Source organism: Schistocerca piceifrons, chromosome 2 (assembly GCF_021461385.2).
Source record: "Schistocerca piceifrons isolate TAMUIC-IGC-003096 chromosome 2, iqSchPice1.1, whole genome shotgun sequence".
NCBI lineage: Eukaryota > Metazoa > Arthropoda > Insecta > Orthoptera > Acrididae > Schistocerca > Schistocerca piceifrons.
In genome coordinates, this window is record NC_060139.1 from 320,802,700 (window position 1) to 320,946,878 (window position 144,179).

General features: G+C 40.2%; 1 long non-coding RNA gene across 1 annotated transcript; it reads left to right on the plus strand.

The window, feature by feature from the left end:
- The first annotated feature begins 13,372 nt into the window (after nt 1-13,372).
- Nucleotides 13,373-118,432, plus strand: LOC124777920. The gene is made up of 3 exons (XR_007015803.1): nt 13,373-13,523; nt 86,270-86,413; nt 118,100-118,432. It is a non-coding gene; the product is annotated as an uncharacterized LOC124777920 (long non-coding RNA).
- The last annotated feature ends 25,747 nt before the right edge of the window (nt 118,433-144,179 follow it).

The following is a 144,179-nucleotide window of genomic DNA, read 5'->3' on the forward strand; positions in this document are numbered from 1 at the left end:
ACGTTTGCATTTTCGCTAATGTGTCGAGACAAGGAATAATCTTTCATTCTAACAGATAAATCTGTAACTCAGGTATGGATTAAAGAGGAAACAGAAATTACAGTCCGAATGCAAACATATTTTCTTGATGGCCACCTAAACAGGGAGAAACTACCATCGTAATAAAATAATGGAAATCAGAGCTTGCACGGTGAGATTTAATTATTCTATTTTTCCACGTGCTGTTCGAAAGTGGAACGGTTCAGAAATATTGTGAATGTGGTTATTTGAACCCACTGCCAGGCACTTAAATAGGAATTACAGTGTAGTCATGTACATATAGATGTCAACCTAAACACCCAGTTTCTCAAAAGTAATTTTTATAGTTAATGCTCGAAATTTTTGTATCAGCTTCGCTACAAAATTATCATCGAATTTCTTTGGCCCTGAAAATTCCTGGCGTGTTACGGATAATTACAGCGGCTTCAAAAATTCTCGAGATCAGCACTTTACATGTGTTACCGTCTGCACGCTCGTCGCTGAATAGCTACCGCTTAACGGTTACCAGTAAACTCCCAAATCTTTAAAAAATTGAACTCCCGTGTATAAAACAGCTCAGACATTTTAATAATTTACAAATGAGTTAAAATATTAAATATCTGACGTAAAGCATGTAAGGGTGAAAAATTTTAGAAAAGATTTTAAATTATGTATAAAGTTCAATAGAAGTCGCTAAGTGTCTCATTATGAAACATTGAACTGAGTATACACGGAAGTGACAAAAATCATGTGATAGTGATATGCACATATACAGATGGCTGTAGTATCGCGTACACAAGGTATGAAAGAGCAGTGCACTGGTGGAGCTGTCATTGTACTAGATGATTCATGTGATTATGGCTGTACGACAGGAATGCGGACTGGTAGTTGGAGCTAGGCGCATGGTACATTCCATTTTGGAAATCGTTAGGGAATTCAATATTCTGAGATCCACAGTGTCAAGAGTGTGTCGCGAATACCAAACTTCAGGCATTACCTCTTACAGCGGACAAATCGTTGGCCAACGGCCTTCACTTAACGACCGAGAGCAGCAGCGTTTGTGTAGAGTTGTCAGTGCTACCAGACAAGCAACACTGTGTGGAATAACCGCAGAAATGAATGTGGGACGTACTACGAACGTATCCTTTAGGACAAGGCGGCGAAATGTGCCGTCAAAGGACTAACAGGAGACAACCAACGCGAAAACCTTTGCTAACAGCATGGGGTCGCCTGCAGCGCCTCTCCGGGGCTCGTGCACATATCGATTTGATCGTAGACGACTCGAAAACAGTGGCCCCGTCGGATGAGTCCCAATTTCAGTTGATAACAGCTCATGGTAGGGTTCCAGTGTGGTGCAGACTCCACGAAGCCGTGGACCCATGTTGTCAACAAGGCATCTGCAAGCTCGTAGTGGCTCGGTAATGGTGTCGGCTGTGTTTACGTGGAATAAACTGGGTCCTCTGGTCCAACTGAACTGATCATTGACTGGAAATGACCATTTGCAGCCATTCATGTATTTCATGTTCCCAAACGACAGCATTTTTATGGATGACAATGCATCCTGTCACTGGGTCACAATTGTTCGCAGTTGGTTTGAAGAATATTCTGGACAGTTCGAATGAATGATCTGGCCACCCAGATGGCCCGACATGAATCACACCGAACATTATGGGTCATAATCTAGAGGTTAGTTCGTGCACAAAATCCTGAATCGGCAACACATTCGCAATTACGGAAGTCTGTAGAGGCAACATGGCTCAGTATTTTTGCAAGGGACTTCCAGCGACTTGTTGCGTCCATGCCACATGAAGCTGCTGCGCTACACCAGGCGAAATGAGGTATCTAGTGGCATTTGCTACCTCAGTGTAGTCTGGTTAACTTGCGCAACATGAGCTACGCTATCTCAAGATACATAGACAGTTTCTGGCTGTAATTCTTGTCTTAACATAAGATCGTACCTCTTAATGAGAGTATGTTATAAATTTAATTTTAAATTCGGTCAGTAATTACGATAGTGAATCAAATGAAAACCTTAAATTTGTAATAAGAAATCGAAATTTCGCGCCGTTATGCTGTAAGTTGGTAAGCGTGCTACAAACAGCGTGCAGAATGGCCTGTAGGTGGCAGCATAGTGCAGACGCACACATACCGTCGCAGTATCAGTGTAAAGATGGCTGCCCCACTTCGGTTTTTGCGTAGTGAAGGCGTGAAACCTATTGAAATACATCGACAAATGAAGGTTCAGTACGGTGATGCATGTTTGTCACAGCAGCAAGACTACGAATGGAGTAGGAAGTTCGGAAATGGTGACTTCAGTGGAAGATGCTCCTCGACCAGGTGAGGCACAACGAGTTGACTCCACAGAACATTGCAGCAGTTGAAGCCATAGTGAAGGAAAACCGCCGAGTGACACTGAATGACGCTGCAGCATGTTTACAGATTAGTCATGGGTCAGCACACCACATTGTGCATGATGTGCTCCAGTTTCACAAAGTGTCTGCAGGATGGGTGCCACGGCAGCTGACTCCTAAAATGAGAGAACGTGTTCATGCTTGTGAAGAATTTTTTCGGCCTTTTGAACGAGAAGGTGATGGCTTCCTTGCAAGAATCGTTACTGGGGACGAAACCTGGGTTCACTTCTACCAACCGGAAACGAAGAGAGAGAGCAAGGAATGGCGCCATTCCTCATCACCAAAACCAAACTGGTTTTGAACAGAACCATCAGCAGGGAAGGTTATGCTGACTATCTTTTGGGACGAAAAAGGCGTCATTTTAGAGCATTACATGCCTAGAGGGACCACTGTCACCACTGCATCATGCACAGATCTTCTAAAAAATCATGTGCGGCCTGCAATCGAATCAAAGCCACGTGGATTGCTGTCAGCAGGTGTCCTTTTGCGACATGACAATGAAAGGACTGTACAACAGTTGCAACAATCACAGACTTGCATTTTGAGTGTCTTCCTCATCCACCATACTCAACAGACCTTGCCCCACGTGATATCCATATTTTTGTACCATTCAAAGACGCAATGGAAGGAAATAAGTTCCGTTCTGATGAAGAGGTACGCTAATCGGTGCATGAGTGGTTGCGCGGACTACCTACAGAAAATTTTTTTCTAAAGGTTTTTATGCATTTTGTAAGCGCTGGAGGACTTGCATTGAGGGTGGGGGAGTTTATGTTGAAAAGTGATACAGCTTTGTATCACTTCTGCACAGTAAATAATATTTAAAAAAATATTTTAGGTTTTCATTTTACTCACCCTCGTACATGACATAATGAAAACTTAAGTTTTGTTGTTCCTGGGAACCGTTAGACAGGTAGCCTGCAGCTGGTTTGTGCCCTATGAACCATGAACCGGGTTAGCAGTTAAGTAATATAGATAGCTTTACAACGGTGTACTTCCGACGTCTGGTTATCAGGCAAGTTTTTTACGATTCGACATCCCCTACAATGATCTGTCTTTGCTGCAGCGTATGTAGTGACGGTAATTAATTTGTGGTTCTGTAATTGTCGCTACGGGAGTTTCCAATTAAGCGTTCGCTGTAATGATAAAATATGTCTGCTAAATGATGGTCACTAGCAGACTGCAGCTATAAGAGTTAAACGACACTAAATGGATGACATAATTCGATCTGTACAGTGAGCAATGAGCAGTGAGAAATTTGGAAAGCGAGATACCGTTCACGGGGAATAAATAAAAAAAATGGTTGAGTGCTGCCGATGACATTTTAATTTTGTCAGTGACAGCAAAAAAAACTTGGAAGAGCTTTTGTACGGATCTGATAGTCTCTTGACAAAAAAAAAAGCTTATAAGGTCAATACCAAGAGAGGTAAAACAAGGATAATGGGATATTATTGAATTAAATCGGGAGATGCTGAAGGAGTTACGTTAGGAAATGAAACACTGGCATAAGAGTTTTGTTATTTGGGCTGAGATGTAAATGGGGATGGATGGAGTGCAGAGGATATAAAATAGAGACTGGCAATCGCAAGAAAAGCATTTTTGGAAAAGAAGGGACGATATTTTAAGTGTTAAGAATTTTTTCTGAGTGTAGTCTCGTGCACGTGGACACAACACAGTTCATTCAAGGAGACACTAGAAACTTTAAAAATGTGTTGCTGGAAAAGAATTCTGAAAAGTAGACAGGTCGATCGGATAACTAATGAAGGGGAACAGAATCCAATTGGGGAGAAAAGAGCATTATGACACTACTGGATTAAAAGCAGGGATTGGTTGATACGAGGTGCATTCAGATTATAATACCTCTCATTATGTTTCACACAAACTAATCACACGAAAACTTGAAACCTGATTCACTTCTTGGCGTAATCTCATATTTTTCACAACGTCGACGCCGAACGCTCCTTTACGAGTGTGATTGGACAACTGGAAAATCGCTCAGGCAATACCATCACGAATAGTGAATGTGCGACCATGGATAGTGTCTTTCGTCGTTAAAAAAGCCATAAGTTGTTAGGAGGCAGGTCAGGTAAATGAGATACATGAGAAATCATTTCATAATCGTTGTCGTCCGTCAGCACTCGTGGCATCCACCTGAAGGACACCTTCCGCATTTTCATGTCTTCACGTAGGGCCGTGTGCACAGATCCCACGAAAATGCCAACTTTTGAGACGATATTGTATTTATTTATTTATTGTTCCGTGGGACCACATTAAGGAGAAGTCTCCATGGTCATGGAACGAGTCAATACATGAAATTATAACACGATTGTAGAAACAGATAAAATGAAATATAAGAAACATATTCAGGCGACAAGTCTTAAGTTTAAATAAAGAAAATCAACAATGTGACACTGGAATTTGCTTAATTTTTTGGCTCTTCCAGGAGCTCCTCGACAGAATAGAAGGAGTGAGCCATGAGGAAACTCTTCAGTTTAGACTTAAAAGAGTTTGGGCTACTGCTAAGAATTTTGAGTTCTTGTGGTAGCTTATTGAAAATGGATGCAGCAGAATAGTACACTTCTTTCTGCACAAGAGTCAAGGAAGTGCATTCCACATGCAAATTTGATTTCCGCCTAGTATTAACTGAGTGAAAGCTGCTAACTCTTGGGATAAGCTAATATTGCTAACAACAAACGACATTAAAGAAAATATATACTGTGAGGGCAATGTCAAAATTCCCAGACTATTGAATAGGGGTCGACAAGACGTTCTCGAACATACACCACATATAGCTCGAACAGCCCGTTTTTGAGCCAAAAATACCCTTTTTGAATCAGAAGAATTACCCCAAAAAATAATACCATATTACATAAGCGTATGAAAATATGCTAAGTAGACTACTTTTAGTGTTGAAATGTCACTTATTTCAGATACTGTTCTAATGGTAAATAAAGCAGCATTTAGTTTCTGAACAAGATCCTTTCCACAACAGCTTACTATCTATCCGAACATCTAGGAACTTGAACTGTTCCGTCTCGCTTATAAATGCCCATTCTGTCTGATCAAAATATCAGTTCTTGTTGAATTGTGAGTTAGAAACTGTAAAAACTGAGTCTTACTGTGATTTAGCATCAAATTATTTTCCACAAGCCAAGAACTTATTTCATGAACTACATTATTTGATAATGTTTCAATATTACACACAAGATCCTTCACTACCAAGCTGGTGTCATCAGCAAACAGAAATATTTTTGAATCACCTGCAATACTAGAAGGCATATCATTTATATAAATAAGAAACAGCAGTGGCCCCAGCACCGACCCTTGGGGAACGCCCCACTTAACAGTGCCCCATTGGGACTGAACATCACTACCACTCTCAATATTGCGGAGAATTGCCTTCTACTTTCTGTTCTTAAAGTAAGAGGCGAACCAATTGTAAGCTACTCCCCTTACTCCATAATGGTCCAACTTCTGCAGTAATATTTTGTGGTCAACACAGTCAAAAGCCTTCGTTAAATCAAAGAAAACACCTAACGTTCCTAACCTTTTATTTAATCCGTCCAAAACCTCACAGAGAAAAGAGAATATAGCATTTTCAGTTGTTAAACCATTTCTAAAACCAAACTGTACATTTGACAGGAAATTATGTGAATTTAAATGATCCAGTAACCCTGTATATACAACCCTCTCGATAACTTTATCAAACACTGATGGCATAGAAATAGGTCTATAATTGTCACCATTATCCCTGTCTCCCTTTTTATAAAGTGGCTTCACTAGCGAGTACTTTAATCGGTCAGGAAACCGACCACTCCTAAAGGAAAAGTTACAGATATGGCTAAGTACTGGGCTAACATACATAGAACAATACTTCAGTATTCTGCTAGATACCCCGTCATATCCATGAGAGTTCTTGGTCTTTAGTGATTTCATTATTAACTCAATCTCCCTCTTGTCAGTATCATAGAGGAGCATTTCAGGTAACAGTCTCGGAACACTTTTTTCTACGAGCGCTATATGATTCCATGTTGGGACTAGGTTTCTATTTAGTTCACCTGCTATATTCAGAAAGTAATTATTAAATACTGTACATATATGCGACTTATCAGTAACACGGACATTCCCACTACGCACTGATTCTATATCCTCGACCTGTCTCTGCAGACCAGCCACTTCCTTTACGACTGACCATATGGTTTTAATTTTATCATGAGACTTAGCTATTCTATCTGTATACCACATACTTTTTGCCTTCCTAATAACTTTTTTAAGCACCTTACAATACTGTTTATAATGGGCTGCTGCATTTAGATTGTGACTGTTTCTAACGTTTTGATATACAGGGTGTTTCAAAAATGACCGGTATATTTGCAACGGCAATAAAAACTTAACGAGCAGCGATAGAAATACACCGTTTGTTGCAATATGCTTGGGACAACAGTACATTTTCAGGCAGACAAACTTTCGAAATTACAGTAGTTACAATTTTCAACAACAGATGGCGCTGCAAGTGATGTGAAAGATATAGAAGACAATGCAGTCTGTGGGTGCGCCATTCTGTACGTCGTCTTTCTGCTGTAAGCGTGTGCTGTTCACAACGTGCAAGTGTGCTGTGGACAACATGGTTTATTCCTTAGAACAGAGGATTTTTCTGGTGTTGGAATTCTACTGCCTAGAACACAGTGTTGTAGCAACAAGACGAAGTTTTCAACGGAGGTTTAATGTAACCAAAGGACCGAAAAGCGATACAATAAAGGATCTGTTTGAAAAATTTCAACGGACTGGGAACGTGACGGATGAACGTGCTGGAAATGTAGGGCAACCGCGTACGGCAACCACAGAGGGCAACGCGCAGCTAGTGCAGCAGGTGATCCAACAGCGGCCTCGGGTTTCCGTTCTCCGTGTTGCAGCTGCAGTCCAAATGACGCCAACGTCCACGTATCGTCTCATGCGCCAGAGTTTACACCTCTATCCATACAAAATTCAAACGCGGCAACCCCTCAGCGCCGCTACCATTGCTGCGTGAGAGACATTCGCTAACGATATAGTGCACAGGATTGATGACGGCGATATGCATGTGGGCAGCATTTGGTTTACTGACGAAGCTTATTTTTACCTGGACGGCTTTGTCAATAAACAGAACTGGCGCATATGGGGAGCCGAAAAGCCCCATGTTGCAGTCCCATCGTCCCTGCATCCTCAAAAAGTACTGGTCTGGGCCGTCATTTCTTCCAAAGTAATCAATGGCCCATTTTTCAGATCCGAAACGATTACTGCATCACGCTATCTGGACATTCTTCGTGAATTTGTGGCGGTACAAACTGCCTTAGACGACACTGCGAACACCTCGTGGCTTATGCAAGATGGTGCCCGGCCACATCGCATGGCCGACCTCCTTAATTTCCTGAATGAATATTTCGATGATCGTGTGATTTCTTTGGGCTATCCGAAACATACAGGAGGCGGCGTGGATTGGCCTCCCTATTCGCCAGACATGAACCCCTGTGACTTCTTTCTGTGGGGACACTTGAAAGACCAGGTGTACCGCCAGAATCCAGAAACAACTGAACAGCTGAAGCAGTACATCTCATCTGCATGTGAAGCCATTCCACCAGACACGTTGTCAAAGGTTTCGGGTAATTTCATTCAGAGACTACGCCATATTATTGCTACGCATGGTGGATATGTGGAAAATATCGTACTATAGAGTTTCCCAGACCGCAGCGCCATCTGTTGTTGAAAATTGTAACTACTGTAATTTCGAAAGTTTGTCTGCCTGAAAATGTACTGTTGTCCCAAGCATATTGCAACAAACGGTGTATTTCTATCGCTGCTCGTTTAGTTTTTAATGCCGTTTCAAATATACCGGTCATTTTTGAAACACCCTGTAATTGCCACTTTGTTCTATAAGATATTCTTATCCCTTTAGTCAGCCACCCAGGCTGCCTGTTTGTGCTAGTACCCTGTTTTGAACGTTGTAACGGAAAGCAACTTTCAAAGAGCACGAGAAAAGTCTTGAGGAAAGCATTATATTTATCGTCTACTGTATCAGCACTATAAACATCTTGCCACTCTTGTTCTTTGATAAGGTTTACAAAGGTCTCTACAGCAACCGGATCAGCTTTCCTAAAAAGTTGATAACTATATTTAACATGTGTTGCAGCGCAAAAATCTTTTAGAGTTAAAATTTGTGCATCATGATCTGAAAGGCCATTCACCTTTTTGCTAACAGAATGCCCTTCTAGTAATGAGGAATGAACAAAAATATTGTCTATGGTTGTTCTACTGTTCCCTTGCACTCTCGTTCGAATGAATACGGTTTGCATAAGATTACATGAATTAAGGAGGTCTACCAGCATCCTCTTCCTTGCACAATCACTTATACAATTAATATTGTAGTCACCACATATAACTAACTTTTTGTATTTCCTGTAAAGTGAACCAAGAACCAGCTCTAGCTTTAGCAAAAATGTTGCGAAAACGGAGTCTGGGGATCTATAAATAACAACAGTAAGAAGTTTAGCTCCACTAAATTTAACCACACCTGCACAACATTCAAACACCTTTTCAGTGCAGTACTTTGAAACATCAATTGACTCAAATGGGATATCGTTTTTCACATACATGGCTACTCCCCCACACCGCAAAGAGCTCCTAGAAAAGCTGCCAGCCAACCTGTATCCTGTGTTCTATGCTCCGAAGCAACTGTCTCCACTCGCTCGACATGCTGTTAGACCGGTTACTGCGAGCCCAAGATTGTATTGGTTTGTTGTCGCGTGACACTCTGCCTTTTTTGCACTGTTGCAACCATTGTCTCACGCAACTGATAATAAATTTCAGCCGGTGTCACATCAGGCAAATGGAGAAAACGAATAATTACACGCTGTGAGTGTGATGTAAACGTCTCCACTTTAAGTATCATAAACAGTCCTCGCTGTCGCCGTTGCTGATAAGAGTTCTGTACACCATACAGTGCTGTAATCTCTGCCCCACATTCACAACAAATGAATGCATATTTTGAAACAAACCGCATGTTTAAGAAAAAAGAAGAGATGTTATGACTTGAATGCACCACGTAGGACACATACTGAGGCGTCAAGGAACTACACTGTTGAGCCACATTAATGTGACCATTTGTCAAAAGCCTGAATAGCCACCTTTTGCAGTGCAGGACGTTTAGGAGGAGAAACATTGACGTTTTGGAAAGTGCCAACAGGGATGTGGAGCCATGTCGACTCCATTGTCTTGGCCATAGCTGCACTAGGTTTCTCGGCTGAGATGGTCCCACAGATTCTCGATAGCGTTAAAATTCAGGGCGCTTGATGGCTAGGGCAGTATGGTAAACTCATCATGGTGCTCTCAGAACCATGCACGAACATCTCCAGCTGTGTGACACGTTGCATTGTTCTGCTGGTAGGTGCCATCGTACCGTGGAAAAAACGAACCGCATGTAGGGGTGGACATTGTCCCCAAGGATAGACGCATACTTATGTCGATCCGTTGTGCCTTCCAGAATGAGAAGATCACCCAGAGAATGGCACGAAAATATTACCCAAACCATAATGCTTTCTGCTGGTTGCAGGGCGTTTGCTTTCCGATGTTTCTACCTTACACGTCAACGGCCAGCTGTACGATGGAGCATAAACCGTGATTCAGCTGAGAAGGCCACCTGTCACCACGCAGTGGACGTGCAGTTGCGGCACTGTCAAAAAAATACCAGCCTTCGTCATCGATGAACAGCAGTGTGCATGGGTACATGAACCAGTGTCTGCTGCGGAGGCCCATACGTAGCAACGTTCGCTGAGCTATAGTTTAGGAGACACTGTTAGTAACCCGTTGGTTTATCCGGGCAGTCAGTTGGTAAACAGTTGCAAGTCTATTCGCCCACACACATTTCCACAACTGTCGTTTACCCCTGTCGTCTGTGGCCCGAGATGCACCACGGTTACCTCAGCGCCAGTTTTGGATAGTGCCATTTTACCATGCACAGTATACTTTAACCATGACAGTATGCGAACAGTTGACGAACTTCCCGGTTTCGAAACTGCTTCCACACTTTGCCCAAACGACAGTGATTATCCTTTTGGACATCAGATAAACCGGTCCGTTTCCGCTGTACGGCAATGATTGCAGTGTTGTCCACATCTCCCCAACACGATGAATACAGGGTGGTCCATTGATCGTGACCGGGCCAAATATCTCACGAAATAAGCGTCAAACGAAAAAACTACAGAGAACGAAACTCGTCTACCTTGAAGGGGGAAACCAGATGGCGGTATGGTTGGCCCGCTAGATGGCGCTGCCATAGGTCAAACGGATATCAACTGCGTTTTTTTAAATAGGAACCCCCATTTTTTATTATACAGGGTGATTCAAAAAGAATACCACAACTTTCAAAATGTGTATTTAATGAAAGAAACATAATATAACCTTCTGTTGTACATCATTACAAAGAGTATTTAAAAAGGTTTTTTTTCACTCAAAAACAAGTTCAGAGATGTTCAATATGGCCCCCTCCAGACACACGAGCAATATCAACCCGATACTCCAGCTCGTTCCACACTCTCTGTAGCATATCAGGCGTAACAGTTTGGATAGCTGCTGTTATTTCTCGTTTCAAATCATCAATGGTGGCTGGGAGAGGTGGCCGAAACACCATATCCTTAACATACTCCCATAAGAAAAAATCGCAGGGGGTAAGATCAGGGCTTCTTGGAGGCCAGTGATGAAGTGCTCTGTCACGGGCTGCCTGGCGGCCGATCCATCGCCTCGGGTAGTTGACGTTCAGGCAGTTACGGACAGATAAGTGCCAATGTGGTGGCACTCCATCCTGCTGAAATATGAATTGTTGTGCTTCTTGTTCGAGCTGAGGGAACAGCCAATTCTCTAACATCTCCAGATACTGTAGTCCAGTTACAGTAGCACCTTCGAAGAAAAAGGGACCAAAAACTTTATTGGCTGAAATGGCGAACAAATGTACAACTAAATGAAACTTTATAGCTCCCTTAATTCGCCGACAGATAGTGCTTAGCTCTGTTTTTTGTCGTTGCAGAGTTTTAAATTCCTAAATTTGTGGTATTCTTTTTGAATCACCCTGTATATTCGTGTAGTACGTAAAGAAATATGAATATTTTAGTTGAATCACTTTTTTCGCTTTGTGATAGATGGCGCTGTAATAGTCACAAACATATGGCTCACAATTTTAGACGAACAGTTGGTAACAGGTAGGTCTTTTTATTAAAATACAGAACGTAGGTACGTTTGAACATTTTATTTCGGTTGTTCCAATGCGATAAATGTACCTTTGTGAACTTATCATTTCTGAGAACGCATGATGTTACATCGTGATTACCTGTAAATACCACATTAATGCAATAAATGCTCAAAATGATGTCCGTCAACCTCAATGCATTTGGCAGTATGTGTAACGACATTCCTCTCAACAGTGAGTAGTTCGTCTTCCGTAATGTTCGCACATGCATTGACAATGCGCTGACGCATGTTGTCAGGCGTTGTCAGTGGATCACCATAGCAAATACCCTTCAATATTCCCCACAGAAAGAAATCCGAGGACGTCAGATCCGGTGAACGTGCTTCGACGACCAATCCAAGTGTCATGAAATATGCTATTCAATACTGCTTCAACCGCACGCGAGCTATGTGCCGGACATCCATGTTGGAAGTACATCGCCAATCTGTCATGCAGTGAAACATCTTGTAGTAACATCGGTAGAACATTACGTAGGAAATCAGCATACATTGCACCATTTAGATTGCCATCGATAAAATGGGGGCCAATTATCCTTCCTCCCATAATGCCGCACCATACATTAACCCGTCAAGGTCGCTGATGTTCCACTTGTCGCAGCCATTGTGGGCATTTTGATCACAATAGCCATACATCAACACGATATCTATCTTTTCCACAATTGGTAAACGGTCCATTTTAACACGGGTAATGTATCAAGAAGCAAATCCCGTCCGCACTGACGGAATGTTACGCGATACCACGTACGTATACATTTGTGACTATTACAGCGCCATCTATCACAAAGTGAAAAATGTGGTCCAACTAAAACACTCATATTTCTTTACGTACTACACGAATATGTAAAAAAAATGGGGCTTCCTATTTAAAAAAACGGAGTTGATATCCGTTTGACCTATGGCAGCGCCATATAGCGGGCCAACCATAGCGCCATCTGGTTTCTCCCTTCAAGGTAGACGAGTTTCGTTCTTTGTAGTTTTTTCGTTTGGTGCTTATTTCGTGAGATATTTGGCCCGGTCACTGTCAACGAGGCAGGATTCGAACCTGCGACCGTAGTGGTCGCGCGGTTCCAGACTGTAGCGCCTAGAACCGCTCGGCCACCTCGGCCGGCCTGTCAATGGACCACCCTGTATATTCTCCTTTGCTCGTGATGTCACCTGGCCTCTGTGAGTGATTGACTTCGAACACAGGCAGTGATCATATTAATGTGACTGGACCATATAGACGTTAACAACTATTACAATCTGAAAAGTACATTCCGGTGGTTTATAATGCCATTTTTCATGTTGAAATTTCAGAGCGCCGCCTACGTAAAAGCCTTCTGTTAACTTGAACTCGCTTGAAAGCTATAGAATTTTTGAAACCAAGTCACTGCTCATGAAGTGATTTTGACTGTAGTTGGCACTACGCTTACTTTGTTGACAAATTTCAGAGTTGCGTTGCGCGTGCGTAGGAAATGGGGTGCAGCAGTAATGCACGCTGGTGCTAGGGCAGTGAGCCGTCAGCGAGGTGCTGGCGCTGTGTCGCCAGGACCGACGTGGCGCGCGCGCCGCTCTGGTGGCAGCTGCCCGGGGACCCGTGGGAGCCGCCACCCCCGCCGCCCCCACAGCCTCCGCCCCCGCCGCCCGCGGCACCGCCTGCTGCCGCCGTTCTGCGCCCGCGGCCGCGCCCCGTGCTGGGCTGCCACCGGAACGAAGTGACGCCGTCGCCATTGCCGACGCCCACGAGGAGCCCGCTGTGCTGGCAGTGGGGATACCGCTGGCCACGCCACTGGGAACCACAGGCCGAACCGCGCACGCCCATTCCGCCCGCCGGCACCTACTCAGGTATCGAACCAATTTACTATGTAGCCCCGATAAATATTGTTATGAGGTGGATGTAGTGTGTAGATTCCATCTCGACATCCTGGAGGAACTGTTTCGCTACTCATCTCAGTTACAGATAAAAAATATTCGGACACCAGTTAGTGGACATTATTATGGGTGTGCCTACTCTTCACTTTTATGACGGTTTGAACTCGGCTGGGGACTAGAGATGGGTAGTTCACGAACGAAGGGGTGCAAAGGAACGGTTCACCAAGATGAACGAAAGGACCGAGGAACGAATTCCAAGGAACGATCGGTTCATACTTCACTTCGGTCGCGGCGGTCTACTTATAGTTCTCGGGAACGAGGAACGATCGGTTCATAGTTCAATTCGGTCGCGGCGTTCTACTTATAGTTCCCGGGAAAGAGGAACGATCGGTTCATAGCTCACTAGTTCACTTCGGTCGCGGCGGTCTCTTCGGCAGTTCTCGTTCCAGCCTCGGTCGCATGCTCGTCTCAGTCTCGGTTTCCCTTTTCCGCACTCGTCGTTCTTCGCATGACCACCTGTCTCAGTTCCACTGCCGACTGGTCCTAGTCAGTTCAGTATCCAGTTGCTCGTTTCGTTCACTGAGCTCGCCTATTTTACATGTGCTCCAAACTGTTTTTGCACTTGGTTCTGGCTATTCAGCGTCTACGACCGGTAATCAAAAAGTATTTTATAGTTACGTAAATTACACAATAATTACGTTGTCTGTAATAGGTACGTATCTTCAGGTAACAAAAGGGCATATCAGCTTACTTCATTATAACGATGAACAGCAGAAGACATTCTTATAACAAGGCAAGTTTTTTTTGTTATTCATGTATTTTTTGGTTTCATCGACTTGATTTAGCAGCTAACTTTCAATAATTTGCTTAATTTTTAGTGCAAGAAAATTCATAGAAAACAATTTTCGTGTATCTTTCATATACAAAACATTACATTTAGGAAGGCTCTAATTATTTTTCAGTTTGGTTGTTTCCATATTTGCATTACCTGCTAGTTTGGTTTCTTTGAAAAAAAAAAAGCGGTTTGTGGGTCATTTTGGCTCAGTAGGAAAAGCGGTGCCTCTCTATTTGAAAAGACTGATTGCCATAAAATCGTATTTACTTATTATCTCAAAAACATTTGTTCAGAAGGAGCTTTCAAACAAAAAAACTTTACTGCTGCGAACTTACTTATTATTATTATTGCTGCATTAACTTTAATAATGAAACATAAAAACCTAATTTTTACTAAGCGTCTGGCGCAAGTATGAGAAAACCACATTTTATTTTATGCTTCCATAAAGTCTCTACTTCGCCTACGAACTCAGAGACAACGTGAAGTATATATACGGTGGAAACGATTATTGTTTACAACGTAGCATAGCTATGTAGTAGAAATCGAAACGAAGAATTTTATACAAGACACTTGCGGTCTATTAAATTGGGAAACAGCCACCAACAGGTTTACAAGACTACATGCGCGTCGCGTGAGATTTTCATGTTCTCTTCTCCAGCTTTCTACACATCGTCATCGATTGTTTCGCAATTGTTGCTTGCATTAGCTTGTTATTTCTTCACTGCCTAATTATTACACGTTTGTCTGTTTGTTGTATCTGCTCGTAACTGGCAACACATCGTGCGTAATTGGCGAGCAGTCTGTACTCGGGGCCGGTTTTCCGTGCGCCACCCTATATTATTTCCCTGCGATCAGCCACACAAGGCTACGGTTGGCTAAACGAGAGGTTCTGCAGAATTACAGAAATTACTTCTAAACGTTTATAAGAATTCTGTAATGAATAAAAACTCTATACTCCAGGGGGGAGGCAAGTGTCCCCTCTTGGTGCCCTCCATCCTTCAGTCACCTACACTACTAGTTTTCAGTTTTTCATAAGAACCATATACCAAGCACAAATGAACGGTGAACGAGTAAAAATGAACGGTTCCCAAAAAAGAACGATCAGTAGTGAACTAGTTCCCAAGGATGAACGAGTTTGCCCATCTCTACTGGGGACACTTTAAATGAACCTCAAGGTTTGTGGGGGAATGGTAGCCCATTCTTCCTTGAGAACAGAAACCAGAGAAAATTTTGATAGTATCATATAGCCGTTATGGCGCCTTCCATGACCACCAGCGGCGTACGTCGGCCCCACGTAATGCCACCCCAAAACAGCAGGGAACCTCCGCCTTGGTGCACTCGATGGACAGTGTGTCTAAGGCCTTCAGCCTGACCGGGTTGCCTCCAGACACGCCTCCGACGATTGTCTGGTTGAAGGCACATGCGACACTCATCGGTGAAGAGAGCGTGATGCCATCCTGAGCGGTACATTCGGCATGTTGTTGGGCCCATCTGTACCGCGCTGCGTGGTGTCGTGGTTGCAAAGATGGCCCTCGCTATGGACGTCGGGAGTGAAGTTGCGCATCATGCAGCCTATTATGCACAGTTTGAGTCGTAACACGACGTTCTGTGGCTGCACGAAAAGTATTATTCAACACGGTGGCGTTGCTGTCAGGGTTCCTCCGAGCTATAATCCGTAGGTAGCAGTCATCCACTGCAGTAACACTGGACTCGCATTCGGGAGGACGACGGTTCAATCCCGCGTTCGGCATCCTGATTTGGGTTTTCCGAGATTTCCCTAAATCGCTCCAGGCAAATGCCGGGATGGTTCCTTTGAAAGGGCACGGCCGATTTCCTTCCCCTTCCTTTCCTAATCAGATGAGACCGATGACCTCGGGTGTTTGGTCACTTCCCCCAAACAATCCAATCCAATCGACTGCAGTAGCCCTTGGGCGGCCTGAGCGAGGCATGTCATCGACAGTTCTTGTCATTCTGTATCTCCTCCATGTCAGAACAACATCGCTTTGGTTCACTCAGAGACGCCTGGACGCTTTCCTTGTTAAGAAGCCTTCCTGGCACAAAGGAAACAGCCGGCCGAAGTGGCCGTGCGGTTTAAAGGCGCTGCAGTCTGGAACCGCAAGACCGCTACGGTCGCAGGTTCGAATCCTGCCTCGGGCATGGATGTTTTTGATGTCCTTAGGTTAGTTAGGTTTAACTAGTTCTAAGTTCTAGGGGACTAATGACCTCAGCAGTTGAGTCCCATAGTGCTCAGAGCCATTTGAACCATTTTTAAACAAAGGAAACAATGTGGAGGAGATCGAACCGCCGTATTGACCGTCTAGGCATGGTTGAACTACAGACAACAACAGCCGTGTACCTCCTTATTATCAACTTTCATTCCCTTACCAAAGAAGAGAAATGCGAGAAGATGTGAAGATCACAGACTCATTAGTCTTATGACCCATTCTCTGAAAATATTTCTGAGAGTCATCCATCAAGGGCTATACGAAAAATGAGAAAATCGTAAGTGAGACACAGTTTGGATTTAGGAAAGGTTTAGGTAGAACAGAAGCAATAGCCGCACTACACGTTCTAGTACAAAACTGCTATGATCAGGGTAAATGTAAGCCTCTGTTTTATTGACTATGAAAAAGCATTCGATAGAGTACAGCACCATAAACTCAGGAAATTCTCAAAAGAATTGATATAGATGAGAAAGATATCCGCTGTATAGAGAATTTATATTGGAATCAGACAGCGCAGGTTAAATTTGATAGTGAGGTCACAGATTTGGTTAATATATGTAGGGGAGTCCGACAAGGATGCATACTGTCACCCCTGTCATTTAACTTATACTCTGAGAGTATTTTTCAGGAGGCACTTGATGATGTAGCAAAAGGCATAAAGGTTAACGGAGTGTATGTCAACAACATTCGCTATCCTGATGACACGGTACTGATAATTTAGCTGACCTTCAACAACTCGTCAACATAGCAGGCGATTACAGCAATACTCAAGGTCTGAATATTAACATCAAAAAGACGAATTTTATGATTGTCACACGAGAGTCCTACTCATTCAAAGATGCAAATCTACAATTTCAAGGGCCTGTAATACAAAGAGTCAACAAGTTTTAACACCACGGAGCCTGGCTTTGTGAAAACTGGTGAACAGACTTGGAAATAAAATGTCGCATAGAGAAGGCCTGAAACGCCTTCATAAAATTTAAGAATATTCTTACAAGTACAGACCTAGACCTAAACCTTAGAGTCCGATTTGTAAAATGCTACATCTGGTCCGTGCTTCTATATGGCTCTGGAGGATGGACACTAAATATGACAACAACGAAGAAGTCAGAGACCTTTGAAATGTGGATTTATCGCAGAATTCCTAAAGTACCGTGGAGTGCAAGAATAACCAACACCGAAGTACTGGAGCGAATGGACAGGCAGCGAGAAATGTTGACAGTGCTTAAAAGAAGAAAAACTGAATACCTAGGACATATAGTACGGAACACCAAATATATGCTTCTGCAGTTAATAATAGAAGGGAAGATTGAACGAAAAAGAAGACAAGGGCGAAGAAGAACATCCTGGTTGGACAATATAAAGCAGTGGATAGGGCTACGAAATGTAGACCATCTATTACATACTGCAGTTCACAGAAGAAAGATGCAACATGTGGTCGCCAACATCCATTAATGGATAATCAGCAGAAGAAGGAGAAGATCGGCTGTCGGACTCCCTCCGTCTCATAGGCGCTGCTCGTGCATGGTTGTTTACGTCTTTGGGCGGGTTTAGTGACATCTCTGAACAGTCAAAGGGACTGTGTCGGTGATATAATATCCACAGTCAACGTCTATCTTCAGCAGTTATGGGAAACGGGGTGATGCTAAACTGTTTTCGAGATGATACATAGAACTTGTGAACGAAGAAAGACGAGATCTTTTTAAACATAATCTTATTCCAACTTTATAATCGATATCACGTTCCGTCTTATAAATGTATACTATTACTGCTACCATCTGCGTTTTTCAATGACTTACCATGACGCGGACTGGCCGCAATGGCTTGTTAAGTTGGATTCTAGTACTGCCCGACGGCTCACCCGAGCCTCTGTGGTATTTTTTAATAAAATTAGTAGATGCCACTTCGATTCGATAATAGGGAAATAATAACTTGCAAAATCAATATCTTATATGCCTGAATAAATCGAATAGAGTCGGACCGTAGTAGATTCCGTGACGAGTTCAAAATGGCTCTGAGCACTATGGGACTCAACTGCTGAGGTCATTAGTCTCCTAGAACTTAGAACTAGTTAAACCTAACTAACCTAAGAACATCACAAACATCCATGCCCGAGGCAGGATTCGAACCTGCGACCGTAGCGGTCTTGCGGTTCCAGACTGCAGCGCCTTTAACCTCACGGCCACGTCGGCCGGCTGTGACGAGTTCACATTGCTGAGGGTTTCATCTCGCAGCACGCTGCTTACCCAGCGGTTGTCGGATTTCCGTAAATTTCACCTGTATCAGGTGGTTAAGGCAAGATCTCAGTCCTCCTCATAGCGAGACATTCCACCATTGAAGCCAAATGCGGTCATTGAAGCTCAAGTGAGGTTTCGGTGAGAGAGAACCAGTGAAGGTGACAATTCCTATATCTAGGAAGAAAAACCCAGGTTTGTCAGACCAGGCCCATTTACTGCTGACTGAGCTGTCAAAAGCTCAAGCCACCCAGCAAGTGTACTTGCAGAATGTTGTGGAGACGGCGCGCATCGCCCTCCTTTGGTATTGTTCTATTGATCTAAATTGAACACAGTCGCTTATATTTCAGTAATTACTTCACTGATCTCCTTTTATCAGAAACGAATGCCGCGCCCACTAACAGCCGATTAATGTATACGAATAAACAGTTCTTAAGTGCCCTTTGAAAATAGGTTGACACGAAATAAGTCTTTGTTACTTTGTCTAGCAGTTACTGATAACAAACATTCTAAACTACCTACACGAAAGTGAAACGTCTATTGAAACAAGGGGAAATACTACTGTTCTCATATCGAACACACTTAAGCGCGGAGTGACGAGTGAAAATGATGACAGTGACAGCTAAAAATTCGGAGACTCTGATGCCAGGGCACGTTGGTTATGAGTCATCGGTTAACGTAACTTGCAGGCGGGAAGACCTTATACCATCTGTTTTTTTTTAAATCATCGTTTTTTTATCGTTCCCTCACTCAATATGTAAAAGCGAATCCCTTATAGAATCACTTTGTCGTCCTTCCGTCTGTCTATCTGTCAATTCGACTGTTCAGAACCCTTTTTCTCTGGAACGGGTAGACGCATCAAGTTTAAATTTCTGTCATGTACTAAGGTCTATAGTTCCTTGGCGATATAATAAACGTTAGCCTCTAAGTGGCTGCAATAAAAAAATACAGCCATTTATGTTACATATTATGATACTCACTACGTTATTCATCAAACCTACATGTCACTTCCCTTTAACCTAGAACCATGAAATTCGGTAAGAAGCAAGGTTGCACACTACACTCAAAGGAAAAAAATGTGAATTCGTAATTACATCACACGAAAAAATTTGGCATTTGTTATCTTACTGCCTGTCTGTCCATCCGTCCGTCTGTTAAGCCCTCTTTTTCTGAGGAACGGGTAGACTATCAAGTTGAAATTTATGTCACATACTAAGGTCTATAATCACTTATCGGTGTAAGAAATGTAAGCTTGTAAGCAAGTGCAACCAAAAGATACGACCATTTACATCACATATTTTGATACACGCCAACCCACTCGTCAAAATCTATAGGGCACTTCCTGTTGGTCTGGAATCATGAAATTTGGCAAGAAGAAAGGATCCACAATACAAATAAAGAGAAAAATCTGAATTTGATAATTTGTAGTTATATCACATGAAAAATATCTCTTTTGTTATTTGTTATCCTACTTCAAACATGAAATGAAAACATTCTCGAAAGTCTTGGGATCCATGGGGCCGATACCTTGCCAGTATCAATGTCGATAACAACCAAAAATCGTCAGGATCTTCGATTCTCGGTATGGATGAACTGCCTATATACAAAATTAATTTTGTTCGGAGCCCTCAGTGCGCAGGACCTACTTGCATCTGGCCAATTTTTTCTGTTTTTTCCCGTTTTCTAATTTTTCGTTCTTTCTTTTCCGTTTCCGTCTGACAAGAAACCATTTATCCGACATGATGCTTTGTTCGAATTTACAGATCACCGGTGAACACAGCACAAATCAGATTGCCACGCTTGAAATTTCACTAACATGGCTAAGAAAAAAAGATAAAGTCTGTGTCCCAACACCGTTACTGGGCTATAGGCCTAACTGCGTTAAGAGTGCAGCCTTTCTTTGTCACGGCACTAGGAGGAGAGGGGGAGGGACCCATCACCTCAGCTGCCTTTTACCCCCGGGAAAGAATCCCGGTACTCATGCTGAGTGGACACGGGGCCTTCCTGAAGGACTGGAACGGAGAAAAATCCCTACCCCTATCGGAGGTTGAAGCCGACACCTCCAGGGCCGGAGTCTAATGCTCTATCCGCTAGACTACCATGGCCGCAATGTTGAAATAGCCTACTTATTGATTTTGTTTAGGCACTAAGCAATAACTTAACATAAACTAGTGCAATGATAATAAAGTGACTATTTTCTTAAAGAAATCCATTATGCCAGTTGAAAATGTTGGACCTATGAGCCAGTCATATATGCTCTGTGTTTTATGGTTTTAATACGCTCACCTATTGCAGCAGTTTAACTCTGACTTATTTTACTCCTTACACAGACTTGGTCTCAAAATCATTAGAGATAAATACGTTAATCGACGTATTGCAGTGTATACAAGAGTGTTACCACTTTCCTTTTTCATATAAAAATAAGTGACAATTCCAATGGTCTACAACTTCATACCACCAGAATGTGCGCTACTGAAAGGCGCCTCGAGTTCTTAAATGTAAACATTCCGGCTAGTGGCAGATTTTATTAAAATATCCGTAACTTTGATACCTTTTTATTTTCGTGATTAAATACAAAGCGTTTCTGTATGAGAACCACTTGCGAAAGCAACTGACGTACATTCTAACAAAGTAATAATTAGTCCCCTTTTCATATCCGTTGAGGGTGTGCCAAGTAATAAGCCAAAAAATTTCATCAAAGGACGTTTTTTTCGTGTTCACATAACAGAAAAAGGCTTAGTCACTCAGTATATGAGGCATCTAACGTTGTTTACGTGTGTTATCGTGTTTACAGTAGATGTCCTTGGCGTCAAGTAGAAGTAAGGATATCCTTCCTTTCCTCATTTTCAAGTTTTTCACTGGCTGTTATTTCCACAAGATTCAAGCGGTTTTTTTCCGAAAAGTTTGTTAACTGTGAGTAATCCAGAATATAAATATTGCCAACCAAGTGAGTACTTGTACAAACCGGTTTCGTAAATGGATCTTTGCCATAAATTAAACGTAACGATGTGCATCAGAAGGTACTTGTTGTTGTACAAAACAACATGACTGCACATTTGACAAGACCACTTGTGTGTGTGTATTTTTTAAAAAATATAATCGCTGCTGGTGCTGAAATTTCTAAATGGCATTTCCATTGTCCTCCAGCCTCTATTATGAAAAGTAAAAGTCCATCTATTCGATCATCTTGAAACGTCAACATTATATTCCCGTCTTTTTTCTTTGGTACCAAGGAGTCCGAAAGTTGTTGTTATTGTGAACTGAACGCACATTATTGGAGACCGATCAACCATGTTTGTACTGACGCAGTTGGCACGTGTGGTGAAAGGAGTGGAAAGGTAAACATTTCCTTGTAATCCGACCTCGTACTGTCGCATTTAATCACCGACACAAGACTATGCTTTTAATAATGTAGACAAAAGCATCACATAAGAATGATTGTAACCAAACAAAAAGCAGGAAAGTAATAGAACTGGTATCATCGCGGTACGTAAAGCCGTTTGATAAAATAAAAAGTATCCACATTTGCTTTGGCGATCTATGTGAACTTCTGGAAAACGAGATACCATTGCTAAAGAAGCTACTGCTTTTTTTAATGGAAAATCGTGGAGGTGGGATTCGGTCATAGGTGCGTCGAATTTTTCCGATGTATTCAAGTCGGCATAGGTCGCCCTTTGCGAATCCGGTTCATATTCTTTTCATTACAAATATTCCGTCATCAGAGGGAGCTGTTCCTGATTTCCAATTACTTGATTTAAAACCCGGAACCCGCGCCCCAGTGTGTGGTAAAGTGAGAGGCTGTGACACTACTGATGATGACACTTCTATCGGGTATACAGGTTAATAACGCGGACGCCTTATTGGTCTTAGAGAGGAGCCGACTGAGTACTAGCAGTGTGTTTCACCTTCTCCCTCCCTCGATAACACAATGTTTTTATGCCTTTATTATGTTGTTTTCCCTGGCTAAATTAGGTCCTTCGGCCGCTCTTCGACATCCGAGAGCATTCATCACAGGACATGGATACACTCTTGACCCTTTATACAGGTTAAAGATTAGGATCTCTAATGTTGAGTTATATTTCTCAAATATCCAAGAAAATGATTCACGACATTTGAATTTGATAAATGACTACAGACGCTGTCCGTTCCTTCCTTTTGTTACCTCTGCGAATATTTACGCACCTGCTGGTCGTCCTTCTGATTCTCTATAAAGTACTTGTAACAAGTTTCTTTCCTTCGTCTGCCGCATGCCATAGGCATAGAGTATTGTTGTAGTAGATGCAACTCTACCACGAATACCTAAAACATACAATTTTTCAACAAATTACGTGTTCCCCACAGTAGACACTATTGGCTAACAGTCGTTTTACATTACTTATTGCCGGCCGTTGTGGCCAAGCGGTTCTAGGCGCTTCAGTTCGGAACCGAGCGACTGCTACGGTCGCAGGTTCGAATCCTGCCTCGGGCATGGATGTGTGTGATGTCCTTAGGTTAGTTAGGTTTAAGTAGTTCTAAGTTCTAGGGGACTGATGACCTCAGATGTTAAGTCCCATAGTGCTCAGAGCCATTAGAACCTTTAGAACATTACGTATTAAAAATACCTGAAGTTCCGTCGAAAGTGAAAGTTAAGTTAGCTGGTCTTTATCTTCAGTACATGCATTCTTCATTGCCAGTAAATTAATTCGTGAGCCATGTGGTTACATAACTTAACGATGTTGATAGTCATGAGTAGTTCTACACGATGTCCACAGTAAGTACCATCAGAGTCTATCCCATTCGTTTTACTGTGTTACACGAATCAAATTGCCTTTAAGATACCACTTGAGTTATATTCTTGGTGATGACTGTTTCATGCCTTATCGTTGCCGTCCTAGGCATAGTCTTTTTCTTTGTGCTTCGTCTTCCGCTTCTGCAGACAGCCTCAAAGGATACTGATATAGCTGGTTGATTTTCCGACGTTAAACATTATAAAACACTCTTCACTTAAAACTTCCGGGTTGATAGGCCGTGGTCGAAGTATAAAACTCTCCACTGACGTATCGTCTCCGACTGCGGGAGACATCCTCTGAGGTAAAGCGGCGAACTGCGAAGAGAACTCAAGGAAGCACTGATTATATAGGCAGTACAGAGGGCGCCACTGTCGATCACGTGGTGTCGGCTATGAGATTGTCTCTGGTGATGCCAACATTCTCGATTGAAAGTAATCGATCGTCACGCTTGCAGTGCAACGCTGACATCCATATTTTATCCAGTTTAACACCTTCGTCTTACCTGTTAAAGTTATTACGGTATTTATCAATCTCGATAGCCTCTTTATACATGCGTGCATAATAATGTGAGGTCTCGCTGAATTTTATTTCATGATCACATTCCTGGTAAACATGTGAGCACCCGTCTTGTTGAACATAAGAGGATTTGCCGCCTGGGTCACACGAATAAATCGTCCGTAGCGGAACATGTTTACCAGGAAGGTGATCATGAAATAAAATTTAGCGAGACGCGCGTCATATCAAAAACTCACATTATTATGCACGCATGTATAGAGAGGCTATCGAGATTGATAAACACCGTAATAACTTTAACAGGTAAGACGAAGGTGTTAAACTGGATAAAATTTGGATGTCAGCGTTGCACCGCAAGCGTGACGATCGATTACTTTCAATCGAGAATGTTGGCATCACCAGAGACAATCTCATAGCCGACGCCACGTGATCGACAGTGGCGCTTTTTGTACTGCCTATATAATCAGTGCTTCCTTGAGTTCTCTTCGCAGTTTGCCGCTTTACCTCAGAGGATGTCTCCCGCAGTCGGAGACGATACGTCAGGGGAGAGTTTTATACTTCGACCACGGCCAATCAGTCCATAGGTTTTAAGTGAAGACAATACCGACCGTGAAAGCCTACATTGTATGATTATAAAACACTGTACTTTTAGCTAGTGGGTCATTCCATCTCAAATCAACTAACAGTCTGAATCTTGATATGTCAGATATGGACGAATTTTTTTTTCAGGTAATGTACCCACTAACACTAGTTTAAGTTTGAAATTTCAGATTTTTCTGACCTTTGGTTTTTGAGTTTCAAGGGTTTAAAAATAAAAAAACCTCCGTTTTTGGTCAGCTCAAAAACTATACAACCTAGAGAGCTCAAACTTGCACCATTGCTTTCCTCTATAAATACCCTTCAATTTGATATGTAACATGACTATGCTACCTAAATCTGAAAATTTTAAACTATTCCAAAAAAACATTTTTTGAAATTTCCAAAATACGTACCCTCGGATTTTTTAATAAAAATTGTACGTGTTGTCCAGTCTAACTGACTACATGCATGCAAAATTTCAAGATGGGATCTCAATGGGTTCTTGTATGAAATAATATTTTACTACCGCTATACACACTAGTGAGGTGAAAAGCGGACTATTTCTAGGCTGTGAATACTAAGGTAGGCCTATGTAATTCTAACAAACTTAAATTATTATTTTAGCCTTTTTATGCAACATTACCCTCTTATTGTTTGTTAATTCATTAAATGATATTTTAATGCGAGAATAAAATATATAAAAAATAATAATTCAAGAATCTTACGATTTTGTATGACATTCACTCTTTATTATTAAAAAAACGAGAGATTTTCATATTGTGTCAAGGCTCTAGTTTTGGCCACTACCTCACTTACGGCCACCTTGATGTAATGGGGAAGCTACACTGTATCCTTTCATCATGTATTATAAATGGGAGGGAAAACTAAAACATCTGCAGTACGTCTTCATATCAGATTGCCTGAAACATAATCCAGTCGCTTTCTATGTATTCCAGAAAAAACTGCTAGAAATCATGAAGCAAAACTTGCCTTTTGCACTTAAAAAGATTACTTACTTTTCTGATGGCAGCACTGCACAATATAAAAATAAGAAAAACTTCCTTAATTTGTGTTTGCATAAAACTGATTTTGAAGTTGAGGCAGAGTGGGAGTTCTTTGCAACATCCCATTGCAAGAGTGCATGTGATGGCCTTGGCGGAACTGTTAAGCGGCTAGCTGCTAAAGCCAGCTTACAAAGGCCATATAACCAACAAATCTTAACACCCAAATCACTTTACGTATTTGCCATGGAAAACATAAAAATCATTTTAGTCTGGATGAGTCTCTTGAATATGTGACAACACTGAACCAAATAACACCGTCACATACGGAAAATATTACTGCTGGTTTTGTGACAGTAGCATATGACGACTCTTGGTGGCTTGGGTGTATTGAAGAAAAATACAATGACATGTACTGAATAAATGTTTTACACCCAAAGGGTCCAGCCAACTCTTTTTACTATCCACAGCAAAGAGATATATTAGATGCACCAGGAAATACTCTTTTACAAACAGCGAATCCAACAACAGCTACGGGAAGAACCTACACTTTAAGTGCTAAAGAAATGAACTTGTCTTCTCTTGCTTTGGAAAAATATCTTAAAAGATCATAAAAGAAACACGTTTAAATTATGTTACACCTACCCTCACTAAACTCTAAGTTGTATAAATACCATGTGTATTAACTTTGTAAATACCAATTGGTATTAGAAATACAGTTCTACCCATGCAGATATCAACAAGTTAATCTTTTTCCCAAGTGAAATTACTTATATGCCAATTTCTGATATAAGGAATTTGTTGTAAATGATTACAAATTACACTGGAAAACCAAGAAAAAGATAATCTCTGCCATTTACAACTAAGGATGAAGGTGAGTTGCTTTATTCAAAATTTTAACTTGTAGCATGTATATTACCAATTAATTCACTTCCTTATGATGCATTGTTAAAAGAATCATGAACATTAAATTAAAACAACACTATATCATTTAATGAATTAACAAACAATAACAGGTTAATGTTGCATAAAAAGGCTAAAATAATAATTTAAGTTTGTTAGAATTACATAGGCCTACCTTAGTATTCATAGCCTAGAAATAGTCTGCTTTTCACCTCACTAGTATGTATTGCGGTAGTAAAATATTATTTTATACAAGAACTCATTGAGATTCCATCTTGAAATTTTGCATGCATGTAGTCAGTCAGACTGGACAACACATATAATTTTTATTAAAAAATCCGAGGGTAAGTATTTTGGAAATTTCAAAAAATGTATTTTGGAATAGTTTAAAATTTTCAGATTTAGGTAGCATAATCATGTTACATATCAAATTGAAGGGAATTTTTAGAGGAAAACAATGGTGCGAGTTTGAGCTCTCTAGGTTGTATAGTTTTTGAGGTACAGCATTTTAAAACAATCATCGATTGATCAAAAACAGAGGTTTCTTTGATTTTTAAACCCTTGAAACTCAAAAACCAAAGACCAGAAAAATTTGAAATCTCAAATTTAAACTAGTGTTAGTGGGTACATTACATGAAAAAAAATTCATCCAAATCTGAGAGGTCATGGTTCAAATCATGTAGTACAATTGGTCGATTTGACATGGAATGACCCTAGAGGAAATAGCTGAATTTATTCTCAACGGCGCGACCGTTGAATTGTTACTCGCAACCATTCAATGATCGTCGTGATCTGATGTAATCCCAACAGTACCGAAGGCAGCAGACAAGCGCCGACCTATCTCTTTGAGCATGTTCTGCTGAAGAACTGGCAGTGTTAGTTTAATTTAGCCCAATGGCCCATAGTGTGTAAAAATGGTGTCTGTTGTCTGAACTCCAATGAGCTTACGGCAAATTCTGGCGTACTGCACTTAAACCGAACTTTCGTGTCGGAGAAAAGAACTTCGTGCCGGCTTGGTCCCAACACAGTGCTGCTGTCGATTTATCCGTGTTGCCCAGAGAGTGGCTCTTGCTTTCGTAGGTCCAGGCATCGATATTCATTTTGGTGATTACTAAGTACACCTGGCCCCAAGTACAGGGGAACTGGTTTACCATTGCCGTGGCAAGTATATAGCAGTATTCAGATATTTAGACGTATTTCTTGTCGATTGGTATACTGTGTCAGTATTGTGCTTTCTTAGCACTTTGCTCATTCATCAAATGATTGTTTTAATTAATGATAGAAAAACTTTGCTTTTAACTGATCGTTTATATTCCACATGTTTCAGCTCTTCTAGGAGGTGCCGGGTGCTGTTCTACTTATTTTGTTCTCAGAGTAGCCATTTATTCCGAAAGCGGTTATCATGTGATTCAGTCCTTCCTCCTGGTGTAGTGGCTCACGTATTCGTTTCGTCCTGCCCACCAATGCCGTAATTAATCTCCTCTTCTGTCTCGGTTGGTGATCAGATATTTTGTGAAGGTGTATGCCTGTGTCAGTTCTACTGATTATGTGCATATCTAAAAATGAAAGTAACCCACTTCAAAAATGGACCCAAACACTCTCTAGACCGCAAAAACATTTATTTTGATGGTAACTGGTCCGATCAGTTTTTAACCGTCCTCAGACCCTCATATCATGATGGTAGGAAGTGGCGGTGAATGGAGCGTGTGTTATAACTTCACGAACGTCAACTGCTCATAGAGTTACAACACCAGCTACATTCACCGCCACTGCCTACCATCATGGATGAGGTTCTGAGGATGGTCAAAGACTGACAGAAACCGGTTACCATCAGAATAAATGTTTTTGGGGTCGAGACTATTAGTGTCCATTTTTAAAGTACTTTTAACCAGACTGCTGCTCTACAGCTACATCTACATCTACATCGATACTCTGCGGATCACATTTAAGTGCCTGGCAGCCGGTTCATCGAACGACCTTCACAATTCTATATTATTCCAATCTCTTATAGTGCGCGGAAAGAACGAACACCTATATCTTTCCGAACGAGCTCTGATTTCCCTTATTTTATCATGATGATCGTTTCTCCGTGTATAGGTCGGTGTCAACAAAATATTTTCGCGATAATACAAAACGTGCTGCCGTTCTTTGAACTTTTTTGATGTACTCTGTCAATCCTATCTAGTAAGGATCTCACACAGCGCAGCAGTATTCTAAAAGAGGACGGACAAGCGTAGTGTAGGCAGACTCCTTAGTAGATCTGTTACATTTTCTAAGTGTCCTGCCAATAAAACGAAGTCTTTGGTTAGCCTTCCCCGCAACATTTTCTGTGTGTTCTTTCCAATTTAAGTTGTTCGTAATTGTAATTCCTACGTATTTAGTTCAATTTACGGTCTTTCGGTTTGACTGATTTATCGTATAACCGAATTTTAACGACTTCCTTTTAGCACTCATATGGATGACCTCACACTTTTCGTTTTTTAGGGTCAAAATGGTTCAAATGGCTCTGAGCACTATGGGACTCAACTGCTGAGGTCATTAGTCCCCTAGAACTTAGAACTAGTTAAACCTAACTAACCTAAGGACATCACACACATCCATGCCCGAGGCAGGATTCGAACCTGCGACCGTAGCGGTCTCGCGGTTCCAGACTGCAGCGCCAGAACCGCGCGGCCACTTCGGCCGGCCTTTTAGGGTCATCTGCCAATTTTCGCGCCATATAGATATCTTTTCTAAATCATTTTGCAATTTGTTTTGATCTTCTGATGACTTTATTTGTCGATAAACGACAGCGTCATCTGCAAACAACCAAAGACGGCTGCTCGGATTGTCCCCCAAATCGTTTATATAGATGAAGAACTACGAACTGTAACCCCTCTGACAGGAAATCACGAATCCAATCACATAACTGAGACGATATTCCACAGGCACACAATTTCATTACAAGCCGCTTGTATGGTACAGTGTCAAAAGCCTTCCGGAAATCCAGAAATACGGAATCAATGTGAAATCCCTTTTCAATATCACTCAATACTTTATGCGAGTAAAGAGCTAGTTGTGTTTCACAAGAGCGGTGTTTCCTAAATCCATGTTGACTGTATGTCAATAGATCGTTCTCTTCGAGGTAATTCAAAATGTTCGAATACAATATATGTTACAAAAAATTCTACTGCATATCTATGTTAATGATGCGCGCCTGTAATTTAGTCGATTACTCCTACTACCTTTCTTGAATAATGATGTGACCTGTGCAACTTTCCTGGCTTTGGGTACAGATCTTTCGTCGAGCGAACGGTTGTATGTGGTTGTTAAGTATGGAGCTATTGCATCATGATGGTGAAAGGAACCTAACTGGTATACAGTCTGGTCCAGAATATTTGCTTTTATTAAGTGATTTAAGTTGCTTCACTACTCCGGGGATATTTACTTCTACGTTAGTCACGTTGGCAGCTGTTCTTGATTCGAATTCTGGCACATTTAGTTCGTCTTCTTTTGTGAAGGCATTTCGGAAGGCTGTGTTTAGTAACTCTGCTTTGGCAGCACTGTCTTCGACGGTATCTCCATAGCTATCGCGCAGAGAAAGTATTGATTGTGTCTTGCCGCTAACATACTTTCACATACGACGAGAATCTCTTTGGATTTTCTGCCAGGTTTAGGCCGGCCGCTGTGGCCGAGCGGATCTAGGCGCTTCAGTCCGGAACTGCACTACTGTTACGTCCGCAGGTTCGAATCCTGCCTCGGGCATGGATGTTATGATGTCCTTAGGTTAGTTAGGTTTAAGTAGTTCTAAGCCTAGGGGACTGATGACCTCAGATATTAGGTTCCATAGGGCTTAGTGCCATTTGAACTATTTTTGCCAGGTTTGGAGACAAAGTTTCGCTGTGGAAACTGTTATAATCACCTCGCATTGAAGTCCGCGCTAAATTTCGAGCTTCTGTAAAAGTTCGCCAATCTTGGGGATTATGCGTCTGTTTAAATTTCGTATATTTGTTTCGTTGTTTCTGCAACAGCGTTCTGACACGTTTTGTGTACCAAGGAGGAGCAGCTCCGTCGTTTGTTAATTTATTTGGTATAAATCTCTCAACTGCTGTCGGTACTATTTCTTTGAATTCAAGCCACATCTGCTAGCATACTTCTCTCCACGAGAAAGGTTCTAAAAATCATTAACCGCCTTCATTTTTTCCCATTGTGAAATGTTTTTTAGCATGCATGTTGTACAAAGAAGTTTAGAAATTCAGAGAGATTATTTTCTTCATGAGGTCATACACTGATGAGACAAAAAATTATGACCGTTGTCGCCAGTGAGATTGAATGCTACATGGTAGCGTTGCGGGCACATGATACGCTAAGAAATTACGCAAGCAGAGCAGAGACGAAGAATCGTTTTTGCGACGGTTGGGGCTGCAAATAGCAAAATTCTCTGACATAAATAACTTCGACAAAGGGCTGATCGAGTGGCTCGGCTCCTGGGAGCGAGCACTCGGAAACGGTGAAACCACGAGTGGGCGACAAGGTGCTGGACTCCCACACCTCATCACAGAACGTGGAGGTCGACGCTTGCCCGCTATGTGGAGGACGATAGGCGGCGATCTGTGTCTAACATGGTGCAGAGACACAAGTGTTTCCGGGAACACTGTTCTGCGCATATTGTTGACCACGGGGTTCTCTAGCAGACGAACCCTACACGTTCCGATGTTGCCCCAATGACGTGTCACGATTTCAGTAGACACACATATCGAGATCGAACCGTGGATCAATAGAATTGTGTCTCTTGGTCAGAAGAATCACATTTTTTGTTACACTTCGATGGTCGTATCCGTATACACTGTCATCAGGCGACAGACTGCTCGAAACATGCACTGTGCCACTGACACAGGCCGGTGGAGCTGTATTGTGCTCTGTGGGGCTTCCATGTGACCTACGGCAGTAATGGAAGACACGATCTAATTGTTCGATGAAATGGGGACACATGCAACATAGTGAGCAAAAGAGCAATTTTAAAACGGTTCGGATTAAAATTTTAGTTCCTTACTAATCCAAGTTGTTTTAGAAATGTATTTACCTATCTCGTTACTATACCTTATTGCTTTATTTATCCTATTGACCTTCCTATTCCAATTTCGATAAGAAGAGAAATACATATGGAAAAAGTTGCAGAATATATTTGGAAATCGAACATAGGTCCCCTCTTCCCCAACCAGTTGCCTTGGTCATTTGGTTAGCGCCGCTTTCGCTTCACGCTGTTAGCCTTATCGGTGTATAAGTGGGCGTCGTAAAACTTTCTTTTCTTGATTTCTCGGAAAATATGCGCTTGCAGACCATACATATATTTGAAAAATGCTCAAATTTCAATTATCATCGATCCAGTCAATTTCGAGTAGATTGCAGGTGCCAGGAACTTCAGGAGTGTTTTTTTCAAAAAAGGGGAATAGTGGACTGAAATATCTTAATTGTTCTTCCTATTAGGTAGTACACAAGCGGTTTGTCGACGATGAGTCAAATCGGTTGACTATGTTGGAGGCCTTACCCTTGTAAATGGATTACAGCCACGCCATCAATTTACTCATATGTTACATTACGTTAATACGTGTTCCATAGATCATGAATACGACATTTCGTAAGGATGTGGAACATGTGAGCTTAGTTTTGTTCCTACTTCATATCTAAAACTTCATCGTTTTTTTCTCTTTTTTTTACAATTATCTATCTTTTTTACAATTATCTATAATTAATCTGTTGAGTAGGAGGAGTTGTCATTCATAAATCCTTTTAATTTGTTTCTAAACGCTGATTGGCTATCTGTCAAACTTTTAATGCTCTATTGTAGATGACCAAAGATTTTTATGGCAGCATAAATAACCCCTCTCAGCATAAAAGTTAGATTTGACCCAAAATAGTAAATATCATCCTTTCTTCTTCTGTTTTAACTATGCACGTTGTTATTATTTTTGAACTGGTATGGGTTATTAATAACAAATTTCGTAAGTGAATATACACTATGTGATGAAAAGTGTCCGGACACCCCAAAAAAACATACGTTTTTCATTTTAGGTGCATTGTGCTGCCACCTACTGCCAGATACTCCATATCAGCGACCTCAGTAGTCATTAGACATCGTGAGAGAGCAGATTGGGATGCTCCGTGGAACTCACGGATTTGGAGCGTGGTCAGGTGATTGGGTGTCACTTGTGTCATACATCTGTACGCGAGATTTCCACACTCCTGATCATCCCTAGGTCCACTGTTTCCGATGTGATAGTGAAGTGGAAACGTGAAGGGACACATACAGCACAAAAGCGCACAGGCCGATCTTGTTTGTTGAGTAACAGAGACCACTGACAGTTGAAGAGGGTTAATGTATAATAGGCAGACATCTATACAGACCATTACTCAGGAATTCCAAACTGCATCAGGATCCACTGCAAGTACTATGACAGTTAGGCAAGAGGTGAACAAACTTGGATTTCATGGTCGAGCGGGTGCTCATTAGCCACAAACCACGCCGGTAAATGCCAAACGACGCCTCGCTTGGTGTATGAATCGTAAACATTGGAAGACTGAACAGAGGAAAAACGTTGTTTGGAATGATGAATCACAGTACACAATGTGGCGATCCGATGGCAGAGTGTGGGTATGGCGAATGCCCGGTGAACGTCATCTGTAAGCGTGTGTAGTGCCAACAATAAAATTCGGAGGCGGTGGTGTTATTGCGTGGTCGTGTTTTTCATTGAGGCGGCTTGCACCCCTTGTTGTTTTGCTTGGCACTACCACAGCACACGCCTACACTAATGTTTTAAGCACCTTCTTGCTTCCCATTGTTGAAGAACAATTCGGAAATGGCGATTGCATCTTTCAACACGATCGAGCACCTGTATATAATGCACGGCCTGTGGCCTAGTGGTTACACGACAGTAACATCCCTTAATGAATTGGCCTGCACAGAGTTCTGACCTGAATCATATAGAACGCCTTTGGGATGTTTTGGAACGCCGACTTCGTACCAGGCCTCACCGACTGACATCGATACCTCTCCTCAGTGCAGCACTCCGTGAAGAAGGGCTACCATTCCCCAAAAAACCTCCCAGCACCTGATTGAACGTATGCCTGCGAGATTGGAAGCTGTCATCAAGGCTAAGGGTGGGGCAACACCATATTGAATTCCAAGTCATTTTGAGCCAGGTGTCTGGATACTTTTGATCACATAGTGTATGAATTGCGAAGGTACTGTGAATATCCCAGGTTCCTTAAATAAATGTCTGCAAGGTGATATTGCGTGGGCTGTAGCTGTTATTTTGATTAGACGCCTTTTCGCAATGAATACTTTTCTCTTAATGATGAATTACCTCCAAAATATAATGACATATGAAAGCAGCGAACGAAAATAGGTATATTAGGCTAATTTCCTGGTTTGTTTATGACCAAAATTTGCGAAACCCTAATACCATAAGCAGCTGAACCTAAATGTTTGAGCAGATCATCAATATGTTTCTTCCAGTTCAACTTCTCATCAACACATACACCCAGAAATTTTGAATATTCTGCCTTAGCAAAAGACTTCTGTTCAAAGCCTATATTTATCATTGACGTTATGCCAGTTACTGTGCGGAACTGTATATATTGTGTTTTCTCAAAATTGAATGGAATCCATTTGCAGAGAATTTTCTAAAGACATTATTTACAGCTTCCTCTGCTAATTCTTGTTTGTTGTGATTACTTTACTTGTAGCATCAGCGTAAGGAACTAGCTTTGCATCTTCATGAACACAGGGCGGCAAGTCATTAATATATATTAGGAACAATAAGGAATCTAAGATTGAACCCTGTGGGACACCATTCTTGATATCTGCACAGTTAGAGGGCTCTACTGATTTTTACAGACTATCTGTGCTGTTAATTTCAATCTTCTGCATTCTTCCAGTCAAATATGAACTAAACCATTTATGCACTGTCTCATTCACCCGCTAATGTGCTGCTTCTGAACTCGGGTAGGCGCACCAGCCTTGGATCGAATCCGCCCGGCGGATAAGCGACAAGGGCCAGTGTACTGGCGAGCCTGGATGTGGTTTTTAGGCGGTTTTCCACATCCCACTAGGTGACTACTGGGCTGGTCCCCACGTCCCACCTCAGTTACACACCTCTCAGACATTTGAAAACGTTCGCACTATTTCATGGCTTACACTAGATACGGACAGATGGGTACACTAATTCTATCCTGGGGGGTGTGGGGTGGCGACAGGAATGACATTGGGCCACCCTCAGATACTAACATCGCCAAATCCATAGTAAGAAGGCAGACCCCATGTTAAAGTGGGACAAAGGCCCCAGAAAATAATGATGATGCACTGTCCCACTCATACCACAATACTTAAGCCTCTATAGAAGAATTTCATGAGTCACACAATCAGAAGCCTTTGAGAGATCAGAAAAAATCGCAGTGGGTGATGTTCAGTTATTCAAGCATATAATATTTGATCAGCCTGTTCAAAGCCTTTCTGAAAACCAAATTAACATTGTGTTGTTGTTGTTGTTGTTGTTGTGGTCTTCAGTCCTGAGACTGGTTTGATGCAGCTCTCCATGCTACTCTATCCTGTGCAAGCTTCTCCATCTCCTAGTACCTACTGCAGCCTACATCCTTCTGAATCTGCTTAGTGTATTCATCTCTTGGTCTCCCTCTACGATTTTTACCCTCCACGCTTCTCTCCAATACTAAACTGGTGATTCCTCGATGTCTCAGAACATGTCCTACCAACCGATCCCTTCTTCTAGTCAAGTTGTGCCACAAGCTCCTCTTCTCCCCAATTCTGTTCAATACCTCCTCATTAGTTATGTGATCTACCCATTTAATCTTCAGCATTCCTCTGTAGCACCACATTTCGAAAGCTTCTATTCTCTTCCTGTCTAAACTATCTATCGTCCACGTTTCACTTCCATACATGGCTACACTCCATACAAATACTTTCAGAAACGACTTCCTGACACTTAAATCTATACTCGATGTTAACAAATTTTTCTTCTTCAGAAACGCTTTCCTTGCCATTGCCAGTCTACATTTTATATCCTATCTACTTCGACCATCGTCGGTTATTTTGCTCCCCAAATAGACAAAACTCCTTTACTACTTCAAGTGTCTCATTTCCTAATCTAATACCCTCAACATCACCCGACTTAATTAGACTACATTCCATTATCCTTGTTTTGCTTTTGTTGATGTTCATCTTATATCCTCCTTTCAAGACACTGTCCATTCCATTCAACTGCTCTTCCAAGTCCTTTGCTGTCTCTGACAGAATTACAATGTCATCGGCGAACCTCAAAGTTTTTATTTCTTCTCCATGAATTTTAATACCTACCCCGAATTCTTCTTTTGTTTCCTTTATTGCTTGCTCAGTATACAGATTGAATAACATCGGGGATAGACTACAACCATGTCTCACTCCCTTCCCAACCACTGCTTCCCTTTCATACCCCTCGACTCTTATAACTGCCATCTGCTTTCTGTACAAATTGTAAATAGCCTTTCGCTCCCTGTATTTTACCCCTGCCACCTTCAGAATTTGAAAGAGAGTATTCCAATCAACATTGTCAAAAGCTTTCTCTAAGTCTACAAATGCTAGAAACGTAGGTTTGCCTTTCCTTAATCTTTCTTCTAATATAAGTCGTAGGGTCAGTATTGCCTCACGTGTTCCAACATTTCTACGGAATCCAAACTGATCTTCCCCGAGGTCGGCTTCTATCAGTTTTTCCATTCGTCTGTAAAGAATTTTGCAGCTGTGACTTATTAAACTGATAGTTCCGTAATTTTCACATCTGTCAAAACGTGATTTCTTTGGGATTGGAATTATTATATTCTTCTTGAAGTCTCAGGGTATTTCGCCTGTCTCATACATCTTGCTCACCAGATGGTAGAGTTTTGTCAGGACTGGCTCTCCCAAGGCTGTCAGTAGTTCTAATGGAATGTTGTCTACTCCTGGGGCCTTGTTTCGACTCAGGTCTTTCAGTGCTCTGTCAAACTCATTACGCAGTATCATATCTCCCATTTCATCTTCATCTACATCCTCTTCCATTTCCATAATATTATCCTCAAGTACGTCGCCCTTGTATAGACCCTCTATATACTCCTTCCACCTTTCTGCTTTCCCTTCTTTGCTTAGAACTGGGTTTCCATCAAAGTTCTTGATATTCATGCAAGTGGTTCACCTTTCTCTAAAGGTCTCTTTAATTTTCCTGTAGGCTGTATCTATCTTACCCCCAGTGAGATAAGCCTCTACATCCTTACATTTGTCCTCTAGCCATCCCTGCTTAGCCATTTTGCACTTCCTGTCGATCTCACTTTTGAGACGTTTGTATTCCTTTTTGCCTGCTTCATTTACTGCATTTTTATATTTTCTCCTTTCATCAATTAAATTCAATATTTCTTCTGTTATCCAAGGGTTTCTACTAGCCCTCGTCTTTTTACCTATTTGATCCTCTGCTGCCTTCACTATTTCATCCCTCAAAGCTACCCATTCTTCGTCTACTGTATTTCTTTACCCCATTAATGTCAATTGTTCCCCTATGCTCGCCCTGAAACTCTGTACGACCTCTGGTTCTATCAGTTTATCCAGGTCCCATCTCCTTAAATTCCCACCTTTTTGAAGTTTCTTCAGTTTTAATCTACAGTTCATAACCAATAGATTGTGGTCAGAGTCCACATCTGCCCCTGGAAATGTCTTAAACCTGGTTCCTAAATCTCTGTCTTACCATTATAAAATCTATCTGATACCTTTTAGTATCTCCAGAGTTCTTACATGTATACAACCTTCTTTCATGATTCTTGAACCAAGTGTTAGCTATGATTAAGTTATGCTCTGCGCAAAATTCTACCAGGCGGCTTCCTCTTTCATTTCTTAGCCCCAATCCATATTCACCTACTATGTTTCCTTCTCTCCCTTTTCCTACTGACGAATTCCAGTCACCCATGACTATTAAATTTTCGTCTCCCTTCACTACCTGAATAATTTCTGTTATCCCATCATACATTTCATCAATTTCTTCGTCATCTGCAGAGCTAGTTGGCATATAAACTTGTACTACTGTAGTAGGCGTGGGCTTCGTATCTATCTTTGCCTCAATAATTCGTTCACTGTGCTGTTTGTAGTAGCTTACCCGTATTCCTATTTTTTTTAATTCATTATTAAAGCTACACCTGCATTACCCTTATTTGATTTTGTATTTATATCCTGTATTCACCTGACCAAAAGTCTTGTTCCTCCTTCCAACGAACTTCACTAATTCCCACTATATCTAACTTTAACCTAGCCATTTCCGTTTTTAAATTTTCTAACCTACCTGCCCGATTAAGGGATCTGACATTCCATGCTCCGATCCGTAGAACGCCAGTTTTCTTTCTCCTGATAACGACGTCCTCCTAAGTAGTCCCCGCCCGGAGATCCGAATGGGGGACTATTTTACTTCCGGAATATTTTACCCAAGAGGACGCCATCGTCATTTAATCATACAGTAGAGCTGCATGCCCTCGGGAAAAATTACGGCTGTAGTTTCCCCTTGCTTTCAGCCGTTCGCAGTACCAGAACAGCAAGGCCATTTTGGTTAGTGTTACAAGGCCAGATTAGTCAATCATCCAGACTGTTGCCCCTGCATCTACTGAAAAGGCTGCTGCCCTTCTTTAGGAACCACACGTTTTTCTGGCCTCTCAACAGATACCCCTCCGTTGTGGTTGCACCTACGGTACTGCTATCTGTATCGTTGAGGCACGCAAGCCTCCCCACCAACGGCAAGGTCCATGGTTCATTGGGGGGGAACATTGTGTTAGTACTTCTTTTTTATAAGTATGTGATGCTTCTCTTGAATACGTTACTTTTTCAAGAATTCTGGATAAAGCTATCAGTAGTGATACTGGGCGGTAGTTGTTAGCATTGGACCTATCCCCTTTTTATGCAGTGGTTTAACAATAGCATATTTCAGTCTATACAGAAAAATGCCCTGTTTCAGTGAGGTATTACATATGTGGCTGAGAATCCTACTTACACTCCTGGAAATGGAAAAAAGAACACATTGACACCGGTGTGTCAGACCCACCATACTTGCTCCGGACACTGCGAGAGGGCTGTACAAGCAATGATCACACGCACGGCACAGCGGACACACCAGGAACCGCGGTGTTGGCCGTCGAATGGCGCTAGCTGCGCAGCATTTGTGCACCGCCGCCGTCAGTGTCAGCCAGTTTGCCGTGGCATACGGAGCTCCATCGCAGTCTTTAACACTGGTAGCATGCCGCGACAGCGTGGACGTGAACCGTATGTGCAGTTGACGGACTTTGAGCGAGGGCGTATAGTGGGCATGCGGGAGGCCGGGTGGACGTACCGCCGAATTGCTCAACACTTGGGGCGTGAGGTCTCCACAGTACATCGATGTTGTCGCCAGTGGTCGGCGGAAGGTGCACGTGCCCGTCGACCTGGGACCGGACCGCCGCGACGCACGGATGCACGCCAAGACCGTAGGATCCTACGCAGTGCCGTAGGGGACCGAACCGCCACTTCCCAGCAAATTAGGGACACTGTTGCTCCTGCGGTATCGGCGAGGACCATTCGCAACCGTCTCCATGAAGCTGGGCTACGGTCCCGCACACCGTTAGGCCGTCTTCCGCTCACGCCCCAACATCGTGCAGCCCGCCTCCAGTGGTGTCGCGACAGGCGTGAATGGAGGGACGAATGGAGACGTGTTGTCTTCAGCAATGAGAGTCGCTTCTGCCTTGGTGCCAATGATGGTCGTATGCGTGTTTGGCGCCGTGCAGGTGAGCGCCACAATCAGGACTGCATACGACCGAGGCACACAGGGCCAACACCCGGCATCATGATGTGGGGAGCGATCTCCTACACTGGCCGTACACCACTGGTGATCGTCGAGGGGACACTGAATAGTGCACGGTACATCCAAACCGTCATCGAACCCATCGTTCTACCATTCCTAGACCGGCAAGGGAACTTGCTGTTCCAACAGGACAATGCACGTCCGCATGTATCCCGTGCCACCCAACGTGCTCTAGAAGGTGTAAGTCAACTACCCCGGCCAGCAAGATCTCCGGATCTGTCCCCCATTGAGCATGTTTGGGACTGGATGAAGCGTCGTCTCACGCGGTCTGCACGTCCAGCACGAACGCTGGTCCAACTGAGGCGCCAGGTGGAAATGGCATGGCAAGCCGTTCCACAGGACTACATCCAGCATCTCTACGATCGTCTCCGTGGGAGAATAGCAGGCTGCATTGCTGCGAAAGGTGGATATACACTGTACTAGTGCCGACATTGTGCATGCTCTGTTGCCTGTGTCTATGTGCCTGTGGTTCTGTCAGTGTGATCATGTGATGTATCTGACCCCAGGAATGTGTCAATAAAGTTTCCCCTTCCTGGGACAATGAATTCACGGTGTTCTTATTTCAATTTCCAGGAGTGTATCTGTTGGGAACAAGCTTTTAGTATTCTGTTGGGAATGTCATTATTTCCACATGAGCTTTTGCTTTTGAGTGAATTCATTACTTTTCTAATTTTAGTAGGGAGGCAGTTGAATTTCAGTTTTATCAAATTGCAGATACAGCCTTGCATTATCTAATGTACAGCTAGATCCTTTTTGTACAGCACTAAATAAGGATTATTAAAAATATTTTCCTCTTCTTACTTTCTGTTAACAATCTTTTCATTGAATCTGATAGAAATACAGTTTTCCCATGCTCTCAGTTGCCATGTTTCCCTTTTAACAATATTCCAAATTGTCTTAATTTTATTATCAGATGTATGTATCTCAGACATAATGCACATACTTCTGGACTTTTTAATAATTTTTCTTAATACAGTGTAGTAGTTTCTATAATGTTAGATTGCTGCTGGGTCATTACTCCTTCTAGCTATAACATAATTTCCGCTTCTTCGACGGTTTCTTGCAGTTAAGTTTCACTGTTTTCTTAGGGAAGCTGTTTTCAAGTAGATTCACAAAGATATCATGAAATAGCTTAAGTTTTAAATTAGCTTCAGGTTCCCTGTACGCCTCATCCCAGTCCAACTGTTGCAAACTATCCCTAAAATTTTCAATCTTAAATCGTCAATTGAAAGCATTGATTTGGAGGACTCTTTTGCATTACTGTGTGGAGCTATGTCATATATTGTAACTAGCTGTGAATCATGATCAGAAAGACCATTCTTAGGAGAAAAGTTTTTATTTGATTAAATTTATCTTGATCTATAAAAACATTATCTATCAGGACGCTGCTTTTCTGTACTACCTGAGTAGGAAAATCAATAACTGATGTCAAATTGAAATAATCAGGTAATACTTCAAGGTCGTGCTTTCTATCAGACTCTATCAGAAAATCTGAGTTGGAATCCCTACAAACAGTAATTTTCTTCCCTCTGTCTGGCAGATGCTACAGCAAAGGTTCCAAGTTTTCCAGAAATAGCTGAAAATTTCCCAGGTCATATGCACATGCTTCTATACACAAAATATTTCAGTTTCTAAATTTTTCACACTATGACAAGTTTTAACATATGCGGCAACTCTTCCTCTCTCCATAGTATCTCTACTTGCGTGTGCAGAAAGCTGTCTTAGTGAAAGTGTGTTGATAGGAGAGAGTGTTTAGAGAGAGATGTCAAATTCATTGAGGAGATACGTTCCACTTGTGGCATAACCTCATTCACAAGAATCTATTTGTTTTTAATGTTCTGCGTAATCAGCTCTCCATTTGAACACTTGTGTATTCCTTCATTTCAGCGCGGTTATTAAAAAGAAGAAAGCCTTTCATCGGTCAGACATCATGAGTGACTAGATAGACTCTTCAACATTCGGGATGAGAAGCTTGTGAACCATCGTACACTGCATATATGCCTGTCCTGTGTTGAAGACGTTGTAGCGTATCAGGTGCTGCTGTACGTGCCGCTGGTGGCGATAAATCATTATTTTATGGCACTTTCTCCGCACACTACGCCGTGCGCTTAGTCTGCTCTGACACGAACGAGATTCCTTCGCTTTGCCAAACAGCCGCCGGCGTTCTCCGAGCTACTTTAGCCGGCCTGGCGGACGTGGCCTGCCGCTGGTGGTCAACACATTCCTATTCGTTCTGACGTAACGCGGCGCTGCGCGCGCTTCGGCGAACCTGTGCGTGCAGGAGGTCACGTTTCACGTCCGCATCAACGCAGGCCCCAACAACACAGCGAGTTACCGCACAAAAGTCTCGTTAAGTATTCTGTGAGGATGAAGTAAGCCTACAGCGCGCTTAATGTAGTCTGACAGCGATGAGGGCAGCACAGTCTCAGGTTATGCTACTGAGGAAAGAGGACAGAGTTTTTTGCGCACTCAGGACAAATGAAAAATTAGAACCTTCTACAATTCTTATTATTCTAATTCCCCAGCAAATCACTACAAAAGTATATTGAGTTGTAAGTTGTCCCAAACTCCACTGTTCTTTTTCCAGGCACTAACTTCGCCTGGTACAGGGGTTTGGTTAAAGAGCAGAACCTCGCCTCCACGACTGCAAAATAAAACTATTTTAATTCTTTGTTGATCGGAACAGTTTTCCATCTTCATGATTCAGATTTGTTTTCGAACAGTTACCGACATTGAAACATGCCTCCCGTCAAGACATTTATGAACTTTGAAGACAGTATTTTCTTTTTGGCCTGGCCCATAGCGTAGGCTATGTCATAATATGACATTTTATAATGAACGAGTCAAGGCAAGCTGCAAGTAGTTTAATTAGTAGTGTCCCTTCCTTATTACATGCTTGTTTCAGTTGTATTCCCATTCTCAAGTAAAATTGTAGATGTTAACAATTGATGAGTCTACACTTACATTTATAAAAGTGCACTATATATGTAAACTGACATTTATGCACAACTTTTATAAACGTAAGTAGACTTACCAACTGTAACATCTACAGGGTTACTTGATAATGGCGTTATAGCCGAAAAAAGCTTGTAGCAAGGAAAAAGCACCACTAATTAAACTATTTGCAGCTTGCCTGGAATCATTTATTATAAAACATTTACGAAATTTAACTCTGCGCTATAAATTCAGCTGTTTTTATATTTTTTTTATTAAGCTTCCCTCCACATAACAAGTTGCTTGTGTTACGTAGTTATTAGTTCGTATCAACTTTAATCGTTTTCTCTGTAAGTCATTGTAAAGTCACAAAAATGTTGTGGATCAAATCTCCAGATAACTCCAGGGAAGTTCGTTATCTTAATAAAAGTCCCAGATTTTTGTACCGTGTAGTAGTAGAAGCAGGACATAACATTACAGTAAAAATAAATCTTGTCGTACTTAAGTAACCCAATTTTCTTTATGTGAAATAGTCTGTATTTACTATGTGACAGCTCTCTGTATTCTGGTGTCTCAGGATTAACTACGATATTAAACACCAAAGATAGACAGCAAATGGCTTTACTGCACTATTTGATATTCATCTGGCACAGCTCGTTTTTATTTCTGTTGCCTATCCATGAAAACAATATCGATACGTCGAATTCTGTCCAAAGGTTACCAATATCGCTAAAATGGTGCCGTCTTTGCATGTTTTTACGTACTTTATGATAACTTGCTAATGTGATGTTACTCCAGTGGTTCTATCGCCAGTTCAGAGATCTTACCTTCGCCATTATTGTGAGAGAAGTGTGAAATAGTATATTTTCATTTGTGATCTTTCAGTACAACATAACATGAAATGACATGAGCAAAGCCAAGCATAAGGAAATAGGCAGTTAGCTTTCAGCCGCGCGGGATTAGCCGAGCTGGCACGGTAACTCAGCGTGTTCGGTGAGAGGGCTAGCTGCCCTCTGTAATAAAAAAAAACTGAGTTAATGGATCAACAACGAACTGAAACGGGTGTCTTTCGACGTCCGCCCCGGGCAGATACAACGAACGAAAACGAACAAAATGAGATTAAAAAAAAAAGCAGTCTAAGGCGCTGCAGTCATGGACTGTGCGGCTGATCCCGGCGGAGGTTCGAGTCCTCCCTCGGGCATGGGTGTGTGTGTGTGTGTTTGCTCTTAGGATAATTTGGGTTAAGTAGTGTGTAAGCCTAGGGACTGATGACCTTAACAGTTAAGTCCCATAAGATTTCACACACATTTGAACATTTTTTTTTAAATTAGCTTTCGATACATATTTAAGACAGATATCAATGTGAATTCCCACGGCCAGAATCACGACCGTTGGTCTGGAGCATTAGCCAGGCTGGATGTAGTTTTAGACTGTTTAGCACATCCGTTTAGAAGAATGACGGGCTGGTGCTCTATGTCTCCCCTGAAACCCAACAAGGAAATACACAAAACATACTCTACTTGATTGCAGACAGAACCAAAGTGAGGATACTTCACCTATCTCACGTGTTTTGCCCACCAGATGGAACAGTTTTGCCACGTTTGATTCTCTCAAATATCTTAATAAGTCTTCGTGAGTATCGTCTTCTCCAGGTACCATGTTTCGATTTAGGTCTTTTAGTGATCTGTCAAATTCTTCTCGCAGTATCACATCGCCTAACTCGCCTTCACCTGCTTCCTCTTCCCCTCCCATAATATTGCCTTCATGTCTATTTCCCTTGTATAGCTCCTCTATACATTCATTGTACCTTTTAGCTTTCTCATCTTTGCTTAGTACTGGCTTGCCATCTGAGCGCTTGATATTCATACACTGCTTTTTTTATCTACAATTTTCATTAAATCTCTTATGCGAGGTGTCTGTTTTTCCCGTAGGTTCCTCCTATAACACTCCTGCTTTGCCATTTTGCATCACTTGTCCGTTTCATTTTTTAGACGTCCGCATTTTTTTCCGCTAATATGTCTACGTTTAGCGATTTGTACTTGTTGTCTTCTTTGTTTTTCGGGCTCTTTTTTCGGCAGTTGCATATATAAAAATGGTTCAAATGGCTCTGAGCACTATGGGACTTAGCATCTGAGGTCATCAGTCCCCTAGAACTTAGAACTACTTAAACTTAACTAACTTAAGGACATCACACACATCCATGCCCGAGGCAGGATTCGAACCTGCGACCGTAGCGGTCACGCGGTTCCAGATTGAAGCGCCTAGAACCGCACGGCCACTCCGGCCGGATTGTATATATACAAACTGTATACATTAATTGCTGTCTTTAGCAGCGGTAATAAAAGTTTTATTCAGACTAGATTTATTTCGCTTTATTTTAGAGGATCTTCAATGGTCCTTGTAACACTACGGTTTTTTTCTCTTACACTTCGCATGCTTTACTTTATTACTGTAAACAGTTTTTACTATTTTCGTTACTAACATTTTTTTGTGTATTGCATCGCTGTGATACTTCCCTACACAGAAATGTGAATGTGTTAAGTGAAAGAAAAGTTCTGTGTGCAAAAATTGAACACACATACATGAAAGACGAAGAAGAAAGCAACAAACTACAAAAAAACCATGTGTAACGATAAAAACTGTTTATGGTAATAAGTAAAGCAGGTGAACTGTTAATGATCGTAACAAACAAAACTGTAAGAGCAAAGAAACCGTATTGTTACAGAGACTAATGAAGATGCTTTAAAATAAAGCGAAACGTGTCTGCTCTAAATAAGACATTTATTACAGTTGCTAAAGACAGCAAATAGCCTATACAACTTCGCTATTTGTGTTTGTAAAAATGGCACGTTTATGATATGATATGTTCAACATTAGCTAAAGCGTCCATATACGTCCCCAAGCCCCATGTCGACAGGCAGATTGTTCAATATTCTTTGATACGGCGAGACGGTGATGAGAGAAAAGACAGTGTTTCCACCGTCGTCCAGTTCCTCGTGAGAACTCTGTTGTTTATTCAGGAGCACTATCTTACTCAGCCAATTATGCGAAACGACTTGAAGCCTGTTAAATTCTCCTCCACCTCAGAAGCAGCTAAATCGTTGTTACGTAGTACCTGTAACGTTAGATTCGCATGTACAGGTTGAAAAGTATTTAAACCGACAAACTCTGGGAGGTTGTAGAGGACATCAAAACAAATATTTTTCCCTGATGTCATTTTTTCCTACGAGGATTATTTAAACCGTTGGAGGCCGTATTACTCTCTTCAGTTGATAGAGACCGTATTAAGATCTTCAGTTGTTAGAAGGCGTATTACGCTCTTCAGTCCTAGGCAACGGCTGTCCACCAGTGTAGTAGTGCATTGTCTCTGTTTATTAATGGAGCGATACACCTGGAATGAGTACACAGGTATGGTTGGTGCGTACTACATAGCGCACCACAACGGACGAGCTGCACAGCGGGTTTATCAACAACAATATCGTAATCGCCGTATCCCGCATCATACGACCTTTGATGCTGTGTACCAACGTCTGCGTGAGACCGGGTCATTTAGCATATTACCTGGACAGTGACGCCGTCGCACGGTAAGAACGCTGCAATTTGAGGAAGCTGTCTTGCAGCATGTGGAGCGGGATCCTTCAATCAGCACTCGTGCAATTGCACGTCACATGGGGACGAATCGGACGAATGTAAGAACAGTCCTTCGAGAGCAATTGTTACGTCCATTTCACTTACAGCGTGTCCACAACCTGGAACCAGTTGATTATCCACCCAGAGCACAGTTTTCGCAGTGGTACCTGAAACAGTGTGAAATGCATCCTACATTTCCATCCTCTGTGTTGTTAACGGATGAAGCAACGTTCGGGGGTGTTGGAGTCTTCAACATGCACAATTCGCATGTTTGGAGTGAGGATAACCCACATGCCACAGTTACTAACGCTCATCAAGTGTTGTTCTTCGTTAATGTGTGGATCGGTGTTATTGGAGACTGTTTAATTGGGCCGTATCTGCTACTTAGTTGTTGTCTCTTGGTCATAAAAAAATGGAAAAGTGTTTGTTGGATTAATTTATTTGCCGCCAGAGAAATCTTCCTCTACCGGTTTAAATACTCCTCATAGGAAAAAATGACATTAGGGAAAAATATTTGTTTTGATGTATCCTACAACCTCCCAGAGTTTGTCGGTTTAAATACTTTTCACCCTGTAGATGCGATTCTAACGTGGTGGTGGAAGAAATCTTCAGCAGCAGTTTTTTAACGTTGGAAGTCGAAGTGACAGTGTACGATCCCGATAGTAATCTTCTGCTTCAACACTCTCGATTAAAAGTCACACAGATGATCATGACCCGTTCGTGGGATCACAAGTTTGAGCTCGATGGTGTCGTTGACGTTTTTGTAGAGAAGTGGAAAGCCACTGGTGTCCAGTTTCTCCCTCGCCCTTTACTTTCATTCTATTCCAGGCGTCATTTCCCTGCACTGTACAAGTATTTAACAGTCATTCACATATCTGATTCATCACTCGGAAACAAAAGACGTGATTTCATCTGTCCAAGTGGCCAAAACGTTCATTGGAGATAGAACCTTTCATAATTTTCAGTTTCGCTTCGCTACGTCTCGAAAATAATGCAGATTCTCATGGTAATCTCTGTGACTAGTTACAGTGTTTTACGCTTTGACACCTAATAAATCATCGAATTTTGTGGCACTGAAAGTGATAGGCATATCTTTCAGTCCATGAAAAAGAACAAGTCGCTGCAGGATTTTTACTCGGCGTTAATGCTTGGATCTCACTCCCTGTAGTCTATACTCCTTACTGGTGGTGGGCCGTTGAGCACTTAAGAGGAAACGAGATACTTAATATCGTTGTTTGCAAACCAGCTTTCAGGACGACGTTTACCTTGGGAGAAGGTGGACACGATATAAAAAACAAAGTTTTCGTAAAAAATTACGTCGATTATCCAACTGTCGTGTATATACGTATATGTGAGGAAGTAAATAAAGGTATTGTGTAACGGTCTTCACGTGACAATGCGCGTGCCATACGTCTCAGACGCCTGCTGGCAGTTGGCCGTAACTAATGTCGACCTTAGTGCTTCACGTGTCCGAAATGTGGGAGCGGCGGAGCAGGTTGGGAGCGCGGCGCGCGGCTTGCATTCCCGTCTGGCGCCCACACGCAGATCCAGCCAGACCGGCCCACGTGTGGGCATGGCAAGGCGGCGTAAACAACGGCGTGCGTGGGAGCAGTGCGACAATGGCGCTCTTTGACATCTCGCCAGGCTCTGCCCCCATTTCGCCTCTGCCCTCCGGCGAACCAGTTTCCGCATGTGCGTACTCTACAGTACTTTTCAAAAAGATTCACCCTATTTCACAAGACTATATCTTCTATATGAAAACTGGGTCAGATTTAATTTACGCGTCGAAACTGAAAGTTTACCCCGGCGCTAGTTCATACGCTTGCGAGCAGCAGTATCCTTGGCGCAACTACCTTCTTCGCTCGTTCATGCGTCTGGTGGAGAGGGGGATGACACAGCAACAAAAGCCGTTTCCCGTTCTCCATTTCCAGATAAAGCATTTGAAGCCGGTCTTTTCTGCAGAAAAGTCAGACACAGGTTTCACATATGCGAATGGACAAAAATATGGAAACACGAAAAACATAACACATTACCATGCCTAATACATTGTAGGAAAACCGTTGGCATTCAAAACAGCTTCCAGTCGTCATGGAATGGATAAATACGGGCCCATTACAGTTTCATAGCGAATTTTAAAAACCTCAAACCACTCTTCGTGCAAAATAGTGGCAAGTACAGGTAACAATAATGGAAGTGGATAACGATCATGCACCCTTCTCTCCGAAATAGACCACAAAGCTACAATGAAATTGAGGTCTGATGACTGTGGTGGTCAGGAGTGTTGACATTAGTAGTGGGATAAACTTCGTATGGCTCCACTCTCAATTTTTTGTAGATGTATCCAAGATGGCGGCGATGACGTCATCCAAGATAGCGGACGTGACGTCAGCTGATGATGCGAGTACTGTTATCCAAGACAGCAGCTTTTGACAGGAAAGTGCCACGCCCCCTGGCGGGAAGTTTGAATTTTGGCAGGGAAAATGAATTATGTGGGTCTGTGGGTCACCTGGCAGCCCCCTGCCCCCCTTTTCGACTTTTTGCATGATGGTGCGTCATCCTCTTAGAAAATGGGCGGGAATTTCTAATTTTGCAGTTAATTTTGCTCCAAGAGCTTACTCCTGCAGCTGAGGTTAGTTAGTATGGTGTTGCCCCCACTAGAGACTGCTCATGATGTCATTCAATTCCAATGTAATTTGTTGAAATTTATTATCTACCTACAGCATTAGTGGCTTAGTGTGGTGTTACCACCACAATAGGCTGAGATATCAGTGCTTGTTGAGCTGTCAGTGTGGAAGGAGCATGAGTTCAATTAGAGAGATGTTGGTGCCAGACGGGGGGAGTTTTAATAGCTGTATTAGATGCACTCATTCAGCCAAGGAGTGCATCCACAGTTCACTGCATGAAGAATGGGAGCGAGCATTAATGCTTGAACATATGAAGAGGAGGAATACGGTCCTGCAAATAAATGCTTTGCACCAAGATGCATTATACAATGCATGGAAACATATGTCTCTGCTGGAATTGTCTGTCATTTCTAAAACCTACGTATAAGCTCTCACCACACAAGAGACAACTGCCTTCAATCCAAGAGACCAAAGAACGGAGCTAGTTCGCAAGTTCACCGCTAGAGGGCGCCGTGATAGGTCACGTGATCGCGCAGTTCAGTTAATAGGAGCACAGCATCATGATGATGTCACGTGTGTTTCTCAGCTGCACATGTGCCCCAGCCTCCTCATCTCCCTGGCGGTCTGGAGAGGATAAATGGTGGGAAAACAACTCAGCCCACTCTGCGCTGCAGGAGAGAGGAACGAGTGTACTTTATTTATTTCTGGAACAATTTTTTTAGGGGAGCATTCCATGTAGGTTATTTATTACGCTGATACAAAACACTCACCCTGACATGCTTGGGGTCACAATATACAGTTTACAGATCTGGAAACTACTTGTAAATAATGCAGTGCACTGTTGTGCAGAGATGCAAACAACTCGTAAATTACAGAAATACTCCAGTGCACAGCATACAGACGTGCAGACTTCTGATAGATCATCAAAATAATGCATGTGTAACGCTATGCAAACACACTCACAATGCTTAAACATCCGAAAATAATGCAGTGCACAAACAGTCAGGGCACGTAGAAAACATATCAGCAACTCGAACCCTGGTCCTCCTGGGTGGAAAGCCCAAGTGCGACCCCCCTAACACAATTAAACCACCAGGGGCGCTTGGAACTGACGGGAAATAAAAATGGCGGTGCCCTTTCCGGGACTCGAACCCTCGTGCTCCTGGATGGAAGGCTCATGTTCATCCCCTAACATATGGAAACTGTCCAAATGCGCGAGAGGAAGGTTAGATTAGTGTACTTTATTTATTTTGGTTGGGAAATTGACGCTAATATTGATACTCATTACATAATTAATCACAAAGATCGGTCCTAATTACACAGCTATATGCATAGCGCTACACAAGGTCGGCTTAAAATCGCTGCTGCTTTTGCTAAATCGATATTAATACATTTTGATCCTCTGGCTCTCATAGAAAACTGAACGTCGAATCATATAAACTATACAGCTAGCACACCACAGGCTGGTAGAAATAAAACACAGACAAAATGTAGAAGACATCGCAGCAGTTCCAACAGCTATGGCCTATACAGTTAATCTCATTTTCCCATCGAAAGGGTAGCGGATGTCTCAGTGCTCCGTTGCAAAAAGCACCGGTCCTTCATTTTGCAATCATGTACATGATTACTGTTACGGTGTTGACCATCACCGGAAGGTGCTGTTCACAACACGCATGAGGTAGCACAAATAAAAAGTGGTATTGTTGTCTTATTGGTGAAAAAAATAAAAAATTAGAAGACTGACATGTGTAGGGTATCGCAGCATATGGAAATATGACAAGTCTTTAGCAATGAGAAACACTTCCAAACAACTGTATTAAGATGATGACATTTACACTTAATCCCTTGTATCACAACGACAAGTAGCAAATATCCAGTGTTCCGTCTAGGTTCCCTCCATCTCAACGGAATGGTGTCAGTCAATCATTATGCAGTAATGAACAGCGTTCCAAGAGGACAGCTGGGACTGGAAAGACACCATTGATATGGGGCAATGTTATGTAACACACACCACAGTTGATAGCTAGATCAATTTTAGCAATTTTACCCAGAAGTCGGAGAGAGCAATATCCACCACATTCTGCAATCTGTGTAGAAGCAGAGTGAGATGAGTTAATGCTATAGGAGCGTGTTTTGGCCACTAGGTGGAAGTAGGAACATGTTGTCGTCCATCAGGATCCATTCACGACTATCATCCAAGTATTCTATCATCGTTATTCTGTACCATCCAGCAGAGAAAAATTACGAACTACAAAAGCTCCCTTAATTTCATCTGATAGATCTTTACCGCATATCTCTCTTGCGATATATCGAAAACGAATACCATGCACATGCCAACATTGAGCGCATACGGCGATCCTATTATATATACAGGTTTTTATCCATTGGAGCAGGTCGCCAGTGATCGACGTCGCTTGCACAGAGAGGTGTAGAGTTTCATCGCCTGTACTGTATGAGAACCTTCTCCCACATGTTATCAGTCGCAGGAGAGGGACTCTGTTTAGTTGTTTGACACACCGCTTTTTCTGCTGTAGCACGCTTTGTACACTGCCATTTTTTTTTATTTTTTCCGCCACGACTTTGACGTCTGTGTCAGATTCTAAACTGACAATAACACGTTTGGTCCATTGACTCCAGACATTTCTTGGTGTAAATCACATTACATGGTAATCAACAGCGTACCTGGACTGTTGGGATGGAAAAGACAACATCAATGTACTGTAATAATAAGCACCATAGTTGATAGTGCGAACAATTTTAGCAATTTTATCACAATTTCAACACCGCCAATGACACGGCAGCATGCTTACCAATTTATGTATCATCGCTAAAAAGCCCCTCCACTACTTTGTGAGTACCATCGCGAATGTAAGTATTTGACTGTGCAGTATGTTCATTCGTTGTTAATTCTCGAACATATACTCCAAAGTACACCGGACAGCGACCTACATATCTCTAGCACTTCGAACATAGTGCGTAGCTTATGATCTTCCTCTATGTGGAAGGGAGTCACAGGGCATTCTCGCATTTTTAGGATTAAGTTAGAGAACGAAAGATCTCCTCGCATTGTCTTTGACCAATGCTTCCTTCAGCTGACCAGAAGTAGACCGCTACATTCCATGTTTCGTGTAGGAACAGTGCGAACCGAGCCTGTAACTACTGTCCCGCACCCATCCAAGAGCACAAGATTTCTCCAGATGCGCGAATGTCGAGGAGGTTAGCACCTCTTATCGGTGTGTTGTAGATATGAAACTGTTGTGATACAACAGTCGGTTAAGAATAAGAAACGGTTTTGTTTTGTGCATGATGGAGCTCCTGGCAGACGGAGTTTGTTGCGTTTTACGTAAATCAACTGTGCTAGCAATTCTAAAGTATTGTTCTGGTGTCTGGGGTCATTACCAAAAAGGTATTGGTAAGAGAACATAAACACTTGCACTCCTAAGGCTACAATGTTCTGCACTTAAAACATGCTATAATGTTAGATCGTTGCGGTTTCCGACCTATTAGTCATCTGGAATGCAACACTGTTACTATCCCAATGTGGTGATAGACTGTAAAATGAAAAACTACTTCCTTAAACATCGATTCCGTGTGATACACGCACAATATAGCTTTCCAGAGGTGTATAGCTCCCACTATTCACATCCAATCACAATTCAGAAACTATATTATGCTCGCATCAGTCCAATGTAAAATGATCTTTAGTAATGGGGAATGCCTCTTACAAAGAAAGGGACAAACGCATAGCAGCGGTGTTTGAAATTACACGTCATGCCGCCACTAACTCCATAAACAGGTCATCTGTCAAGGGATTGTAGTACCTCACAAACACCTATCGCTAACTTAGAATCACCACAGTTAAAAAACTGAAGACTCAATTTTATGTCCAACATGCGGCAGGGGGCTGGAGTGCCTCGCATAAATTTTCGTCCGTCTAGAGGAATGTGTCGAAACAGAATGGAAGTCCTCTGATGACCGAGAGTTTTGCTGTTAACAATCGCAATCACACAGTGCTCTAAGTCATACACAGAATACGCAATTGTATGCGAGTCGAACGCACGTTATGTCACATAACTGATGCATCTCAACAAAACCACGGAAAAAATGGTCAAATGACCTACAGCGACATGTCCCTCTCTCTCTAGAGTGCATCATCAGTCGACCACTACGTCCTACCTCGTTACAACTCCATCTCACCCTATCACTCCATCCACTGTCATCCTTTAACGCATATACAAGTAAGTTTAGAGGCATACGGTTCCCTTTTTTCCAGGAAAGCATCAAAGACAGCAGTCAACTCGCGCGTGTCACTCTTACCTCAATAGACATACAGTATAATGTTGCCATGACGAAAAATAAAAGATTGGATCCTTGGTTCCCGATGCTTCCATCTCGCCATTTTCCCGCATTCCTCTTGCTGTCGTATACTCGTTCCCATGTACAAGAATTGTTCTGCACCAATCAGAAGACATGCAAGTTATCGTTGTTGTGGTCGTCAGTCCAGAGACTGGTTTGATGCAGCTCTCCATGCTACTCTATCCTGAGCAAGCTTCTTCATCTCCCAGTACCTACTGCAACCTACATCCTTCTGAATCTGAGTAGTGTATTCATCTCTTGGTCTCCCTCTACGATTTTTACCCTCCACGCTGCCCTCCAGTACTAAATTGGAAGTCATTCATTCACAATATGTGCACGATGGAGCCACGAATTGTCTCCATGAAGACGAATACCTCGCCAATATGCTGCCGATGTGGTTGCACTATCGGTCAGAGGATGGGATTCACGTATCGTACAGCCATTACGGCGCTTTCGATGACCGCTAGTGGCCCCACATAGTGCCACCCCAAAAGAGCAGGGAGCCTCCACCTTGCTGCATCCTTTGGACGGTGTGTCTACAATTTATATTGAAATTGCCTTGGATCTGGTTTCGGCTGTCGTATGGTGCTCTTGTTATTATGGAATGGCTCTAAAACGAGGATAATACGTCGCCAAGAAGAATTTATAAAGAGCATTCAACAGCACGAGTGTGAGACTACACTCCTGGAAATGGAAAAAAGAACACATTGACACCGGTGTGTCAGACCCACCATACTTGCTCCGGACACTGCGAGAGGTCTGTACAAGCAATGATCACACGCACGGCACAGCGGACACACCAGGAACCGCGGTGTTGGCCGTCGAATGGCGCTAGCTGCGCAGCATTTGTGCACCGCCGCCGTCAGTGTCAGCCAGTTTGCCGTGGCATACGGAGCTCCATCGCAGTCTTTAACACTGGTAGCATGCCGCGACAGCGTGGACGTGAACCGTATGTGCAGTTGACGGACTTTGAGCGAGGGCGTATAGTGGGCATGCGGGAGGCCGGGTGGACGTACCGCCGAATTGCTCAACACGTGGGGCGTGAGGTCTCCACAGTACATCGATGTTGTCGCCAGTGGTCGGCGGAAGGTGCACGTGCCCGTCGACCTGGGACCGGACCGCAGCGACGCACGGATGCACGCCAAGACCGTAGGATCCTACGCAGTGCCGTAGGGGGCCGCACCGCCACTTCCCAGCAAATTAGGGACACTGTTGCTCCTGGGGTAACGGCGAGGACCATTCGCAACCGTCTCCATGAAGCTGGGCTACGGTCCCGCACACCGTTAGGCCGTCTTCCGCTCACGCCCCAACATCGTGCAGCCCGCCTCCAGTGGTGTCGCGACAGGCGTGAATGGAGGGACGAATGGAGACGTGTCGTCTTCAGCGATGAGAGTCGCTTCTGCCTTGGTGCCAATGATGGTCGTATGCGTGTTTGGCGCCGTGCAGGTGAGCGCCACAATCAGGACTGCATACGACCGAGGCACACAGGGCCAACACCCGGCATCATGGTGTGGGGAGCGATCTCCTACACTGGCCGTACACCACTGGTGATCGTCGAGGGGACACTGAATAGTGCACGGTACATCCAAACCGTCATCGAACCCATCGTTCTACCATTCCTAGACCGGCAAGGGAACTTGCTGTTCCAACAGGACAATGCACGTCCGCATGTATCCCGTGCCACCCAACGTGCTCTAGGAGGTGTAAGTCAACTACCCTGGCCAGCAAGTTCTCCGGATCTGTCCCCCATTGAGCATGTTTGGGACTGGATGAAGCGTCGTCTCACGCGGTCTGCACGTCCAGCACGAACGCTGGTCCAAGTGAGGCGCCAGGTGGAAATGGCATGGCAAGCCGTTCCACAGGACTACATCCAGCATCTCTACGATCGTCTCCATGGGAGAATAGCAGCCTGCATTGCTGCGAAAGGTGGATATACACTGTACTAGTGCCGACATTGTGCATGCTCTGTTGCCTGTGGCTCTGAGCACTATGGGACTTAACATCTATGGTCATCAGTCCCTGTTGCCTGTGTCTATGTGCCTGTGGTTCTGTCAGTGTGATCATGTGATGTATCTGACCCCAGGAATGTGTCAATGAAGTTTCCCCTTCCTGGGACAATGAATTCACGGTGTTCTTATTTCAATTTCCAGGAGTGTAGATAGCCGCCATGTGCTTGCCACCAGTATTGTGCCACTGCTCAGCCTGCTTCAGGAACTCAGATATGTATCATAGTATGGACCAGTATGTTTGTGTGAGTGGTTTTCAATAATAATTCCAGTGATATACATGTGTGTGAACCTTAAAATTGCCCTGATCATGAAACCAACGTAGGGTCCCGTCCTAAACGTGCGGAAGACCGAGTATCCTGTTTCTGAATAGCTATTGATTTGTGTCTGCATTAAATGTGCCAAAGTTCAGTGCCAAAGTGTGTAAATGTTGCTAGCTAAATTACCTGCTTCACAGGTAGTGAGAATGGCACGCAAATTGAACTTATATGAAAGTAATTTTGCTTTGATTATTACTATGAACTATTTTCTGAATTTACTTTTGAATTACTTGCTTTAAAGTATGAACGCATAAATTGTTTAAAGTGGAGTTAGAAATCAATATCGGCAAATTGCAATTTGTTTCTGAAATAGTCACAGAATTTACCAGTAAACAGTTTCAGTTTATGGGTCCCCACTATATTCTTTTCTATTATAAGAAAGATAAACGGAATATTGCACTTGCTAAAGAAATCTGACACATTTCCATAATAGTGAGAGTATTAAAAATGTTTATGTAGTGTTATTTAACTTCATTTATGGTGTTTGTATGTTCGTTATACCATGGCTCTTGTCATACCAAATTTTAGTCTCGTGTTGTCTGGAGTAAGATCTTAGTGCTGAATTGGTTAATGATTGAGATAGTAACTATTATTGCTGTGAGTGAAATATCATTTAACTTCCTATGACTGCAGATTTGTGGAAATAGTAACTACTGCTACGCACTACTCAGTTCGTCTGGTAGTTGTGTGTATTCATTAAACTATTTAAAAGGAGTATTAATGAAAGTCACTTTAGCAACTCAGTTTCATTTTTCTTTAAACTTAATGTTTCAAATTATTATACCTAATTACCGTGGCGATCGTTTGTTGTTTCATTCACGTGAACTTCACTACTTTCATTACTTCCAAAATAAAGCCTTTCAGTTTTCTATTAAGTGCCACTTATACGAAATTAATGTTTCGATACCCTCTGTCCATTAGGTATACACACGGTCAAATAAATACAAAAATCATCACAGAGGGTAACACTAAACTGCGAGCATAGCGTTATACTTGGCGCAAACGTGGCAGCACGAGTGTTATAAGCTCTTCCTGGCACAAAGTATCAATGCGGACGCGATCGAACCACGGTATTGACCATCTAGGCGTGGTTGAACTACAGACAACACGAGCCGTGTACCTCCTTCGTGGTGGGATGACTGGAACTGATCGGCCATCGGACCCCCTCTGTCAAATAGGCACTGCTCATGCATGGATTTTTACATCTGTGTGTGGGTTTAGTGACATCTCTGAACGGTCAAAGGAACTGTCTGTGATACAATATCCTCAGTTAACGTCTATCTTCAGGAGTTCTGGGAATCGAGGTGATGCAAAACATTTTTGATATGTGTATGTTTATGTTCAAACATGCATTTCTGTTGGTGTTTCTAGATTTTTGTCCAACCTCTGTAGCAGGATATGCTAGAGCTCATGATTTTTCCACAGTGCCAAGAACATGAAGAAAATTTTATTTTTTAAAAGTATTGAGAACACCACACTGGCAGTGTTTTAGAGCCTTTGGACCGTTTTAGAGTCGTAACGATAAATCGACCATTAGGGGTGTGCAGATTTCGCGTTGCCTCATTGACAACACAAGATGATCCGATGTCACGCTATGAATTTTTTTGGAGGGGTGGTGGGAGGCGTTATAAAGGCTCCGTCTACGTGCTTCCCTTTCGAACAACTTTGGTCAGTGTCAATGCCGTATAGTAACAGTAGTGAATGTAGTAATTCCCCCAGATGTGCTCGCAGAAGTATGACAGTGACTATTATCTGGATGTTTGTCATGCATCTGGTTGAGGGCACACTGAGCATTTGTGAAAGGTAAATGAAAATACAGCAGATATGCGCACGTATGTAAAATTTATACCTTTGGAAAAATCAGCTGGTGCTTTTGGAAATAAAATCTTTTTAATCCTATGCATAAGCTGAAATTTGCTCATATTTCTATCTTCTAACATATGGTGTAAAATCGGATGAATCTTTTTGAAACGCTAATTATATAGTCACCATTACTCCTACAGAAACGAGATTACTGGAAGTGTCTAGTGCCCACAGAAACGAGAGGACATGCTTATTAGTTGGCCTCAGTCAGTTAACAAGACTCCTCTATACTACTGGGTTGGCATTCACATGATGATAGGTAACGTTCAACAGACATTTGTCAAACCCATACCGCACCATAAGATTACCACAGCGTATAGCGTGATTTTAGCTCCGAATCACTCGTTTTCAGTCATCCACTGTCGAGCGGCATGCATATTTACACTACCTTAGGAGTCTCTTAGCTTCGAGGAGCTGCTCGATCACTGTACCACATTTCTTTTTCACTGCCTACACACAGTCATTGTGCTACCTGGTCTGCTGGTAGCATTTTTAGCTCACGAGCAATTATTTCCGCTGATTTAAAAAATGGTTCAAATGGCTCTGAGCACTATGGGACTTAACATCTGAGGTCATCAGTCCCCTAGAACTTAGAACTACTTAAACCTAAGTAACCTAGGGACATCACACATATCCATGCCCGAGGCAGGAGTCGAACCTGCGACCATAGCAGTCGCGCGGTTCCGGAGTGAAGCGCCGGCTCCGCTGATTTCATGAGATTTTTTTACAACCACCCTCCACAATGGCCGACGGTCCCTCTCTGTCATTATATGAGGTCTGGCTGGTCTCGGTTCAGATGCGATTGTTCCTTCATGTTTCCACTTCACAATCACATCACCAACAGTCGACTTTGTCAGTTTTAGAAGGATTGAAAATATCCCTGATGTATTTTTTACTCAAGTGATGTTCAATGCTAGTTCACGTTAAGAGTCAGTGAGCTCTCCTGAACAAATTCTTCTGTCACACTCAGTGTAGGTACAATACAGTTTATGATAATTCGCCCTGGTGCTAACATAGAGCCCGGTGAACGAAACAGGTGGTTCCGGAGATAAATGGTAGCGGAGATCACGGAGTGGACTAATACCCAAAACAAATCCAGAGCGCAGCAAAGTCGTTTGAAGCGTATACAACAACCCAATTCTCAGACTTAAATCAGTAAAGATCAAAACTCTGCTATTCAATGGCGCGTAACTAAAAGCTTCAGTGGCTAGCAAGAGACCGGCCAGCAATAGCCGCGGCTGCCGCCTGGAGCCCGGGAGCCTTTGGCGTGGTTTACGTGGGGAATCAAAACCACCGTCGAATACTAAACGACTCATTCTGCTGTTACTGTTTCTCTACTGACAACACAGTACTCTCCTCTCCTTTTATACTGGCGGGTCCGCCTCTCGTGAAATGTAGTGCAAAGTTCCGTATTATACAGGTGTTCCCGTATACTTTTAATCAAAGAGTGTACGGCGGAAGCAGCAGAAGAGCCTTCCGCTAATACCGGTTTCTTGAATCTACCCTATAGGTCCCTGCGAGAACGAAGTCGCTTTTCTTTCGAAGATTACAATTTGTGCTCCGTGGACATGTCTGTTTCAGTTTATCGTAGGCTATGCCGACCAGTAAAATTCTACTAGCTTACCTTTGAATTCATTTGATGTTTGCCGTCATGCGTACTTGCTAATGAATCCAAACGCGTGACCAGTACTCCAGACTGGCTCACAAATGCATCTTGTATGATATTTCCATTACAAACGCACAGCGCTGTCCCAGAACCCTTCCAAGAAATGTAATCCTTCTGTTCTTATTCACTTTCCCTACTGTTAATTTACGTGTTAATTCCATTTCATATCATTCATATCATTCGTTAATATTACCACTAAATATGTAACCAAAGTGACGGGGTCCATAATTTCAGTGCTCTTATAGCGATCGGGCATTGTAGGAACTATGTTGCTTTTATCCACAGTTAAAGACAGCTCTCATTCATTATACGAAGTCGATATTATATCAAAGTCTTTGTCAATTTCCTTCGGTTCATTCGACAACGATACTTTCCTGTTGTGAACGGCATCATCAGTGAACAAACTTAGTGCATTCTGATAAATTGTTTATGTACACTGAGAATATTGGCGGTCCTGTTACGCTTCTTTAGGGCACACCCGCTATTGCGTTTATTTCTGATGAATATACATCGTCCAGTTTAATACATTGGATTCTATTAGTCACAAATTCTTTGAACCACTCACATATCTGTGATGATGATGATGTTTGGTTTGTGGGGCGCTCAACTACGCGGTCATCAGCGCCCGTACAAAGTCTCAATCTTTACACAGTCCAATCTAGCCGCTTTCACAATTGATTATGAAATGATGAAGACAACACAAACACCCAGTCCCAGGGCAGAGAAAATTCTCAACCCGGCCTGGAATCGAACCCGGCACCCCATGTTCCAGAGGCCACGAGTTGTGGACATATCTGTGGCGATACTCCGTATTATCTTATCTTGGTTATCAGTTAGTAATACAGCATGAAACGCCTTTTGGAAATCTTAGAAAGCCAGCATGTACGCGAATCTACTGTCTGCACGATATCGTCGTTGTTGTTGTTGTTGTTGTTGTTGTTGTTGTGGTCTTCAGTTCAGAGACTCGTTTGATGCAGCTCTCCATGCTACTCTATCCTGTGCGAGCTTCTTCATCTCCCAGTACCTACTGCAACCTACATCCTTCTAATCTGCTTGGTGTATTCATCTCTTGGTCTCCCTCTACGATTTTTACCCTACACGCTGCCCTCCAATACTAAATAGGTGATCCCTTGATGCCTCAGAACATGTTCTACCAACCGATCCCTTCTGCTAGTCAAGTTGTGCCACAAACTTCTCTTATCCCCAATCCTATTCAACACATCCTCATTAGTTATGTGATCTACCCATCTAATCTTCAGCATTCTTCTGTAGCACCACATTTCGAAAGCTTCTATTCTCTTCTTATCTAAACTATTTATCGTCCATGTTTCACTTCCATACATGGCTACACTCCATACAAATACTTTCAGAAACGACTTCCTGACACTTAAATCTATACTCGATGTTAACAAATTTCTCTTCTTCAGAAACGCTTTCCTTCCCATTGCCAGTCTTTATTTTATATCCTGTCTACTTCGACCATCATCAGTTATTTTGCTCCCCAAATATCAAAACTCCTTTACTACTTTTAAGTGTCTCATTTCCTAATCCTATACCCTCAACATCACCCGACTTAATTCGATTACATTCCATTATCCTCGTTTTACTTTTGTTGATGTTAATCTTATATCCTCCCTTCAAGACATTGTCCATTCCGTTCAACGCCGGCCGGTGTGGCCAAGCGGTTAAAGGCGCTTCAGTCTGGAACTGCGGGACCGCTACGGTCGCAGGTTCGAATCCTCCCTCGGGCATGGATGTGTGTGATGTCCTTAGGTTAGTTAGGTTTAAGTAGTTCTAAGTTCTAGAGGACTGATGACCTCAGATGTTAAGTCCCATAGTGCTCAGAGCCATTTGAACCATCCGTTGAACTGCTCTTCCAAGTCCTTTGCTGTCTCTGACAGAATTACAATGTCATCGGCGAACCTCAAAGTTTTTATTTCTTCTCCATGGATTTTAATACCTACTCCGAATTTTTCTTTTGTTTCCTTCACTGCTTGCTCAATATACAGATTGAATAACATCGGGGAGAGGCTACAACCCTGTCTCATTCCCTTCCCAACCCCTGCTTCCCTTTCATGCCCCTCAACTCTTATAACTGCCATTTGGTTTCTATACAAATTGTAAACAGCCTTTCGTTCCCTATATTTTACCCTTGCCACCTTCAAAATTTGAAAGAGAGTATTCCAGTCAACATTGTCAAAAGCTTTCTCTAAGTCTACAAATGCTAGAAACGTAGGTTTGCCTTTCCTTAACCTAGCTTCTAAGATAAGCCATAGGGTCAGTATTCCCTCACGTGTTCCAATATTTCTACGGAATCCAAACTGATCTTCCCCAAGGTCGGCTTCTACTACTTTTTCCATTCGTCTGTAAAGAATTCGCGTTAGTATTTTGCAGCCGTGACTTATTAAACTGATAGTTCGGTAATTTTCACATCTATCAACACCTGCTTGCTTTGGGATTGGAATTATTATATTCTTGAAGTCTGAGGGTATTTCGCCTGTCTCATACATCTTGCTCACCAGATGGTAGAGTTTTGTCAGGACTGGCTCTCCCAAGGCTGTCACTAGTTCTAATGGAATGTTGTCTACTCCCGGGGCCTTGTTTCGACTCTGGTCTTTCAGTGCTGTCAAACTCTTCACGCAGTATCATATCTCCCATTTCATCTTCATCTACATCCTCTTCCATTTCCATAATATTGTCCTCAAGTACATCGCCCTTGTATAGACCCTCTATATACTCCTTCCACCTTTCTGCTTTTCCTTCTTTGCTTAGAGCTGGGTTTCCATCTGAGCTCTTGATATTCATACAAGTGGTTCTCTTTTCTCCAGAGGTCTCTTTAATTTTCCTGTAGGCAGTATCTATCTTACCCCTAGTGAGATAAGCCTCTACATCCTTACATTTATCCTCTAGCCATCCCTGCTTAGCCATTTTGCACTTCCTGTCGATCTCATTTTTGAGACGTTTGTATTCCTTTTTGGCTGCTTCATTTAATGCATTTTTATATTTTCTGCTTTCATCAATTAAATTCAATATTTCTTCTGTTACCCAAGGATTTCTACTAGCCCTCGTCTTGTGGATAAATTGAAATCTCTTTCACACGGTTGTTTTTTTCCGAGCACGTGATGAAATCTCTTTAAATCTATCTCTTCACACAATTTTTAGAGAGACACATTCTTCGTTAAGTATTTAATCACGAGTTTAGCGAGACAAAATTTCTCTGAAAACGCGCGGTAAAACTACATAAAGGTAAATTCCGATCTCCTACAATCCGCCAGTAACACCACACTGTTCCAAAAGTCTCCAAGTAAATTATTTTCCATTACATGTAACTGAGCGAAACGTGTGACTGATTTATTCTACTCTTTGGGTGTGGTTTGATTTTTTGTTTTTGTTTTAGTTTAACAGTAATATAGATATTGAAAGTGAAAGTGCTATAACATGAGCACGGTAGTTTTTTGCTTTGTCCACGTGGTAACGCTTGTCTCACAAGTAAACGTTTGACATCCTGGTTGTGGAACAAATTTTCCTTGCTAGAATTTGGCGGGTAGACACTGGCGGGATGGTGTACGTTTCCACATCAACAGACTGCGCACCTTTGACACCACATTGTGTGTTGAACATGCTCGAATCCCGAGTTTGGTTCAGGAGAGGGAGGGTTACAGTTTGTCATTGTCTTCGCTCTGCTTCTCTCAAATGTAACTTGTCATCACCACTACCTTAAATGCGCCACTCGTGCCTATGATTTTAATAATAATAACAAAAAATGTGTTAAATGTTTCAGTAATTGTTGTGGCGTAACAAGACAGCCACGCCACGGAAGTAGCCGGAAGGCACGCGTTTAGCTCACGCAGGCAAGAGATAGGTCTGTAACAGGATACGTAATGAATGCTATAAAGAAAAGCACATAGCTGCTGGAATACTTAACTTTAATCCATCCTTGTGGTACATCGTTCTTGATGATACAAGTGAGACTCTGTAGATACATGCAATGTTACTAATGGGGCCTTGCTAGGTCGTAGCCATTGACTTAGCTGAAGGCTATTTTAACTACCTGCTCTGCAAATGAGCGAGGCTTCGTCAGTGTGCATCGCTAGCTACGTCGTCCGTACAACTGGGGCGAGTGCTAGTACCTGCCGTGTGGTGGCGCTCGGTCTGCTATCACTGAAAGTGGCGACACGCGGGTCCGACATGTACTAATGGACCGCGGCCGATTTAAAGCTACCACCTAGCAAGTGTGGTGTCGGGCGGTGACACCACAGTAATGGTAACAATAATTTCTTTAGTATAACTTCCAAGAAACCCCAATACAGAGAAATACATTATTAGAAAAAATTCGTCTGAAAATTTGAGAAGATCATGTGACACAGTGTTGATTTAAGAACACACTACACTGAAGAGCCAAAGAAACTGGTACACTTGCCTAATATCGTGTAGGGCCCCCGCGAACATGCAGAAGAGCCGCAACACGACGTGGCATGGACTCGACTAATGTCTGAAATAGTGCTGGAGGGAATTGACACCATGAATCCTGCAGGGCTGTCCATGAATCCGTAAGAGTATGACGGGGTGGAGATCTCTTCTGAACAGCACGTTGCAAGGCATCCCAGATATGCTCAATAATGTTCATGTCTAGGGAGTTTGTCGGCCAGAGGAGTCTTTAAACTCAGAAGAGTGTTCCGGGAGCCACTCTGTATCAATTCTGTACATTTGGGGTGTCGCATTGTCCTGCTGGAACTGCAGAAGTCCGTCGGAATGCACAATGGACATGAATGGATGCAGGCGATCAGACCTGTCAGAGCTGCATCTAGACGTATCAGGGGACCCATATCACTCCAACTGCACACGTCCCACGCCTCTACCAGCTTGAACAGTCCCCTGCTGACATGCAGGGTCCATGGATTCATGAGGTTGTCTCCATACTTGTACACGCCAATCCGCTCGATACAATTTGAAACGAGACTCGTTTCCAGTCAGCAACAGTCCATTGTCGGTGTTGACGGGCCCTGGCGAGGCATAAAGCTTTGTGTTCTGCAGTCATCAAGGGTACACGAGTGGGCCTTCGGCTCTGACAGCCCATATCGATGATGTTTCGTTGAATGGTTCGCGTGCTGACACTTGTTGATGGCCCAGCATTTTTATCTGCAGCAAATTTCCCAAGGGTTGCACTTATGTCGCGTTGAATGATTCTCTTCAGTTGTCATTGGCCCCGTTCTTGCAGGATCTTTTTCCGGGCGCAGCGATGTGGGAGTTTTGATGTTTTACCGCATTCCCGATATTCACGATGCACTCGTGAATTGGTGGTACGGGAAAATCCCCACTTCATCGCTACGTCAGAGATGATGTATGCCATCGCTCGTGCGCCGACTATAACACGACGTTCAAACGGACTTAAATCTTGATAACCTGCCATTGTAGCAGCAGTAACCGATCTAACAACTGCGCCAGACACTTGTTGTCTTATTTAGGCGTTGCCGACCGCAGCGCCGTATTCTGCCTGTTTACACATGTCTGTAATTGAATGCGCATGCCTATACCAGTTTCTTGGGCGCATTTCAGGCTTGGCAATGTCATAATTTAGACGACATGAAATAGAACGCGATGTAGCCCCACCAGTATCAGTATTTCACTTTGCACTACAATTGCGATTATTGCTCAGAAGACTGTGGGCATGCGACCGTGTAAATGAGATAATTTAAGCTATTGTAGACGTAAATTTGTTCGGTACTTTGACGTATGTTCAACGCGTGCTTATTGACTGCATCTTGGTGAGCATCGTTGGCTGTGTCGTGTATAGATAATGGCTGTGGTCGCCGTAATGGTGTTGCGAATGATGGCCCCATTCTGATACTTTACAAGGGGACCACGCCTACTCGTCATCACAGATTTTACCCTTATTTACGGTTCAAATGGCTCTGAGCACTATGGGACTTAACTTCTTTGGTCATCAGTCCCCTAGAACTTAGAAATACTTAAACCTAACTAACCTAAGGACATCACAGACATCCATGCCCGAGGCAGGATTCGAACCTGTGATCGTAGTGGTCGCGCGGTTCCAGACTGTAGCGCCTAGAACCGCTCGGCCACTCTGGCCGGCGGTATATTCAGGGCTTGTGTAGAAATAAAGGTGCAGAAGTAGGAGCTCCAGGTGGCCAAGTGTTTATAAAAAAGAGCATTTTCGGCTTGGTTCTCGCGAGGCATGAGCCATTTATGCTATCGTAATTTCTAGGCAGTAGATTGTACAGCGGAAAGAATAGAGAACGACATTCCGATGGTCATTGAGTCGAGTCCTATGCTGGAACTTCTTTTCTCGTTACACTGCAAATAAACCGAAACAAATCTCAAAATATTGTATTTATTAAATTTTCATAAAAGGGATGAAAAAAGAGGCGCAAAGGAAAATCTGGAAATGTAAATAAATTTCAAGGGAGGGATTTGTACTTCGTATATAAAATAAGATACTTATATTATTTCACAGCTGATGATGTTTCGCGCGCTGTACGAGATTGGAATAATAGAGAATTATTGTGGAGGTGGTTCGATGAACCCTCTGTCAAGGCCGGCCGATGTGACCGAGCGGTTCTAGGCGCTTCAGTCCGGAACCGCGCTGCTGCAACGATCGCAGGTTCCAACCCTGCCTCAGGCATGGATGTGTGTGCTGTCCTTAGGTTAGTTAGGTTTAAGGAGTTCTAAGTCTAGGGGACTGATGACCTCAGATGTTAAGTCCCATAGCGCTTAGAGCCATTTGAACGATTTTGAACCTCTGCCAGGCCCTTAAATGCAATTTGCAGAGTATTAATGTGGATGTAAATGTAGATGATGATTTACAAGTTATGGGGTTACATCGTATAATCAAGGGAAGAAATAATTTTCTCGGCACCTTATACAAATGTGCGCCACATTTTTACACTTGCATGACTGTTTTAATGTTCCTATAGGAAAACGAACTTGCTTTACATTCATAAAGGGTTCTCTCTCAACGCACAGATTAGCTACAAAGCAGGCGTACTGCATCGTTTTGCCAAATATTCAAAAAATGGCTCTGAGCACTATGGGACTTAAATTCTGAGGTCATCAGTCCCCTAGAACTTAGAACTGCTTAAACCTAACTGACCTAAGGACATCACACAAATCCATGCCCGAGGCAGGATTCGAACCTGCGACCGTAGCGGTCGCGTGGCTCCAGACTGTAGCGCCTAGAACCGCTCGGCCACTCTGTCCGGCGTGCCAAATATTGGCGAGGATAGCTGGTGACGAATAGTGGAATGTATATTTTGTTGCAGTCTTCTCGGTATGTGGTTTATTGTTCTCTCTATGTGAGGTAAGAGCAAATTTGAAGCTTTTTGATCAAATTCTTTATCTGGTGATCAATTCACGTTGAAAAATCTTGTCGCACAACTGTAGATTTGTTTGTCCCTAAACAGTCAGTTAACAGAATCAGTTTGTTCTCCTGCAAGGAGGGCTGCATCATATCAGTCAAAATTTTTTTGTAGAATACTGTTGTAAGTTCCCCAGACTGTGGTGATCTGATGACCGACATTCCTATATTTTGCTGCATACTCATCGGTCGTTTTTTGAATCCTCGGTCTAAAATTTTCCTCCTTTCCATGCCTTTTACGAAAATATTAACAAACACAATTCAGTGGGTATTATTGCGGTTTATTTGTAGTGTAAGTAGTGTAAAAATTGAAAAAAAAGGTTTCCGCAGACGAACCCGACCCCACGACCTCTCATCACTGTTTTGTACGCATTTCGGTGTACCAACCGCTGCATGGTATTTACGCTAACATAAATGGCTCATACCTTGACCGACGCGCGCGAAAAATGCTATTTTTTTCTAAACGCCTGTCCATCCAGATTCCTGTTCTACCACCTTCATTTATGGCTAAGTTCTACATACACCATAAATATGGAGGAAACTGGCGATGATGAGAAGGCGCGGTCCCATTGTTAGTCGCTGTTACGTTGCAGCCTAGCCGCGGAAGATACGGAAGCACACCTCTCGACGTCGATCTAATGATGAATGCTGGGAATCCACATAACGGCAATGGAAAAAGCAAATGTGATGACAGAGTTTTTTCACAGTCAGTTAAATGTAGAAGAATAGCTTCTAGCAGTTCGTAAAGGTAAGGAACTCCAACACTTCCTTGCCACACTGCAGCATTTCTGAAGGCCGAGGCGACTTGTGAGTGGGCCTCGCCACGTGTCTGTTCCCCTCGTTGGCCGGCTTCCACAGACAGGTGCCTGTAATGGGGGCGACACGGGGAGCTGCCAAAAAGCTGCGTATACAGGACGGAACGCAGGCACCGGCGTAAACATCACCAGACGCTACAAATACACGTGGGCCGCGTGAATGAGGTAAAGCAAACATAGGCGCAGTCGTATCTCGGAGAACGGCAAGGACGCCGAAAGTACAGCGCGGAAGCTTGTGACTGAACTACATGTGACGCTGAGCATGACTCGTGACTATCTTTTGGATAATGCAATCAACTGCACATTCGATGACTCACAACTTCACTATCACAGATGAAGGGAATACCACACAAACGACCGCAACATGAAAAATTGTATACGGACTTTGGTGAAACCTAGCAAAAGTGTGTAATGAGTTCGACAAGATTCCACACCCCTGGATCGAAACCGTAACATATTGTACATAATAAATTGGAGTACTATGTATCCAGTGAATCTGTTCGTCCACCTTCATGCCTTATACAGAGATATATGCGTCTCCATGTCCTCCTTGACATCTAGCGGAGCAACTCAGGGGTTATCCTTTGAAACGCTAACTCAACATTTTTGCACCAATCTTCATTAGTCTCGTACCGGCTCTGAGCCACATTTGACTTGATCATTCCACATACTGAGTTGTTAAGCACAATAAAGTCCGGACTTCGTGGTGGCCATTTCAGTGGGGCTGGAGATGCTGAACTACGTCCAATGAACCGGTCTCGAAATTACTTATGCACCTAAATAGGAAAGTGTGATGTTTCCGATCTGCTGTAATCGCACATTATCCACGATTCCGTTGTCTTCGGGATGAAGTATTAACCATTTTTCCAACATTTCCAATTAATAATTTCCATTCTCGTACCCTTCAAAAAACGTAACGGATATGATGATATCACAGACCATATCATAACATGAGACCACTTCTTTCCTACTCTTGCAGATACTGGGATTTTTCTTATAGCAGAAAACCTCATTTCTATCGTTTGCATTGCGATATATCACACATTCTTCAGAAAGTAACTCTCTTGTGTGAGACACGGCGTTCGGAACGAGTGCTGACAAAGCACGGCACGTTGTAATTCGCTGCTCCATGTCGTTGTTTGACGATGCTTTCGCAAACATCGGTCTAAATCATTTTATTTTGAAATCTTGTTTAATGTGGTCACGCATTGTTAACCACTGTACTTTAAGTTTAGCTGTTCTTTTGCAAGAGGATTGCGATGGAGACCACTCAATTGTGTAACGTCAAGAGGGATTTGGGAATTCTCGGACACCCCTGAAGAATATTACTTGGAATGAATAAAATTTGTAAATCCAATTAGGGACAAAGAATTGATTTCAGAGTAACCTCACAACGAAATATAATAACACTGAGAAGCAACACAGTTCACACATGTTAGTAACGGTGTCCGTGAACTCAGAAGGAACCGAACGCCACTCTTGTTGTAATAGCTACACTCAGTGTGGCAAGCAGTAGGGGACAATAAGTACGATCTGCAATACGCCTCCGGCTAGTGACTCAAATACGATCTGTGGGATTCAGTTCGGCAAATAAGAGTGATAACTGCAGGTATTGAAATATTTGCTGTCTAAAAGGTCCATTCACGACATGAAATCTAGGTGGCAAAATCAGAATTTATTTGAACTAGCAGAAAGGTGTATACTGCTGGACACTAAATTGCTCCACAGTGAAAGCTGCACGCAACAAACGAAAAACTGGCGGGAATATTGAATATAGGGGAAAGCTGGATAAAGTGCCACCCTAATGGAAATTTTGTTTATCTCTAACAACATATCACTGATATGCATATGAAATATATCTGTAATTATAGAGCCGTTTTATACAAAAACCTTAATACAGTTCCTCACAAGCATAATCAAATTGCGTGCCTATGGGGTGTGGTCTCACTTGTGTGAATGGATTAGCGATTTGTGATTTCCTGTTAGAAAGCTTACAGTTCGTACTAATTGATTGGAAGTCATAGAGTAAAACAGTAAACATGGCGTTCCCCAAGGAAGTTTTGTACGCCCTCTGCAGTTTCTAATCTGTATAAGTAATTTGGAGACAATCTGAGCAGTTCTCTTAGATTCTTTGGAGAAAATGTTGTCGTTTACCGCATAGTGAAGTCACTAGAAGACTAAAACAAACTGAAAAATGATTTAGACATGATATCTATATGGTGCGAAAAGTGACGATTGACCGTAAACCACGAAAAGTGTGAGGCCATCCACATGAGTACTAAAGGAAATACGTTAAATTTCGATTACATGATAAATCACAAAAATTTGAAGATTGTCAGTTGAACTAAATACCTAGGAATAACAGTTACGAACAACAAAGTGGAACGATCACGCAGACAATGTTGTGGGGAAACCAAATCAAGGCCTGCGTGTTATTGGTAGGACACTCAGAAGAGACAATAGACCTACTAAAGAGACTGCCTACATAATCCTTGTCCATCCTCTGCTAGAGTGCTGCTGTACGGTATGGGATGAATACCAGATAGGACTGCTGGAGAACATCGAAGAAGCTAAAGGAGGACAGCTTGTTTTGTATTACCGCGAAATAGCGGCGAGAGTGTCATGGATATAATAAGCGAACTGGACTGATAAGTATTAGAAGTAGCGGTGTTTCGGCTGTGGCGAGATCTTTTCACAAAATTTCCTCACCAAGCTTTTCCGCGGGTTGTGAAAATATTTTGACTTCCACTTACATAGGGAGAAACAACAACTGTGATAAAATAAGAGAAATCACAGCTCGCTCGGGAAGATATAGGTGTTCATTTTTCCCACATACTATTGGAGAGTGGAACGGTTGAGAAATAATCTGAATGTGGTTCTATGAACCCTCTGTCATGCAATCAAGTGTTAATTGCAGAGTCGTAAAGTAAATGTAGATTTGGATGTGGATATATGAAACGGTTATTCTACTGTACCTACTGTATGTCTGTCTGCCCACCTTGATTTTGTTCTCCCATGGTCACCCGGACTGAAAACTTCCCTTAGAAATGACCAAGTGAAGGTTCTACTCCGTCTCTAATGGCTTCGATGTCGACAAGTTCTTAAACTGTAATGCTTATTCCGTTTCAGTTAACATCATCTTGTTATCGATCATCCTCAAATTATTCTGCATCTTACTGCCATCTGAGCTAACGAGTAAATGTGACAAAGTTCAGCTTTTTGGCGTAACCGTTTGTGATGTTTGCCTTCGTTGAACACTATTTATATAGGTCGAGTGGTTTCTGTCTTGCTCGTAAGTCTCGGAGCAGGATACACCAAGGAGAAAAACAAAATCAGTTGATCTTGAAAAAAAATTAATTACGTTCGTTAAAGGTCCTGCCATTGCTGCTTCGTCGACTAAGTTTGTGTTAGAAGCTTAATGGTGCACAATGCTCGTAGGAACTGGTTTCGTAAACAATGAAGAATGACAGAGAAGTATGATATGCCTATTTTAAAGATGCTTCGTTCGTTACTCACAAAATTTTTGTGTTAATAATTCTGCTGGTGACAGTTATTAAAGCATTTACTGTTCACGTTTAATAATACACTGAGGTGCCATAAATCACGGGATACCTCCTAATATCGTGTCGCACCTCCTTTTGTCCCATGTAGTACAGCAACTCGACGTCGCATGTACTCAACAAGTCTTTGGAAGTCCCCTGCAGAAATATTGAACCATTCTGCCTGTATAACCGTCTATAATTGCGAAAGTGTTGCCGGTGCAGGATTTTGTATACGAACTGACCCGTCGATTACGTCCCATGAATGTTCTATGGGATTCATGTCGGACGAGCTGGGTGGTCAAATCACTCGCTCAAATTGACCGGGATGTTCTTCAGAGCAATTGCGAACAGTTGTGGTCCGGTAACATGGCGCATTGTCATGCATAAAAATTCCGTCGTTGTTTGCTGCAAATGGTCTCCAAGTGGCCGAACATAACCATTTCTCGTCAGTGATCGGTACAGTTGGGCCATAGGACCCAGTCCATTCCATGTAAACACATACCAGACCACTGTGGAGCCTCCACCAGATTGCACAGTGCCTTGTTGACAATTTGGATCCATGGCTTCGTGGGGTCTGCGCCACACTCGAAGCCTACCATCAGCTCTTACAAACAGAAATCGGGACTCATCTGGCCAGGCCATGGTTTTCCAGTCGTGTAGGGTCCAACCGGTATGGTCAAGAGCCGAGGAGAGGCGCTGTAGGCGACGTCGTGCTGTTAACAAACGCACTCGCGTCTGTCATCTCCTGCCACAATCAATCAACGTCAAATTTAGCCGTACTGTCCTAACGGATACGTTCTTCGTACGTCCGACATCGATTTGTGCGGTTATGTCACGCAGTGTTGCTTGGTTGATTTGGGTTGAGGGGACCAAACAGCGAGGTCATCAGGCCCATCGGTTTAGGTTAGGATGGGGAAGGAAGTCGGCCGTGCCCTTTTACAGAAACCATCGTGGCATTTGCCTGAAGCGATTTAGGAAAATCACGGAAAACCTAAATCAGGATGGCATTGCTCGTGGTGCAATTTGATATTCTCGGCTAACTCTTGATACTTTGGATCTCGGAATAATGTATTCCCCAACGATTTCCGAAATAGAGTATCCCTTCGTCTATCAGCGACTACCATTCCTCATTCAGAGTCTGTTAATTCCCGTCGTGCGTCCGTAATCACGTTGGAAACCTTTTCACGTGAATCACCTTAGTACGAATGACATCTCCGTCAATGTACTGCCTTTTGTATATTGCGTAAGCGATACTACCACCATCTTTATACAATATGTGATATCGCTATCCCTTCACTTGTCATCTCAGTGCAGATCAGATACGCATAACAAGCGATAATTGATGCTGAATAATTTCGCTATTGATCTTGTTACGAGGCGTTATGTTATTTTAATAATTTAACAGTCTCACGTTCAGTGAAAGGGGCTTAGATGAATGTAAACTAATTATGAACTAGAGCAAATGACAATTCTACCAGGTGTACATCAACGTAAAGGTGAACTGCCGGTGTCTCGATCAGTATAAGGGCATACTATCTAATATGTGTGACGCTCGTTGAAAAACTTGAGGGAGAGAGAGAGAGAGAGAGAGAGAGAGAGAGAGAGAGAGAGATTGTCAATGCCAGCGAGTGCTGCACATTGCTTGGCCTGGTGTGAAGCGACTTCCTGATGTGTCAGGCCGCCTATTCTTAGGCAGAGGGCACGAACTGTGCCCCTGTTCTGCTACGCAAGGGAAAAGAGAACCCCGTCGCTATCGCGCCCAAGCTACCAGAGACAAGAATCAGGAAACACGTTACCAGAGACAAGAATCAGGAAACACGTGTATCTGTGCAAATTGTATTTAGTGGAGGATATAGACAAGTATATTAGAGGTTAAAGACCTGTCAACAAGGAGATCATTAGAGACAGACCAAAACTCAGTCTGGAGAATGATATGGAAATAAATCGGCCGTATACCTTTCAGAGCAAGTAACGCAGCTTTTGCATTACGTGATTAGGGAAATCGCGGAAAACCAAGAGCTGAAAAGCCAGACAAGGATTTTGAATCCCAGTCCTTCCCAACTCAGATTTGGAGTCTGAAGTAAATAGTCAATGCTTTTTGGCACAGTTCCATCTTATGAAATCAGTTTTCTATCATCATAGTGCAGCATTAAGTTCCTAATACAAACTTGTTATGTAGAAGAAGCAATGACAAGAGATAAAAAGTAAGTGGAACAAACACCAATACTAACAAGGAAGTATAGATCCACTGGGTCACACATTTTGCTCATGTTCCGCAACGTTGTACTGCATGCTTAGATGTAACAAATGCTGCTCTAGTACGATGCAGTTCTCAAGCGTTTCCAAGAAATTGGGGATGAAAGTTCTGCGAGCCTCAAGTATACCATATACGGTTGACAGCCACTGCGTTAAAGTCTGGTCATTTAGAAAAAAAATCCACCAAATATTTGTATCGCTACAAATAATGTTTATTCGGAAAGGAATAATAATAATAATAATAAAGCTAATAGTCGCAGTACTTCGTACATTCGAGGCGAAGTATACTCGAGATATTATAAGGAATCGTGATAAAAATGAAAGTTTATATATTGATACATTCACGCACGTACCGCAGCAAACTCGTATCGCGCTATACTTGCTTCGAATAATGTACTATGTATTTGTGTTGCTTCTGTATCATCAGTAGTTAGCATTGTATCCCCCATTCATGCAATGATACGGGATTGCTTACTTTCCTACCTGCTTTGTGCTTCTTCTTCCGCGTATCCATTAATGGATGTTGGCGACCACGAGATGGATCTTTATCTTATGAACCGCAGTATGTAGTGATTGATTCACACTTCGTATTCCTGCCAAATACTTTGTCATACAACCAAGACACTCTTCTTCCTCCTCCTCCTCTTCTTTTACCCTCAATCTTACTTCTTTAATCAACTGTAGAAATACTATATATATTTGGTGATCCGTAATACGTGTCTTAGATACTCAATTTTTCTACTTTTTACTTAACATTTTTCGCTGTTTTTTCATATGTCGCAATACTTCGGTGTTAGCTATTCTTACTGTCCACGGTATTTTAAGCATTCTGCGGTAAATCCACTTTCAAAGACGTCAGAACAGTTTTGCAGTTTGCGTATTTTGTGTCCATGCTTCAGAACCGTGTAGAAGTACAGACCAGATGTTGCCCCTTACAAGTCGATCTCTAAGGTTTATGTTTAGGCCTGTGCTTGTGAGCATTGCGAGCATTTTCTATGCGACATTTTCTCTCCGTGTGCGATCTCCAATCTTCACAGAACCACGTTCTTAGGTGCTTAAACTTGTCTACTCTTTGATTAAAGAGCCATCGAATCGTGTATTTGCATTTGTAAAGGAGTCAGTCTGTCGTTTGATAATCATAAAATACGTCTTTTTAGTGCTGATATACAGACCTAGTTTGCTATTGTAGTCTTATACTAAGTTGAGGAATTTTTGAAGTTCATCTAAATTATGAGAATAAGCAATGTCATAAAAGACATAGACAGTCTATGTATATTACGACACTGCTTATTACAGTTGATAGCCTGTCATTATGTACATTTTGAAAACATATGCACATTTATGTATTTAGGTCAATCTGAAGATGATCCAAACGATCGAAACCGGTAACTAAATAATAAAGCATTTGCGATCAGTGACTGTTGTAGCATTTAAAAAATTTCGTAACATCGCTTGGCTGTCACCTTCGCTGTGACTGTCACCACTCGTCAAGTCAGTACTGTATCATTAGCATAGCGAATGCCGTGGATGAAGACTCTATTAACCTTCATGCCTTTTTCTGTATCAGCAAGTGCTTCCTGCAAAGTACTCTCTGAGTAAAAATTGAGTTACAAGAGTGACAGAACACATCATTATGAGACTCCTCTGCTAATTTATTACTGAGTCAATGACCTCATTACCAAACTTAGCTTTTCTGTCTGATTCCCAATACAAATCCCCTATACGGATGATCTCTGTGAACTGTATCCACTCTTTTGAGAACCAGCCAACATAACCATGTATGCTGAAGGTCCGCAAACATTCAGGAAACTTTCGCCCCCTTTCACGTGAATAACACTACACGCAGACAGCCGGAATTCTCATGAATATATCTGGGTAACGCAGTAGCGACAAAAAGGGCATCCAGCCACCCCTTAAACTACTCACGCCACATCAGTTAATAACTCTGCAGACCCTGCGCCGATGCGAGGCAAAGGCACAAGAAAAAGGAGAATCCACTCTTTTGCAAATTTTCGCATGTTTATGATTTACTCTATCGACGAATTTTTCACATTCAATAATAGAAACATCTAAAATTTTATCCTGCTTTGTTGTCGACCGCTTAATTTCGGTACCAGAAGCGACAGACTGGTTAATGAACAGTTATTAACCGCTGATCAGGCTCGTTCGTTACTCGTCACCGCAAAGATACGAGGGTGAGTCAAATGAAAACCTTAATTTTGTAATAACAAATCGAAATTTCGCGACGTTATCCTGTAAGTTGGTAAGCGTGCTGCAAACAGCGTGTAGAATGGCCTGTAGGTGGCAGGATAGTGCAGCTGCACACATACCGTCGCAGTATCAGTATAAAGATGGCCACCCAACTTGCGACTTGCACCAGTGAAGAACAGCGTTCTGTTATTCGGTTTTTGCGTAGTGAAGGTGTGAAGCCTATTGAAATTCATCATCAAAAGGTTCAGTACGGTGATGCATGTTTGTCACAGCAGCAAGTCTACGAATGGAGTAGGAAGTTCACAAATGATATGATTTCAGTGGAAGATGCTCCTCGTCCAGGTCAGGCACAACGAGTTGTGACTCCACAGAACATTGCAGCAGTTGAAGCCATAGTGAAGGAAAACCGCCGAGTGACACTGAATGACGCTGCAGCATGTTTACAGATTATTCATGGGTCAGCACACCACATTGTGCATGATGTGCTCCAGTTTCACAAAGTGTCTGCAAGATGGGTGCCACGGCAGCTGACTCCTGAAATGAGAGATCGACGTGTAGATGTATGTGAAGAACTTCTTCCCCGCTTTGAACGAGAAGGTGATGGCTTCCTTGCAAGAATCGTTGCTGGGGACGAAACCTGGGTTCACTTCCACCAACCGGAGCAAGGAATGGCGCCATTCCTCATCACCAAAACCAAAGAAGTTTCTAACAGAACCATCAGCAGGGAAGGTTATGCTGACTCTCTTTTGGGACGAAAAATGCGTCACTTTTCAACATTACATACCTAGAGGGACCACTGTCACCAGTGCATCATACACAGATCTCCTAAAAAATCATCTGCGGCCTGCAATCAAATCAAAACGATGTGAATTGCTGTCAGTAGGTGTCCTTTCGCAACATGACAATGCAAGGCCCTACACTGCCTGTACAACAGTTGCAACAATCACAGACCTGCACTTTGAGTGTCTTCCTCATCCACCATACTCACCAGACCTTGTCCCAAGTGATTTCCATATGTTTGGACCACTTAAAGACGCAATGAGAGGAAAGAAGTTCCGTTCTGATGAAGAGGTACGCCATGCAGTGCATGAGTGGTTGTGTGGACTACCAAAAGAATTTTTTTCTAAAGGGATTTATGCACTTAGTAAGCGTTGGAGGACTTGCATTGAGGGTGGGGGAGATTATGTTGAAAAGCGATACAGCTTTTACCACTTCTGCACAATAAATAATATTTTAAATAAATATTTAAGGTTTTCATTTGACTCACCTTCGTGCATTTAATTTGTATGTGTTTAAAATAGGATCGTTACCAGGACATTCAACGGCGATGGAAGAATTGACATATGAGTGTTTGGTGGGAGATTAGGAAAAAAACAGAACTGCCGCTACATTAATCCAATATGGGCAGACTTCTCCACCAGACTGGCACTTCCGTATGGTGATCGTCAGGCACCTAAAACTTTGAATCTTGATTCCTCGGAAGCGCTTGAGAAGGGCATCGTGCTAAAGCAGTAATTGTTACGTCAAAATATGTACTAGAAACGTGCAAAATATAAGCAAATTCGGTGACCCGTTGGGTGTATGCTTACCTTGTAAGTGCAGTGCTCACAGTTCCTCTGGCCGAAAGAAAAGATTTAGAAAAATTATCAAATGAAAAGAAGTTCTTACTTAGCACAAAAATAAAAAAGGTAAGATGAAAATATAAGAAGTAATAGAAACAAGACTCGGCAGGAGAAGTGAAAGTAGGAAACAAGTTATATAGTATGGCTCAGGGGGACGGTACTGTCTGATTTGCATGAATAAATTCATCTTTCTTCAACAAACGAAATTCACTGTCAACAAACATTGACATACAGATGAGAAGTAGTTCCTATAGGTCTAGATCACATCCTTGTATGGAAGTGAGACCCACACAATAGGAAAATGGAAGCATTAAAGAAATAAAAATTGACCAGGTGCGAGTAGGAATCGCGCAGTGATACTGCCAATATCTCGATCCCATGGATTCCAAGACTTTTGAGTCGCATAACACATATTATTCCGTTTGATATGATTACAAATTATAATGACAATTTTCTGATTTCTTCTAATGTGAAGTCTTACTTTTGCAAATTTCATGATTATACGTCAAGGGTAAGTTCGCTACACGTTTTAATGAGTGCGTCTGAGACTATCAAAATATGTGACATAAATGGCCGTATCCGTTGACTGTATTGACTTAGAGGCTTAACATTTTTACATCACCAAAGGGCCATAGACCTTAATATGTGACGTAAATTTCAACTTGATACGTGTACCTGTCGCTGAGAAAAAGGGGCCTTAACAATTCACGGATAGAGAGACAGCAAGATAAACAATAACAAAAATTTTTTCGTGTGATACAACTATAAAGTCACAATTTCCAGATTTTTTCCTTTGGTTGTAGCAGGGGACTTGCTTGATGCCGAATTTCATGAGTCTACGTCAACGGGAACTATCCTGTAGGTTTTGATGAATGAGTTTAGGAGTGTCAAAATATGAGGCATAAATGGGAATATCTTTTGATTTCGTTGACGTAGAAGCTAATGTTTATCATGCCGCCAATGGACCTGCGATACGACTACCGATTCCTGAGGAAAAAGGGTTCGTAACAGACGGATAGAGAGACAGAAAGACTGATAACAAATGACAAAATATTTTTTTCGTTTCACATAATTACAAATTATCAATTTTCGGAGTTTTTCATTTTTTTGTAATGTGAATCCTTACTTCTTGCCAAACTTTATGATTCTAACTAGTTTAACCGGAAGTTCTGTATAGGTTTTGATGAGTGAGTTTGTGAGTACCAAAACATTGTGGCATATATTGCTGTATCTTTTGAATGCGTCGACTTAGAACCTCACTTTTTTAACATCTCCAATGGACCGAAGACCTTAATATGCGACACAAATTTCAACTTCATATGACCACCTGTTCCAGAGGAAAAGGAGCTACGGAACGCTAAAAGGAAGATATAAAGTGCAGAAGTTCAGAAGAAGGCCAAAAATTAAATGGAATCGATATTAGGAGGTAGTAGAAAGCATAGGAAGGTAAATAGTCTACTGAAAACTGTTTCTAGAGTAATGAACCGGTTAGCGGCACATGTGATCTAGTATCCGTATTAACTTGGTACTGGAATTATTAGTGGAGAAGAGAGAGTACGGGAGTAGACAAACATTAGAATGGGTAAAATAAATTATCGATGTTGTTGATTGTAGTAGGTACACGGATGTGAAAAGATTATCAGTCGGTAGGAACAGATGGGATCAGCATCAAACCAGTCAAAAGAATGGTTAAAAAGAAGCGTCGAAAAATTCGAAAATTTCATCCATTTTGTTTGATACGATCTGCTTATAACTTTTGGTGGCACTACAGACAATCTGTCCGAGAGTCGCGTAAATTAGGACAGAGCCAGGGTTGGGGTGTGCGAACACGAGGCATACTGATTCGCCGCAGAAGTCGTAGGTGTGCATTACGGTTCAGCTTGAGAGTCTGTCAGATAAGCAAGATGACTGGCGCCATAAACTGTCTGCCAGCAGTGCAAGGCGATACGGAGGCTCGCCCAGCTTTGTTTTGAGGCAGGTGAGGCGTCCCAGCGCTCATGTTCCGTGACTTTCGACAGCTCACAGTACTTGGCGTATGACGCACGAAACGATAGCAGGCAAGGCGCTCTGTCAAGGACACAGCCGCGCACGAGCGCACGTCCTTATCCGTTACCAGTCCGTGGCAGTGAAAACCACTCTCTGTGCACCATACGTGTATCCGTGACGCTTTCTGGAAATTTACATTGCTTTATGCTCGATGTCTCGTGTTGAACATCATACGTACGTTGACCACGACTTGTAGCCAGTCATTTGCACTGAAACTGGATGTCGCACTGCAGCTGCCTAACGTCTCGTCCAAAGATCCTCGTATTTCGTTTCTTGCTTGGCTACAACATGGCAGGCACGAAGTTTCACTAGAACCCAAAAGAAAATACTATTCGATTTCGCGCCCAAGTGAGCCCATTTCGTAGAATGTTCTGCATACCTGGAGAAGTAAAAAATGGACTGTCTCAAAACTAACGCAATACTCGAATACATTTCTGCAATATCGTTTCAAACCCCGCCCCCCTCCCCCTCGATGAACCATAGACCATGCCGTTGGTGGTGAGGCTTGCGTGCCTAAGCGATACAGATAGCCGTACCGTAGGTGTAACCACACCAGAGGGGCATCTGTTAAGAGGCCAGCCAAACGTGTGGGTCCTGAAGAGGGGCCTTTTCAGCAGTTGCAGGGGCCGCAGTCTGGATGATTGACTGCTCTGGCCTTGTAACACTAACCAAGACGGCCTTGCTGTGCTGGTACTGCGAACGGCTGAAAGCAAGGGGAAACTACAGCCGTAATTTTTCCCGGGGGTGTGCAGCTTCACTGTATGGTTAAATGATGATGGCGTCCTCTTGGGTAATATATTCCGGAGGTAAAATAGTCCCCCATTCGGATCTCCGGCCGGACACTACTCAAGGGGACGTCGTTATCAGGAGAAAGAAAACCGGCGTTCTATGGATCGGAGCATGGAATGTCAGATCCCCTAATCGGGCAGATAGGTTAGAAAATTTAAAAAGGGAAATGGATAGGTTAAAGTTAGATATAATGGGAATTAGCGAAGTTCGGTGGCAGGAGGAAGGCTGCCGCCTCTCTTCAGGAACCACACGTTTGTCTGACCTCTCAACAGATACTCCTCCGTTGTGGTTGCACCTACGGTACGGCTATCTGTATCGCTGAGGCACGCAAGCCTCCCCACCAACGCCAAGGTCTATGGTTCTTGGGGGGGGGGGGGGGGGGGAGGTGGAAGAGAATAGAAGCTTTCGAAATGTGGTGCTACAGAAGAATGCTGAAGAGTAGATGGGTAGATCACATAACTAATGAGGAGGTATTGAATAGAATTGGGGAGACAAGAAATTTGTGGCACAACTTGACTAGAAGAAGGAATCGGTTGGTAGGATATGTTCTGAGGCATCAAGGGATCACCAATTTAGTGTTGGAAGGCATTGTAGAGGGTAAAAATCGTAGAGGGAGACCAAGAGATGAATACACTACGCAGATTCAGAAGTATGTAGGGTGGAGAATGTAGTGGGAGATGAAGCAGCTTGCACAGGATAGAGTAGCATGGAGAGCTGCATCAAACCAGTCTCAGGACTGAAGACCACAACAACAACAAACAACATTTCAAAAGTCTAATGTGATCTGAAAATTAACAGGTTATTCATAAAATTGATTCAGGTTTATTTCACTTACGCTTTCTCATACGTTCAGTTGCCTCCAAAAACAACATACACTACGTGATGAGAAGTATTAGGACCGCCAGTATAAAAGGTGGCTGGGAGCATTGTGTTGTCGGCAGAGGAGCAGTAACAGCGGAATGGGTTGGTCGGCAGAATTCTGTGACTTCGAACGTGGTCTAGTCATTGGATGCCATCTGAGTATCAAGTCCATCAGGGACATTTCAGCAATTCTAGAGCTATCCAAGTCGGTTATTAATGATGTGGCTGAGAGGTGGAAACTCGTAAGAATGACCACAGCTAAACCAGGACCAGGTAGACCTCATGTACTGACGGACAGGGACTGTTGAGCATTGCGGAGGGTAGTTGTAAAATATCACATGAAATAATCGGAAACAATCACTAGCGAGTCCAAAGTGACATTAGCAATCCAATTAGCACAATGACTACGTTATTATTATTGTTGAGTCTAAGGTGCTACAGCCATGGACTGTGCAGCTGGTCCCGGCAGAGGTTCGAGTCCTCCCTTGGGCATAGGTGTGTGTGTTTGTCCTTAGGATAATATGGGTTAAGTAGTGTGTAAGCTTAGGGACTGATGACCTTACCAGTAAGTCCCATAAGATTTCACACACATTTGAACATTTATGTTGTTGTTGTTGTTGTTGTTGTTGTTGTGGTCTTCAGTCCGAAGACTGGTTTGATACAACACTCCATGCCACTCTGTCCCATGCAAGCCTCTTTATCTCCGAATAACTACTGCAACTTACATCCTTCTAATTCTGCTTAGCGTATTCATCTCTTGGTCTCCCTGTACGATTTTGACTCCCTGCACTTCCTTTAAATGCTAAGTTGGTTAAGTTGGTGATCCCTTGATGTCTCAGAGTATGTCATATCAACCGATCCCTCCTACTAGTGAGGTTGTGCTACGAATTTATTTTCTCCTCAGTTTTATTCAGTACCTCTTCATTTAGTTACAGGATCTACCCACCTAAAATGGTTCAAATGGGTCTAAGCACTATGGGACTTAACATTTGAGGTCATCATTCCCCTAGACTTAGATCTACTTAAACCTAATTAACCTAAGGACATCACACACATCCACTCCCGAGGCAGGATTCGAACCTGCGAACGTAGCAGCTGCGTGGTTCCGGACTGAAGCGCCTAGAACCGACCGGCCACAGAGGCCGGCCTCTACGTACCTAACCTTCAGCATTCTACTGTAGCACCACATTTCAAAAGCTTCTATTCTTTTCTTGTCTAAACTGCTTATAGCCCATGTCTCACTTCCATACACGGCTACACTTCATACAAATACTTCCAAAAAGACTTCCTAAAACGAAAATCTAGTCAATAGCCTTTCGATCCCTGTATTTTACCCCTTCCACCATCAAAATTTGAAAGTGTGTATACCAGTCGACATTGTCAAAAGCTTTTCTCTAATTCTACAAATGCTAATAACCGAAGGTTTGCCTTTCCGTAACCTATCTTCTAAAGTACGTCACAGAGTCAGTATTGCCTCAAGCGTTCCTGTGATTCTCCGGAATCCAAACTGATCTTCTCCGCGGTCGGCTCCTGCCACTTTTCCGATTTTTCTGAAAAGAATTCGTGTTAGGATTTTGCAACCATGACTTATTAAACTGATAGTTTGGTAATATTCACACTTGTCGACACCAGCTTTCTTTGGAGCTGGAATGATTATATTTTTCTTGAAGCCTGAGGATATTTCACCTGTCTCATACATCTTGCGCACCAGATGGAAGAGTTTTGTCATGGCTTGCTCTCCCAAGGTTATCAATAGATGTGACTGAATGTCGTCTACTACTAGGGCATTGTTTCGACTTACGTCTTTCACTACTATGTCAAATTCTTTTGGCAGTGTCATGTCTCCCATCCCGTCTTCATGTAATTCCTCTTCCATTTCTATTATATTGCCTGCAAGTACACCTCCGTTGTATAGATCCTCCATATACTCGATCCACCTTTCAGTTCTCCCTTCTTTGCTCCTTTTCCATCTGAGCTCTTGATATTCATACCACTGTTTCTCTTTTCTCCAAGGACCTCTTTAATTTTTCTGTAGGCAGTATCTATCTTTCGCCAAGTGATACTTACTTCTAAATCCTTACCTTTGGGCTCTAGCGATTTCTACTTAACCATTTTGCACTTCCTGTTAGTCTCATTGTTTAGATGTTTGTATTTCCTTTCGCGTGCTTCATTTGGTGCATTTTTATATTTTGACCTTTCATTAATTAATTTTAATATCTCCTGTGTCATCTAAAGATTTCTACTAGGCCCTTCGTTTCACCTATTTCATACTCCGCTGCCTTCATTGTTTCGTCTGTTAAAGCTACCCATTCATCTTCCATTTGACACTTTTCCCCTATTTTAGGCAATCGTTTCCTAATGCTCCCCCTGAATCTTTCAACAATCTCTGCTTTTTTCAACCTATCCAGGTCTGATATCCTTAATGTCGTAATTTTTGCCGTTTATGTAGTTTTATTCTGCAGTTCGTAACCAATAAATTGCGTTCAGAGTATACATCTGCCCCTGGAAATGTCTTTCAATTTAAAATCTGATTTCGAAATTTCTGCCTGACCACAATTCCTGTTCCTGCTGCCACTGAACTTTAATAACTCCCACTATATCTAACTTCAACCTTCCATTTTTAAATTTTTTTACTTATTAAGGGATCTAACTTTCCACACTCCGATCCGTAGAATGACAGTTTTGTTTCTCCTGATGACAACATCCTCTCAAGTAGTCCCCACCTGGCGACCCGATTGGGAGACTATTTTACCTCTGGAATATTGTACCCAAGAGGATGCCATCGTTGTTTAACTATATTGCAGAATTGAATGCCCTTGTGAAAAACTGTGGCTGTAGTTTCCCTTGCTTTCAGTTGTTCGCAGTACCAGCACAGCAAGGCCGTTTTGGTTGATGTTACATGTCCAAATCAGTCAATCGAGCATCTCTTGAAAAGGCTGCTGCCCTTCTTCAGGAACCACACATTTATCTGGCCTCTCAAGAGATATCCTCCGATGTGGTTGCACCTACGGAAAGCCTATCTGTATCGCTGAGGAACCCAGATCACCCCACCAACGGCAAGGTCCATGGTTCTGGGGGGGGGGGGGGATGACTGTGTAGGGAGTTACAAGAATGGGGTGCAATGGTCGAACAGCTCGTCATAAGTGATGCTTGAGGTGATGTGAAAAGCGGCGTCACTGGACACTGGGTTATTGGAAACGAGTGATACGGAGTGATGAACGGCTCTGTAACCTGTGGCAATCAGATGGAAGTGTTTGGGTTTGGCAGATGCACAGAGAATGTTATGTCATCATATGTAGTGCCATCTGTGAAGTAAAAGTGAGGTGTTGTTATTGTTGAGCGTGCTTTTCATGATTAGGATGTGGTCCTGTTGTTGCGCTTTAGAGAACGCTAAATTCGCAAGGATATAAACACATTTTATACCATTGTGTACTGTGTACAGCAGAGGAACAGTTCGGAGACGATGGCTCATTGCCACAGCATTACAGTGCACCCTGTTACAAATCAGCATCTGAGAGGCAATGGTTTTTGGGCAATGACATTAGTGAAATAGATTGACCTGTGATGAGTTCAGACCTGAACCCAATGTGACACGTTTAGGATGATTTAGGACGTAGCCTTCGCTTCTGACCCCAGCGTCAAACGTCACTACCTTCTCTGGTTTTGCTTGCTGAGGAAGAAATGCCTACCATTCATCCACTTTCAAGCTGGACCCACCTCTGTTACTGTCGTAATAGATGTCCAGGTATTTTAATGAGATAGTGTATCAAATGCAGCAGAAATCTACAGGTATAAATTAGGTACTATATTAACCAAATTTCTGACTTCATGTAATACACAGAATAAAATGTCGTAAACAATCAGACGCCTCTTGAACAAAGCAGAAATCGTTTGCTTATTAATTTCACTGCTGATAAATATTACGAATTTAAAAAACAAATACTCATTATCCATAAACCGCTATTAAAATATCCAAGGGCGCCTCCATCCAGTCTAAACCGAAATGCACAGCACACTGTAGACTTAAAGACTGAATTTGGATTGTGTATCAGCCATCATTGCTATAGACCCAATAACACATTGAACTAGTTACACATCAAACAAGCTTCAGCATGTGGAAAATATAGTATCTTTGCTCTCAGTGAGATTGTAAGATTCTGACCATGTAATATACACACATCACAAACACAAAGCAAATAATCTGAACCAGCTCACCAAAACTGCTAGCCTGTGATGCCATATTCCTTATGCCACTGAGAATGAAACATCACAACCGTGCCATGAGGACTATGAACTGGAACAGAGTTTTTTTAATGCTGCTTAACTGTATGCTACCATAGTGGCTAAATGCTTATTGGTTGATGCACCTAGATGATGTATGACCATATTTTCGACCAAACCTCACACAGATAACACCGAAAGAATTGCGACTATCTGTAGTCGGTGTTGGTATGGGACCGCCATTTCATAGTTTCTGTAAAGACTAGTTCACAAAATAAAGTGAGAAGTTAACTGAAAATCTAAAGGCAGCTTTGTAGGTCAACAGTATCAAATTATGGGGGTTATGTCCTGATAAATTCAGCTGGGAGGACCATATTATAGACCTGCTGAAATGAACAAATAAATTTGTGCTTGAGATCTGTATATTGTCATGCAAGAGGGATGGTAAAGCTGACATGCTTCGCTTACTTTCATTTCAAAAGATAAAATGGTATCATATTATTAGGGTAGCTCATCAAGCAAAGATAATTTATTTCAACACTAATAGTGTGTGAAGTACAGTGAGTATAGTGTCCTAGAGAGGCCTGTAGTTCCAAATACTTCTACTTGGTATAAATTAAACTTAGTGATATATTTTATGAATAATGTATCCATCATTAAAAAACTACACAGTTTATGCAATACATATTTAAATGAGAAAAATCCACACAAAGGCCTAATGTAAATTATTTATGTCTAGAATTGTCTCTAGCGTAGACTCAGTTGATTTATACATTATTAACAATTTTACACAACATGAATGCTAGGTATTAACTTACTTGTGCACATCTAGAACACAATAATGGAATTCTTGTAACTAAGCATTTGAAACTGTCTTTACTTGAATATGTTTGGCTAGAAAAGACTTGGAATCATGTTATGTATGTTAGACTGTATACTTACATTTTAAAGCAAATTTTTCATTCATTTAAAAATGAAAATGTTTGACTTTTCGCATTCTTAAATATCATTGGGCATAAGGTCTCTGGAAAGTACATTAGCGTTCAACCTTTGTGTGTATTATGTTTTTCCAACATTCACCACATCCTTGAGAATCTTCTTACTAAGGGCCTATGAAATGAACAGTGTAAAAACAAAGAAAAAAGAGGAATGTGCTGTTCTTGCGCTGTCTAATGTTGCTACATCTAAATTACCACTGAAAAGGCATGTACATGAAAGATTGGCGTTCCTGCACCAAAATATTTCAGCAAGCTGTTTTGACAGCATCACTAGTATGCTTTCCACATCCTAGTTCCATCTACAAAGCACAAACACATCATTTCCTTGCTATAATTACGAAATCTGTCACGGATTGATAAATAACGATTTGCTTGTAAAATGCATGTAGTCTTATGTTACAACATTTTGAAAATAAACAGGGTAACATTCTCTGTTAAAAAAATTGTGTTACTGATATATCCTGTCTAATTGATTCGAAATGGTTTTTTGCAGAGTAACACAATTTTATATGTTTCTATTTATGTCCCATTTAATTAAGAAAAAGGGGAATTGCCTTGATATCGTCTGCAAACTCTTGGATTCAGTTTTTTTCTTCTAGGAGTCAAATTGTATGATAATTTATTGCTACAGAAATGCATCTGTTAATTTATTTCAGGTCCAAGGATTGTGTATGATAGCGCATTTCTTCTGCAGCTGAGAAACTCTCCATTATCACAGAAACCACCAAAAGACCTCGCAAGTTTTCCAAATGACATTGTTAAGGGGACTAATGCCTCGTCCTCAGAGGAGACCCCCACAGGTTAGTTAAGTACATACAGTTATAATTCAAGATCTTATTAATTATAATAGCATGTGTATACAAGGTTTGAAAGAAAATACAGTTTGCACTTGTAAGACACCGTTTGAATTCATATTCTCGCTCTCTGCTAGAAAATATTGTGTTCAGTGTAGATTTTCTTTTTGAAGTAGGAGGTTATTACAAAAACAGTCCAGTAATAGGAGCTGCTAATGAGGCATCAGGCAGTGTGGAGGGACTTATTTTCAAAATATCAAGAACTCAGTCTTTCAAAGGTACACAACAAGGTAGTGCTAGAATTGGGGTAACATGAGTCTGATACATCATGTGATTACCGACACACACTGAGCAGTACTTACAGATCAAATATGTAAATGTAGATGTCAGGAGAATGGACAGATCTGCGATATTATTGAGTGTGTTGTGAGCAGAGGATAGATTAGATTAGATTAGTACTCATTCCATAGATCATGAATACTACACTTTGTAATGATGTGGAACGTGTCAGGTTAATAAAAGGTGTCTATACAAGATATTACATTAGACTAAATATTACATGACACTCAATAATTTTTTGTGGAGGTTGGGAAATTACCCACTTACTATATCCAAAAATTCATCTAATGAGTAGAAGGAGTTGCCATTAAGAAATTCTTTTAATTTCCTTGTAAATGCTATATGGCTATCTGTCAGACTTTTGATGCTATTAGGTAAGTGACCAAAAACTTTTGTGGCAGCATAATTTACCCCCTTCTGAGCCAAAGTTAGATTTACAGGGTGGTGAGAAACAATCTGAAAAGCTTGTAAGGGTGTTGCTAGGTAGCTTGTTCTGAAAAATAATTGTTAAGAAAAAATTCGGTATGTTGCGCCATTTCCAAGTTAATTAACACTGATGTTAGTCAACCAGGCCATTGCATGCACAAATTCAAGCTGCCTGCCAGAGACAGTGCCACCAAACATGTTCTTCATTTGGTTTCACAAAACCAAACAGAATTTCGGTACAAAAACTGGACATGGGATTTTAGTTGAAATCGAAACCCAGCCATACATCGAGCAACCTCATATGCTATCATCTATGCTATGAGAACAACTGCCGCTAATTGTATCCAGTGGGTCACAGCCACCTAACATAAATGCTAACGAAAAATACCTGTTAAGAAAAAAATTCTTTGTGTTGCACTATTTCTGAGGTAATTAGCACTGATGTTAGTCAGGCCATCATGCACACAGATTCAAGCTACCCGCCAGAGATGGTATTGACCAGCATGTTCTTTGTTTCCTTTTCTAAAACAGAACAAGACCACGATACAGAAACTGGTCATGGGATGTTAATAAGGAATGAAGCTGAAACAAAGGCTGAGCAGCCTAATATACTATCATTTATGCTATGAGTACAACTTACACCAACTGCGTCTAGCAGGCCACTTGAATTTGCTCATGCAACGGTCTGATTGGCTAAGATCAGTGCTAATTAACTCTTCGCAATGTACCTAATTTTTTCTTAACGATTATTTTACAGTGCAATCTGCCCTGTAACACCCTTACAAGTTTTTCAGACTGCTTCTGACCACACTTTATAGAATACATGTGCAACAAAACTGTGTGTGGGAATACACAGCCAGAAATATGCTGAAGAAAAGGTTCAATACCTGGTCATACACACAACTCAGATAAACCATAATAATCTTTCATACCTAATTAAGTTGACTAGGTCTATGCTGACATTGTTTCTCCTTCTCTTTTTGATGAGTTCTTTAGTATATAATTTCAGTTTTCCAGGTAGAAACCTGTATGATATAACTGATATGTTGAGAGTATACTTAACCTGATATTTGTGACTGAATGGTTACCAACATTATACAGTTAACAGCTAATGGAATCTTCAAACCATGAGGGTGCTGATATGTTTACAGTGTGAGTACATCTCTTGACCTGTTCTGTATGGATCTGGTATATTTTCAACTATGTGTAGTTGTGTGTAAAAGTTAGTGTGATCTGTGACATAATTTCATAATATTTTCGCATTCCTCCTTTTTTCTTTCCAAACAGATTATATGATGATGATAGTAAGTCGATACAGGCAATGATGCTACTTGAGTGACGTGAGGTTGAAATATAAAAAGGCTCATCAAGGTCTTGCTGTGATAGCAGTTGTGAAGTTATCTTAAACGTTAACCATTGTTGTGTCCTCCACTCTTTAATACTTTTAATGTTTACTAGTATGCCTCTGACGTCAATCGCAAATGTAGCATGGCAGAACGACTATCTATGCAATATTATCACCTGTTGAGTTACAAATCCCAGAAACCCATCTCCAACCTGAACTTCCATGTGAGCTTAATCTCTCACCAATATGCTCCGATTCATTAGCAGACAACAAAAGAAGTCGATAACAATGTATGATGTAAGTTTAACTCGTTAAAATCATCTAAGAAAGCCCAAACTATCTTCCCATGGTAACTTAGATTAAATAAATATAAATCATTTGGGTAATTACGGACTTCAGTTGAAGTGGACCGAAACGAGAATAAAAAAAATCGTCATAAATTAATCTTATCAGTGCTGCATGTTAAACTTATTTCTGGAGAAACGATTAACATGGAGGAATTAACTAGCAGTAGCCTCCCAAAAAATCTCAAGCACAGATTGTCCAATTATACAATAAGCTAAACGCAAGTCTTTCTGTGAGCTAAAGTCCCAAAATATAGCACAGTACTGATCAACTTAGTTGTCTCCCTGTAATGTTTTATAAATCCTGACAGTGGCTTTCTCACATGATTAGATTCTTCATGGTCAAAACAGCTCAGAAATGTAATCAAGTTCAGAAATGAACTATCTTCATAGAATACCAGTTTGCAACTGACACTAGCTTGCTTGAAATATTTCTAAGCATGGAGTGTCATACACTCACAGAAATTTTTTCCACAAATACAAGTCACTCCTGTAGTTTCTCTAAGTCATTTGATTAGTCCTTGTGAATTATTTAGAGTGTTTAACATGAACACCTTCAATGTCCCTAAACTATATTACTGAAGTGCTGTTGTCATAAACAGAGCTGCTAATTCCTAATTCCAAATTCTGCCTGACATGTCTTAACCTTAATATAACTGACATCTTTTCGTAGTTGACTGCCTCAAATTTTAACTCATAAAAGTACACATATGATAAAATTAAAACGTTAGCTACTGTCCTGTACGTTTTGTTATATTATAACGAATAAGGCTGCACTGAGAACTGGTTCACTGTTACAACGAACATCATACAGCTATTTATACTTATGTTTTCCTCCTCAAGAGTAACCAGTTTTAAACACTCGTTTTTTGTATGCAACACAAACCATACACACATAAATTTTGAATAAATAGGTAGAAACAGCATTACATGCCATTTAAATTAATAACCTCATGGTAAATCATCCCACCAGTAGTTTATTAGACATATATTAATTAGTGTTCATAATTTTTCACAGGAATTACTACATGAAGAGAAATAAATATTAAACTTTAAACCCTGAAACTAACTCAGATTTCCCTACAGAAAAATCAAAAGGGATTCAATCAGTTCCAGCTTAAGGTAAAGCAAAACAAGCTAAAGACATAGGAAAATAAATAACATCAAATCAACAATAAAGCTGATAATTTATAAAATCAAATATATTAAAACTACCAATTAAAATAATAAAACACAGTAAAATTAAAGCTAATATAACTTTGTAAAAAATTTGATATGATATTGCACTGAATGTGTTGCTAGAAAGAACGATCAATTGTTCCTTTGGACATGCTTGCACATCTGAAGAACAGGTACTCTTGAAACCGCAGCTATTATGAAATACATTAAGTGTATTTGTAGTTGCAAATACAAACAACCATGTCTCCGTAATGGAAAGACGACAATGTAAATTTGTGCCAGATCATGACACAGACCTGTGTTTACCATTTTACATGAGTGGTCGCCTGAAAGTCGCTGCCTGGTTTCTGCAGATAAATACAGTATTGCAGTGCTTGTGTTGTTTAGAAGAACGATGCAATGTCCCTCTGGACATGCATGTATGGTGGTGTCTGGCCATGAATTGTGCACAGATAGACAAAGCAGTTAAGGCAACCACTTACGTAAAGCAGGGACTCTGGTTTCCAGTCTGAGTCCAGCACAAATTTTCACTGTCATCATTCATTATACAGCTGAAAATTTTTCATATTCACAACTGTGAACAGATTTCATGTATATATCATATCAAGTAGTTCGAGCAGCAGGTCATAATGAACCTAATAAACAATAATTTTAATTTTACAATCAACCAGCACTTATTACAGTGTAAACACATATTCTAGCTGAATATAAACAAACTGTAAGAAAAAGAATATATTTAAGTTAAAAAAGGAAAAAATTTTGAAACAGCTGAAAAAGAATAAAATTAAAATGGGAGAAAATAATAAATCAAATAATTTGATAAAATATGAAAATGTTGCTCCTTAAAAACTAATTTAATAGCATAACTAAAGGGCTGAGGAACACCAAGCATACTTACAAAGACACTTTCAAATCTGAATGCAACCCCAAAACCTTTTGTATTAATGAACATAGGAAAGCTAACCTAAAGCAAAGGAAAAAGTTTTGAAATAAATATAAATAAACCATAAAGTACTATATGTACAAAAATCTACATAAATTAATTATCAAATACATTAATCTCCAAAATCGCAACTAACTAATTTCAATTAGAAATATAAAAAAATATTTTAGCCTCATGGTCTCTTCTACTAGTATGGGTACAGACAAGTAAGGATGGAAATTGACCTGGCTCACCTCAGTCTGAACTCAGAATTTAAAGGTTGAAAAGACCTAATTCTTAGGTTCCTGCACCCTGAATGTTTCTTGATCGAACTCTGAGGTCATAATCTGCTTTTCAGTATGAGTTCTCGAAAAAGGTTACGCTGTTATTCATAAAGTAACTTTACCTTATGATCAGAAATTATTGATCACATAAACAAACAAACACCATCCAAACAGTCCCTGAAGGTCCACCTGTACTGACCGTCTGCAGTGTCATCCTCAGCCCTTAGACTTCACTGAACATGGGTACAGGGGGCTCAGTGCACTGCTCTCTCAGCTCGCTGTTGGTTTTCAATCAAGTAGCTCCTCAATTTGCCTCACAAGGACTGAGTGAATCCCGCTTCCCAACAGCACTCGGCAGACCTGGACAGTGACCTATTCAAATACTAACTGTGCTCGACAGTGCTTAACTTTTTTGATCTGACAGGAACTTGTGTTACCATTGTGGCAAGCCTGTTGGCAAATTTTGGATCATGGTGAACATAAAATGTGATTTAGCAATGAAGAGTTCTATTATTCCTCAAGTCACCCCAACAAAATGCTACCATTAAGTATAGAAAGAGTTTAAAAAACTATATAAAAAGGACAAGTTCTATAGGGTCATCTTATCCTCTAGAAAAGTTAAGGGCCTTTGGACTAAAAAGTTGAATTGTAAAATTTGTTAAGGAACAATTGATGTCTCATCAAGCCATTCGTACTAACCCCTCATTAAGAGAGTAAATTTTATGCTATGTTTGTATGGTCAAAATACCATGGTTCTTTAAAACTTTGTCAGTGAGCAGACCAGACCCTACATATTGACATGAGAACATGTTTCTGACAAACAGGAATGTATCATATCTGGTTAGTTTATTATAATAAATTAATAACAGCAGTTATAAAACTAAAAATTACTAATTTCATCATTATTACAAAAATCTGAAAATTAAGTTTTGAATCTCAATAAGAACCTAATATAATAATAAGATCCAAATCAAAAATAGTGAATGTAAGCATAATGTCAAATATAGCTAGTTTACAACCTATTATTATATTTAAAATTAACTAAACTCTAGCTGTAAAGCTTTTCCCCTATTTTTCTTAAGAAACTAGATACCATAGAAATGATTAATATTTGAAAAATTAACTAAAAAAAATTATGATGCATTAACTCCAAAATTCTGAATCAGATTAAATAAGTATTTACATTTAGCCACCCCCCTAATACAAAATCCGTGTTAAGGAAAATTTTTCTTTATGAAACCTAAATAATTCACATTCCAGAAAGAGTGGAGGGTGGGGAGGGGTTTGACGGATGGTATATAAGAACATGTGGCATTTAATATTTCATAATCCACTTACATTACTAATAGACTATAGCATAAAAAAAGTCTTACAAAATGTATTTAGACAACAAACACAATAAAATAACTCTTTATTAAATAGTACAATAAACAAAAAATTAATATAAACATTAATCAAGATATTCTGATGTATGCAGCATAATTTTGAGTCTAAGAGTAATACTTTAGTAATGAGTTGCATCCTGCACCTCTTCCTAAATACGCTTTCCAGCACATCTACGAACTGAAGAGTTATCTAATTTGAAGCTATAATTTTAAAAATGTTATAGAATAATTAGTAGAGATGTATACACATCTCAGACCAATATTAGTCAGATTCACTAAATTAAAATACCATCAAATCCACCATCATTAACAGTTTTTCTATCACCAATTTGCAGTAAACAAAAATGTATTATAAACTATCTGGTCTTAAATATAAGTTTCTCTTCAATGTGTAATATTTTATAATTATGAATAAAGAATACTAACACTAAAAGATTTTCTGATGATAGTTATGTACAAATAAGTAGACTCAATTATGTTATCAATAATGCTGTAGTTTCCTTTGGATGGAAAGATGCTACAAAATTCTTTCAGTTTAAGGGCTTTATGTATTGGTACCCTGTTAAGTGTAATTAACAGTGAATTTAAATGGCATCTTATCATACATTATTTTTTGACAAATTCATGAAAACAGCGATAACTCTTTTTATATTTATCATTATAAAGTCACAATTCAACTCTGTATTCATAAAAAGATACTGTTAATCAACAGTATTCAGTTTTATCGATTGTATAACCGCTAGCACTAACACAAATTCCAATTACAAATCGACTGAAAATTCCAAGATCTCTTGGGAATTAAATAAATTACTCCATAAATGTATGTTTAGTCTAACGAGACTGTGATAATGCCAAATAATTAAATAAGGAAGAATGAAACTTTTGGAATACTGAATAATCAGTTATAATTTCACTTAGCTACTGAATTCACTTTACCACAAAAAAGTCAAAAAAAGAAAAATGGTATTAAAATATGTAAAAACATCTGTATGACCAAAACAATTTGTCTATCATCTTTAAATAAACATAGATATCAACCAGTATCGCAAAAAATTTATTACATATAGGTTTTATAATTTAGTCATCTTTTATCATATAATAAAGGAATAGAAAGTAATATAAATTACTTAAATTAATTCAGTCTTTACCTTAATATGATATACATTAATATAATATGAAAGCGTTGATATTAAACAATACGTCTATTTATATCAATGAGATTAATTATTTTTTAAATCAAATCGAAATCATATTATTCATATTAAGCTAAGAGTTTCTTTGGCAATAATAATTTTATTAATCAACGAAATGTATTTATTAGATCTAATTATATATATATATATATATATATATATATATATATATATAGTCGGAAGAAGGCAATGGCAAACCACCTCTGCTACGACCTTGCCTAGTACAGTGGTGCAGGTCTCCCTCATCATCCCTTATGGTCAGTTTCTTTTTTCATTGACAAAGTAGATAGCTACGACTTTTTATAACTTTTTAAATGAGAATCATATGTTAGTATGAACTAAATAAATCTTGTAATCAATTGTTTAATTATATGCCCTATATTGAAATGCGTACATCGAAAAATAAATCAGAGAAATTCCACTTGTAAAATACAAAAAATTAAATTATCTCAAAGAAGTGTATATGAAAACAAAAGGAATAGATCTTCAATTTTTTATGTAACATAACAAAAAATAATGGAGAGCATAATTAAAGGGTTACCTTGATAGAATGAATAAAGTGATCAAAGTTTCCCCGTTAAATGTTAAATAAGACAGAATTAACCATCTCCTTTAGTATCATAACCAATGTGCATCATAATTCTTGATTAAGATTATAAAAATGTAAGATAAATACCCTAATAGTTTCATATCCCATTGTTAGAGGTATTAGTGCTCCCATTTTTAGTGGTCAACAAATCTACAAAACATCTAATGATATCAGTATTAATGATATGAACAAACATAGTCATTCTTCAAATTCATATAACTCATCAGTTACATTAATTATTGTTCATGTAGTAGTATCAACAATAGCTATATTTTCAATTTTAACGATTCAGATGAAATATCCAGTAGGATGAAAAATAAAACTTATGCCAATTGTAAGAATTAAATTTAGGTTATTGGTAAAAATTGGAGTTACTCAGTTTCATATTCAGTATCCATAAGTTAGAGATGTTTCAAGATGAATTATTTGTGTAGCATTAATAATATGACAAAAATAGCTCCAGAAATAGGTACATCATACTCCACACGGTTAAGATAATTCACATTTACTAAATCTGTTTTAGAAACTATTATTTGTAGTTTAGCAGGCTTACATCAATAATCATTATGACAACTGCATGCAAAATCACCAGTCTTAGATTTTGGTTCAGATAACTAATTTTTTAAAAAGTTTGAGAACTGTTCTTTTTATCATATACTAAGACTTCTTTTAGCTTTATTTATTCAACAAAAAAACAAATCTATTCAGCAAGAAACAGGAAAAACAGGACATCAGTTTATAATATTTTATCATCATTATAGTGAGGTAGTTCACCACCTTTTGTTTCATTTCAGCAAAATGTGATGTTATTCAGTCACTTAAAGACAATCACATATGAATTGTAACAACAATTATAGTAGCACTAACAACTATTACATTATACTATAATTTAATTATTATGTTTTCAGGTCTTATTGTATCTTGCACAATAAATTTCTGATCTGAAAGAATTAAATCCAAGAAATCAAAATTTATTTTATCTATAACTATAGGGTCTGCCAGAAAATGTATACACATTTTCTGGAACGAAAAACTGATCACACAGGTTGCCCAACCTTCAGTTTAGGGTATGGTTACTTTAAATGTTCAAAACGTTCACTGTTGGTGCCTATAAAAATAACAGAACGACGTGTGGTCGCTGCAACTAAGTCTGTCAATGTTACAGTGGAGATCACTGCACGTGTTGCTGTAATCTCCTGGCGAAATTCCTCCAGCGTGCGTGGCTTATGTCGATACATGTTATATTTCACAGTTCCCCACTAGGGAAAGTTCATTGGTGTTACATCTGGCGACTGTGGAGGGAAATCAATGGGCCCTCTTCGTCCAACGTAATGTCCCAAAAAAATTATTATCCAGAAAAGCTAGGTGATAGTGTGGTGGCAACCCATCCTGTTGGTAGAAGACCTCTTCATCAGCTCCATAAAGCACATATATATGTGGCAAAATTGTTACGTGAATCATTTCCAGGAGCACTTGTCCAGTGGTAGTAACTTCAAAGAAAAAGTGTCCAACTAAGCTCCTAGTGATGATCCACATCAGACACGAGCCTATGGTAGATTGACCGATTTATCCACATAAACATGCGGATTTTCCAGTCCCCAGTACACACTGTTATACCGATTCATTGTTCCATTAAATTTAAATCGTGCCTCGTCACTCTACACTACCTACATCACAAATTGTTCATCATCAGTTACCCATTTGTTGATACCATTCGCAAAATTGCATTTAGTGATCATGATTATCATCATTAATCGTGTGCAGTAATCGTAGAATGTAAACTTTCCACTTTGCAGCTTTCAGAATTCTTTGTACACTTGTATTGCTAACCCACAATTCACATGCGCGTTGCACAGCAGACTTCTATGGATAATTAACAAATGCTTCCAACATGAGAGCCGATGGAGGAGGATCTGTAGCTGTATGCTGCCTTCCTGATCTTCCTTTGTGAATATCACAAATCGTTCCATGGAATTCAATCTTGTTAATGAAGTGTTTAATTTTTAGTCAGGTTGGGGGTTCTGTTTGAAACTCCCACCTCCACTGACATTGCTCTTCAACATCATTATCAAACTTCAAAAACCACTTCAGAATACATTTTCTTTGCTCGAATGTCAAGTGTGCTCCAGCCATCTTGTTTTCTCAATCCCGAGATGAAAGTACAAATATCTGTTGAGCCAAAGACCATACAACAACACACATGTCATTCAAATCGAACAGTAATATCGATATCTCGATTCAGCCTGACAAAGAGTTCATCCATTTTTCTGGTGGACCCTGTATTATAATTTCAACAACAGCATTAGCTTCTACATTTCGTTATATTAATGATTTAAATTAAATAACTAATAACTTTGAAACCTCTGCTTATAAGAACTATATTTTAAGCCTTGGTAAAGTTTTAGACCCCTTGAAATCCAGTCTAGAATCGTAATTGAACATAAGACTTATTTTTTGGTAAGAGAGAAAAAATTCCATAAATAGACTTTCAGCCTACCACCTTTAACTTCAGCCAGCTTACCATAAAAAGGATTATTCTCAACAAACCATAAAGACATTGTTACTTTGGACTTTCTATTTGGGGCATCAACTGGAATTGTAGGAGTATCAGTATTAATATTTATTAAATTTGAGGTAGGACAACCTGGATCTGTATCTGAAGAGGATCTCTTTTATAATGTAATTATTATTGTCTATGCATTTGTAATGATTTTCTTTGTTGTCATACCTAATACAATTGGTGCATGTGGCAACTGACTTTTGAATAAACAGTATAAATTTTAGATGTTTACCTCCATTATTGAGTCTTTTCTTGCATCTTCTATAGTATGTAATGGTGCTGCTACAGGATGAGCAGTTTATCCTTTGACTAGAAGGAACTATTGCCCCACAGAGAAGCTTCAGTAGGTTTAGCTATTTTCCTGTTCCACCTAGCAGGCATGTCAACTATTCTAGGAGTAGGAAATTTTATTACATGTCAGCTATTCTCGGAGTAGGAAATTTTATTGCAGTAGTAATTAACATGGAACCAGAAAGAACAACTTTAGGTCAAACACCATAATTTATATGTTCATTTGTTATTACATCTCTTCTTAAATCTTTATTTCCACTTTTGGCAGGTCCTATTACTGTACTATAACAAGCAGCAACTTAAATACTTCCTTCTTTGATCCTGTACCTGGGAAGTATCCCATTCTTTACAAACATTTATTTTGATTATTTGGTCATCAAGAACTTTATATTTCAATTTAACCAGGATTTAGAATTGTCTCACATATTGTATGGCAAGAATTTGGAAAAATTGAATCATTGGGACATTAGGTATAATCTATGGAATATTACCAATGACCTATGTTATTCATTAAATGAGCACACCATATATCTATTGCATATTAGACATAGACACATGAGTATATTTAACATCTGCAACAACATTTGCCATTGTACAAACATGTATTAAGGTTTTTAGATGATAAGCAAGATTATAGAGAAAAAGTTCAATTTTAAACTCCCAATCTGATGAGCTCTTGGATTAATTTTCTTATTCACAGATACAGGGGTAAAAGGGTTAGTGTTCAGTTCAACACTTGATGTTGCTCTTCATGATGCCTCCCTTGTTGTTGCTAATTTCCATTATGATTGATCTATAGGAGCAGTATTTACATTTACGGGAGCTGTTATTCAAAATACCTTGATTTACAGAATTATCTACGAATGATGTCTGATTAAATGTACAATTCACAATTATATTTATTAGAGTAAATTTAATTTCCTTGTGTCAACAGTTCTCAGGATTATTAGGTGTACTACGACATTATGATGTCTATCAAGCAATGGAATTATTATTCAGAACAACCATTAATTTCTGGATTCTAGTATGACAGGCTTTAGTAGATTTATGCTCTACAAAAAAGTTCTGATCTTTATTAAGGAGGGAGGTAATGGCATCATGTTCAAATTCGCCATTACTAGGTGGACCTTCACCATTAATGAAGCAATTGTAATTCTCTCATAACTGTGTTATAGTTGTACTATTACTGACTATATCTCAGAAAATAGTTTAAGGAAAGGCAAACCTACGTTTCTAGCATTTGTAGACTTAGAGAAAACTTTTGACAATGTTGACTGCAATACTCTCTTTCAAATTCTAAAGATGGCAGGGGTAAAAGGCAGGGAGCGAAAGGCTATTTACAATTTGTACAGAAACCAGATGGCAGTTATAAGAGTCGAGGGGCATGAAAGGGAAGCAGCAGTTGGGAAGGGAGTGAGACAGGGTTGTAGCCTGTCCCCGATGTTATTCAATCTGTATATTGAGCAAGCAGTAAAGGAAACAAAAGAAAAATTCGGAGTAGGTATTAAAATTCATGGAGAAGAAGTAAAAACTTTGAGGTTCGCTGATGACATTGTAATTTTGTCAGAGACAGCAAAGGACCTGAAAGAGCAGCTGAATGGAATGGACAGTGTCTTGAAAGCAGGATATAAGATTAACATCAACAAAAGCAAAATGAGGATAATGGGATGTAGTCGAATTAAATCAGGTGATGCTGAGGGAATTAGATTAGGAAATGAGACACTTAAAGTAGAAAAGGAGTTTTGCTATTTAAGGAGCAAAATAACTGATAATGGTCGAAGTAGAGGGGATATAAAATGTAGATTGGCAATGGCAAGGAAAGCGTTTCTGAAGAAGAGAAATTTGTTAACATCGATTATAGATTTAAGTGTCAGGAACTAGTTTCTGTAAGTATTTGTATGGAGTGTAGCCATGTATGGAAGTGAAACATGGGCGATAAATAGTTTGGACAAGAAGAGAATAGAAGCTTTCAAAATGTGGTGCTACAGAAGAATGCTGAAGATTAGATGGGTAGATCACATAACTAATGAGGAAGTATTGAATAGAATTGGGGAGAAGAGGAGTTTGTGGCACACCTTGACTAGAAGAAGGGACCAGTTGGTAGGACATGTTCTGAGGCATCAAGGGATCACAAATTTAGTATTGGAGGGCAGCATGGTGGGTAAAAATCATAGAGGGAGACCAAGAGATGAATACACTAAGCAGATTCAGAAGGATGTAGATTGCAGTAAGTACTGGTAGATGAAGCTTGCACAGGGATAGAGTAGCATGGAGAACTGCATCAAACCAGTCTCAGGACTGAAGACAACTACAGCAACAACAACAATTACTAACTATGCTAACTGCAGATATTACCACAGTTATGTATTAGTTATTACTTATTCAAACCTAAATTTGCCTGTCAGATACATAATAAAAGCGATTTTACTGGCCTGCTTACAGTCACCCTAATTTTTATTGCAATACCATTATCATGACTTTTTTACTTACTGGATAATTTAGTAGATGCAATAACAACAATTAAAACAATTTGATGGATGATACTGAAGTTATGAACATTCAGAATTTTTAGATGTTGAATTTGATACTTACGTAACATCAGAAAGAGATTTAGAACTTGACAGCTTCTGATCACTTGGATATTCGAATCATTTTAGCCATAAATAAAGTTTGAGTTCCAAATAGAGCATTTGATGTCCTACATTCATGAGCAGTACCTGAACTACGAGTTACAACTGATGGTACACCTGGACAGTTAGCTCAAACAGCATCTGTAACAAATCAAACTGGATTATTATTTGATCAATGTTCAGAAATTTGTGGAGCAAATCATAGATTTATATCAATTATAACTGAAAGAACGTCAGTAATTTTTTTCAGTAAGCAATTATTTTAAGTAATTGAAGGAGTTAATTAAAATGTAACATCAGAGGCTAAATCTAAAACAACTAAAAATTTGATGCACCTTGAACATCATACGACTGAAAGTAGGTACTGGTGTCATAAACCAAAAATTAGTAAATTAATGCCTAGTTGTGATGGGGAATCATGTACAGAATCCCTCAAATATCTCCACTCACTGGGTTCCCCTATTATATCTTATATTCTATTAATTTTATTCAACCTAATAAATATTTTTTTGTTTTAACCTAATTTCCTTAAAAGACCAAAGAAAGAAATGAATGAAAAAATTTAACCTAAAAAAATTAACTTTATTCCTTTTATTCATCAACAAAATCTTTAATTTACCACTAAACTTAACTAAATCATTCCAAAGATTATTATTGATCTCTTCATTATTTGGAATAACGCCATCACAGTTTAATATTATCTAAAATAAATTAAAATTAATTTTCCATAATGACTTTGGAACCCTCATTAAGTCCAAATTCATTTAATGCTACAACATTTATCTATTTCATTTTTCATTATAATATTACTAACTATTAAACCTGTATTGGCTGGGTATTTATTCTGCTAGTTTTCTAGCACTGTAATATAGAAAAAATTTCATTTCTGTGTATTTGTGAAAGCAACTTTGAATTTAAAAGAGTATCACAAAGAAGTATGCATAATGAACAAATGTATAAATGCAGTAATCAAATTAAGAATCATAATGTGCAAAATACGAATTCTCTGTAATGTTCATTTCAATCAAAACCTGATAATAAACAATATTTTTAGTTACAAGATCGGTGGCATTTTTCATGCATGTCAGTGTTTATGTCATTATTTCTCTTGATGTATGTGACCTACCATGATATATTTGCTTAGGAACAGTCACCAGCATATGTGGATACTGTATACGGAACACATTGTAAATAGAATTAATAGAAAACAAGTAATAAATTTAAACAACATGCATGGGAATTTCCCGCACATCTCAGTGTGTGTGACATCACATCTCCTGATTTGCGAATAGAGTTGATAGGAAACAAGAAATAAATTTAAATGTTGTGCATGGAGGTTTACCGCACATCTCAGTGTTATATAAATTTGCAGGTAGATTCAGCAATGTATGTACATCTACATCTACATCCATACTCCACAGTGCACCTGACGGTGTGTGGTGTAAGGTACTTCTAGTACCTCAATCGGTTTCATGCTTTTATTCCAGTCTCGTATTGTTCGTGGAAAGAAATATTGTTGGTATGCCTCTGTGTGAGCTCTAATCTCTCTGATTTTTTCCTCATGGTCTCTTTGCGAGATGTACGTAGCAGGGAGCAATATACTGCTTGACTCCTCGGTGAAGGTATTTTCTCGAAACTTGAACAGAAGACTGAACTGAGCTATTGAGCGTCTCTCCTGCACAGTCCTCCACTGGAGTTTAACTATCATCTCCGTAATGCTTTCGCGATTACTAAATGATCCTGTAGTCCTGTAGCGTCTCTCCTGCACAGTCCTCCACTGGAGTTTATCTATCATCTCCGTAATGCTTTCGCGATTACTAAATGATCCTGTAGGGAAGTGCACTGCACTCCGTTGGATCTTCTCTCTCTCTTCCATCAACCCTATCTGGCACGGATACCACACTGGTGAGCAATGTACCTACTGTCTCCAAAATATGTTCTGAATAAAGTTGGTAAAAAAGAAGTAATAAATTTAAACATCATGCATGATGCGGCAGTTTTTCACACAGGTCATTGTTTATGATACCATATCTCTTGAACTGTACAAGGTAGCATGATATGCCTTTGTAGCTGCATTTAATGGCACATGTGGATACTGCTGGAAAATGTATTGTGAATAAAGTTAATATCAATCAAGGAATAAATTAAACATGGCCATGATGAATCAGTTTTTCCTGCATTTCATCATTACGACTTCATACCTGCTGGACTATGATAGGCAGGTGGTTCTTATCCCCCATGCCGATTGTTGTCTTCTGACACCATGAGATATATGTACCAAGAGTGGTTGAAATTGGTCAAAATGGTTCAAATGGCTCTGAGCACTATGGGACTCAACTGCTGAGGTCATTAGTCCCCTAGAACTTAGAACTAGTTAAACCTAACTAACCTAAGGACATCACACACATCCATGCCCAAGGCAGGATTCGAACCTGCGACTGGAGCGGTCTCGCGGTTCCAGACTGCAGCGCCAGAACCGCGCGGCCACTTTTGCAGGCTGAAATTGGTCAAAGTATTTAGGAAGAGATGTGGAATATATACATATACACATATACATGCATCCATTTTTATAATACACAATTTCATATAATTATTCCCCCATTTTTATACAAGAACTAGTCATCTAGCATTAACAATCACAGTTGCTTTATCTATATAGGTAATAGTTAGGTTACTTGAGTGAATTACAAAAATTAATGATGAATCACACAAATCATATATTTGTGCATTTAACGACTGAGGGCACTCCTGCATTAATATAAATTATGGTTCTGGTTGTAACAATTGAAATTATTAGTTGTCCAGGAAAATTAGCACTCTGATTGGCTGCAAATATAATTGCAGAATACTTATTTTAAACTCAGTTAGTGGACCATAAATAGTTACAAATCTAATCTCATTATTAAATACTGTGTAAGTCTGGCAAAACAGTATTCAGCTTAAAGAATATCTAGAAAAATTGAAACAAGCACAAATTAAAGGTATCTAACTTACAATAGAACCCATAAACAATGTCTTCAGATTATGATTATTGAACCCAAAAATGTAATGATAATACCTAACATAGTGCCTGACTAAGTAGATGAAAAAGGCAGGTTTTGAATAATCAGTTGCCAAAATTCTCATTTTTAATGCAAGCTGAATCAGGGTAGAAAGGCAATATTTGCATGAAGTCAGATCCAAAATTATCACAAAGACCAACTATGAATATAGTTAGTTAGTTACAGGTTCTGTAAATCATATGAAGTTTTCTTTTTCAAAATGATGTGGAATGAGCCAGTTTAAAGGATATGTACACATGGTTAGTGTTAACATTAATGAACACACAATTTTTTACCAATGCAAGTAAACTTAAAAACAAGGTGGTTTTAATCTTTTTAGAGGCTGCCACTTATTAAATAGGAACTACAAACTAATTCATAGAATAGAATAAAGTTGTTGTGGAGAAATGATTTTAGGTTAGAGTTTAAATGTGCTTTGCTGTCGGTCAGATATTCTACAAATTAGTCCATAACATGTTAATGAGTGGAAATATTCAAAATATGACATTTGTTTCCAAGTAGCAATTATACAAAGAGAAAAAGTATTTGAACTTAGTTCTGTAAGAGGATAAGTAATATACTTCTTCCAGTTTAAGTTTTCGTCAGGATGTACACCCATCAGTATGTACCCCATTTATAGACTCCTGATCATGTGCTACATCAGTTTTTGATAAGACTCCACTTGTTGTACAGTAATGAATATAGAGAGTATTTTTTTTAATTTATGGAGCGTCCACATCCTCAGAACCGCTTAATAATTCTTTTAAAAATGTCATTCACAATCTCTTCTGTTTCTGTCCCTCTTTTAGAATTTATTAAAATCCTAATGTCACCTGAAAAAGTATGAATTCTGCCCATTGAATGGTAATGGGACGCTCATTCAGATATATAAGAAATGGGGGTACACCCAAAATTGCACCCTGTGGGGCTCCTTTTGTGATTTCTGCACAGTCATTAAAATTTTCTACCCTTGAAACATTGTTTGAATTATTCAATACAACTTTTTGCATTCTTTTTGTTAAGTATGTTTGAAACCAGCTGTGTTTATAGCCATAAATTCCAGCAACCTGTCTTTTTTGAAGAGACTAGTATGATCTACACAATAAAATACCTTGGGAAGATCACAAAAAATACCAACTGGAAATATTTCATTAGGCTTTTACTGTTTGATGTTAAATGGTTAAATAGCATTCTCAGTCAGGCAACCCTTCTGGAATCCAAACTGTGATATGCTGTGTAAACTGTTTTTACTTAAGTGTGAGACTTCTCTTGAGTACATTACTTTTTTGTGTATTTTGGAAAAAGAGGTCAGCAAGGAAATAAAATGATAACTGTTTAAGTCTATTTTGCCCCATTTCTTATGGAGAGATGTAACAGTTGCATAATATTAAGCTGCCTGGAATAATTCTTTGTCCTAGTGATACATTACATGTGTCTCCAAGAACTCTGCTTATTGAATTGGAACAATTTTTCAAAATTGTATTTTGAACTCAATCAACACCACATGAACTTTTGTTTTTTGGGAATATTTTATAGTTCCATCAATTTCAGTAACGGATGCTGGTGCTACATGTAGTTATTTTAAGTTTTTTGGAATAACATTTTTAATACATTACTGTGCTTTTTCAAGTGCACCGTTTCATCCTATTTTTTTTCTGCTACATTTAGAAAGTAATTGTTGAAAGTATTTGCAAATTGTGAATTATCAGTCCAACACTGTCATTTACGTTAATTGTTATTGTATCTTGTACACTGACATTCTGTCCTGTCTTCTATTTGACAAGATCATATATAGTTTTAAACGTATTAATTTATTAATAATGGACAGGGTGTACATACCTCTTGATATTTAATGACTTTCCTTAAAATATTGCAGTATATTTTGTGGTATACAAGTAATGTCAGATCTTGACTTATTGTGGCCTTTATATAAATTTCTCTGTTTCTGTTACAAGAGATGTTTGATTTGCTTATTTATCCATGGCTTACTTCAATGGATCTTCTGGATAACATTATAGGAAAGCAACTTTCAAGTATTGGCATCAAGTTACTATAGAATAAATTGAATTTGCATTAGTGTATCTTTCTATATGTACCTCATGCCATCTCTTTTAACTTACTATTAAAACATTGTATCCTCACTTGTTTGTAGGAAGCTGCCTCAGGGCTGTAAGAAGCCATAATGACTTTTTCCATTAATTGTGCATCATGATCAGATAGTCAGTTAACAATTGGGTACACATTAATTGTTTCAGCCTGGGCAATGTCTATAAAAATGTTACCTGTCAATGTCGTACTATCTTGTTACACACAAGCTGGAAAACTGACTACTGAGATTAGATGTGAAACTCTCAAATAATAATTCTAGTTCATTTTTCCTGTCTGTATCTTTTTCGAAATCTGCACTGAAATCTCTAGAAAATATTGGCAGTTTCTTCTCATCTGACAGGTAGCTCAATAATGCGTCTAGATTTCTCTTAAAGAGATGATAGTTTCCTAGAGGGGATCTACAAATTGTTACAGTTATCAGAGAAGTATCTTGCAGCAGCAGCTCACAAGTACATTCTTCTAGATTCTGATCAACACAAAAACTATTTGTTTCCATATTTATAATTTGGTGTCCAACTTCTATATTAACTCTACAGGAAAACGATGCTAGTCTATAATCCCTGATGTTTAACATAACCCATGTGGTTACATGGTGTCCTGGAAGCCACACAATATCTATCACATTGGAATTTCCTACATTTACTAGGCAAGCAATAAACACATCTATCTTGTTTTTCAACCACTTAGTTCTCATATGAAACAAACTAATTTTATTTTTCTGGAAGCTGATATGTGTATTATGGTCTTCTTCTGCTCTAATATCTTTCAACACTGTCTATCTGTAACTTGATTTCAATGTAAAAAATGTGTCCCTTTGACTCCAGCAATAACCGAGATCTTGTCTTGTGTGCTTGTGGACCCTTCACACTGTAAACAAGCCGCTTACCTCTTTGTTAACTTGGCAAACAGCTCTGTTAACCCAGTGCTGGTCACGGCACTATAAAACCTCCACAAACCCCACACAAGTGTGTGCTGTTGCTGCTCCCATTTCCTCCAGGTCGCCTTTAGTACTATGTTCTACGTTGCCAGCCATGCTGTTTCGTGCTCTTCCTATGAGAATCTCAACATAAGACCCCAACCATCTCTACAGCCCGACTAAGCTTGGCCCTAGGTTGTTTCACGATACTTCAGACCTGTTACTCTCCACCTAGTTTTTCCAGCAAGATTGGGCCTACACATCTCCCATGACTGCTACCTAGCAGCAGGACTCTTTCCTAGCTACATGACTTTTCTGCCAACCTATCATAAAGTCTGTTGCATTCTATTTTTTCCAAAAACATACCAAGGCTCTTCTTCTATGTCAGGTAACAAGTGAAACTGATTGCTAACCAGAATTTTAAATGTAATTTCTGAGGCTTTCTCTTTTTACCAGTTACTTACCACCTTTCTCCAGCTCTCTTTCTCTTGAGAATGAACTCGCAAATTGAAGTTATGATTCTGCAACATCATCTGAATGCAGCCGTTGATCGTCAACACAATGTCTCAAGAGAGTGCATTGCAGTTCTTCGTGCCAAATCAAGAGGATAATGAGAGAAAACAGCGTCTTACCCCTTGCAGGAAGAACAAGGGAGCATAGACACCAGGACAAATGGAGAAGTGTTCAGACAGGCAAAGTGGTTAAGGCGACTGCTCACAACAAGTGCGAAATCTCATTTTGAGTACCAGTCTGGCATAAATTCCCGTTTGTTCTGGAATTTCTACAGCTGATGTGGAACCAGACTCGCGGTCTGCGAGTTCATTCTTAACTGAATGTGGGTGTTTGTCATCAGTGCAGCGACTGAGACACTACACTGCAGTATTTCATGTCATAGCAAGGCAATGATTGGAGGAAACAAGTGACTGCCTTGGTCCAGTAATTACGGCAATATAGTGCGAGCAAATGGAGATTTGGGCTGCTGCTGGAAGCATGCCCTCATATACAAAGTGGTTAAGACAACTGCTCACAACAAGCAGGAAATCTGGGTTCATATGCCGGTCTAGCACATCTATAGTAACAGATATGACTACATCATTGTCATTTCATTTAAAAGTCGTGCGCTACGATATTTGTGCACTGCACAGTGGTCAGTTGTCATCTTCTTGTAATGTTTACTGCAAATCGCACTAGACCCACTTGGCCATAATACGCATATGTTGACGATTGTTGACGACTACCTGTGCACAAGTTTGCACAGCACGCTATTATTTAATGAACTGACAATGATGCAGCCACAACTGTTGTTAAAGATGCACTAGAGAAAGGACGGTGTCCGAAACTACTAACGAAAATAATATACTGTATTTTAAAACAGCCTGGTGGAATGATGAAGTTGAAGCTATAGGCCCACCCACAAGAAAAATGATATTTCTTTGCTGTTCCATGATTTTCTTCTCTCGACTACATAATCTACTACTCCATGGAAGAGAGCACTTTAGTGGCTTTTCCCACCGCAGTCACCCTAGTGAAACACCAGCTGTTAGTCTTGACATGTATTTCCCAAACTACGAGGTGCTACTCAAAAGTACCTAGAATACACCAATGAATAAAATTACTCTTTAGTCGGATTGGGTCTTTATCACCATCACCTTCGAAGTGGTCCCCTTTGGGGGTGTATACATCGCTCGGAACAATTTTTCCAATAATTGATAGTTCCTTGCCATGCATTTTTCGTGAGCTTGTTTAGTAGCACTTGCGATTCTGTTTGAATCTAGTAAACTGTGTCAAATATTCGGGTTTGTAACTTGAGTTTCATTCTGGGGAATGAGAAAAGGCAGTCGGTGCCAGTTCGGGTGAATATCGTGGATGTGGAACAACTGTCATTTTATTTTTTATTAGAAACCCCTGGGTGGTTAACACAGTGTGTGACCTCGTATTGTCATGACAAAGGAACCAATCACTTTCCATCCCATAAGACAGTCACACGACGTTATGTACGTCCTGGATTCTCTGCCTATGATATTCCAGCTCTGTATACCGAACAGCAGCGTCATTTTCAGGAGTAATGCAGCTTGATAGCCGTCCTGAATGGGGATCATCGTCAGACGATGTTTTGCCACCTTGAAACCGTTTAAAACAGTCGTAAGTTTGACTGTGATCTCTCCTGACGCTTGCTTTGACAAGTTGTATGTTGAAGTAGTAGTTTCCCGAGTCTGAAAGAAACGTTTGTGTACGCACATTGTTCCCTGACAGGTGCCATCATCGGTTTCGCAACACACGAGAATGGGGAAATGCGCATAAAATCTAAATGCGACTGCCTAGCACAAAACCGCTTAAACTGCTAACTCTCAAAGGAACTATTGTTGGCTTTTCGTCGTAGCAGCTAGATTTCATTGGCCACACATACATTCAGGAAACTTTTGGGTATCATCTTGTAACTAAGCTGTGACTACATCCGTATTGTCACACATGACGCTACTCTTACAGTAAACTAAAACGCACAAAACACGCTTTAGCAGTAAAAAGTAACAATTAACAAAAATCTACCTTTCGGTGAGTTGTGAAGCTGACAGGCAGACGTAAAACACATGAAAATGTAAGTAACATGTATGCATCCACTGAAAATACGTTTTTGGTAGCAGAAGACCTGAAGTGAATGAAAACTAAAGAGCATGACTGACTACAATCTTAAACTGAAGCTATTAGAAAATAATGCAAAGCACTGTAATTAATCCAAAACAAAACGTAACGATTAGACAGGAGGCACACATTTAAACTAGGTTGTAATCACACCATCAATATTTACCAAATGTAAGTTTTAAATCACAAAAGAATGAAAACTTGAAAAAGCACAATACTTACAACATCAATATTTAACAAACACTAACCAGAAATTATGGAAAGCATTGGAGTATACTCAAAATAATGTGTAGTGTTCCACAAGAGCTGGTATTTATGTAAGAGCACTTGGCATATGATCTTTTTTTATTAAACTCCCTAAGCAAAATTAAATAAAGAAAAGTTTATCCTTTAAACAAGGAACATTTAAAAGCAATCAATGTACAAATAAATGGCGACATTCATGAAAATAACCAGAAGGACAAGAATACAGGGTGATTCAGCTGCCTCTACTGATAGGTTTAATGCAATCCACGATGCGAGATTTTCGTAGTTTCTCACTCACTACACCCAAACTGTTAGTGCTACAGAAAAAATGAATAGTACCATTTTGTAAGAAATTTGGACTGGGATATTATTTCACTGGAGGTCATGTTTTCAAGTTATTTAAGAAAAACGTGTTTAAGGTCACTTTTTACATTTTTCTTGCATAATTCGAAAACTGCATCCTCTAGCAAAAACGTATCCCAGTACAAAGTTTAACTACATTAAATTTCCTGCAAAAACGTCCTGTTCATATTTTCTGTATTGAAGTTTGTTTACAGCAAGCGAGTGAATATGAAAATTTTGCCCATGGTATTTGAAGGCATTGTAGCTTTACATAAAACATATGGGTAGAGACAGGTGAATCCTTCAGTATACACTAGCATAATAATGACCATCTTGAGAGTAAGCATACATATATCATGCATAAACAGCTCTAAAACAGACAAAAAATTTATGCTAAAAATCTGAACGAATAGCAGACAACAATTCTATTAACTTAATGTAATTCACCCACTATTTTCAAAGAAGGATGGGCTGCTATGTTATATGCTCTTAAACGAAATCTCCAAATTGCCATACTAGCTGTAAGTTTAATTATACTCTTGTTAATTAATGATGCTCATCTATCTAAATATTTATAAATAACATTTTATAAATAAAATGAAGATGAGAGTATAAATGATGACAAATCACTAAGGAAAATGAACATATACAACCCAGTTAATTTATAATCATTAAACCACAAATAACCATTATTATATAAGTAACAGATTTAAGCAATTAAAGTTTTTCAGTAAACTTAATGAAAACAAATAAATCTCCTGTCAACCTATCCTGATAAAACCAAGGATAATACAATAATTAAACTTTGAACCTAAACTTGAATTACCTTTAAAAAATAAAATATGCAAATCCACCCAACACCAATAAAACGCCAGCCTAAATTTTTCTTCAAGAAACTGTTGCATCCCCATGTGCCTGAGACAGTCAAAAATATTGGTTTGTTAACTAAAAATACTAAAGTTATATATAATAATAAGAGCCAAAAACAAATAATAAATGAAAATAAAAGAGTGTCAATCCAATCATAAAACCTTACATAAAACTAATGATAAAGGAAAACTTACAATCAACGTATAAAAAATTAAATTAACACCAATTTGTAAACTTTCAGATTGATAAGCTCAACCTAATAATCAAAATAAAGTAAGAATGAATCTCACATATGAAATTTAAAAGATAATTAACATAATCTAGTGAATGAAGAAAATAATATATAAAAAGATTAATGAGATAAGAAGATAAATAAACTGAATCTCTAACACTAATCATTGAAGAACATGTTGTTCAAATCATGTAGGCTTATTTGATTATCAAAGAGGCAATAAGAAAATGATCAGAACTGAATACTTTATCATTAAGATAGTCGAAAAGAACGAAAGAAGTCAATACCAAGAGAACAAATAATGCAAAGACCAAAATCACTTTCACAAACCGAAAAAAATAAAAGGGAGAAAAAGTATAGTCAGATTCAATGAAAAACTATTTCTATAAATAACGTAGGAACAGTGTGTTCTAATTTTAACAAAACTATTAATAAATGTTTGTTATGAAAAAATTTAATTATAACTATGATAAATTTCAGTAGTTTGAAAAACCGCTGTAAAATAGTGTACCCTCATTTTTCAAAACTCCAGAGATAGATAAAGTTTATATCCTCAGTCTCCTAAGCTAGGATTTTAATCTAATAACTCATAAAGTGAGTAGAACTCCAATTATACCACCATGATATGTAATCAATATTCATTACTAAGACATTCAATATTAATAATACTTCTGATTATTTTAAAAACATTCTTTTCCAGTTGAATAATAGGAACAATAACAGAAAGATTTTTGATTATCATATATTTTATTTTTAATATTTTTATAGTATATTATTTGTATTTGTTCGTGTTACAAGGATTGCATGAAATGAAATATTTCAACGAAAATCAGTTACTATTATTGTCACTTAAACAATATGAATTATTTATATATTTACATTAAATCTTATATATATATATATATATATATATATATATATATATATATATATATATATATATATATATATATATATATATATATATATATAACAGTATTTATATATTTATTTAAAGTTACAGATAGTATAAATATTAATAATCAATTAATAATCAAGAAATAAAAATATGTTTGGAAAAATTATATCGCATTCAGCATTCAGCACTACTAAAACAACAATAATAATCATTTTTTTGTATGTAAGTTTGTTTGCTGCAGTTACAAATTAGTCAAGGGAACTATTAATAAAATAAGATATATTTAGTTATGAACAAACCCTTCAAATTAAGATACCCTTTAATTAAAATTCTTAATGATTCTGTAGCTAAGTTCCCAGCATATACAGGATGAGGCATAAAGGATGAACGGTTTTCAGATGAACAATACATCGTTAGGAGTGCTTCAAAAAAATTTTAATTGCAGAATAACACTCAAATAATTTTGCCATTTAACAAAATTAATGCCTGAAAACAACATCTCTCAGGTGATGGCCATTTTCAGAGATGCACTTCTCAAGGCGCTCGTGGAAGTTGGCTTAAACTCTCTGCAACATGCCTCTGTCTATTTGGACGATTTCCACATGAACAGTTTCCTTCAGTTCTTCAAGTTTACATGGTTTATGCATGTACACACGTGATTTGAGGTAACCCCACAAAAAGTAGTCACACATGGACAGGTATTTCCTGAACTGGGAAAGAACTCTACCATGTCTTAATTGCTTCCATAGTCAATCTTGCCCTGTGAGCTATAGCTCCATCCTGCTAAAACCACACTCGCCGGACTAATATATTTTCTTCTTAATTCAGTGATGATCTCTCTATATCGTTCAAACATTATGGTTACATTGTTTTCGTTCTCGCCTTTGGAAAAAGTATGGACCAATAACATCTGTACATGGCACAGCACACAAACAGTCACTTTGGTACTATGTAATGGTTTCTCATGTGGTAGTTTTGGGTTTTCACTGGCCCAATAACGACAGTTCTGCTGATTTGCCATTCCATTCAAATGGAAATGGGCTTCATCACACATAAGCAAAATAATGTCATCATTTTGCTCAAATATGGCATCCATTTCTTGGGCAAAATTTAGCCAATGCTCATAATTTCTTGGATTTAATTTTTACACAATGGCTGTTTTGTAGGGATGAAATTTTAAGTTAGTATGGAAAATACTCCTTACTGAGCAATTACTGAGGTGCAGCTCAAATGGAACACGCCCTATAGGGGCTGCAATTCGAGTTCTAGACTGTCTTCATGCGAGATTTTGGGTAGTCTGTGCGCTAGTGTGTTAGGATACCTTATTGTGAAGGGGGATGACAGCTGGAGGTGTGCAAGTACAGAAATGTATGCATTGTTTTCTGGTATATACTGTGCACTGGTGTGCCATCTGGCCTTCGCTTGATGAGCGCGTCCTGAATTGGAAGTTGATTATTTTCTTCTGTCTCCATCGTGAAGAGTAGAAGGGTGCCTCTAAGAAACTTCCTAGACTCCAAAAGAGAAAACTTTGGGTCCGCACTAAGATAACTGAATTTGTACTTGCGTCAAACTACTTTCTATTTGACAGAAGCTACCACGAACAAACGAATGGAGTGGTGATACACTGCGTACTATCATCAATAGTGACCAATGCGTTTATGCTGAAGATGCTCTGGAGTCAGTAGTCTACAAGCACTTGTGCTTTTTTCAATCTATAATATGATAAATTCATAATCTGGTGGCACTGACGACATCATTTACAAGACTTCTTGTAACACGTGAATTCGCTGCACCAAAACATGAAATTCACGATTAAGTCCCATATTGCTCAGAGCCATTTTGAAATTCACGATCGAGAGGAAGGAAAATAATGAACTTCAATTTGTGTATGTGCATGTCAAGCGATTATCAGATGGCACACTAAGATACAGCCTTGAATTTATGCACAGAGATTTGTACTTGCAGGCCTCCAGCTATCATACGCCTTCACAACGAGATGTCCCAAGAAGGCCAATACATAGAGCACGCAAAATCTCAGATCAAGACAGTCTAGCTGCAGAACTGCAGCACATACACGACCACGAGATGCAATGTACCATAAGACCGAAGCAGCCGAGTTCATTTCCAGTGGAGGATGAAGGTAAAACTGTTGTGACGGCTTTTATCCCATAATTCTGGAACACATTAGCGAAAATACATAGAATACAACGGAAACACAACGTCAAGTGTGTGTTCCGCCCACCAGCCAAAACGAAAGCCTGGTTGGAGTCAGTCAAGGATGACATAGGACTCTGGAAAGCTGGAATGTACAGCAAGCCCCACCAGTGTGGGAAAATATATGTAGGCGAGACTAACTGGATGGTACAGGAAGAATGCATGGAGTACAAAAGTCACTCAGACAACGAGGAGCTGATTAGTCCACTGTAGAAGAGCACTGCATCTCTGATGGACATGGTAAGAAGCCATCTTGCTGAAATATCTCGCCTTTTGGATGATGCCCCCAGGTGAACACCCGAGAAACATTCAAAATCTTCCTATTTCGGGAAAATCTGAAGTCGCCCATTAAGTATCTCTAAGGGGAGGAGATGCGAAGCAAATTAAGAAGCTCGAGAAGCTTCAGAACAGGAAGGAACGCCTTCTGGCTTCCATCGTATTTCTTATGAGATGCAAAGAGGACCAAATCATCGCATTTTTTTGCAAATGTCGTTTATCATATTAGTCGGGAACGTACAAATCAGAAGAATACTTTGGACATATAATATCAAGTGCATGCTCCACACCAGCGATGACGAAAGCCGTGTTGGGACTAGGTCAATGAAGACTTAGGACTTCAGAAATCAAGAGTGTACTGCATCCCCTGCCAATGCAGTATAATGTACGTAGTCGAGCCTGATTGTACAGTACAGAGGAGATGCATGGAGCGAAAATGCTAAACAGGCAACAAACAGTCAACAAAGACTGCTGTAGCACAGCGCTGCATCTTCCATGGACTTGTCTTGAATTACGAAGACACGAAGCTATTGCAACAGTCCCAACCTTCTTAGACTGTATTCTAAAAGAGGCTGTAGACATCCGTTCGCACTACCAACTAATAAATAAAGACAGCTGTTTTCAATTAAACAAGGCTTGGGACCCAGCCTTGAGCATGGTCGAACAGTAGCCCGGCAGTCTGCGTGGAAATCGCTCCCATCACATCATCTGAAAATGAGAACGAGGTGTCGCCTTGCCGGAGGAGACCTGTATCCAATGCTGGCAGTACTGGCACAGAGGATAATGGAACATGTCGCGTCAGCGCGCTTCTGTCACCCTGCGCCAGGTCGTTTCCCGACTACGGCCAACTACAGACCACCAGCGTGGAGGAGGGAATATAAAGGAGACAATCAGTCATCAGGAACGCCTGAAGATGGCAAGAAGTTGGCTTGCAGAAATATCACCTGCGTACTGGACGACGCCACGCGTCTGAATACCTAAGAAACATCCAAAATCTTCTTACTCCAGAAAAACTAAAAATCACAAACTATCAAGATAACTGCACATTTGTATGCACCATATGATCTCTCCCTTCACTGAATGTACTATTTAGCGTCGTTTGTTCGAATATGTTTCAGTCCATAAGAATTATGAAAGCGCTTAATTTACTAACTAATTTGCATTAGTCTGCAATAACTTGTACATCACTCATTGCTTGACATGAACTACAACGGTAATTTATGTGTACTAAGGGGGTCTTTTAAATGGCGGTGTTCGGTTTTTCATAGCACTATTACAGGATTGCAGTATTCCATTTTCTGCATTGTACTTTGCTGGTAGCCAATGTACGATTTACCGCTGTCTCTAGTCGTCTTACTTGGGTCCAGTATTAGGTCCCATGCACACCGGATATTCCTTGCCACACTTGGAAATAGTTCAGGTGTAATGTCGTGATGACTGGCCACGTTATAAGCTCATACAGGTCTGTGCTGACAGCTTTGGTTGACCGCCACACCCCCTTTGTCGAGCTGTCACACTCTGTAATCTCAAAGTCTGTGAACACAAAGAAAAAAAGAGAAAGGAAAAAGTAACTTTGTCGTGACTGATAACCAGGTGGCCTTCTGCTGATTAGTGCTCACACGAACATTTACATAACGAAACGAAAAAAATATAGCTCTTTGAATTGCGAAGTTACAGGTTAGCAACAATTAGCAAAGCTGGAGCAGTGTGCCTTCCCCGAACTCCGTCAGCATTTACAGGGTTATTTCAAACTTCGGGGTAAAATTTATATACGATGAGCGTTCAATTAGTAATGCAGCAGATTTTCTTCTGAAAGCAGGATGGTTTTATTCAGGTTCCAATACACCATATTATTCCCCATTCTTCTGGCTATGGAACCCTATTTTCCAACATAATCTCCATTCAATACGACGGTCTTACACTACCTTAATGGGAGGGCCTGTATGCCGGCATGTTACCACTCAGCTAGTCGTCGTCTGAGTCAACGTGTTGCTGCATTAATAACCTTCCCCTCCTCCACGCACTGTTTCCCGCAGAGTGCGTCCGTCATTAGGCGAAACAGATGTAAGTTGGAAGGTGTGAGACCTGGGATGTAGGGTGCACGAGGAAAAGCTATCCAGTGAACTCTACTCTTACTTGTGTAAGACCTTGCATTGTGATGGCTAAAGAAATGTTCGATTCCATTTTTGAGATGACAAACACGCTGAAGTCGCTTCTTCAGTTTCCTGAAGGTAGCACAATACATTTCAGAGTTGATCATTGCACCATGTTGAGGACAGCAAACAGAATAACACCTTCAGAGTCTCAAAACCGTCGCCAGGACTTTACTTGCTGAGGGTACGGTATGAATGTTTTCTTCAGAGGAGAGTATGTGGCACCACTCTGTGGATTGCCATTTTGTTCCTGGTTCGAAGTGATGAAGCCATGTTTCATCACCAGTGACGATGTTTGACAAAAAATTGCCACTATCAGCTTCATAAGGTGGAAGCATTTCCGCACAGATGGTTCTTCATTGTTCTTTATAGTCTTTTGTTAAACGGAAAGGGATTCAGTGGGCACACATCTTTGAATACCCCCAATTGAAGACCGCGTGTGTCAGCACTACCAACGGAGATGTCCAGCTTAGCAGCGTGTGGTTTTATTGTGATCCGTCAATCAACTCGAATGAGAGTGTCCACACATTCCAACACTGCAAGTCTAACAGCTGTGTGCAGCCGGTCTGCTCGCGGGAGAAAGGACTTGTTTGCGCGACCTTGTTGCGATGACGACAGTCACTTCGCCCAATGACTCACCATGCCCTTGTTCACTGCCAGATCTCTGTATAAATTATGCAAGAGCCTATGAATATTTTCGATACTCCAGTTTTTCTCCAAAAGAATCTCAATGACAGCTCTCTGGTTGAAACACACCACCATTAAAGACGCCGTTTTGAAGGGTATGTGTAGTGCCGTCACCCGTCGGAACTTTATTAAAACTATACTGGACGAAGCGGGAATACACATGATGTCCCACAAAAAGTTCCATATTTTTTTCAACCGAAATAGGCCAAGAGAAAATGTAATGCGTTATTTATTGTACGCCCCATGTAGATTGTGAAGTACCCTAATGTAGTACTTTGACATGAGGCTAATGACTGCAAATTACTATTTCATTTTTCATTAACATAAACGACTTATACACTATAGTGAGTGTTCAAATCATGACCACCAGTCTCAATATGTACAGCGTTGCATAATCTACTGACAGAAATGAAAATAGTTCTAAGTCATTTGGCGCTATTACTGGTAAAGGTTGTTTATGGTAGCATGTATTTGCTGCCTCAGCTGCTTTCTTCAGTCTGTATCCTTCATAATGTGCATTTCGAGACTTAGCTGATAGCCTTCATAATGTGCATTTCGAGACTTAGCTGATAGATGCTTGTTAATAATTCTTCTTACAAACAATTCAACAACATCTTAGCAAGTTCTACAAGCAAATAGTTGTTTGTGGAAGACTTTGTCTCTTGTGGCTTCAGTGACCCAGTTTCTAGTTAGGTTTCGATTCACAGAAATAAACTTCTCACAATTAGAACCTTGCCTGTTGTGGTACTACTTCCAGAACATTTGTTCAGCTCTCTGAGAGATGCATAATTCTGCAGCACACCTTAAATACATTTCTGCAAGTTTCTTTTTCAAGTAATGCTTTCTCTTTGGCAACCATTCATGAATTGGTAAACTTTAGTGGGGATCCAGCACAGACGATTGTGTATTGTTTTTAAGGTAACACACCCAACGTCCATGCAATTGGCAGTTATTTGTTACAAAATATAAACAACTCGTAAATATGTCTTACACATAATATTCAGTTAATATCTCATGCTACTGAAATATTAATTTTGGCCAGCTGTTTCTTGTCTCGAAATACTCCATTTAGTCTTCTCTACTCTTTTCATAATTTTGTCCCTAAGAATCTGGGACTCAGTGTGTAAGAGCACTGTCTTATACACCCATGTAATTCAAACTCGGCACACTTTGCAGGTCCTAAAACGACTGGGACAAAGGTTAAGACAGATTTCAAGTGGTGTTGCTAAGTAGATGTCCAAGTTTATGCTTCCTAGATTTTCATTAACTGACTGGAGATAGTATAGATACTGAGTTATTAATTTGTATGAGCTTCGTGAAAATAAATCTACATTACTGAGATGAGTTTTATATATTTTGTCGCCAATACCCTTTGAATGAGTGTTTACTTCCATAAATTTGTTTTTCGTTTATGTAACATGACACCACAGAGCGAGTAGTGCAGCTGACATAGTGGGCATATTTCTCATATTTCATGACTTCGTCTTTACTTTACACTTCGTTTAGAGTAACAACTGAAGTACAAAAGGCATTAAGAAATTGAATTTCAATTTTTTTTAACCAATATATTTTCTGTTTCAGGGTCGCAACTTTCTCCTTCACCTCCTAGTCAGCAGTGACCCTGCTGCATGGCGAAATAAAAACCAAACTCTACATTTAAAGCATCTATCAGTTTTGCTCTTAGTGTTATTGACTTTGGTGTTAAGGAAAAGTTTTAGGGTTGAAAGGGGTGAAATCTCTCCCAGAAGAGCAATATTGGATTGTGTGTTCGAGGAAAAGTCCAACCACTTGTCTTATATTGCTTTACCTTTCTTTTCCTGATAGCACTCGTACAGATTGTAAATATTTACTCCTGTCAATAAAAGACTATTCTTTTGTTGTTTTACTTTTCTGTCAAGGTAACACACTTTTCAAACTGTTCTGCACCATTTCCATTGTTAGGTGTTATGCTGTTACTAAGATAATTTAATAAGATCAAACTTCCAATTTCATTTTGTTGTTTATGTTCTGTCGGTCATAGCTACATATCTATAATGCATAAATATATTGTAAGCAAATTGACAAGGAAGACAATAATTCGAAACTTTTGTAAAATATAACCCAAGCTTCTATGTAACATATAAAACATGAGCAACATTTAAACATTTCTTAGAACTACAAATATTTCACTCTTAAGAGTGATACAAAATTTCTTTTTCCCTTCTTTTGCCTTTTTTTGGAATTGGTTTTCGAACATAAACAAAAACAGCCAATGCTGAGGTGAAATGAACGTTGTCTAATCTATGAGGGATATTTTGGAAAAAATAGACAAACACTGATGTCATATGTGCAGTGAGAGTGTGGAAAGTAAGAGCAGAAATTGCTTTTTCTGGCAATCATATATGGAGCTGCAAAGTTTGTGTAGTTTTATGGAATTTTCTGTAAGCTCAAGTGGTAATGGCTAAGCTCATTTTTGTCAAATTGTGAATAAAATAGCATAATGAATCATTAAAATTGTTTATTAGACCCATTTTTCCATATGGTAATGTTTGTAATCTTAGTATAATATGAAACTAATATTTAATTCGTATGTGTTATATACCTTCTCTGACACATCCTCAGGAGAGACTGTTTTTGTCACTATGGCACAGGTATCACTACCAAGTGAAGAAAATGTTGCTTGATGCTGGTGTAGGTGGTTGTTCTTTCCATATTGTTTATGCAGAGAGAGATTTATTTTTGTTTGTGTAATCCAGATTCCACAGACTCCACAGATTAATCAAAGTGTAGATACCTAATGAGAATAGTTTCACTTCAAATTCTAGCCCATAAACGATGTTTCTCATCATGAAAGAGATGCCTGTTTTTGTCATCTGCATGCAGAACAAGTTTTTCAATCAATATCCCTTGTTAAATAATATTTTTCTATTGTTAATCCCTTATACTTTCTACATTAATAAACCTGATCAACTGAGTGAATTTTCATGCAGGTGACAAACAATGCACCAGCTATATAAAGCATCCAGTAAGTGAGCTTAGTCTTGGAAGGATCTGCATACTACATACATGCCTGCTGCCCAGGTATATTACTCATCGTATGTAGTCTAAATGAATGTTCAGTCACTCATTGTGTAATGTCAACTTAAAAGATTACCACAGTTTGTAACACACAGTTTGTGAATTAGTACTCAACGCTTAAAGGCTAACATCTATTTTCGTTAATGAAATTGTAGTCTATCTAAAGAATGCAATATACCTGATGTCATTCACTAATGACCTCAGAGTGCTGTAATGGAAAAATCTCATTTTCATGTGCAAAATCTATAATGAAACAGAGAACAGTGATGATGGTGGTTAAGGAGAACGCGGTGGGTTGTTCTGATAAAGAGGATGAGTCAGAGCAACTCTCCTAAATGTCTGTTGTCATTCTCAACCGACTTGATCAGAACGCTGAAAGTGTTTTGTACAAAGATGTTATTAAAGTGTTCATAGACACTAGTGTGCCTCCATTGTCTGGTTTTTGTTACTTCGTGTTTCCCTGTTTCCATACAAAATAAATAGGAATGAATTATCTTGCTTGAGCTGACTCCCTCGAAATCATTCTATCATACAGACGACCAATAGAGGTCGCCTGTCAGAATTTCACTCAAAGGCTCAAGCTGTCAAGAAGTGAAAGCCATTGATGTGTCTTGCATCATCTGTCAACACTTCATGTGCATGAATAAACTAATGCTTCCACAGATGTATATTATTTTAATTATAAACATAAATGTAGCTTCAATATAACATAATAATGAAAACAACAAGGTTGCTGGAGAAGACATCATAATTACAGTATTTTGGAACCTTGCACCTGACGGAGAAATAGATGTTCGACATGAAACGGTAGGTTAGATATGGATAAAAAGAACTATAAGATGACTGGAAATTAGTCTTGGTTCATATATTGCATAATAAAAGATGCACTAGCAAGATGGTTAATATCTTGGCGTCTCATTACTCCCAGTAACAACAGCTGCCACAAGTTGTAAGATCTTTAGCTTAATCTCAATAATCGTAACAGAGCACAGAAGCACATGTTGATTTGTATTAATACTGTTGGAAATAACTGTTACTATGTCAAGAATGCTAGAACATTCGATGGCAACTAGCGCTACATGAAAGCATCACTTCTTTTGAGCTCTCTTGTGTGAACTTCACTGACTGCTATCTTGGCCTGGCACACTCTTGTTTCACTGTTTGAATCAGTCTCTGTAGCATGCTCCTTGAAAAGTTCGTAGAAAAAATGCTTTGCTCAAATATATTTAAGGGGAGTAGGAGGTCAAACGGACCAACTTGGACCAGGAAGGGCGCCAGAGGACATTTTAATTTCCACTGTCTATACTTTTACAGATAAATTCATAAAACTTTGTCAGAATGACCAGGGAGGATTCAGGAATCACGCTCATAACAGTGGAAGTTCAAAAACACAACAAAATAAAGTTTTTGCATGTGAAATTATATCACTTCTTCACTTACTATTGGCTGCAGTCACTGCTACATGTATACTTTCCTTCATAACTAAGAGAGAATCTTTGATTAATTTTGCACTGCTTATTAAACACAAACTCCTTAATGCAAAACTCTAGAATTTTCTAAATCTCTTAAAAACTGTGTAAAAATTGAGATAATTAACTACAAAATTTGAGTTTTTTCTAAACATGAAGCTCGAAATGTAAAAGTTCATTCATTTTTTCACAAATTAAATAAAATCTAGAGTTTATACACCTGTAAGTATGGTTTATATGCTGTGCAAAATTCATCGAAGAATCTCTCTTATGAAGAAAAGTGTACCTATAGCAACAAATACACCCAATAGTAATTGAAAAAAATGATGAAATTTCACATGTAAAAAATTTATTTTGTCATGTTTTTGAACTTCCACTGCTATGAGTGTGAACCCTGAATCCTTCCTGGTCATGCTGACAAAGTTTTATAAATTTATTTGTAAAAGTATGGATAGTGGAATATAAAATGTTCTGTTGTGCCTCTCCTGCTCCAAGTCGGTCCGTTTAACGTCCTACTCTCTTAATAACATATTATATTAAATTATGTGACAAAAAAGTTGCAGTAAAAATAATGACTCTAGTTGCATCTCAGTGCTTCTGTTGTTAATCAACAGATGAGTCCTCATAATTATAGTGATAGATACTATAAGAGGGTGTTACAAAGTCGAACATAAATTTTGGGAGTAGACTGGCAATGGCAAGGAAAGCGTTTCTGAAGAAGAGAAATTTGTTAACATCGAGTATAGATTTAAGTGTCAGGAAGTCGTTTCTGAAAGTATTTGTATGGAGTGTAGCCATGTATGGAAGTGAAACATGGACGATAAATAGTTTGGACAAGAAGAGAATAGAAGCTTTCGAAATGTGGTGCTACAGAAGAATGCTGAAAATTAGATGGGTATATCACATAACTAATGAGGAAGTATTGAATAGGATTGAGGAGAAGAGAAGTTTGTGGCACAACTTGACCAGAAGAAGGGAAATGCTGGATCTGCAAACATTAATAAGATTGTATGTTCTTTGGGAAAGATAATTTATATCTACATCCATAAATTTTAAGAAAGTGTATACGACTGACTGTAATACGCTATTTCACATTATGGCAGAAATGTGAGTTAATGAGAAACTGCTGGTAATTTAGAGCAACATCAATTAATGTGAAATTTAAAAAAATTCCAAGTACATGTCTCTAAACCTTTTAGAACTAAAACAGGATTTGACAGGGTAATGACTCTCAACTTTTAGTCAAATGTCTACTGCAAAAAACAAAGCAAATTTGGTTAATGGAATTAAAACTTCAAATATTATGAGCATGTTGCGGAAATGGACCTTAGGTGTGTGCAGATGATTTAGACATAAAAGGTTTTGAAACAGTAACAAAACAAATAATTCTATTGAAAGAAATAGCAGAACAAACTGCCTTGCAAATTCCTTTTTTTGAAATAAATAGGAGTAACGTCAAGTGTAAAGGACAATAAAACACCAAATATAGAACAATGAAATGTGTTAATAGTGTTAAATATCTAAGTGAACTGATTACAGTTAACGGGCAAGATAAAGAGGCCCTGAAATCAACAGCCATAACATGGAAACAACATCCTAAAACAACATGGAAGATTTACAACAAAAATGTTTCCTATAAATACCACAATTCATTACTTCTCTGACCTAAGATTATACATATTTGTGGGAACATTCTCCTCTCTGAGATATTTTTACTAGCATAATAGAAAAACGAAGGGTTACTGAAAATGGGATACAACCTGTCAGAAGTTACCAGAGATGATGTATTGCACAGATTTAATGCAAAGACAAATGTCTGGAAACAAAGGAATGCAGGACAGAGAAAACAGATGGAAGACATATCAGGTACATCCACACTTCGAACATCATGTGAAGTGCATCGCTTCTTTGAGTCATATTCTTCTGTCGACATGTATTGCTCAACTGAAGAATGGGATACTAGGGCAAAAAAGAAAGAAAAAAACAGAAGTAACATTAGTATGGAATACCTCAATTTACATATGAGTTGTATCCCAAACTTCAGTTGATCTGTATAGGTTAACTGCAGTAAGGGATAAAAATTTAAAATTGTCGACTTTTTCGCCTTTGCTAGCACTAGTATCCAATTCTGCAGTTGATCTACGTATGTCAACTGAAGTACTGGATACAAATTTTGCACATGTTGATTTTTTCGCCTCCGCCATTACTAGTATCTCATTCAGCAGTTCATAATCGCACTAGCGAAGGCGAAAAGACCGACATATGTAAAATTTGTTTCCCATACTTCAGCTGGCATATATGGGTTAACTGAAGAATAGGATACTAACGCTAGTCAAGACGAAAAAATTGACGTTGTGATGAGTGGTGTACTTGTGCATGTGTTGTACAAGTTCAACAAGATTACGATAAAATTAGTTACTTATTATTAATGTATCATAAGGTTTTATTTAATCACTGCTTTTCCTGGCTAATGAACGTTAGTTTGTTAAAGAAATCTCTACCTGAGAACATGTAGCAATGTTGTCTGTCAATCAGTGTAAATGTAACTAAGTTCATTCACAAAATTCATCATTTATAACCAACAAACAAACTAAATATGTGATAAGTAATCTGAACTAAACAAAACTAATCTGCTGTTATTTAAAAGACTCTTTGCTAGTTGCAGATCGTTTATCAAAATTAACGCTACTGTTATTTCGAGGTGGCAACACTTTTAAGCAAAATGAACAGTTTTGTCACACAATACCACATGTTCACAACAGTAATGTATTTCCCATCAAAATATGTCATAACAGTTGTTAAGAAAATACTGGGCTTCATACATCAGAAGATAAGAATTTATGTCACGTAAGATGCTGTTTGCACTCATAGAAGTTCGATGTATTCACAGTCTAACTGAAATTTATTACCTCAGAGAGGCTCCTCGGCCACTAGTAAACAATAATTATTGTGATTATAAACAACAACATTTAAGTCTGTATAGAAAATCAGTTTGAAACTGCCGCTGCAATATTTCACTAAGATGGTGGCTAACATAAGACAATCACTTATTGATTCTGCTTCAGGATGTTTTACTCATAATAAATAATATGTACAAATCTTGTCTCACCTTCACTATATGCATTAACATTCGAAAATATTCCTCAGTGTTACAACACACATTAATATTCACCATTTACCAATAAAATGCACTGTAGATCAGTAGCGCTAATTGATGCGCTCTTTGGTAGCTGAGCAGAAAACTTAACATTTATATAGGACGAGAATTACAATAAAATAAAACTCCAAACAAGGAGGATTCATTTCAATAACACATAAATTTTCAAATATTGGTTAACAACACAACAATATTTTAGTACAGTTTTTACAGACCTCTGTGTTACATCAATCACATCCTATGAGTACATTAGTTCAAACAAGAAGAAGAAGCATTTTTCTACAAAATCATAGACAACAAAAGATTAAGATTTTCATTATCTTTTTACATGGATGTTGCCTGAGATACAATTTTTTTACAGAATATTAAATTATGACCTTGACAATAATTATTTATTATTTTATTAACGATGAAGGCATTTTTATTAGTATTACGAGAATAGGACAAAGTTCAGTCACATTCCACATACAATGCTGTCGTGAATATTATTTTCGATAAAATATAGACACGGATATTATAATGCACGTGACATTGGCATCCTGTACCTCAGGTGAACTATGCAAAGGCGAAAAAAAGCGACATTCATAAAATTTGTATCCTGTACTACAGTTGACCTATGTAGGTCAACTGAAGAACAGGATACTAGTGTTAGCGAAGGCGAAAAACTTGACGTACATAACATTTGTATTTTGTACTTCAGTTGACCTATGTAGGTCAAGTGAAGAATAGGATTCTGTCGCTAGCGACGGCGAAAAACGATTTGTATCCTGTACTTCAGTTGATCTATATAGGTCAGCTTCAGAACAGGATACTAACTTTGTAGTTCAACTGAAGTGCAGTATCCCAATGTTACATATGTCACTTTTTTCGCCTTCACTAGCACTAGTATCCTATCCTTCAGCTGATCTGTATCGGCCAACTGAAGTGTGGGATACATATTTTTCGTATGTCGCTCTCTTCCTCATCGATAGTACTTGCATGGACTGAAGAATATCTAGCGAAGGCGAAAGAAAGCGATAACTGTAAATTAGTATACCTTGCTGCAGTTGATGGACCCTGCATCAAGTCTTACATATTCATAGGAATAGATAAATCCATACCTACAAACGAAAATCAAAAAGTAAATATAGTCCAGAATAAAAGCAATTCTTCCAAAATATTTCAAACTCACTAGGAGTGAAAATAAGTACAGAATGAATTGGAATGAACAAATGGTTTAAATTAATACAAACGACAAAAATCATACACAATGTCTAGCCCTGTATTTTAAAAACACATTCTTTTATTTCAATTTACAATGATGACGCCTCGCCACAGAAGATAACCGATTTATTATCTATGTATCGAAAATAAAGACTTAATATTTTGAATAAACTATGATGTCATTGGTCAAAGCCAACGGTTTGTATCCCATTCTTCAGTTGACCCAAAACGAAGGTAGGAATATCTGGCACAATATACTGACTCCAAATTATAAAAAAATGGGATCTGCATATAAAAGTGCAACAAGATATATAAAGTAGTAAAGCTATGGAATCAACGAGCAAGTATAGAGCTTGGTTATATCACTACATAAGAAAGAGAGCTTCCAAGTCGACAAAGTACCTGAATGTCTTTCTCTCAGACCCAAAAACAAGAATACTATGGTATATGAGCATCAAAAAAGATCTAGAGGACATTGGTGCACAATTGGAAGATGTGAATAGCAGAGATATCTTCACGAAAGTGTAGGTGAGAAATGAACAACTGACTCCAAATGGTCAGATGAGCATCTTACTACATATTTTGCATTGATGAAAGTCTTCTGGCTAAAACCAGAATACAGAAACAGAGAGCAACAATTGTTTTAAATTATTACAGTCCCTGGATGGGTAATGTAATAGTTGTATCACTCTGATGATATTTTTTATTACTTCACAAACAGTAGTTCACAAGAACTGCTTGAAATATAATTTTATACACAAAATTTATTATTCCAGTTACATTGATATGAATAAATTTATCTTAAATATTGAAGAAATTGAAAAATATATAATGAGAAAATAAATTATTCAGGACATTAATGGAGTGGGACATTTAATCATGATCAGGAATTGGAACTCTATTGTAGGAAACAGAAGATAAGGAAATGTACTAGGAGAACATAAAAGGGGGAAAGTAACAAATGGGAATGCTACTTGGTAGAATTCTGCAAGGGTAAATTTTAATTATTACAAACACTTGGCAAAAAAATCATGAAAGAAGATTCTCTGTGTGTAAGAGACCTGGAGCCAATGGAAAGATTCAGAGAGACTATACAAAATGGTAGGGGCAGAGATTTCGATGCCAGATCTTATATTATAAAACATTTTCAGGAGCATATGTTGACTGTGGTCATGACTTGTTGGTTATGAACTGCAGATAAAGTCCGAAGGTATTACATACACGAAGGCAGAAAAGTAAGGAGATGTGACCTGTGTAAGTACAAAGAACCAGAGGTTATCGAGAGATTCAAAGAGGACATAATACAACTAAACTAAACTCTACCCAAACAGGTCATGAAGGCCCAAAGATACCGACCGGCCGCAGTGTCATCCTTAGCCCACAGGCGTCACTGGATGCGGATATGGAGCGGCATGTGGTCAGCACACTGCTCTCCCAGCCATATGTCAGTTTACGAGACCAGAGCCGCTACTTCTCAATCGAGTAGCTCCTCAGATTGCCCTCACAAGGGCTGAGTGCACCCTGCTTGCAAACAGCGCTCGGTAGACTGGATGGTCACCCATCCAAGTGCTAGCCTAGCCTGATAGCGCTTAAGTTTGGTGATCTGATGGGAACCGGTGTTACCACTGCGGCATGCCCATTGGCAACATAAGTCAACAATTGACTGAAACAGGAGAAAGGATTATAACAGATGATGAATGGGTAGCTTTGAGAGATGAAACAATGAAGGCAGCAAAGTAGTAATTAGGTAAAAAAGGAGATGCAATAGAAGGTTCTTGGAACAATACATGACATATACAATGTAATTGGAGAAAGGAAAGAATACTTGTGTTCAGGGCTAGACGATATTGTAAGTAGGCTGTTTAGGTGCTATGTAAGTAGGCTGTTTAGGTTTTTATATAGGTAACGCCACTTAGCGCTATGTCTGTAAATCACTGGCTGTGCTGTGTGCAGTCTGTGGCTAGTTTGCATTGTTGTCTGCCATTGTAGTGTTGGGCAGTTGGATGTTAACAGTGCGTAGCGTTGCGCAGTTGGAGGTGAGCCGCCAGCAGTGGTGGATGTGGAGAGAGAAATGGCGGAGTTTTGATATTTGTAAGAAGGGATGTTATGAAATCCTATATATATTATGACTTTTGATGACTATTAAGGTAAATACATTGTTTGTTCTCTATCAAAATCTTTCATTTGCTAACTATGCCTATCAGTAGTTAGTGTCTTCCATAGTTTGAATCTTTTATTTAGCTGGCAGTAGTGGCGCTTGCTGTATTGCAGTAGTTCGAGTAACCAAGATTTTTGTGAGGTAAGCGGTTTGTGAAACGCATAGGTTAATGTTAGTCAGGGCCATTTTTTTTTTGTAGGGATTTTTGAAAGTCAGATTGCATTGCGCTAAAAATATTGTGTCAGTTTAAGCACAGTCGTGTATAAATTTTTAAAAAGGGGACGTTTCATATGGCGACCCTGCCAGGATTCTTAAACGTTTTGAATTTACGTGTAGTAATCAACAGCTTATAGTCAAAATCATCATGTCGTCGAGTCTCATGTCGGTCATTGTTACGTCGTGTCGGCGGTTCAGTCTCAAAATTCGGTGCACATTGCCAATTTCTTTCATAACTTCCAAAATGCCCTGTGTTATTATTTTGTGGCTGTTCCGTATTTCGATGTCCCTCTTCCCATATTGGGGTGCGAGTGTCCTCTGAAATACGTAATTCTTGTATTACCTGTGTCAGCTGATCTTGTACTTCCCGGATTTCTCTTTTGTACTGTGTATTGATTTGATTTTGATTTTGTTTGAATTTTCTAATTTGTTCGCGCTCTTCTGTGTCATTAAAGACTACCGGTTTTGTGTCATTCAGATTATCATCTACCTTCGTAGATAAATTATTTAGCTGATCCGAAAGTTCAACTACTTTCTATGATAATGAACTAATTTCCTCCATGTGTCTTTCTGAACCAATTTTCAGAGTATCTACTGTGTCCTTTAAGTTTTCCTGAGTTTTTGCAAGTTGCGTAACCAAATCAGTAGATGCAACAGAGTCAATTTTAGCTTGCAAGGTCTCATGATTTTCATGAACAATAGTTTACAGTTCTTTTATGGCTGCTTCGTGATTCTGTAATGCATTTTCATGCCGCGAAAAAATAGGTTGAAAATGCTCACAAATTTGTGTTTTTATGTCATTACAGACTTTTTGACATTTCGATTCAATGTTATGTAACTCAGTAGTTAAATCTTCACGTCTTTCTTCAAGCGTGGTGTCTAACTTTTGAAGATTTTGTTCCACTGTGTCTAACTTTTTAAGATTTTGTTCCACTGTGTCTAACTGTTGCTGTGTTTGTCTCTGGTGTTGTGCCATTGTGTCTAACTTTTGAAGATTTTGTTTCATTGTGTCTAACTTTTTAAGATTTTGTTCCACTGTGTCTAACTGTTGCTGTGTTTGTCTCTGGTGTTGTTCCATTGTGTCTAACTTTTGACTGACTCACCAGTACCATTATTTCTACAAGGACTGCAGTGGGTCTGCACCTCTGGTTGCCCACCAAAACCATACTCTCTACCAGGACTACAATGGGTCTGCTCTGTGATGACCTACCTACTAATATTCTTCAAAACTTCGACTGACTCTGCTGTGGGTTTGCTCTGTTGTACCCCATTACCTGTCTGCATGTCGAGAGTCAGCACTGTCTTTCCGTTGGATGGACAATACTACTTCTTCAAGACTGCATGGAAATCCACTACTTCCGTGTGCATTTTCTTTTACTGCTCAGACTTTGAGAAAAACACTGCAATTTTACTGTGATGAATGATCAGGACTGTCTTTATGGACTGTGAGAAAATTTTAGATTTTGACCAACATTGTATCAATACGTGTGCGCATTTGATTTCTTTGTTATTGTAATTGTGAAAAAATTTTAACAAATATGTATTGGCCAGTGCCCAAAACAATTTGTAAATTTTTTTGTGGGGAGCATGTGGGCTATGTAAGTAGGCTGTTTAGGTGCTATGTAAGTAGGCTGTTTAGGTTTTTATATAGGTAACGCCACGTAGCGCTCTGTATGTAAATCACAGGCTGTGCTGTGTGCAGTCTGTGGCTAGTTTGCATTGTTGTCTGCCATTGTAGTGTTGGGCAGTTGGATGTTAACAGCGCGTAGCATTGCGCAGTTGGAGGTGAGCCGCCAGCAGTGGTGGATGTGGAGAGAGAAATGGCGGAGTTTTGATATTTGTAAGAATGGATGTTATGAACTCCTATATAAATTATGACTTTTGATGGCTATTAAGGTAAATACATTGTTTGTTCTCTATCAAAATCTTTCATTTGCTAACTATGCCTATCAGTAGTTAGTGCCTTCCGTAGTTTGAATCTTTTATTTAGCTGGCAGTAGTGGCGCTTGCTGTATTGCAGTAGTTTGAGTAACCAAGATTTTTGTGAGGTAAGCGGTTTGTGAAACGCATAGGTTAATGTTAGTCAGGGCCATTTTTTTTGTAGGGATTTTTGACAGTCAGATTGCGTTGCACTAAAAATATTGTGTCAGTTTAAGCACAGTCGTATATAAATTTTTAAAAAGGGGACATTTCAATATAATGCTATAATGTAGTTCTAAGTACATATATGAGATGTTTAAAATTAAGAACTTGTGCTATACTCAATTTGAAAATCCTAGTCCGCCAGATGAGAACATGCTGCTGCAGAACAATAAAGATTTTACTTGCTTTAGGGTGTTTATACATGAAACTACAATTTAAAAACGCTTTGGAGCGCAACTTAAAAAAGAGGTTAGAGAAATACATCTTCAAAGAAAGACAGGGTTTCATTTAACTACCAGTCAGAATAATATCATGGAACCAATTGTGGAAGATTGCAAAACGCTGGTATTTCCGTAAGTGAGCAGAGTTTGGTATTCTACTTTTGAATATGATTTACAAAATGAAGTGATAGAAAGAAATGTGAGTAAAGATGCAAATAAATCGAAAATACAGGTATGTATAGTTGCCTTCTCTTGACTACTTAATATTCTCTGTTGTCACATCATCATCCATTCCATACTAAAGATATTATCTTATTTTCCTTACGGACAAGTTCACTAATCTGAGTAATAATCATTACAACAATTGGCGGGTAACATCTACAAAAGACATTAAATAAGGCCCTCGTGTGTATAGGGTGGCCGACGTAGATCCATAATCAGAAGGGCTGGGCTCAAATACAAGTGTGATCATCCGTAATTACATATCACCTCCCAACAGTAATTTCGTTTTATATAGATATGTTATAAACGTTATAACTAAATTAAAGAAATTATTTTTGTTTGCTTATTTGATAGTAAATATAACTGAGATTATTGTCGCAAATTTTTCCCTTGAAATTCGAACTACAAATGGCATAAAAAAATTAAAACCCTAAGCAGTGAAATGCGTCAAGCCCCCTTTTCAGTGTACCAAATGGAGGAAAAATTTTATTGCAGAATTTGGCCTGTGAATCTAGGAAATATAGCTTTAGAAGAGTGTGATTTTTTGTATACATAACAGCACTGTTGTAAAGAAGGCTGTGGAGCCATTTTCTGGTTCAATCAGTGTGGTATAGAAGGCTGTGGAGTGTTGTAAACAAGTTTCATGCTATTCAGTGGAATTCGAGTGACACTTGTTTTATTGTGCCATTCTTTGTGCAAGGTTGAATCTGTTGATCCCTTTTTACAATGCCTAGGGCTGGTAAAGTATTTAAAAAATGTAGTAAGTACCATATTTCCAATATAAACCAAAAAACTGACATTGAGGTTAGGGTCGGGCCTACAGATGCAAACATTAGCTTGTCTCCAAGTGCATCTAAAATAAAACTTGGGACAGGGTTTGTGTCAGAAGAAATAAATCATGACAGAAATATAGGTTTCAGAATTGTGGAATTGGAAATGGTGGCAGAAGCCTGCAAGTGCTCTGTTTGTGGAGGAAATGTGGATTTGGTTGATGATGGAAAGAGAGAAGGTTTGGTTTGCACATTGCACATTTTGTGTCAAAACTGTGATGCTGACAGACCATTCAAGACAGCAAAGGTCAGTAATAGAATCTATGAAGCCAATGTGAGATTTGCTTATGGACTAAGATGTATAGGGATTGGAAGAGTTTTTGGAAACCTTTCATGTGGTATTATGAACATGCCTGGTTCTCCCTAAAAATTTTCTGCAATGAATACTACTCTCCTCAATGCAGTTGCAGAACCAAGTGAAGAGAGCATGAAAATGGCAGTCCTGAGTGCAATTCAAGAAAATTGTGAAGCAACTAATAGCAACGATATAGCAGTTTCCTGTGACAGTTCCTGGATGAAGAGGGGGCATACTTCACTGCATGGAGTTTCAACAATCATTAGTGTCGACACTGGAAAAGTATTAGACTTGGAGGTGATGTCTAAATATTGTTCTGCATGTTCCTTGCACAAGAAATATATTGATGCAGGTAAAGAAACAGAAGGCAAGAAGCCCATAAAGCTGTTTGTAGCAGAAATTATGCAAACTCCAATGGTGGGATGGAAGATGCAGGTACGAAATTCATTTTCCGTAGATCTTTGCAAAAGTATGGAGTAAGATATGTACAGTATTCAGGAGATGGAGACTCGAGTTCTTTCAAGAATGTAGTTGAAAGTCAGCCCTATGGAAAAGATTGCACTATTGAGAAACTGGAGTGCTTAGGACATTTTCAGAAGAGGATGGGCGTACGACTCGGAAGACTCGTTGCAGAGACAATAAAGGCAAGGTACTAGAGGATGGGAAGCCACTGGGAGGTAAAAACAGACTAACAAAGAAGAGAATTGACAGCCTACAAGTCTATTATGGTGCTGCAATTAGAAGTAACCTCACAAGCTTGGACAGTATGAGGAAAGCAGTATGGGCCATTTGGTTTCATTACTTGTCGACAGACACTACACCTGAACATGGCCTCTGTTCTAATGAATGGTGCGAATTTTTGAAAAGTAAGGAAAATGGGGAAGCTTATACCCATAAAAATAACCTTCCTTATGAGGTTTCACTGACCATTAAACCAACTTTTAGAGCACTGGCTTTACCGTAACTGCTAGAAAAATGTCTGCATGGGAAAACACAGAAACCAAATGAAAGTTTCAATGCTCTTATTTGGAAAAAATGTCCAAAGTCTGTGTTTGTTTCCAGTTTGATGGTGAAGATATCTGCTTTGGAAGCTGCAGCAGTGTTAAATGATGGGAATGTGGCAAGACTTCACATCCTCAGCAAGTTGGGCTTTACACCTGGAGTCTTCACTGAGCAGGTACTGCAGATCATCGATAAGCAAAGAATCGTGAAGGTGGAGACTTCAGTCCAGAACATACAAAAAATTGCTAGGCAAAGGAGTAGAGAAGCTAAAAGAGCTGTAGAGGATGGTGAGGAAGAAATGCAATATGGATATGGACAGTTTTAGCTAAGATATGATAGATTTTTTTTTTTACATTTAATCCAAACTTTAAAATGATTTTTCTGCAACTTAAGGTTTTCTTTCAGGAACACATATATCAGAAACTACTGGAAGGATTGCAATGAAATTTGGCACCCCTATTCTTTTACTTTTGAAGCAATATTTAAGTGGAACAAAATTTTAATCGAGATATTATACACAGTCTTGTGGTTGATAATATATTGAAAAGTTTGCTTGTAAAAAATGTTCGAATCCAAAATATCACAGAAGATAATAGCATTAATTTACCAAAAAGTTACTGCACTTAATTGTACACCTACACTCCTGGAAATTGAAATAAGAACACCATGAATTCATTGTCGCAGGAAGGGGAAACTTTATTGACACATTCCTGGGGTCAGATACATCACATGATCACACTGACAGAACCACAGGCACATAGACACAGGCAACAGAGCAAACACAATGTCGGCACTAGTATAGTATATATCCACCTTTCGCAGCAATGCAGGCTGCTATTCTCCCATGGAGACGATCGTAGAGATGCTGGATGTAGTCCTGTGGAACGGCTTGCCATGCCATTTCCACCTGGCGCCTCAGTTGGACCAGCGTTCGTGCTGGACGTGCAGACCGCGTGAGACGACGCTTCATCCAGTCCCAAACATGCTCAATGGGGGACAGATCCGAAGATCTTGCTGGCCAGGGTAGTTGACTTACACCTTCTAGAGCACGTTGGGTGGCACGGGATACATGCGGACGTGCATTGTCCTGTTGGAACAGCAAGTTCCCTTGCGGTCTAGGAATGGTAGAACGATGGGTTCGATGACGGTTTGGATGTACCGTGCACTATTCAGTGTCCCCTCGACGATCACCAGTGGTGTACGGCCAGTGTAGGAGATCGCTCCCCACACCATGATGCCGGGTGTTGGCCCTGTGTGCCTCGGTCGTATGCAGTCCTGATTGTGGCGCTCACCTGCACGGCGCCAAACACGCATACGACCATCATTGGCACCAAGGCAGAAGCGACTCTCATCGCTGAAGACGACACGTCTCCATTCGTCCCTCCATTCACACCTGTCGCGACACCACTGGAGGCGGGCTGCACGATGTTGGGGCGTGAGCGGAAGACGGCCTAACGGTGTGCGGGACCGTAGCCCAGCTTCATGGAGACGGTTGCGAATGGTCCTCGCCGATACCCCAGGAGCAACAGTGTCCCAAATTTGCTGGGAAGTGGCGGTGCGGTCCCCTACGGCACTGCGTAGGATCCTACGGTCTTGGCGTGCATCCGTGCGTCGCTGCGGCCCGGGCCCAGGTCGACGGGCACGTGCACCTTCCGCCGACCACTGGCGACAACATCGATGTACTGTGGAGACCTCACGCCCCACGCGTTGAGCAATTCGGCGGTACGTCCACCCGGCCTCCCGCATGCCCACTATACGCCCTCGCTCAAAGTCCGTCAACTGCACATACGGTTCACGTCCACGCTGTCGCGGCATGCTACCAGTGTTAAAGACTGCGATGGAGCTCCGTATGCCACGGCAAACTGGCTGACACTGACGGCGGCGGTGCACAAATGCTGCGCAGCTAGCGCCATTCGACGGCCAACATCGCGGTTCCTGGTGTGTCCGCTGTGCCGTGCGTGTGATCATTGCTTGTACAGCCCTCTCGCAGTGTCCGGAGCAAGTATGGTGGGTCTGACACACCTGTGTCAATGTGTTCTTTTTTCCCATTTCCAGGAGTGTATTAGTGTAGATTATTTTACCATTAAAAAAATTTGCCATATTTGCCTCGAAATTATGAAAAAGTGTACCTTAATATAATAATGCAATAAAAAATTCAAATTTATCTCACTGCATTAGATTGTTATTAAAAATTTTGAATTTAAAGAAATCATATCAGATCCCTATACATAAGTGTACAAAATTTCAATGAGATTGAACAAAAAATGGCAAAGATATGGATTTACAAAAATATCAGTGCAAGACTGCCACCACCTCCCCTTAATGAAATGATCAAGGATATTAATAAATTTTAGGAAAACGACATTCTGTTTAAGGAGGTGGTGACCAACAGTCACTTTTTCATGATAGAATCACAAACGGTTTTGTCTCACAGTGGCCATCTTCGGATGCTGCAATAGAAGAAAAAGCTTATGTTAAATCCTAAAACAAGTAAAAATATTTTCATTAGGCCCATCTATGCGCTAAGTAAAGTGCTATTAGAATAGTTGCGGATCGTACCTATGGGAGGCAATCGGTCGAAGAAATTTTCACGCGTTGTCAAACACATTACTAAAAAATCAGGGAATGTATAGATACAATTAAGTGTACTTTTCTATTCCTGGTCTTTACGCTAGATACGCGCATCCTCTGTAAGACAATCTTTACTTCTGCGAACCATAAAATATGACAAAAATACAATAATATTTCAATCATTCATAGAAATGTAAAATGTAGAATAAAGGTCGTTAAAGAAGTAAAACGTAATAATTTAAAACAGTAAGGTCTTTAAAATATGGCGCAATACATTTTTACATGTTTCTAACTGCCGATGCCGCTGCACTGCAAGATGTTTACGCCACCGTGCGTAAGCTTAGAAGAGGCGACACCGAACGGACGACCAGAACGGTTCATTGCCGTAGCTTGCTGGAACTCTTCCTCCACCTACCAGGTGTTTACCTTTCGTGGACAGACTCTAGGCCCTAGGGAGTGCGGACGCGGCCCGGTCGGCACAGTGCACCTCTTTCTCGAACGGAAGCCGTATCATGAGCATATATACGAGTATTACAATATGCTACTCATTCTGCTCACTGAGGGGTTTGTCCGTCCTTCCATTTCCTATTACACATCTCTGGTTCCTCTAAACTGTCTAATCGTTTACTTTCTTCAACTTTGTGTAAAATTTGCAGCTGTTCGCAGTGTTACCGGTATACCAATAGGGTGCTCGAATCTAGTGCGAACACTAGGGAAAGAAAAGTACACTAACCTACATATAATTCCCTGCTATGTTTTTGCTGTTATGTTTAGTTTAACAGCGCAGGCACATTTGTTCAGAAAATGCTGTCCTTGTACTCTAATAGTACTTTACTTGGCTCGCAGTCATACCTAGTGATGATATTTTAAATTGATTTAGGTCTTAATACAAACTTTTCTTCCACTGGAGCATCTGAAGGCTGCTTACGATTGTGTCATAAGAAAGTGATTACGTCAAAAATAAAAATTTACGCCAATGATAAATTCCAGATAATCAGTTGTCATTAAACCTTCAAGGTGGGGCAAATAAAAATGGTTCAAATGGCTCTGAGCACTATGGGATTTAACTGCTGAGGTCATCAGTCGCCTAGAGCATAGGATTACTTAAACCTAATTAACCAAAGGACATCGCACACATCCATGCCCGACGCAGGATTCGAACCTGCGACCGTAGCGGTCGCGCGGTTCCAGACTGTAGCCCTTAGAACCGCTCGGCCACACCAGCCAGCAGGCAAATAAAGGTGGCCCGAACGAGTGGATACAATTGGATGTGAATGTATGCAGATAACAACACCCTGTAACGAGCACACCATATGTACGGCCGCCACGTAATCCATACCGGCTCAGAGCGTAAATGGGCTGTGTCAGTGTGAGAGGAGCAGTGCAAATGGGACGATGGTGCTCATAGTGGGGTAGCGGGTGTTCGTTGTGGAAAGTGTCAAAGTGTCATGCAACGCTTAGACCGAAAATGGCGTCAAGCAGGATCTGTTTTGAACAAGTTAAAAAAATGTTCCGAAACGTGCCCAAACGCCAGAAAATGTGGCTGCTGTTCACCAGAAAATGCTTCAGAGTCCTACCAAATCAACCCAAAGCCTGTCACGAAAGAGCGACGTATCGCGTCGATCATGCGGACGATTACTCCACCTGGAGCTGCACATGCATCCCTACCAAGTGTCCGTTGTTAATCTATTAAAACCAGCAGATGCTTCTTAGCGCCTCCAGTTTTGTAAGTGGCTGTTCACTGACGTTGCAATGAATGGCTTGGACATGGATCTGTTCTTTATGAATGATGAAGCTCGGTTTCACCTGAGTGGTTAAGTCAACTCACGGAATCACAGGTTGTAGGCAGCGGAGAATCTGCATAACTTCCAGGAAACACCACTGCTTGATTAGAAGGTTGGGCTTTGGTGTGTAGTGCCTGCACGCTGCATTGTTGGTCCCGTCTTCTTTCATCAGACACTGACTTCGGCGCGGTATATTGCCAACATTTTGAAATTATTTCTGGCAAGATGGAGTGGCTGTCCGTATAGCCGGCCGAACCTTGGACCACACTTACACGATCTTCACGCCATGACAAATTGTTAGCAGAAGTCAATACGGTCGCGGTCCCAGCTGGCCACCCAGGTCACCTGATATGTCAGTGTGTGATTACTTTGTGCAGTGATTCCTCAAGCCTAAGGTGTATAGCAACAACCCTCATAGTTTTCAAGAACTGCAGCAGAACACTTCGGATGAGACTGCAGCAATTCCAGCAGTCCAGCTTCGATCCGCCTTCAGCAACGTGCTAACCAGGGTCCAAAAGTGTCAAGAAAAGAACGATGGTCACTTTCGACATCTGATTTAGTCAGATTAATATTGTATTTTCTTTCCTCCCAGGAACTCCGTTCTCCAGGCCACTTTTATTTGCCCACTCTGCATAACAGGACCCTCCACATAGTATCCAGAAAATATGAAGCAATGTAGGTAGAAAAGTTTGCAAGCGGTGTGCTCTTTTAAGATAATGGTTTTATTAAAGCCAGGTAAACCTTACTTGCCCTAGTAAGAAGAGACTATGCATTGTAATAACCACAATGAAGACCAACAAAGCAATTGAAAGTCTATTGAGCAACACACATATACAATAATTATGCAGTGCAAGAAATAGCAGGCATAATGTGAATAGCTGAACGTCAACGTACATGAAAAATCATCTACAGTTTTGGTTTAATATCCACAGTCCATTAAGTTGTGCTGAAAACTGCGCGAAAATCACTCTGTTTGTGACTGATTCTGAATTATCGAACCGATACACTTTTGTAGAAATACGTATGGCTTCTCTCGAAACGTATCTGCTTCAAAACTCACATTAGCTGTAAGATCCACGCAAGGGTTCTGAGACGTGAGAAGTTATACGTAGGTTGGAAAATGCATTACTTATCGTGGGCAGGACTGCATCTTTCTACAGCCTTTCATGTAATAATCGTTAAATAAAAGTTATGCTGATACATTAAATATTAAATCAGTGAGCAAGGAACTTTAAATGAAAGAAACTATGTGATTTACGCGCTGTGTAATTAACCAAAAAGCAATTGGATAGAATCATACATAGTCTCTTAGGAACATGCAAACACATGATACGTAAATTTTACAGGTACACAGCACACGAATCAAGATCCACACATTTAAGAAATAAAATGTGGTGGGACAACGACTGATTTGGCTGAATTACACTTCGGACTGACTGAACGAATTCGGGTTCTGTATCAGGGATTGTAGCTACAGACAACGTAACACAATGAATTACACTGGTGTCCAAAATTAAAGCGACGAACCGCTATTTCCCCGTCCAGTGTCTAATTTACGATATAATTGCCACATCCACAACTGCTGTGTGCACAGCCACAGACGATGCAGTATGGCACAGAGAAAACACCTACCAGATTCTCTGTGTTGGAGGGCTATAGGAAAAACGGAAGCAGGGCCGTCGAAAGCTCATGGCCCGATGCCTTAACTGGCCGAAAAGTGGCATTTGACTTCGCAGCATCCACTGAATGTGTTGTATCGAGGCAAACTGTTTAGAGGAGGCCTTTATTGTTTGTGCGCCTCGGACGTCTCTTCACAGTAGGGAATGTCTAGAGTGGAGTCGTCGACGTGCCGTATGGACAGTCTAACAGTGGGCCAATGGTCTTTTCACAGATGAGTCCCGATTTGGACTGGTGAGTGATTCACGGCGGATTCACATCCGAAGGGAGTGTGGAACACGATTTCGAAATCCAATCTTTGTGGAAAGAGGCCGATATTGAGTAGGATCGATAATGGTGTGAGCGGGGATTATGTTTTCCACTCGAACACCTCTTTATGAAATTGTACGGATGAATTGGAATGGTTTAACTACTGTCAGGTCTTGTGACTAGGTCTTGGGACCTCACGCTGGGTTGTTGCGAGGTGCTGTGACCCAGACTTCGTATTAATGGACGATAATGCTCGATCTCATTGAGCACGAGTGATTGATGTTTTCTTAGAAGCGGTAGATACTGCACGCATGGCATGGCCTGTTCGATCTCTCGGTTTTAATTCCATAGAGGACATCTGGGATGCACTAGGAACAAGACTTGCGAGCAGATCTGCAGGTAGAATGGGCGTTATTGCATCAGCATGACATTGATGACGTATTCACATCATGCTCCATCACTGTCAGGCCTGTATTGCTGCCAGAGGTGGTCATACCCCATAGTGAGCACCTTAACCAGTTGTCAGAATGTGTGCGCACATCCGTTAAGTTCGAAAAAAACGAAGAACATTCTCATCTTTTGTTATGCATGTTGCAGTTGTTTACGTTCTGTATTCTTCAGATTGTTTCTACTTTGCTATCACTTGTTTACACTGTTTTGTGGCAAAATAAACGCAATCTTGCAAAATTTCCGTTCGTTGCTTTAATTTTGGACACAAATGGTAACACGTCGAGCTATCAGTGAAACTTCGACCGTGTAATATAAATTCATGAAACGTAATACATTCACTTTGCAAATAGGCAATGACTACTGAAACCCTAACAATCTGAACTGTCTCTATAAAACAGGCAGCCTGTGACGCATTCCATGTACCACCGAGAACGAATCAAAGTATCCACGATACGCAGAGCCCGGAACAAGAGACGATATTGGGTCAGATTCATAGTTTTTTCAAGGAATAGCTCACAAAATAAAGTGAAATATAACTGGAAATGGAAAGCAGCTATGTAGCATGAAACTTTGGATGTCAACAATATCAAATTCTTCGGGTCATGTCTTGATAGATTCAGTCAGGAGGACCATACCACATGGTTGCTGAAACCACAAAAAATATTTGCTTGTGATTTGAATGCTGTCAGTAGTGGAATAATGCTGGTGGCATACTTTGTTTACTTTCATTACATAAGATAACATAGTATCATATTATAGAGTAACTTATTAAGCAAAGATAGTAAAGAGGAGGTGACATCCAAAGACGAACATGTCCACTAAATGTAGTCTTTTGCAATCAACATAAAGCTTATTTCAGGCATACTTATGAATGAAAATAATATTTTACAATGAAAACACCATACTTTTGGCCAAAAGGCAGTTCAAATTTGTAAATCAAACCTATAACGAAAATATTCCTTTAAAATACATTTAAAAATGGACATTTCTTCATTTGCATGAACCATTTGGACAAGCTCGAAATTTAATGATTTTCAAAAGCAAATATCTTGTTTTTTTTTTCAAATGTATAATTGCTATACTATATCATATCATGTATCTGTCACAATTCAGTGTGAGATATCATGGAAAAAAATTATAAATTGACAACTGTAACACTGATATTCCTCTTCTGTGTTTCACCAAAAGTTCTGATTTTATTGTTGCTTCACAATTATTTAAAATATTTCAAATTACCATGGCACAATATAATAATGTAACAATGGCGTTAACCATTATCAAAAAGGTTCTTTGAGGTAACTGTTTCACTGGAACATTTAAACTAGATTCATGTTCTAAACAATCACAAGCAGTTTTCACTACCTGTATGTAGAACAACATAGTTATATCGTCGATGGTGGATGTATACCAAGTTAAGTCCTCCTGATTTCGCCAGTCTTCTTCGAAAATAGTTTTCAGTGAATCATCAACATCTTTTTTCATTAATCTGAGATTGGACGGCTGAGAAGTTCTTCAGCTTGTGATTGAGAAAAGAGTCTCGTAATGGTCCATCAGGATTTAGGAAGAGACTTCTGCTCCTGCACATCTTGCTGGATCCTGTAGAATGCATTTTTCTCTACTTCAATATGTCCCCCAAAGTTTCGTATCTGTATACGAAAATACGCTTCATTTCAGTCAAGGTGATCTAAATTTCGTGAGATTTTAGATAGGGATTTCACGTCTGTCACTTTCCAACTTGCACCAAGGTTTCTTACTTCATCCACTGATTGGTGGAGCCCGTTAAACTCCTCTTTTGTTACAGTTATTGGTCTTTTTCGTAGAAGCTTCCCTACTCTACCGAAAATGCAATCAGCAGGTAAGTAGGCCCCAAAATTCTGTCCTCTAACTGGAGGAGTGAGATGAATTTCTTTGAAAGAACATTCATATCTTCCAAGAAAATACGTGAGGGTATGAAATTCGATATCATCCTTGTTTTATGCCCCATATCCATCACGGAAAAGTTTGACTACAGTTTTATCTTTAAAATCAACATGTTGTAAAAAAAATGCAACAAGGCTGAAGTCACTTCTCCTGCACCTTGCCCTACCATCTCTTCCGGCCACGTATAAAATACAGGGTCCGCTGATTTCGCGTTGACAATGCACAGATAGTAAAAATTTACCTGCCTTAAGCAAAACGCTTCTTGAACTGGTCTCTTGGGTATTGGTTATACCTGCTGCAGGCCAAAACGAAATTTTATTTTCTACTCATTTTCCTCCTGTAAAAGTTTATAGAAAGCATTTACTCTTTTGTTATGAATTCTTCTGTGTGTGATAAATTTCACCTTTTCCTTTACTGAAGCCAGCTTCAGTTTTCTGTCGAATCTAGCGCAGAAACTACAAATATCAGAAGCTGAGTTTCTAAACTCTATATTATATTAATTCATGAATATTCTACGGAACACAGATGGGCTCTCTATTCTCTTTAGTCACCAATTTGTCATACAGTACACTTACATGTTTTATATTTAGTTCTCTGTCAGATACAACTGTCGTGATTTTTTCCTGTTGTAATGACTTTCACTGCAGTGCAAACTGTTTATAGATTGTTAGACACTGTTCTTATTCTTCGCAGGTTTGTGTGTGGCGTGGTCGCCCACTCTGTATTTTTTTACCACTTTGCCCTCTTCTATTTTTTTCTTTGCTATTCAGCCAAGAAGGTATCATTAGAGTAACACGCATGAAAAATTTCTTGCGCGCTGGCTGTATCTTGCCATTTTTTGTGGAAGCTCCGAAATTTTCAAGTATTTTCGGCTATGTTATTTCGAAGTCGATTTCGTTTAACATTTTCAGCGATATCATTTGTTCTGCCACCGTCTTGTACTGCTTTATCCTGAACTTTATAAATTAACTGTCTCTGATGTAATGCCTCTCGCGAGTGTATATCACGACAGCTGAAAGCAATGCCTCCGAATTTGTTATTCTGTTCTCAATATCGGTTAGGGTTTTACGTGTCATGCATATTACTGGGAAGAGCTTTCCGCTTCGCTAACGCAGGCTGCAACCATCTGCCACTAGATAGTTCCCTATTATAGCTCATAGTGTGGCGATGTATAAAGTAACTACGTCGATGTGCGAGGGACCCTCAGAAGACTGAAAGCACGAATTCGAAGAGTTCGTCCACGCACGAAGTGCCTCCGCCTTCAGAAAGACAAGGACGGACCACACAGGAGCGCTGTGACATCTGCAACAATCCGACGCTCGAGTTCACTGTCATCGATCATCCTCCATGCAATCCCGACTTGGTCTCATGCGATTTTCATCTGTTTCCGAACGTTAAAGAACAACTTCGAGGATTTAACTTTGATAGTGATGAAGCAGTGCAAGAAGAGCTGAGGCTCTGACTCCGACAAGAAAGCCAAACATTATACGGTGACGGTATCAAAGAACTGGTCTCTCATTAGGAGAACAATGTTCGTCCCCAGGGTGACTCTGTTGAGAAATAAATATATAGACATCAAGTATAAAGATGCAGAACGTCAATAACGTTTGTTTTATTTAAAAAGGTTTGAGAGTTTTCACTAAAAAATTCGGAGATATTAGTTTCCAGCATGCCCTCGTACATCCTAATCTCCTTCTCCATCCTCTCTCTGTCCATCTCCTCGTCCCCTCTTTATTTTACTTCTATTCCTCTCCCCTACTTTCTGTCCATCACCTACTACCCCTCTCTCTCTGCCCACCACCTCCTCCCTGTATGCGAACTCAGCAATGCTTCGCAACTGTTAGGTACGTATGGGAATTGGATACACGTTCTAATCTGTTGTTCTCCCTCTCTCTGTCAATCTCCCCCTCCCCCTCCCCCTCACTCTTCTACACTCATGCTCATAAGTTAAGGATAATGCTGATACATGGTGGAACAACTTTCTTGTTGGCGGTTTGCGGGGTGCATGTCAGAGTACGGTGCAGCGAGTAAGTGTGCAGACGTTTTCAGACGTGCTAATGGTGACTGTGTGTTGAAAATGGCTCAAAGACCACATATTGATGACGTTATGAGGGGTAGAATACTAGGGCGACTGGAGGCTGGTCAAACACAGCAGGTTGTAGCATGGGCCCTCCGTGTGCCGCAAAGTGTGATCTCAAGATTATGGCAACGATTCCAGCAGACAGGAAACGTATCCAGGCGCTATAGTACGGGGCGTCCACAGTGTAAAACAACACAAGAAGACCGATATCTCATCATTAGTGCCCGCAGACGACCACGGAGTACTGCAGGTAGCCTTGATTGGGACCTTACCGCAGCCACTGGAACAGTTGTCTCCAGACACCCAGTCTACAGACGACTGAACAGACATGGTTTATTCGCCCGGAGACCTGCAAGGTGCAGTCCACTGACCCCTGGTCACAGGAGAGCCCATAAACACAGTACATGGTCATTGGAACAGTGGTCCCAGGTTATGTTCATGGACGAGTCCAGGTATAGTCTGAACAGTGATTCTAGCCGGGTTTTCATCCGTCGTGAACCAGGAACCAGATACCAACCCCTTAATATCCTTGAAAGGGACCTGTATGAAGGTCGTGGTTTGATGGTGTGGAGTGAGATTGTGACTGGTGCACATACACCCCTGCATGTCTTTGACAGAGGAACTGTAACAGGTCAGGTGTATCGGGACGTCATTTTGCACCAGTATGTCTGCCTTTTCAGGGGTGCGGTGGGTCCCACCTACCTCCTGATGGATGATAAAGCACGGTCCCACTGAGCTGCCATCGTGGAGGAGTACTTTGAAATAGAAGATATCAGGCAAATGGAGTGGCCTGCCTGTTCTCCAGACCTAAACACCATCGAGCACGTCTGGGATACTCTCGGTCGACGTATCGCTGCACATCTTCAAACCCCTACGACACTTCAGGAGCTCCGACAGGCACTGGTACAAGAATGGGAGGATATACCACAGCAGCTGCTCGACCACCTGATCCAGAGTA